Source organism: Zingiber officinale, chromosome 5A (assembly GCF_018446385.1).
Source record: "Zingiber officinale cultivar Zhangliang chromosome 5A, Zo_v1.1, whole genome shotgun sequence".
Taxonomy (NCBI): Eukaryota; Viridiplantae; Streptophyta; class Magnoliopsida; order Zingiberales; family Zingiberaceae; genus Zingiber; species Zingiber officinale.
The window spans coordinates 31,296,983-31,441,161 of NC_055994.1; the positions used below are offsets into that span (position 1 = coordinate 31,296,983).

Here is a 144,179-nt window from a genome sequence, read left to right on the forward strand (position 1 = left end):
ATCTATATATCTCAAAGGAAGTAGGCTAATATCGGTCGGGATATACCTCCAAGGGAGGTAAGTTTGTATTGATCAAAATATGCTTCCCAGGAGGAAGATCTGTATACCTCAAAGGAGGTAGGCTAATATCGGCCGGGATATATCTCCAAGGGAGGTAAATTTGTATCGATCGAAATATGCTTCCCAAGAGGAAGATCTATATTCCTCAAAGGAGGTAGGCTAATATCGGCCGGGATATGCCTTCAAGGGGGAAAGATCTATATACCTCAAAGGAGGTAGGCTAATATCGGCCGGGATATGCCTTCAAGGGGGAAAGATCCATATCACTTGGCGTATACATCAAAGGAAGTAGGCTAATATCGGTCGGGATATACCTCCAAGGGAGGTAAGTTTGTATCGATCGAAATATGCTTCCTAGGAGGAAGATCTATATACCTCAAAGGAGGTAGGCTAATATCGACCGGGATATACCTCCAAGGGAGGTAAGTTTGTATCGATCGAAATATGCTTCCCAGGAGGAAGATCTGTATACCTCAAAGGACGTAGGCTAATATCGGTCGGGATATACCTCCAAGGGAGGTAAGTTTGTATCGATCGAAATATGCTTCCCAGGAGAAAGATCTATATACCTCAAAGGAGGTAGGCTAATATCAGCCGGGATATGCCTTCAAGGGGGAAAGATCTATATACCTCAAAGGAGGTAGGTTAATATCGGCCGGGATATGCCTTCAAGGGGGAAAGATCCATATCACTTGGCGTATACCTCAAAGGAAGTAGGCTAATATCGGCCGGGAGATACTTCTGAAGCATGTAGAATAGTATCAATCGAGACATGCCCTGAAGAAGGAATGTTAATATCAGCCAGGTCGACCAACACCTTGGAAAAATACTTGATAAGATATGACCTATTGCTAGTTAGGATAATTAACATAGAAGGGCGCGAACAGAAGCCTCATGAGGAAGGATAAAGATAAATATTTCAAATAAGATAATTAATGAGGATATCTGTAATATGTAATCACATGACAGATGTTATATATTTCGGCGAGAAATGTGCTTTTAGATTATTTTGCAGGTGCTAAACGACAAAGGAGGTACATCTGGGGTACAAGAAAGATTACTTAAAAGTCATTTATCACAAGTACGCAACTTACGTCATCTCATAACAAACTCTAGCAAACCGGGATCCACTTCATGACTACGGAGGGTATATGAAGTGGTTTAAAAAGGGGAATCCTCTCCGTTGGCAAGGTAAGTTCAGATCATCGTGCACATTCATAACCCTAATTTTTCAACTACTATTCATCTTCTTCCTCTTTCTTCCACACCGAGAGAGATTACTGACTTGAGCGTCGGAGGGCCTAGCCAGGGATTCCCACCCCGGTCTTAGGTCACTGACGGTAGTATTGGTTGGTCTCTTGTGCTCAGGAAGTCTTGGAAGCTTCGGATCTGGGTTTTTTCTCTTCAGATTTGGATTTCCTCTTCGTCATCGAGTCTTCATGGAGGAGGACCTTCGGTGACTCTATTTTTTCCCGATCCTCTTTGAGTTTCTCGGATCGGCGTTCTACAAGTATTATTCTTCATCAGCATAGTGGGTTTCCTTATTCCAGATCTCTGCCTTGTTCAGTTTCTCAGACATGATCAAATTTGGCACCGTCTGTGGGACTTCACCTGAATCTGAGACTACAGGATGGAAGAAGCCGGAAAATCAAACCTACTCACTATCAGTCGTGAGGATTTGGATTTCCTCATCAACTCTCACGTTCAGAAAGCCTTACAACAGCAGCAACAACAACTTCAAGCCCACACCGGAGCTACTCTACCAACAACTCATAATCTAGCAATATCAACTACCGAGCATCGGAAAGGAAAGGAACTGGAAGAAGAAGAACATGCGTATTTTCCTCCAGCTATTGTTTCTCCGATAAGACGTCTACGAGCCTTTCTTCACACTCCCATGGATCAAGGGGGCAGGAGGCCCGTGTTCCAAGAGTCCTCTCGAGAAGCACCAGATAGAGAAAAGCATAAAATCAAAATGATAACTAGTGATAGCTCACTAGAGAAAGTCATCTCCCCATTCTCTCAAAGTGTAATAGATGATCCGCTTCCTAAGCGATATTAAAATCTTCAGATCGGAGAATACACTGGAACAACAGATCCAGAAGATCATCTGTTGAAATTTGAAAACGTAGCATTATTACAACAATTCTTTGACGGGGTGAAGTGTCGGATGTTTCTCACTACCCTCGGAGGAGCTGCACAGCGCTGGTTCAAGAGATTGCCAGAGAAGTCTATTCGGAAATTTAAGGATTTCAAGAAAGTCTTTCTACACCATTTCTCCAGCAACAAAAGGTATCATAAGACTCCTTGGAGCTTCTTTTCAATTAAGCAAGCATCTAAGGAGTCCATCTGAGCATACATCAAAAGATTCAATCAGGTAGCTATTGATGTAACTAATGCTACTACCACTAAAATATTAGTTAGCGCTTTCTCTCAAGGTTTAAATGATAATGATTTCTTTAAAGATTTAGTAAGGAATCCTCCTGTTAATTTTGATTCCTTGATTGAGTGTGCCACCGAGTTCATTAATGTGGAAGAAGCTCAAGCTGCTCGTAGAAAGGAGGGTGTTACCTCTTCTCCTACCCAGGTTAAGGAGAAAGCTCCGGCCCCTGTGCCTCCACCAAGAGGTCCTAGAATAACTGATCCACCCCATCGATAACCAGAGTATCGTCCACAAGCTGTACAACATGTAGAGATACAGCCAGAGGCACCAAGGAGATGATGCACTTATCATAAAACTAGCAGTCATCATACTGAAGACTGTTTTGTTTTAAGAAATAAATGAGCTAATAGAGAGCGTTATCAAAGGCAGAACTATTATCGACAGCAGTACCCCAGGCAGCAAAGTCCACTCAAACTGGAATATCGCCCAGTCGAGCCTCGGCAGGAGGCAATACCAGTCCCGACCGGTACCAGCCAAGTGTCAGAGAAAGCACCCTCTGAAGCTGTGATGACTCGGCAGGAAGAAAACAGGAGCAATGCTGTTCGGAGCAATATCAATATGATTACGGGCGGACCCACTGATGGGGATTCTAATAGGGCCAGAAAAGCACATGCCCGAAGACTGGAAATTCATGCCGTGGGATGTAGCATGGAACGAGCGGCCGATCCCGAAATAAGTTTTGGGCCCAGAGATCTCGAGGGGATAGAAATACCCCATGATGATGCCCTGATCATCAAAGCTGTGATAGCCAACTACGCCATCACTCGTACCTTCATAGACACGGGCAGTTCTGTCAATATTATATTCAAGAAGGCCTTTGATCAACTGCAAATCGATCCGAGTGAGCTTCAACAGATCGTTACTCCTCTATATGGATTCACAGGCAACGAAGTACAACCGTTGGGCCAAATAAAGTTGGTCATATCTCTGGGAGAAGAGCCTCTGATGAGAACAAGAAGATCTTATTTCATGGTAGTAGATGCTCCATCCTCTTATAACGTGATACTGGGTCGACCCGCCTTAAACGAGTTTATGGCGGTCGTTTCTACTTTTTGTCAGAAGATTAAATTTCTTGTGGATGACCAAGTCGGGGAGGTGTGAGGTGATCAGAAGACAGCCCGAAAATGTTATATAGAAATAATTCGAACTGAAGCTAACACCGCCCGAAAGATTCAGAGAATGGATGTTAATGCCATTCAGGAGAAGCAGCCCGTCCTGGTTTATGAAGAGAAGGAAGAAGTTCAGATCCAGGCCGATCGACCTGAAGCTACTACATATATTGCGGCTGATCTTGATCTTGCTCTGAAAGCCGAATTGGTGCAATGTCTGAAGAAGAATAATGATGTATTTGCCTGGACACCCAAAGAAGTTTCAGGCGTTTCTCCTACAGTCATGGAGCATTCCTTGCATGTCTTCCCAGATGCCCGCCCGGTCATGCAAAGAAAAAGGAGTTTTAGTGCGGAACAAAATCAAATCATCAAAGAAGAAATAACTAAACTTATGGAAGCAGGTTACATCAGGGAAGTACAATTTCCAAGCTGGCTAGCTAATGTGGTGTTAGTCTCTAAGCCTGGAAACAAATGGCGAGTATGCATTGATTTCCGGGATCTCAATAGAGCTTGCCCAAAAGACTATTATCCATTACCCAGGATCGATCAATTGGTAGACTCCACTGTGGGATGCGAATACATCTCTATGCTAGATGCTTATTAGGGCTCATCAGGTTCCCTTAGCTAAAGAAGATCAAGAAAATGTCAGTTTTATAACATTTGAAGGTACTTATTGTTATAATGTTATGCCTTTTGGACTAAAAAATGCAGGAGCAACCTATCAAAGGCTTATGAATAAGGTCTTCCAGAAGCAGATTGGTAGAAATATGGAAGTATATGTTGATGACATCTTAATTAAGTCTTCAAGCTGCTGATCTATGCAGGGACGTAGAAGAGACCTGCAAGACATTGAGGCAATATGGGCTCAAATTAAATCCGAGCAAATGTTTATTCGGTGTGAAAGGGGGGAAGTTCCTAGGATATATGGTGTCCGAACGAGGGATAGAGGCCAACCCGAGCAAGGTCAAGGCGCTGCAGAACATGGAGCCACCACGCAACATGAGAGAAGCTCAAAGATTGACCGGTCGGATTACAGCCTTGTCTAGGTTTATTTCTAGGTCGGCCGATCACAGTTTTCATTTCTTTAAAATACTTAGAAAAGCCAATAAATTTCAGTGGAATGAGGAATGTGATAAGGCTTTCCAAGAATTGAAAGATTATTTGTCTACTCTACTGTATTAGCTAAGCCTATAGTAGGAGAGACTCTGTGGGTATATTTGTCGGCTAATGAAAATGTTGTATGCTCTGTATTAGTCAGATAAGAAGGAAAAGAGCAACAACCTGTATATTTTTCTAACCATTTATTAAAAGGAGCTGAGTGTAGATATACTACACTAGAAAAGTTGGCTTATGCACTAGTCTTGACCGCTCGGAGGTTGCGCCCATATTTCTTATCACATGAAATTATTGTATTAACCAACAGTACTCTTGGACGGGTGTTACTCAATCCAGAGGCATCAGGTCGGTTGATCAAATGGACAACGGAACTTGGAGAATATGACATCCAGTATCAACCTCGATCAGCCATCAAAGCACAAGCTCTGGCAGACTTCATTATAGAAGTTCAAGGCCCTGAGGAAGAAAACATTTGGAAAGTTTATGTAGATGGCTCCTCAACTAGACAAGGCAGTGGAATTGGCCGTGTTCTTCTTATATCTCCAAGGGAAGACAGACTTCAACTCTCCATCAGATTGAATTACAGAGCTACCAACAATGAAGCAGCATATGAAGCCTTGATAGCAGGATTGCAGGCCGCTCAACATATAGGGGCGGTTCGAGTCCTTATCTATTCTGATTCTCAGTTAGCAGCTCAACAACTATCAGGTAATTTTGAAATTAATAATGACAGACTCCGGTTATATGCTGAAGCGTTCGATAAGTTGAAATCTCAGTTTCAAGAATTAAATATACAAAAGGTTCTTCGATATGAAAATCAGGTAGCAGATGAATTGTCTAAGTTGGCTTTACTATAGTGCCATGGAGTCTAGATCGGCCCGTAGAACAAACTCTGTTAATATCTTGTATTGAAAGACAGACTGAAGCAGAAATTCAAGGTGATTGGAGGGCTCAAATCATATTGTATTTACAGCAAGGTATTCTTCCCAGTAATGCAGAACAGGCAAGGGTATTTAAGAAGAGAGCTGCTCAATACACTATGGTAGGAGAACAGTTATATAAAAGAGCTTTTTCTAGACCTTTACTCAAATGTATTGGTACAGAAGACATACAGTTTATCCTACAGGAAGTCCATCAAGGTTCATGTGGTAGTCATATAGGGGGAAGATCGTTAGCCCGAAAAATCTTATTAGCAGGATATTTTTGGCTTACTCTACACGCAGACGCCAACAAAGTGGTAAGAACTTGTATTTCTTGTCAAAAACATCAAAATATCTTACATCATCCCACACAGTTATTGAGAACTTCTATAATTTCATGTCCCTTTGATCAATGGGGCATGGACATAGTGGGTCCATTTCCTATGACAGCTGCACAAAGAAGGTTCTTATTGGTAGCGGTGGATTATTTTTCTAAATGGGTGGAGGCAGAACCACTTACTCAAATTACTGAAGATGCAGTTATTAAATTTTTATGGAAAAATATAATTTGCAGATTTGGCATTCCTCATAAATTAGTCTCCGATAATGGAAGGCAATTCCAAGGGGATAGGATCTTAGACTGGTGCAACAGTTACGGCATTACTCAGGCCTTCACTTCTGTAGCTTATCCGCAAAGTAATGGTCAAGCAGAAGTAACCAATAGGGAAATCATAAGAGGTTTAAAGACCAAACTGGATCATGTCGGAGGTAGCTGGGTAGATGAATTACCTAGCGTTCTTTGGGCATATCGTACTACGCCTCGAGAAGCTACAGGAATCACTCCCTTTCAATTAGTTTACGGAGGAGAAGCAATAATTCCCATTGAGGTGGGAGTAGAATCTGAAAGAAGACAATTATATGATGGGGATAATGAAGGTCGACGACTCATGGAGCTAGACTTGATAGAGGAGATTAGAGATAAAGCCGTTACTCGCTTGGTATCATATCGACAACGGATGAGACAAAACTATAACAAAAGAGTTCTCCCCAGATTTTTCCAAGTAGGAGACTTGGTATGGAAGCGAATTAAACCTGTCGGAGATGTCAGTAAGTTGGCACCACAATGGGAAGGACCTTACAAAGTGGTAGAAAAACTCACATCAGGTTCATATTATCTCCAAGATACTAAAGGGAGAATTCTAGAGCGTCCCTGGAGTGCAAATCACTTACAATCTTATCAAACCTAACTACATCATACTACTCAAGAATGTGTCTGGAGAAACAAATTACAATTATTTGAAGTCCTCGGTGACTGAGGACAAGTATACCCACAGTTCATGTACTTTACTTCTTTTAATAAAAACCAAGCAAGACAAATACCGCCACGGAAATAAGCATGGTTCATACAGATTGATAAATATCGAGAGGACTTTCATTATCTATTTCAAGCAATTTACAGGGGAGGAACCCTAAAGGCCTATTCAGCTCCCCTCAAGAACCCAGAAACTTTAAAAACTGCCATAAGGTTAGTACAAACATCATATTCTCACATAGAATGTAGTCGATCAGGAAATCTCATGAAGTAACTCGGGCAGGTCTTCATGGGAGGAACCGGAGACTTTAAACTATCACAGAACATAGTCGATCAGGAAATCTCGTGAAGTAACTCGGACGGGTCTTCATGGGAGGAACCGGAGACTTTAAACCATCACAGAGCATAGTTGATCGGGAAATCTCATGAAGTAACTCGGACGGGTCTTCATGGGAGGAACTGGAGACTTTAAACCATCACAGAGCATAGTCGATCGGGAAATCTCATGAAGTAACTCGGACGGGTCTTCATGGGAGGAACCGGAGACTTTAAACTATCACAGAACATAGTCGATCGGGAAATCTCATGAAGTAACTCGGACGGGTCTTCATGGGAGGAACCAGAGACTTTAAACCATCACAGAGCATAGTCGATCGGGAAATCTCATGAAGAAACTCAGACGGGTCTTCATGGGAGGAATCGGAGACTTTAAACCATCACAGAGCATAGTCGATCGGGAAATCTCATGAAGTAACTCGGACGGGTCTTCATGGGAGGAACTGGAGACTTTAAACCATCACAGAACATAGTCGATCGGGAAATCTCATGAAGTAACTCGGACGGGTCTTCATGGGAGGAACCGGAGACTTTAAACTATCACAGAACATAGTCGATCGGGAAATCTCATGAAGTAACTCGGACGGGTCTTCATGGGAGGAACCGGAGACTTTAAACTATCACAGAACATAGTCGATCGAGAAATCTCATGAAGTAACTCGGACGGGTCTTCATGGGAGGAACCGGAGACTTTAAACCATCACAGAACATAGTCGATCGGGAAATCTCATGAAGTAACTCGGACGGGTCTTCATGGGAGGAACCGGAGACTTTAAACCATCACGAAACATAAGTCGATCAAGAAATCTCATGATTTCAAAGCCTAATCGTCTGCGGGTATACAGACATGAAGCCAGGATTCAAAAGGGGATTCTAGGCATATGATGCATTATTCATCTGGAAGCCCATCTATATGAAAGTCTTTACTTAAAAATTGTCTGGGATATTATACTCAGCTCGAAGCTCAAGAGTTTTATACAATTCTTTATCCGATATCAGCCGGGATTATTCATTCTTTTGGAAATATAGAGCACACTGGATGTTATCTGCGGAAAGATTCATCAAGACAATTATTAACTTCAAAAGATGAGCAAGGAATTCTAGAATAAAGCTTATATTTAATGTTCAGAGGCATTCTCAAATCAGCACAATAGAAAAACAGGTAAGTATTAAAAATTTCCTATACAACACGGTCATTTAATTGCCAGACTTTGGTTATACTTCTTTTTATTGCTAGTTATGCACTTACAAGCCTTTTATGAATAGTTTCTTTAAACATCTAGAAAAGGACCTTTCAGATCTATGGGTAGTTTTTCGTTAAGCCTGCGATGATTTATGAAAGAAAGGGGGGGTTCCTTGGGTAAATAGTCATCCTCTCGTAACTGTTGAAGAACTCCCGATACAGAATGATTTAAAGCACCTACTATCCTACGAACGAATTCTTGAGCAAACGATGGAGATTTTAAATAAGCCAGTCACCACTCCTCCCATCGACTCTTCTCTTGCTCCTTATAGCTTTGGAAATCAGCCTGCAGTTTTGTGTTTTGATCTTTCAGAGCATCCTTTTCTGATTTAAGCTGTTCCAATTCCTTCTGGAGCAGTGACAATTCAACATCTTGAACTTTCCTTTGCTCTTGTTCCTGTAGGATAGTGAAATCGTGAGAGGCTAGGTCTTGAGCTTAGTCATAAAGACAGACATTATGAAGCTTCTCTACTTTCTCTAAAATAAGACTTTTATGAGAAGCATCTGAGAGAGCTTTCTCTTTTAAAGCAATCTCTAGTCGGAGACCAGAATGTAATCGATCCACCTGTAATTCCAAAGTTCTTCTTGCAAGCTCTTTATCTTTCAATAATTGCTGGCACTCCTCCAATTCTTGTTTCAAGGTCCCCAATTGTCGATCTTGTAGGGCCACTTTCTTTTGCAGCTGAGCCAAGTCACTATTAGAAGAAGGAGAAGTAGCCCTCAATGTGTCCAGTTGAGTTTTTAATTTTTGATTCTCCTGATCCTTAGCCGTAAGTAGCTGGTCGATATGTAGACTTGAGGCAAGGAACTAAGCAAAAGGATAATATAGTTAGAAATGAGGATACGAAGTTGACAACATATAACTAGAAATACTTACAGCTACTGCCTGACGACTGTGTCGATCAGCTCGATGTGGAAGACTAAGGCCTCTTAGTTGTTCTTGACCTTGTAGCCAAGATTCGGCTCATAGGCCTTGTAGTTGCAACGAGCCATAGCTAGATGGGTCAGAGGATCGTCCCAATTGAGAGGGTAGACCCACAGCCTGTTTAAATGAAGGTCGGGGAATGGAGGAAATAGGAGGTAGAGAAGAAGAACAAGACGCAACGGGAGGAAAAGAAATAGTAGAAACAAAAGGAGCAGAAGAAGAAGTAGATGGAATAGGTGGCAGTACAGGGGAAGTTGATTCAGTCATAGGAACACTAATGGTTGAAAGAATAGCACTTGGAGAAGATCTCCTGCAAGGTATTCATTTTGCTCGACGCCCAGAAGCCAAGGGAGGCAGGGCTAATGTAAGAGGTGCAGAAGGCATAGAAGGGATAACGACCACCTCAGAAGCAGAAGCAGAAGGAGCTGAAATAATAGAAGAAGAGGGGATGAGTAGACCGGGTCTCATCATCCTAAGAAAAGGATTAGAGATAATGTGGGTGGGAGTTATCGGTGCCTTACCTCTCTCGAGAGAAATGGGCGCCGGGACAAGAGGAGCTTGCACAAAAGTGCCAAAGAAATCACTAAAGGGAGAAGCCTCAGTAAGATTTGGCATTTTAACTAAGGTAACAAAAGACTCTTCTTCTTCCTCTTCCATGACTGCGACAGCCTCTGCCCGTCGTTCTTCTTCAGATAGTAAACCCAAGGTGGAAAAATTAGGATTCGATCGGCGGTCACGCAACCATTCTTCCCCAAGATTATTGACAAAGGACTTAGTCATAGCAGGATTCTTGTACATAAAGGCTGGAAGAAGAGCATCAGCTGAAATACAGGAAATAAACACCATTATAAAAGAGACATACTAATCAGTAAATGAGAAGTGAAATGGTCATACGTACCAAAAGAACTATCCAAAGGAGTGTCAATGTTGCCTATCCTAAAGGGAAACATCAAACCCTCCACAATCAGATGCGGCAAGCTGAATTTTGCTCCCCTTAGTTTAGATAAGGCAAGAGCAACAGAAGGATCGTTAAAAAGATTCTGAGTGCTAGGAAGTGGAGGCAGATCATATATCCACTGAATAAGAAACGGAGGAGGAGAAGGGAGACGCATATAGAAAAACTTGTGATACCATTCCCCCTGAGGAGGAATTCGGTTGAACAAAATGGCCTTGGGATGAGTTTGGAATTTGAAAACACCAACATCTACCCGATGAGGGGCAAAAAAGTGATGAAAAAGACGGGGAGACAAGGGAAAATCCAATAGTTTGGATACCCCGATAAAGCCCATGAGGATAGAAAAGGATTGAGGGACGAACTGATTTAGTGGAATATTAAAATAGATACTAACATCACAGAAGAAAGAGTGAAAATGAAATTGAAAACCTTGTAGAACTTGGTCTCGGAAGATAGATATACACCCTAAAGGAGGAAGATCCGGACCCTCATGGGGAGCGGGACGGATTATATAAGAAGGAAAACTATAGGTCGCCTGTAAGTCCACTTCTTCTGTATCTATAAGGTTGGAAACACACGAGAGAAACCATGCAGGAGGAGAAGCTGCCATAGAGAGACGATAAAAGAAAGAGGAATCAAGGAAGAGGAAAAGAGATGGAGGAAAACGGAAGAAAACTTCGTAAACCCTTGTTTTTCCTTTGACCCTGCGCTAAAACCCTCAAATAGAAACAACAGGAGAAAAGAAGAAAAGAAAAGATATTTAGAAATTCCAACCGTCATAAATGAGTGATAAAATCAAAAGAAAGAGGTAAGGTTAAGTAATCTTCCTCGAAAAATATGTAAAGTTTCCCTAGAAACAATTCTTGAGAAAGCTTGGAGGATATAAAGAAAAATTAATCCAGTAATTATAGGGTCAGGTTATAGGTGTAATAAAATAAGGAGAAGTTAAGCGCGAGGCAGCAGACAGGACTTAGTTAGAGATTACTGGATACGGTCTGTAAATACGAAGCGGGCGGTTCTGATGGATCGATCGAGACAAAGAGCACGCTAGTATGTCGACCAAAAGCTTATCATAATGAGTCAAATAATATACACTATGATAAAACCATCTGAGACTCGATTAATATGTGAAAAGGACATATGAATACATAGGGGTAAACTGATCAAGTAAAATAAATCGACCAATATTAGGGACATCATGATAGAACTGTGTCAAATCAGGCGAGACATAGCTACGCTATGAAATATCGGGCGATATTTATCAATCTTGATATATACCGTCCGGTCATGAGGAAACGATCTAAGACGTGACAATCTGTTGGGAAAGATTGTAGGGTGACAAACTAAACAACATTGGACACATTTATATAAAACAGATAACTATCATGAGAAAGAGTAAAATTAACAACAAAAAGGGAATAATCAGCGTTACGTGAGATCGTCATTACAGAGTTTCTACCCTCCTCTTTACAAGAATTTGAATTCAAGTCAAAGTCAGCTTAGGGTACAGATCAGGGGTTTGTTCTCAATAAGTCTGCGACGGTTTAGGAAATTAGGAGGAGGGACACGAGCTAAGTAGCTCTCCTCTTGTAACTAGTGAACCGCCTCTTTCGCTCCCGCAGTAAAGGCTGACAAGATGGACTTCACGATCGGCCTGTTGAATTCGGGAGATTCAATCATGGCAGTAGTCCGCTCCCTGTAACGAGTATCTTCGTTATCCTTGTATACCACCAAAGCCATTTGGGAAGTCTTCAATTCAGCTTCTTTGGCAGAAACCTCGGTCTTAACTGAGTTAAGGGAGGTGTTCAAGGAAGTTATTTAATCTTCCTTCAGCTGCAAGGCTTTGAGTTTTTCAGTAAATTCTACCTCATAATTATCCTTTAGTTCGCCAAGTTTGGAAGTCAATTCCTGGTTAAGGTCCGTAACCGATTTAAATTGTGCTTGAAGATTTTCAATTTGCGCTTCGAGTTGTTTCTTGGCAGCAGCAGAAAACGCAGCAGAAGATAACTCAGCAACCTCTTGTCTTAGCTGTTGGACCGTTAGATTCGATAGAGGGGGGGTGAATATCGATTCGAAAAACAAGAGTATAAGCGCAGCGGAAAAGTAAAATAGACACAGTTGTTTTACTTCGTTCGGAGCCTGTGATGACTCCTACTCGAAGGCCCGTGGTCCTTGACCACTTTCGTTGGGCAATCACTAGCAATTCGAAATAATGATTACAAAAGAACCGTACAGTGAATGCTAATGAAAACTAAAAACAAAATACCGACAAGAAGGGAAAAGAATGGAGCGTAGTGTCGGAGCTTTGTCGCCGAACGTTGAGCAAGATCGCAGAGAAGAATTCTCACAATTGATTCATTCGAAGCTCCAGGGCTTCTTTTATATCGTCAGCTGGATCCCTTCCGGCACGAATGTGATGTAACCGCACAAACCATGATGCTCCACGTGGTGACGACTCGTGGATAGAATTCGCCTTCGCTCGGATCCTTAAGGCCGGGACCTCAGCGCCGGACCACCTTGTTCCAGAAAACTCCTTTTTCCGCAAAACAAAGTTAGTCCGAGGCAAATGTATATCCTGTAAAACAGATTGTCAGCACAGTTAAAGTTCAACAGATAAATAAAAAGAGTATGACTTAGATTCCGTCTTTCCGAGACCGGAATCTAGTCACGATCTCGACTTAGACATCCGAAATGGATCTAAGCCGGATCGACGCCTAATGTCCCCTTCCCGGGAACGCGTCCTCACAATCACTCCCCTCCAGTGACTTACCTCACGTCCGGCCCCGTCGACCGTCTGGACTTCTCGCCAAGCGTCCGGTCAGCCCGTCGACCCGCTTGGACTTCTCGCCAGCTATCCGGTCAGCCCGTCGACCTAGCTGGACTTCTCGCCAAGCGTCCGGTCAGCCCGTCGACCCGCTTGGACTTCTCGCCAGCTATCCGGTCAGCCCGTCGACCTAGCTGGACTTCGTGCCAGACATCCGGTCAGCCCGTCGACCTGTCTGGGCTTCTCCTGCACACTTGATCAAAGTGTCAGACAATAACAAACTAACTTAACCTGATTTGTCATTCATCAAAACCTGGGTTAAATCGTTAGTGCTAACCGCACCAACAATCTCCCCCTTTTTGATGGAATGACAACCTGGTTAAGTTAGTGAAAACATATGCAAGTAACAACATGCATTTATGTGATTTTTAAGTTAGTTAGTATTTTCAAATTGGTTTAGCTAACTTAACCACCTAACCCTCCTCCCCCTTTGACATTCATCAAAAAAAATGAACAAAGGTAAATAATCATAGTGAAGAGTTACTGTAACAGGTAATCAAATTTTGAAAGATATCTAAGTTTGGTTCAAAATTTGAACGATAAAAGTGCAATTTTTAACACCAAGTAAAAAAAATAGTCAAGTTGACTTGGGGGATTTTAAAGTTTTGAAAACTTGTTTAAAGCATTAGCTTTTAGCTTTTAGAAAAATTGCTAAGTTTAGATAGTCTAATTTTCAAACATATGTGTATAAGGTCTAAATTTCAAGATCAAGTTTAAATTTTCAAAACAAGTTTCAACTTTGAAACGCTTTTCAAACATAAGTTTTCAAAACCAAAATTCCAAAACTAAGTTTGAAAAATTTATTTTTCAAACTGATTGAAAAATACTAGAAAAAAATCAGTTTTCTAGAATACTAGAAAAGTACTAGTTTCAAAACCATGGTTTAAAATACTAGAAAAGTTCAGTTTTTAAGTACTAAGTAAAAAGGATAAAAAGTTTGTGATTTAAAACAAACAATTTTGAGTTGATTTAAAAAAATTTTCACAATTTTAAGCAAGTTGATTTTGAAAATTGATTTTTAAACTTTGATTTTCAAAATTAAGGAAAATGATTTTGAGAAGCTTAGTTTGTAAACTTAAGTTTTGAAAAATCTAATTTCCATAATTTTCAAAACTAAGTTAAATCTAATTTTCAAAATTAATTTTCAATAAAAAGTAAAACTCAATTCTTAAAAACAACTTAGTTTTATAAGAGTTAGTTTTCAAAAGTAGGTTTAAGAAATTTTTAAGAAAATATTTTTCAAACAAAATTTAAAATATTTTATATAAAGGAAAATTTTTAATTAATTCCTCCCCCTGAACCTGACATAAAATTTGAAAATATTTGCTAAAAATATTCAAAGTAGATATATATTTATTTTTTAAATTGAGGTAGAATTTTCTAGAGAGATTTTAAAGAGAAGATTAAAAAAATAACACTTCAGGAGATAATTAAACAATAAACCTCCCCCTTAATTTGATACTCCTTTAATTTATTAATCCTCCTTATTTATTACTTTCCCTTAATATAAAATTTTACAACCGTAACATATTTTTGTACCTAAGTGTTTTAGACGATTGTATAATTATCTTTATAAAATTGTTCATTTAAATTTGACTAACCGTAATTAATGTTAGATTAAGTTGAAATAAATTAACCTTTAGTGTAATGTTAAGTAAGATAAGTTGTTATTAATTCAATAATTGATCAATATTAATAATTTATTGATTAAATTTTGCTATAATCTAAATTTTGTATTAATTGATGAAGGTGTTAGTTATAATTTAACTTTTCATTTACTTCCTTTTAAGTTGGATTGACTTAGTTTAAAGTTAAACTCGTTATTAAACAAAGTTAAGTAAGGTTCAATTTAAGTCAAACTTTAATTATGTTTTAATAAAAATAATTAATATTTTAAAGGTTGATTAAGAAAAATGACTTAGAGTAATTTTAATATTTTTACTAAGGTTAAACCTAGGTTCTGATCAAATCAAGCTTAGTTCTCAAATAAAGTTAAACTTAAATAGTTAAGTTCTACTTATTAATTACATAATTAAGTTTTAATGAGTTTTAATTTAAGATCTAATTTTTAGTTAAGTTAAATTAAAAAATAATTTTAAGATTAAAATGATGTTTAAGATTAAAAATGAGTTTAAAGTCAAAATAATAATTTTTAAAGTGAAAATAGTCTATAGAAACTATTTTTTTTTAAGTTAAAAGAATTTTATTATAGTGAAAAAATAATAAGAATTTTTCAAAATGATACATAATTTTTAAAATAGTTTTTAAATGATTTTTAAAAGTTTTTAAAATAATTTTTGAAATAATTTTTAAGTTAAAATGATTTAAAAATATAATTTTTATATTAAAATAATTTTAAGTTAAAATAGTTTTTAAGTTAAAATAATTTTTAAGTTAAAATAATTTTTAAGTTAAAATAATTTTTATGTTAAAATAATTTTTAAAATAACAATAATTTTAAAAGGTTTTAAAAGAATTTTTAAAGTTTATGAAAATGATTTTTAAAAGAGTTTTTTTTTTAAATAATTTTTAAAATGTTTTAAAAGAATTTTTAAAAGAATTTTTAAAAGAATTTTTTAAAGTTTTTAAAATGATTTTTAAAATAGTTTTTTAAAATAATTTTAAAGTTTTTTAAAATGATTTTTAAAAGAGTTTTTTAAAATAATTTTTAAAAGAATTTTTTAAAGTTAATTTAATATTTTTTTTAAAATTAATTTAGTTTTAATTCGAAATTTAATTTTTTAATTAATTCAAAATTTAATTTTAATTTGAAATTCAAATTTTAATTTTAATTAATTTTAATTTAATTTTAATTTAATTTGAAATTTAAAATTTGAAATTTAATTTTAATTTGAAATTCAATTTGAAATTTGAAATTTGAAATTTTAATTTTAATTTGAAATTCAATTTGAAATTTTAATTTTAATTTGAAATTCAATTTGAAATTTTAATTTTAATTTGAAATTCAATTTGAAATTTAATTTTAATTAATTTTAATTTAATTTGAAAATTAATTTGATCCTTATTCATCTCACCCGATCTAGATTATGAATCAGGGAATCCTATAATTTTGTGAGATGAATTAGATTTAATTACAGAGTTTGTTTTAACTTTTGTTAGATTCAGGTTTAGCTTTGATCTCAACAAATAGGCATTCTTCGGATAAACTTCTAAGCTTGGTGAGTCACTTGGACGTCATTAGAAGTAGCCAACCTTTCGAGGTTTTCCGAATAGTCCTATCAACGGAGCTTAGTATTAAACCTTGGTCTAACTAGTTAGGATCCATTTAAGGGTAGCTTCGGTCAGTTTCACTTGGCCAAATGCACCAGATCGAAGCCATATCTTTCTAGACATGCGATGCCCAAGCTTCCCTAACGTACTATCATCCAAAAACTTCACCAGTACCATGATTCAAGTTAAACTTGGTCTCTTTTTAACTAATCCTAATTACCCTGTCGGGTTAGTTTGTTTGGGTTACCCTGTCGGGTAAGTTAGTTTTGGAGGTACCAGCTATTCTGGAGCCTCCCCCTGAATTATTGGCCATTAATTTAAGATTTTTGTATAATTAGAGTTGGTTTTAGTTAAGTTTTAATGTTTAGTTTGTAATTTAAATTTAAGTTTTTAATTTTGAATTAATTAAATTGGTCAAATTATCTTTCTTTAAGAGAGTGTATTTAATATTTGAATTTTCTTTCAATTTTAATTTTATTGAGTTAATTAAATTATCTTTCTTTAATAGCTTATTTTTAAAGTTTAAGTTTTTATTTATTTTTAAATTTGAATTAACTAAACTGAATTATATTTTCTTAACGGTTTATCTTTTAGCTTTTTATTAATTGTTAATTTTGAAATTTCTAGATTATTTTTGTTTAATTTGTTATCTTTAACATTTAATTTTAAGTTTGTTAAATTCCGTTTTGATTTTATCAAAGTGTTTGATTTTATCCTTATATTTTCTTTGCCTTTTAAATTGATATGGTTAATTGAATTAGTTAGATTAGTTTTATCTTTAAAGTTTAAATTTTTATTAATTAAATTATCTTGGTTTTGGATAGCATTTTCTAGACTGATTTTATCTTGATTATTAAATATTTTATTAGGGTATTTATTGATTTTATCCATTTTCTCATTTTTAGCATTTAAATTCAAGTTTATTTTAATGTTTGACTTATTTATGTCTAAATGCTCACCTAATTTTAAATTTTCTGAATTAATTAAATTATTTGAATTGATTTGGTCATTGTTCTGTTTGACCAAGTCAAGGTTGATGCCAAATTGATCAGAGTCTTGATTGACTTGATCAGAGTCTAGATTATTCTGTGATTTTGAATTTAAATGATTTAAATCTAGATTATCATGCATCATACTTGGACTAATTTCATACTTATCATCATGCTGATTATTTAAGCTACTATTAGCAGGGGTATTTTGATAAATATTACTAACCTTGAGCGCAACCCCTAATTCAGTAGGCTTCTCCGTTGGATTTGACTCGAGTCCATATTTGACTTTAACTTGATTTTCTAGCTCCATCGGCGTCTCGTGAAGCTTGATCAACTGGGTCCACAGCTCATATGCATTCTTGTACTTTTCTAATCTGCATAAAATATTGTTAGGTAAAACATTACAAATAATGTTACTTACCTTTTTGTTCAATTCCAAGTTTTGAGAAGGTTTCCTCAAAATTAGCATATAATCGATGTCTACGCTTCCTAAGAAGCATTCCATTAATCGCTTCCAGTAGTTGAAGTCTTCATGATCGTATGGTGGTGGTTCGCAGGGGTTCCGTCCTTCTTGAAGAGTCATTATTCTTGCACATAGAGAAACAGACAAAAAAAATCCCAAGACTTGGTCTTGGATTAGCAGTGCTGGAGAAAGAATATAATATTGCACTAATTTTGAAAAATAATAAAATATTAATAAAATATTAATTAAAAAAATATTATTCCAAAATTTTGAAAATGTAATATTTTATCAATACTAAGCAACGGTGAAAAGATGATGATGTGTTTTTCAAAAATGATTTTGGAGGGAAAAAACGAAAGGCGTAAGGTTTTATTTTAAAGACAAACGATATCTAATTTTTCTTTCAAAAAGTCCCCCCTTTGCCTGATTGGTGGTTGCACCAAATCAGAGCGGTACCTGCTCTGATACCACTTGTTAGACCGTTAGATTCGATAGAGGGGGGGTGAATATCGATTCGATAAGCGCAGCGGAAAAGTAAAATAGACACAGTTGTTTTACTTCGTTCGGAGCCTGTGACGACTCCTACTCGAAGGCCCGTGGTCCTTGACCACTTTCGTTGGGCAATCACTAGCAATTCGAAATAATGATTACAAAAGAACCGTACAGTGAATGCTAATGAAAACTAAAAACAAAATACCGACAAGAAGGGAAAAAATGGGCGAGTGTCGGAGCTTTGTCAAGGCCGCACCAACGCTGAGCGCAAGATCGCAGAGAAGAATTCTCAAATTGATTCATTCAAGCTCCCGGGCTTCTTTTATATCACGGATCCTCCGGCGCCGAATGTGACGAATCGCACAAACCATGATGCTCCACGTGGTGACGACTTGGCTGGATAGAATTTGCCTTCCGGGCGCCCGGACGGACCACCTTGTTCGAAAACTCCCTTTTCCCGCAAAACAAAGTTAGTCCGAGGCAAATGTATATCCTGTAACACAGATTGTAGTTAAAGTTCAACAGATAAATAAAAGAGTATGACTTAGATTCCGCCTTTCGAGACCGGAATCTAGTCACGATCTCGACTTAGACATCCGAAATGGATCTAAGCCGGATCGACGCCTAATGTCCCCTTCCCGGGAACGCGTCCTCACAATCACTCCCCTCCAGTGACTTACCTGCCAGACGTCCGGTCAGCCCGTCGACCCGTCTGGACTTCTCGCCAAGCGTCCGGTCAGCCCGTCGACACCTGCCAGACAGCCCGTCGACCCGTCTGGACTTCTCGCCAAGCGTCCGGTCAGCCCGTCGACCCGCTTGGACTTCTCGCCAGCTATCCGGTCAGCCCGTCGACCTAGCTGGACTTCGTGCCAGACATCCGGTCAGCCCGTCGACCTGTCTGGGCTTCTCCTGCACACTTGATCAAAGTGTCAGACAATAACAAACTAACTTAACCTGATTTGTCATTCATCAAAACCTGGGTTAAATCGTTAGTGCTAACCGCACCAACATTAGCTTGTCATTTTCAGACTTCAACCTCTTGTTCTCAGTATATAAGTTATGCATCAGTTGAGAAAAACCCATATTTTCTATCCATCGCTGGAAGTATAATAAAAAGCCATAAGATAATAGTTGAGAAATATAAAGCAGGCGTTAGTAAGCACACCTGATTCTCCTTATGAGAGAAGCGATCAACTGTCTCAGGAATAGAGAGCTCCTCAAAAAGGGGACGAACTTCATCCCAATCGCTAGCAAAAGAGCCCCCTAGTAATATGGGAAGAACGGGAATGGTGGAAGGACCAGCAGAGAAGGAGGAAGTAGGAATGGATGGGGGGGCAAAGACTAAATAAGAAGAAAGTGAGGAAGGTAAAGACCCAGAAGTCGGAATAGACAAGGGAAAAGTGAAACATACATCACCAGAAGCACTGACATTAGAGAAGGGTGAGGCAGGAAAACTAAGGGAAGGATAGAGTTCCGCCAACGTCGGTTCATCAGAAGGAAGGTCAGCCGAAGCAAAACCCTCTGAAACTAGCTCGTCAGTAGGGAGGATGAGCCTCCTTTTTGATGGAGGAGCTCTGGTAAGTTTGCACCTTGGGCGTTTACCCTTAGAAAGTTCAGTTATCGATTTACCAGAGCTGCTAGGAGACGTAAGCTCAATGAGGGGAAGAGGGGCAGATGAGGAGACAGCAGCAGCTGCTGGTGAAGTAACAGCGGGTAAAGAACTGGCAAGGATCTCTGCAGAAGGACCTTCAGGAGCTTCAAAAGCTTCAAGAACGCCCAAAGAACTGGGTACTTCAGCTAAAGGGGCTGGTTCTTCTATTGGAGGGAGAAGAACAATGGCAGCCAGAAGTTCGGCTTCATTGGCGCGAATGACATCCTCTTCCAGACGTAATTCTTCATTAATCAGAGCATCATAAAAGCTTTCCACTGCATAGAAAAGATAATAGTTTAGTTAGTTAAAAGCAAGAAGAAAGAAACAAGGTGTTACCTAAAGAACTCGAGTATCGGGTTTGATGGGGCTTAAGCCAAACAGGTATAGGAGATCAACCCGTAGCCACTTAAAAATAGAAAATCGATGATTTAACAATTTCTCACAATAGATAGGGAAAGAAGGATGAAGATGAAACTCCTTGACGTCGGGCAAGGGGGGCAAGAAAGATTTCCAAGCATGAGACCAAGGAATGGGTCCTGGAAACTTTAAGAAGAAAAAAAGAGATTTCCAAGCTTTGAGGGACGAGGGCATATCCCCAAAAAGAACCATTTTAGTCCGCGAATGAAACAGGAAGACACCAGGTTCCGAACATTTGGGATAAGAGAACATGAAAAAATTTTGAGGAGTAGAAGGAATGTCCCGCAAGCGAAACAGCATGTAAGTACCACACAGATAACGGAATGCGTTGGGGGCAAATTGTGTTGGATCGAGACCACGCTAGAGGGGGGTGGGGTTAATAGCGCTCGTGGCTAAATTTTACGTTTATCGGAATCGTGAAAATATCGGAGTTAAAACACACAGCGGAAAGTAAACAAACACACAAAGAGATAAGCTTTTTACTTCGTTCGGAGCCTAAGGCGACTCCTACTCGAAGGCCCGCGATCCTTGATCACTTCCGGTGGACAACAACTATAATCACGATAGAAATTACAAATTACACTGAAAGTATTGAAATAAACTTGTACCGACAACTTAAGAAAGAAGAAGATTGAAGCTCCGGGTTGTCGGAATGTCGCAGCAGCACTTCGGAATGACTTTGTTAGCAGCACGTTGAAGAGGGAAAGCTCAGAACTTGATCGATTGAAGTGCTGGTCGAAACCCCCTTATAAAGGGTGTTCAAGGCGCCTTGAAGGTTGTTCAAGGCACTTCCATGCCGCCGAGTCTTCCGCGTGGATCAAATCTGATCTGGTCGAACTTCATCCCTTTAAGGCACCTTATCCCTTGCTCAAGGCGCCTTCCAAGGCACCTTATACCCTCATGAAGGCGCCTCCATTGAAGCTTCGCAGCCAGGTCAGATTTTGCACCCGAGGCGCCTCCAAGCTCCATGGAGGCGCCTCGGACACTGTTCATCCGAGGGAAAACTTCCTTATTTTGTACCTGCAAGACTTGTTAGTCCCAAACAATATCCTGCAACACAAAATTAACACAAAATAACAGTATGAATAGTAAACGAATGTTTGTGACAGTCTCCGGACTGTCCGGGTCTGACTTCGGATTTCCAACCGGAAACCCTAGGTCGACCCGACGCCTACTGTTCCCTCTACGGGGAACGCGCCCTCACCTACTCCACTCAGGAGATTTACCTGATGCCAGTCCGGTCCTTCAGACCGACTGAGCTTTCTGCCTAGGGTTACCACCCCCTAGGACCTAGGGTTATCGCCCCCTAGGGTTTTTCTCCACCTAGGGTTACCACCCCCTAGGACCTAAGGTTGCCGCCCCTTAGGGTTTTCCTCCACCTAGGGTTACCGCCCCCTAGGACCTAAGGTTGCCGCCCCTTAGGGTTTTCCTCCACCTAGGGTTACCGCCCCCTAGGACCTAAGGTTACCCCCCCTTAGGATTTTCCTTCACCTAGGGTTACCACCCCCTAGGACCTAAGGTTACCCCCCCTTAGGATTTTCCCCTGCCTAACCGCAGTTAAGACTTTCCTTAAACACTCATTCAACATGTTAGATAACAGAGAATCTTAACTTTGAATCCCTTTGCCATTATCAAAACTTAGGTTCGATCGTCGGATGCTTCCTGCACCAACAAATTGTTGTAAAGGAATATCAAAATACTGGCTTATTTCAATCAAGAAAGGAGGGATAGGAAACCTTAAACCCCCTATCAACTGATCCTTGAAAAAGGTTACACAATCAGCAGGGGGACGATGAGGGCGATCATCCGGGTTTGGGATTATGATGCCATACTCTCGAGGAATCTCATACTGACGACGGATAGCCAGCCTAGCAATTTTATCAAAGGAAGAAGACATATGGACATACCACGGGGCAATCCATGGACAAAAGTATAGGCTAGTGAAACAATAGATTGCTTACTGAAGACAAGAAAGAAGATCGCCAAGAAATGATGAGCACGGGGTTTGGTTGAAGACTGCAACAAGAAAAGAACTCTAGAGAAGAGAAAAGAAGGGACAAAGTTTAAAAGGAGACGAAGGGTTTAGGGTTTGAAAAGCACACAACCATCGTCAGATCAAAACCTTTCTTATCTCAGCAGACGCTGAGAATCACAAGAGAAAGGCGAGAGACCCACGTGACGTGGCGGTCAGAAAAAGTATGTGTCATATCATCATAAAAAACATTTATATTGGATGTGACGGATTGGATCACGCTGGGGTTGGTAACGCCTCGGGGTACGCTTCTAACATTATCTCACCCGAAGAAGAGCCAATCACCAGCTATGAAGCTTCGAAAGAAGACGTAATTAGATGAATATAATAAAGTAGAAAGGACTGATTTTCTTGACTAAGTCCAAGCTAAGGACAAAAACTTTTAAGGATGGAGATTTAGGTGAATAACAGATTTTGAATTAACGTCCTTATGAAATGCAAACTAATATTGATCAAAATAATTTTATATTAGTCGGTATAACTTTGGTTATGCTAGGTAAGTATAATATTGATTTCAATCAGCGAAATAATATTGACTGGCATAATATAGCTATAATATAGAAGTATTCCAACAGTTAAGATAGCCTCGGCCATGACAAACGACACATAAAACATAAGGAGAGGTAATAAGCACCACATCACATTTATTCTTATAAATCAAGAGGATTCAATAGAATCACTTAATTCAGTACAAGAGGTTGTTTTCGTACAATATTACATTTCCCTTCAAAACAGTAAGCCTCAGATAGATAACAAAAATTACAGACATAAGCTCTTGAGACATTTGGAATATCTCAGTCCCACTGGATTCAAACTTACCAGGGAGCAGAGATGGAAACATTGTACCTCGTCCAGGCTTGTCAAGGCACATAAGTGGCAATATTTTGCCCTGGATGAAGGAAACAATGAAGCAGAAAGACTCAAGGGCAAGGGGAAGGGGATGGGTCTATTCAGACCATGATGGAAAAGTAAATGTAAAAAACCACTTCCCCTCCCAAGCCCTAGAGCTCTGCAAGTGAAGCAACCAAGCATAGCCCAAGGGTAACATGTGATGTGCCCTTCACACAACATCCATGGGTTATTTAGTTGCCTCTTCATAAGTAGTGAGAATCCCTCTGAAGTCCCTCGAGCCTTCAGAAACTAGACACCTTTGGATGAAAATTCTGGACTGTGAAGCTTCATCTCTTAAGACAATCCCTTGAACCCTAGAGGTAGCCGGAGCAAAAATCCCAATAAACTCATATATAGATCTCACCTTGTCCGACAAAAGTCGCCCCCAAAGAGGAGGATCCGAGACCATAACCTTAGCAGTGAAAGGTGGCAAGGAAGGAAAAGAACTGAGATGTGTGGTGGATGAAGAGAAAGTTGTAACCCTATTTAAAGGATCAAAAGGCTCACAGGATCACTATACTTGGTTTAATGAGACAGTTGTACACAAAATCTGTGAGGTCATTTCAATATCTAGAGCAGAATCACGGGTAGGAAAAGATAAAACCAGACTTCTGTCTAGTCAGTCGTCTACACCTCCTTCGACTAGACTTGAAGGGAAGGCTAGTGATATGGGTTAGGTTTCGTGGGTCCCCGATAAGGAAAGGAAAGGAAAGGAAGTAATAAACCCAAGGAGATAGAATAATATTGGTCGGGATATACCTCCAAGGGAGGTGAGTTTGTATCGATCGAAATATGCTTCCCAGGAGGAAGATCTGTATACCTCAAAGGAGGTAGGCTAATATCGGCCGGGATATACCTCCAAGGGAGGTAAGTTTGTATTGATCGAAATATGCTTCCCAGGAGGAAGATCTATATACCTCAAAGGAGGTAGGCTAATATCGGCCGGGATATACCTCCAAGGGAGGTAAGTTTGTATCGATCGAAATATGCTTCCCAGGAGGAAGATCTGTATACCTCAAAGGAGGTAGGCTAATATCGGCCGGGATATACCTCCAAGGGAGGTAAGTTTGTATCGATCGAAATATGCTTCCCAGGAGGAAGATCTATATACCTCAAAGGAGGTAGGTTAATATCGGCCGGGATATGCCTTCAAGGGGGAAAGATCTATATACCTCAAAGGAGGTAGGCTAATATCGGCCGGGATATGCCTTCAAGGGGGAAAGATCTATATACCTCAAAGGAGGTAGGTTAATATCGGCCGGGATATGCCTTCAAGGGGGAAAGATCCATATCACTTGGCGTATACCTCAAAGGAAGTAGGCTAATATCGGCCGGGAGATACTTCTGAAGCATGTAGAATAGTATCGACCGAGACATGCCCTGAAGAAGGAATGTTAATATCAGCCAGGTCGACCAACACCTTGGAAAAATACTTGATAAGATATGACCTATTGCTAGTTAGGATAATTAACATAGAAGGGCGCGAACAGAAGCCTCATGAGGAAGGATAAAGATAAATATTTCAAATAAGATAATTAATGAGGATATCTGCAATATGTAATCACATGACAGATGTTATATATTTTGGCGGGAAATGTGCTTTTAGATTATTTTGCAGGTGCTAAACGACAAAGGAGGTACAACTGGGGTACAAGAAAGATTCCTTAAAAGTTATTTATCACAAGTACGCAACTTACGTCATCTCATAACAAACTCTAACAAACCGGGGTCCACTTCATGAATACGGAGGTTATATGAAGTGGTATAAAAAGGGGAATCCTCTCCGTTGGCAAGGTAAGTTCAAATAATCATGCACATTCATAACCCTAATTTTTCAACTATTATTCATCTTCTTCCTCTTTCTTCCACATCGAGAGAGATTACTGACTTGAGCATCGGAGGGCCTAGCCAGGGATTCCCACCCCGGTCTTAGGTCACTGACGGTAGTGTTGGTTGGTCTCTTGTGCGCAGGAAGTCTTGGAAGCTTCGGATCTGGGTTTTTTCTCTTCAGATTTGGATTTCCTCTTCATCATCGAGTCTTCGTGGAGGAGGACCTTCGGTGACTCTATGTTTTCCCGATCCGCTTTGGGTTTCTCGGATCAACATTCTACGAGTATTATTCTTCATCAGCGTAGTGGGTTTCCTTCTTCCGGATCTCCGCCTTGTTCAGCTTCTCAGACAGGATTAATTTTATTTTTAGAAGTTTTTCTAAATTGTTAGGAAATACCAAATTTAAAAAGATTTAGAAAATCATAAAAAATCTATATTTGAATTATTCTATAATAAATTAAAAAAATTAATTATTTGTTTCCTAAATTATTAGAAAATTAATTTATAAATTTATTTCTAAAATAATTAAAGATTCTTGATTAATAGAAAGATTCTAGATGATATATGTTAATTAAATTTGAAAATTAGTTTCTTAATTTGATTAGATAAACTTGATTTATTAAAATTAGATTTATAACATATTTTTATTTCTAAAATAGAATTATAACATATTTAAATTTATGCTATGTTCATGTCATATTGTATGCCTTGTAGATGTATTAATTATAACATGATTAGATTTTACCATGTGTGTGATTTGATTAGATCTTGCCGTATGTGCGATGTGTCATGTCATCATTTATGTCATACATATAATGCCATGTAGATAGAATATTTGTATGATATAGATGAGACCAAATCTCTTACATAATATTAAAACCTACACCTTCCATTAATATGGTAAGAATCATAGTTTAAGTTCTAATTTGAGTTGTTGGCCAAAGTCAAGCTTAACTTGAAATTAAATATGTTCAAACTATGGAGATGTAATCTCATGATTAACGGGTTGGTTTTAAATTTGAAGCGTTGATTTGTTGTGCCAAAGCCATGACCAATGTGGATAGAGGTGAAGTTAGGTGATATGCATTTGATATATATTTGTTAATGTGTTAATAACCTGATGTTTATGTGAAAATTAATTAGTTGCTAGCATAATGTGATAGCTGTATACAAGCGATATGCAATCGGTAAACTTGTTACCTACTGCTATAGCTAAGAATGACTTATTGGCTAAAGTCAAGGTTGTTCTTATCTATGGTGGATATCAACCCACTTGGAGAAAACCTACCATCTCCCTAATTTAAAATAACGGTATTTAAATTTGATAAATAAGTGAGCTTTTATTACTTATAAATTGTTTACATAAATAAAATCATATTTTTAATACATTCTCATTTTTATATTTTTAGGTTAATCATTTAATTATACTTATGTTAATCTGCATTCAATTTTGGAATCGAACAAACTGACTGTGTTGGATCCCGTAGTAGTTTTGATGTAATCAACCAAGTTAGTTAGATCCTACGTTTTGTCTGAACCCTGTGTCTGAGTGTGCAGGAACTTAGGAGCGCAGGAAGTCGAGCGAAATACGCAGCTAGCGAGAATGACGGCACGGGAAGGGAGCCGACGGGCTCGGTGCGTCCGAAGGATGAGAGAGCTGCGGAAGAGTACTCCGGTGGAGCGAGAAGAACGTGCACGGCGTTCGAGGGATGAGAAGCCGGACGGAAGCCTGCTCGAGAAGGCCGGGAACTGGGTTCGGGTAAGCCCTATTCCGGATGGCCGCAATCACCCAAGGAGCCGAACCGGAGCAAGTCAACTAGAAGTTGACTTGTCAACGGTTCGGTCGACCGAACCTATTGATCGGTCGACCGAACCCTTCATTAACCGAAGTCAATCAGCAGCCAACCGCCAATACCACGTCAGAAGCTGACCGTTGGTAAAGCTGATCGGTCGACCGAACCTCCTGATCGGTCGACCGAACCTCCTGATCGGTCGATCGAACCAAAGTTAATCCACAGACTTAGTCGAGCAAACTGATCGGGCCAGCGCAGAGGAAGACCGTTGGCTGATTGGTCGACCGAACACAAGGATCGGTTGACCGAACCTGAGCTCGATCAACAGAGACTGCACCTGGACGGAAAGCCGAGCAGGTACAACAGGTTCGGTCAACTGAACCTGGGGATCAGTTGACCGATCCCTCTCGAGTCAAACCTGATCACGAAGGATCAGGTGATCTGATAAGCTCGAGAACCCCTATATAAAGAGGGTCTCGGGTAGCTTTAGAGAACAACGATTTCATACGAAAAACCAACTCTGTAATTCATCTTCTACAACTTCTATGCTTTCAAAGTGTAAAAGACTTTTCCGCCTTCAGAGAAGGAGTTTTCTTACTGAGCCTTTCATCGTCTTGGATTAACAACCCCCTTGGTTGTAACCAGGTTAAATTTGTGTGTCTATTTCTCTGATTATTTTATTCTCAATATAGTTGCATTTATTTTAGAGTTGAAATTGCTTGAGGAGGGTATAGTTTGATTTGCAGGCAATTCACCCCCCTCTTGCCGGTCCCCGCTGCACCTACAGACTGTGCTAAACTTCTTGGATTGGTTTCGAAGTTTGAGAATTATTCTTAAAGCTGAGAAGCTAGCTTATGTCCTTGATGAGCCTCTTCTCACAAGTCTTGATGTCGATGTAACTGTGAACCAATTGTTGGCCCATCAGGAACATAAGGATGATTCTATACTTATAAGTTGCATCATGCTAGCTGCTATGACTCCTAAACTACAGGAATAACATGATCATTTGGATGCTTATGATGTTATCTATCATCTTCGTGAGTTGTTTGATAAGCAATCTAGATTTGAAAGGTTCAAGGTTTTCAAACTTCTCTTTTGCTCAAATATACAGGAGGGTTCATCTACAGTATAAACTGTACTAAAGATGAACGACGACATAGAACATTTAGCATCACTCGATTTTGTGATGGATCATGAGTTAAGTATTGACTTAATTCTACATAGTTTGTCGAAAAGTCATTCACAATTTGTGATAAACTATCAGATGAACAATTTAGAATTGACCATCCCCGAGATGATTAATATGCTCAAGATTATGGAGCCTTCTATTAAAAGTGAATAGAAAACTATGAAGTTAGTAGACTCCTCTAAGAAAGGTTCTAAGAGGAAGCCAAAATATTAGGCTAAGGGGAAGAGCAAAAAGGCCAAGACAGTAGAACTTGCAGAAAAAAGCCCATGCCATCATTGTGGCAAGATGGGATACTAGCAAAGAAGCTGTAAGATTTATCTAGAGTTTGTGAAGAAGAATAAGGCATTCCATGTCCCATCCTCTTCAGGTATTTTCGTTATTGATTGTCATGCTATTTTCTCAGACACATGGATATTAGATACTGGGCATGGCTCATATATATGTCACTACTACAAATTGAGGCTAAGACATCGCCCCTAAAGTATTGTTTTTGGCCATATAAATGTTGCATTATACCTAAGGTAACGCTTTTCATTCTATCTTATCAGGTTCTGTCATATTAGATATAATGCAACACTTTTGTCATTTTATGCAACACTTTTTTGAATTATCGCGATATATAGCAAAGGCAACACTTTTCTATATGCGACACTTTTTTCTTCCAACAGCAACACTTATTCTTTTGTTACTCTTAAACAATTGCAACACTTTTGACTATTAATAACAACACTTTTTATAATTTTTTAACCCAATAATGCAACACTTTTTTCATTAAATGCAACACTTTTTATTAAAACTTTCACCTCTTAAACGCATCACTTATTGATTCATATGCAACACTTATATTTGTATTTTATTTTTTAAATGTAACATGTTTACCCATTAATAGTAACACTTATTTTTTCATCAATATATTATTAATAATGCAATTTTATTATCCAATCAAATAGATTTGTATAAAATAGATTATTCAAAATATGATCATTGTATTGCAAAAATTGTACCACATTATATTCTGCTTAAGAATTTTACAAAAACCTAACAACTGACCTCTACAAATATATAGCCAACTAAAGCACTATACAAAAGCCGCCAATTAATACCTTCATGAATCCCCCAAAAAAGGCAACTATACATTTACAAAAAGCCAACAATACAAACTCTTTGCTTGCCTTAAAAAGAAATCACATAGGCATCCAAAATGTAACACTCATTCCCATTCCCAACTATAATGGCTACTTAGCTATCCAAAATGCTTGCCGCCTACAAGAAAAGCATCACAATGTGGACATTTAGAGCTTTACACATTTTACTGCTTACCAATTGATTAGGTAATCAATTATAGGGGTCAATCAATCAGGTAATCAATTGATTTACGAAGCATAGTACAGAAAGTGTCTTGATCGATTGTGTAATCAATCAAGATTTTCCCCAATCAATTGGGTAATCTATTGGGAGAGTTTAAGAGTGAACAGTGAGCTTCTGAATTGATTAGGTGATCGATTAAAGCTGCATAATCGAATGGGTAATTGATTGGGAGAGTTTGTGAGTGAATAGTGAGCTTCTGAATTGATCAGGTGATCGATTGGACTTGCATAATCTATTATATGGTATCAGATTGAGGTCATTCTTCATTTGACTAATTGCTAGAAGAAGCAAAGATCTAGAGGAAGAAGAAGAAGTTGAAAGTTGAAGCCTTAAATTTCAACAAGTCAAAGACTCATCATCAAGGAGCTCAATTTCAAAATAGATTTCTGAGATGGATTCGGATATGACATCAGAGCACCTCTACCATTTGTATTGAGAGGATTTGAAGAACATGTAGAGAGCTAGAGGAGGTGAATAGCTTCGTTTGCTCCTTTAAAGATAATTTGTAGTGGAAAACTTGAGGCAATTCTAACCCTTCATTTTACTTGGTATCCATCTCCTTGAGAACTAATCCAAGAGTCTGGCTTTCACGATCTCATCCACTATGAAATCTATCTGTCTTGGAAATTTTTTAGAGGTGGAGAAACCTCATACAATCTTGAACACAAGAAATACAATAAGAAATGAAAACAAATATAATGAATACACAACTTTACATGAATCTTGCGTTGAGCACTTTCTTATTGTTTGGAATTGCCTCTTGTTTGGTTGGAAATGCAGTAGCACTTGTTCCTCAACTCCCAAGAACTGGCATGTGAAAATTTGCACGAACTCCCCTTTATATGAATTCTCCTCGAGCTGATTTCGATCTCCTAATCGATTAGCTTTTCTTCATAATTGATTGTCACATCATAATTCAATAGTTCAACTTACAGAACGACTCTTTTTCAAATTCTTAATCAATTGGCGAGTTATACCAATTGATTATCTAGCCTTTAATTGATTTTCCAATTGATTTCATAACGTTCTGTGCTCTCGCGAACAAGGCCCCAATCGATGACCTTAGGGTAATCAAGTTATCAATTGATTCAAGCAATCAGCCTAATCGATTAGAATAGGTCAATCAATTAGCCTAATCTTTTAATACTACCTAATCAATTGAGCTAATCGACCAAGCAACTTTCTATGTTGTCGCAAAACATAGTCAATCGATTACCCAAATCGATTGGTGAAGCTTGAATCAATTGCCCCAATCAATTCTAAGCTTTTGCTCTCATGAAAACCTCTCTCAATCATTACCCTAATCAATTGCCTTGGGCCAATTGATTACTCTAATCGATTACTTAACCCTAAATGTTGAACCCAAGTTTAGAGTTCCTTTTCCTAACCTAAAAGTCATTCGTGACTCATTGGGGCTTTCCGTTGCTTAGCATCTAATCACCTTTGACTTGTCAGGGCTTCTTTACCAAATATCCAGTCAATTTTTGGCCCACTTGGACTTTTCATCTCATGCCAAGTGTCTGATCCTTCATGACTCACTTGGATTTATCGTTTCGTGCCAAATGTTTGGTCCTCCGTGACCCACTTGGATTTTTTTCTTACCAAGCCCTGCTAGGATTTTCAATTGTCTAATCTCTAATTAGGTCTTCTACTGCTTAGCCCCACTAGGACTTCCATTGCTAGTTCCCAACTAGGTCTTCTACTGCCTAGTTTCCAACTAGGTCTTTACTGCTTAATCTTGCTAGGACTTTTCATTGCCTAACCTCGAGTTAGGAATTCCCGTTGCCTAATCTTCAGTTAAAACTTTCTCAAACAACTATCTGATCCTCCCTTAACTTAGTTAACTTCTCTCACACATATTGTCAAACATCAAAACTCAAGCTTGAGTCAACTCAAGTTTAGTTAAACTAGTCAAACTTGACCTGAGGATGATTGTACCAATAATATTATCTTGTAAAAGTGGTACCAATAGATAGCTTAGGTCAAGGGCTTTCCAAATATATGGTCAATTTCAGCTTTTTGATGATAAACGGTAATGAATCATTTGGTCAAAATGGCGGTGAGATATAATATTATTCGGACCCCCCTCCCCCCGGTACCCACTTGACTATGCCTTGAGTGGAGGGTTAAGAAGTGGTAGGAGGGAGTCAGTACTATTTCATGCACATTTTGGGCAAAAGAATATACTCAAAAGAAGGCTCATTAGCTAGTTTGAATGAAGAGCCAGTTGGAGAAAAGTATTTGTTGGATTGACTGGGCAAAGCTAACTTGCTAGAACCCTCTCTTTTTCTTTGTGAAAGAAATTTTGCCAAGGTAGCTTGCATTATGTCTTCTGTAGAAAAGAAAAGTACTGTATGTTAGGAGCAAGAAAGTAATAAAAATGATAGTCAGTAAAGTAGGGTTATAGGTTGAAGAATTTAAAGGAGGAAATCTCAAAATGGGACAAAACTTGATCATCCAGGAAAGTAGAGATGTTATGTCTCTTGTCTTGAAGAGTTGTATGGTAGAGGTAAAAAAACATTGAGTTCGAGCATTCTTCGTGTTAGGAAGAAGGGGAAACTCTGTCACCCAATTGGAAGAAAAGGGAAGAGATGTGTGCAGCCGGGTAAAGAAGAATTTTTTCCAGCCCTTATCAGATGAGGGCATGCCCATTATGAATTGACAGTTAGGATTGTTAGGACTCGTGCAAGCTAGAGTGGATGAATAGCTCCAATCATTTTATCTTGATTATGGTTTCGTTGTTTGAATGCACAGTGGAATATTTAAATTAAACTTGACGCCACATGCACAACACCTTATTTTTACTTGGTATCCATCTCTTAAGGTGACTAATCCAAGGCCTAGTCCTAGCGATCTACCTCTATTAAAGTTTCTCCTTCTTAGAAATCTTTCGGAGGTGGAGAAGCCTCTTACAATAGATTTCACAACAATATAAGATATAAAAGCAAATACTAGAATGTAAACAACTTTATAAGAATCTCGCTTTTGATCGTTGTTGATTTCTTGAGATCTCATATTGGTTTGGAAATGAAAAAAAAACACTTCATCCTCAAGCCTCCAAGAACTAACTATGAAAATATCCTTAAAATCCCTCTTTTAAAGTCTTTATCTCAGGGTTGATTTTCGTCTATCAACCGACTGATCTTACCCATTAGTCGATTAATATGGTCTCTACACTGTCCCTCCCTATAAACGACTTTAAATCTTCTAAAATCTATCTGATTTTATGATTATTTTATTGGGGAATGTCCGATATGGTGTGTGCTAAAATAATTTTTATAAACATGCGTAGTGGAAATAAAAACATAATAATTCTTAATTATTACATCATACACACCACACACATGCAAGGATACAACACGGCTAGACATGATCACATAATTAAACTTTTACGGAAAGTAAATTTATGCTAGGCGTACCTGACGATTCATGAACGAACCTTATAGATAGCATTTTCTAGCCTCATAAGGCAAGCCTCCTTCGGAATCAACGAGCAAGTGATTGATTGATGAGGAGTGGAATTGGAATCAACCAAGCGACACTCAAAAGCCTCACCTCTAGTCGTATCCACGTCGAGTTGTCGTTGAGAACGCTTCATGAAGTCACGAGTCATTCGTCTCCGATCAGTACTAGCCAAACGTGAAGACGAAGCAATCTAAGAGAACTCCCATGACATGATTTGGAGAGCGGCGCGATATCGAAATCATTGATGCTAAATTCGTCAACACCTAAATCGTCGGCATTGAATTTATTAGCACCGAATTAGTTGGCACTGAATTCAGTGGTTGGAGATGGCCAACGGTAACTCTTGGGCAGCAAGATCTTGGGAGGCGACTAGAGAGAGGGAGAAATGGATGAGAAGAAGCCCTAATCAAATTAGAATTTTCTCTCAAAAATAAAATCTCTATCCTTTTTTCCTCATAAGGGTATTTATATACTTCTACATGACTTGGGGAGCAAGTCGTCTCCCAAATCCACTAAGCAAAGTCAACCTAATCAATTACTATTAAGATTAAGTTTGGTTCAAAACCAAACCACTTGGTTCATAATTAAACTAAACTCTTTTGATTTATTATTAAACCAAGTTGTTTCATAACTAAACCAAATTCTTTTTGGTTTATTATCAAACCATAATGAATCTATATCTCTTACAATAGTCATGGCTTATCCACACTTCTTTTTTGACAAATATCTTTCCATATTTGTCTTTTCAATTTGGTCTAACCAAATTCTATCTCTCTCTTGATTTGAGAATCCAATTTTCAAAATCGTTTTAAGTTTCTAAGATAAACTCGTAGTGTGTGTGACCTTATAGGTTCCCAATTATGTTGACCCATAATTAACAATTAATTATGGAACAATCATGAGTGACACTTAGTGGCACATCATGATCCCCAATTGATAGGAAAATCACAGTTGATTCTAGAACCACTTCTGAACCCTTTAGCCGTTACAATGAGTCATGTCTCGTTCCTTTCTCTTGTTTTATACTCACTTAGTTGAGAATATGGTCTATGTGTCAGTCCCCACTAGGTTAATTATGTCACACCTAGCCCAAGTAATACTTCCTTGTCCTACAGATTCAAATTACTCGTACATGTGTCTAAGAGTCTCGTACTCTTGACATCCGATGCTTTGGCCAAAGACTTTAAGTAATCATCTTGACAAGTGACCATAGGATATATATCTCATTTTACAAGGAGTGGTGAATCCTTTGTTAACTATTCAAATACCTTCGGGCACTTCGACTTACATCCAATCATCCCGGGTCTACACCTCCATGGAGATGTTTGCTCAAGATGTCAAAGTATAAGTTTCCATGATCAAGGTAACTTGAATATCTCATGTCAAAGGAAACTTACACTCAAGCTACAATGAGATCTTCATTGGCATATCTATATATGTAGAGAACCATATGAAGTCTTATAACATGTCACTCTAATGAACTAGTTATCATAACTAGCATCTATGTTTAACTCTAGGCATCTTGGTGTCTCCAGCCAGTGAGAAACAATTGCTTGGTTAGACCAAGGAGTATAACCCGTACTAATCTCACAGAATCAATGATGTCCAAACTCATAAATTCAACAACTAGGGATTATTTCAATATATTTATAATTACACATATAAAGATACTCACTAGTTGTAATCCAATAACAAATTCCCTCATATTATGAATCGTTTTACGGATATTCAATAAATAAGTTTAAGATCTAATCATATACATATAAAATGTGCACTCAAATAGTAAATATTTATTTATCCAATAAATAGTACATACTATAAAGTGATTGTCTTAGGACACCTCTCAAACATAACATATTTAAGCATTAGTCGGCGGATTCATCCGATCAATTGACTAATAGCAATCAGCTGAATCTCGCAATCGAATCAACCTGCTTTTGTTCAACGCTTGATCGACATCAGTCAATTGATATCAACCATCAGTCGGTTGATATCAACCATTAGTCAATTGATGTTATTAGTCGAGTCGAACGGTCGAATTGACTTACTTTTGTTCTATTTTTAAAGTCATCAGTTGACTAATATTAACCATTAGTCGATTAATATCATCAATCGAGTCGAATAGTTGAATTCTAATGCTTTTGTTCTATTTTTTAATCGATCAATTAATTGATCGAACATATCAATCGACTATTACTATAGCAAAACACTATTTATAATTATTGTAGCAGTGCTTAGCAACATTGTAGTAGTACTATAGCAGTTGCATTTTTTATTTTTCAGGATTTTGCATCTAATTCCAATAATACTCCTGTTTCAGCCTTATTAAAGTTGAATTCTTATTTTGTCTAGTATCTAGTTAACCTCAACCTATCGGGACTTCCTTTACTCGACATCTAGTCAACTTTGACCTACTGAGACTTTTTTTTATCTAATATTTGATCAATCTTGACCTGTCGGGACTTCCTCGTTGCCTAACATCGGGTCAATCTTGACATGTCGGGACATGCTCATTGCCTAACATCCGGTCAACTTTGACCTGTCGAGACATCTTCATTATCTAGCATCCGGTTAACCTTGACCTGTCGGGACTTCCTTGTTGCCTAACGTCCGATCAATCTTGCTATATTGGAATTTCCTTATTGTCTAACATTTGATCAACTTTGATCTGCCAGGACTTCACGCCTCACTCCAACTCCATGTTAGAGTTTCAACTACCAAATGTCTGGTTAACCGTGACTCATATGGACTTTCTTTTTATGTCAACTCTATGTTGAACTTTTGATCAATAAGTGTCTAGTCAATCGTGACCTAGTTAGACTTTCCATTTTGTTAAGTATCCAATCAACTTTAACCTACTTGACTCTTCCTCAATAAATTAATATATTGATTGACTATTAAGTATTCAATCAATCTTGACCTATTTGACGTCTCGACCAACTAACATATTAATCAAACATTGAAACTCGAACTCGTGTTAACTAGAGATTGGTAAACTTGGTCAACCTTGATTAGGAGTCAATTGCACCAATAGGGACGAGATATCAAATAAAAGACTCCCGACTCTACCATTTTTAGTTAGTAGATGCGGATGATAACGGGAGCCTAAGATATTTGAAAATAATGAACTAACTAACGAAGAAGGTGACTGATATAGGTTATGATAGATAGGTCTGGCGAGTGAAGGAGGCGTCTAGGTTGAGAAAGATAGGAAAGGTATATAGCCGGTCGAATGCAGGCCGAGTGAGCGTCCACGTGCTCATATACGCTCGGTCGGGCAAAACCCGCCCGAGCATAAAGGTATTTAACCTTATATATGGTTCTCAACATATTACCGACCGATCGTAAGGCGAGCGAGTGCCCACGTGCTCATATATGCTCGACCGGGTAAAACCCGCCTGAGCATCACGGTATTTAGCCTTATATATATGTAACTCTCAGCATATTACTGGTCGACCGTGTTGGAGGATCGGTGGCCGGCTTGAAGGGGGGTTGGATAGACGACACCCCCAAATCGTTAGCTTCCTACACTATTGTTAGCTTGCGCAGCGGAAATACAAATACTAAAGCAATGAATACGAAAGCTAAAGAAAGAAAAGAACTAGCAAACCAATACACGTTCGTTTAACGTGGTTCGGAGATGATGCTCCTACTCCACGGCTGTCCGTAAGGTGGACGATCCCGATCCTTCGGTGGATTAGCCCCCGGAAACTCCGGCTATCTCAAGTCGCTCCTTGTGGGTGGAGAAACCTCACCACAACACACCAAGACCTCTTGGATTCCACAAACACTTGAGCACTTGTAGACTACTAATTAGACCTTAACCAAGTCTAATTTCGTCGCCTTGGCCGGCCATCTCAAGTTCCTTCTTATAGAGCTTGGGGAAATCAGCCTTGCTGATTTGCCCGTTACCAGTCGACTGGTCCATGCACCAGTCGACTGGTGCCAGCCCAACGGCTTATCAGTCGACTGGTCCCATGACCAGTCGACTGATCCCAGCCATTTCGGGCACAGAATGCTTCTGTGCTCACCACCAGTCGACTGATCCCAGTACCAGTCGACTGATCCCAGTACCAGTCGACTGGCATAACCCTAAACTTAGGGTTTCCCATCCCGAGTACATTTCACTCGCACTCGGACCCTCACGACTCTCTTGACTCTTCTTTGCAGCCTTGACCTCTTGCCTTCAAGCCTACTTCCTTTGGCTCTCGTCCCTCGGATGCATCCAAGCCCGCGGCTTGTCTCCAATGCCATCCTTCGCGTATGCCTCAAAGTCGCTTCCCTCGGCCCTAGTCCTTGCTGCCTTGTCCACGATCCCTCAGATGTATTCAAGCCCGCGGCTTGTCCTCAATGCCATCCTTCATCGGACCCGAAGCCGTCAACCTGAGTCACATGTGTCACTTGCAGTCCTGCACAACTCAAGTACACGTATCAAATAACGAGGGTAAACCTAACTTAAACCCTTTGCCCAAACACCAAAACACATGGTTCCACGAACCATTGGGATTGCTCCAACAATCTCCCCCTTTTTGGTGTTTGGCAATACGTTTAAGTTAGGGAAAACAAATAGCAAATAAACATGCTAATACAATGGACTTACGATGCCAAGGCTACACACTTGGACTTACTCCGCCGAATGGACTTACTATGCCAAGGCTACACACTTGGACTTATAATGCCGAATGTGTTAGAATTTTTCGGGCCACGAAAACCGCTTTTCGCGTCGCGGAAACCCCGAAACACCCTAGCCAAGGATCTCGTGCAAAGAAAAATCCGATTCGAAAAATTCCACGTATTTATATCATGCTTAATACCCGAATATGTTAGATCTACTCCTAGATCTATAGTTTAAAGAAAAACTACCTTTGATGCGTGCCCTTCGCTTATCCCGCTCAACCAAGGTTGAAGTTGGATCTAGAGGGCACAAAGTAGAGCCCCTCTATATGTGTCCACACAAGCAATTAGGTGGAGAAGATGACCGAAACAAGGTGTGCTAGCACCTATGTGGTTTTCGGCCAAGAAGAGGAGGAAGAGAGGGAGAAGTTGCCGAGAGCACCAAGGAAGAGGAAGAATAAAAAAGAATTGAATTCAAAAATTCAATCAATCCACCATATCATGTGGCCGGCCACATAAATGTCATTAAGTGGGCAATTAATGCTCTTAATTGCCCCTTTAATGTGGCCGGCCACTCATGGGTAACCTCCCATGAGGTGGCAAGCATGAGGTGGCATGGTGATGTGTAGCATCCCCATTGGTTCTCCCATACCACCTCATCAAATGTGGTGGCATCCAAGTCATGTCAATATTGACTTTCAACCTTCCTAATTTAGCCAAAGTCAAACATGACCAAATTAACTCCCTTAATTGATTTATCCAACATTTGGATCATACTTGAGTCTAACTCATAGTCAAGTCAAACTTGTGGATTTAGGTCAAGTCAAACTTGCCTTTTATAGACTTTCCATATTTAGCCAAGTCAAACTTGACTTCATCTTTCCTCTTGGTTCATCATATGAACTAGTCTCCATCTATTGCTCTATGTGTGTGACCCTATAGGTTCTTGTCAACGTTGGCAATGTCCCTAAATCCAATTAGGGACATAAGCAATGAGAGGTATCTAGCAACACATCATTGCTACCCAAGTTACAAGAATGTTGAGATCCAACATCACCAATATGACTAATAATTGTGACTCTCACAATATGTGACATTGTCCTTCTATCCTTGATATCTAGATTGATCTTATATGAGGCATAGACCGTGTCATCCTCCAATCAATCTAAGTGTCTTGAACTCCAAGTAGACTCACTATAATCAAATAAGCGCAATATCACATATTGCCTTATTTGGGCATGGCCATGCACTTAGTGATCTCACTCTATCAAGACTATGATATCACTCCTGTAATATAGGAGGATAGATCCCATCTACATCACTCACATCCCTCCGCATAATTTGTTACATACCCGAGAATCGCCTTTATAGTCCACCCAGTTACGGGTGACGTTTGACGAAACCAAAGTACATAACTCCTTATGTAGGGAACCATGGTGACTTCAGGTCTAAGGACTAAAGTCATACTAATAGTCACTTGAGAAAGTATATGACACTCATATAACGATCCATGATACTTTCTCATGGCGGGTCATTCAGTATACATTCTCCAATGTATACCCATGTGTCAACTTGATATCTCATATCCATGACTTGTGAGATCAAGTCATCATGTTGACCTACATGCTAGTCTCAATGCATTAACATTATCCTTCTATGTTAATACTTGACTAGGAATAATTAAGTGTAGTGTTCTCTATATCATCTCACTATCGATTCAACTAATCGATTGATATAGATATGAACCTACTACCCTAGGACATTATTATACTTATTTATATAGCACAAATACACACAAGTATAATAATCACATATGCCTTTATTTATATATCAGAAATATATGTACAAGAATATGATACAAAGAGTCCGAAAAGTAACTATCACATGATTGGCTCTAGGGCTCTCACTAACAATCTCCCACTAGCACTAGTGCCAATCGCTGTAGTATCTAATACCCAATGACCTAGTGTGACCATCATGCTTAGTCTGTGCCAAAGCCTTGGTCAAGGGATCTGCGACGTTAGCCTCTGTGGGTACTCTGCAAATCTTCACATCTCCTCGATCGATGATCTCTCGAATGAGATGGAAGCGCCGTAGTATATGCTTTGTCCGCTGGTGTGAGCGAGGTTCCTTAGCCTGCGCAATAGCTCCATTGTTGTCGCAGTAGAGCTCTACGGGATCAGATATGCTAGGAACCACCCCAAGCTCAGAAATGAACTTGCGGATCCAAACTGCCTCCTTTGCTGCCTCTGATGCAGCAATATACTCAGCCTCCGTTGTAGAATCTGCAACTGTGTCCTGCTTCGAACTCTTCCAGCTCACAGCTCCACCATTCAAGCAGAACACGAACCCTGACTGCGATCTGTAATCATCCTGGTCAGTTTGGAAGCTAGCATCAGTGTAACCCTTTACAACTAGATGCTCATCACCTCCAAATATCAAGAAATAATCCTTAGTCCTTCTCAAGTACTTAAGGATATTCTTGACCGCAATCCAGTGATGCTCACCTGGATCTGACTGGTATCTGCTCGTCATGCTCAAAGCATACGAGACATCAGGACGAGTACATAACATGGCGTACATGATAGATCCTATGGCCGAGGCATAGGGGATCTTATCCATGCGGTCCCTCTCCTCTCTAGAAGAGGGACTTTGAGTCTTCGAAGACTCACACCATGTGACATCGATTTCCTTCTTGGAATTCTCGCATGGCAAACCAAGTAATACTGGTGTCAATGTATGTACTCGACTTAGGCCAAGCAATCTCTTAGATCTATCTCTATAGATCTTAATGCCTAGAATGCAGGCTGCTTCACCTAAGTCCTTCATTGAGAAACAATTCCCTAGCCAAGTCTTCACAGACTGTAGCGAGGAAATGTCGTTCCCAATGAGAAGTATGTCATCCACATACAATACGAGGAAGACAACTGTGCTCCCACTAACCCTCTTGTAGACACAGGGTTCATCTTCGTTCTTGATGAAACCAAACTGTTTGATTGCATCATCAAATCGAAGATTCCAGCTCCGAGAGGCTTGCTTCAGACCATAAATGGCCCTATGCAGCTTGCATACTCTGCTAGTATGCTGTGGATCTACAAAACCCTCAGGCTGTGTCATGTACACATCCTCGAGGAGGTTTCCATTCAGAAACGTTGTCCATCTGCCAGATCTCATAATCATGGTAGGCTGCAATAGCAAGCATAATCCGAATGGACTTAAACATCGCTACTGGAGAGAAGGTTTCATCATAGTCAATACCATGAATCTGCTTGAAACCTTTAGCTACCAGTCTACCTTTATAGGTATGAGTAAGTCCGTCCATGTTAGTCTTTCTCTTAAAGACCCACTTACACCCAATGGGTTTGACCCCTTCAGGTGGATCAACCAAGGTCCAAACTTGGTTGGTGTACATGGAATCCATTTCAGATCTCATGGCTTCTAGCCATGACTCAGAATCTGGGCTCATCACAGCTTCCTGATAGGTGGTAGGCTCATTCTCAATGAGCATAACGTCATCCTGGTCAGACAAGAGAAATGAGTATCTCTCAGGCTGTCGACGCTATCGGACCTGCGAAGAGGTAGGTCTACATGAACAGTTGTTGTTCCACAACTTCTTGTGCAACAATCTCATCATCCACAACTCTTTGTGGTTCCTGTTCAATATCCATCAATGGCTCGATGTTTTGGTCGTTGTCTTGAACTTCTTCAAGATCAAACGAACTTCCACTAGCCTTTCTAGAAACAAAGTCCCTTTCTAGAAAGACCCCAGTCTTAGCAACAAACACTTTGTGCTGACTAGGAATGTAGAAGTAATATCCCTTAGTTTCCTTGGGATATCCTATAAAATAACACTTATCAGATTTGGGTCCCAGTTTGTCTGAGACTTGACGTCTAACGTAAGCCTCACAACCCCAAACCCTCATGAAAGACATCTTGGGACTCCTCCCAGTCCATATCGTATATGGTGTCTTCATGACCGCCTTTGATGGAACACGGTTAAGTGTGAACACTGCCGTGTCCAGAGCATATCCCCAAAAGGATATAGGAAGATCTGCGTGACTCATCATAGATCGTACCATATCTAATAAGGTACGATTCCTCCTTTCGGATACACCATTCCACTGTGGTGTTCCAGGAGGAGTGAGTTGGGATAGAATCCCACACTCTGCTAGATAGTCACTAAACTCATGGCTTAAGTATTCTCCACCTCGATCTGATCGAAGTATCTTAATACTTTTGCCGAGCTGGTTTTGTACTTCATTTCTGAATTCCTTGAACTTTTCAAAGGATTCAGACTTATGTGTCATCAAGTACACATAACCATATCTACTGAAGTCGTCAGTAAATGTGATAAAGTACCTATAACCACCCCGAGCAGCGATATTGAAAGGGCCACATACATCACTATGTATGAGTCCTAGCAAGTCTGTCGCTCTCTCGCTATGTCCACTAAAGGGAGTCTTAGTCATCTTGCCTAGAAGGCATGACTCACATGTCTCATATGATTCAAAATCAAATGAGTCCAGCAAACCATCCTTATGGAGCTGGGACAAGCGACTCTCGTTTATGTGGCCTAGGCGGCAATGCCAGAGATAGGTTGGGTTCAACTCATTTGATCTCAACCTCTTGGTACTCACGTTATAGATAGGGCTCTCTAAATCTAGAATATAGAGGCCATTCATCAGATGTGCACTACAATAGAACATATCTTTCAAATAAACAGAACAACATTTGTCCTTTATTATGAATGAAAAACCTTTATTATCTAAACAGGAAACTGAAATAATATTCTTTGTTAGTGCAGGGACATAACAACAATTATCTAGTTCCAATACAAGCCCAGCGGGCAGAGATAGAAAATATGTTCCTACAGCAACAGCAACAGCAACAACCCTTGCTCCATTGCCTACTCGTAGGTCCACCTCGCCCTTTGCCAATGCCCTGCTACTTCTCAGCGCCTGCACATTAGTACAAATGTGAGATGCACATCCAGTATCTAATACCCATGATGTAGAAATAGAAAGGTTGACTTCTATAACATTTATACCTGAAGTAGAAGCCTCGCTTCTTTTCTTCTTAAGATCCTCCAGGTAGATCTTGCAGTTCCTCTTCCAGTGCCCTGTCTGACCACAGTGGAAGCAGGTAGCATCCTTTTGCACCCCGCCCTTGGGTTTGAGTGCTGAAGAGCTGGCTTTGCCCTTGGTCTGGGTCTTACCCTTACCCTTGGGCTTCCACTTGCCCTTACCCTTGCCCTTTTGTACCATCAGGACGGTACTGGTCTTGGTAGTGGTGAGATTGGGCTCAGCAGTTCTCAACATGTTGAGCATCTCGGGCAGTGGTTTGTCTAATTCGTTCATGTTATAGTTCATGACGAATTGACGGTAACTTGCCGGCAACGATTGCAGGATCAAGTCAGTGGCCAACTCTTGGCCCAATGGGAACCCCAACCTCTCTAGGTTCTCGACGTACCCAATCATCTTGAGTACGTGAGTTCCTACAGGGGTTCCCTCTTTCATCTTACATGAAAAGAGGGCCTGAGTCACTTCAAACCTCTCATGCCTGGCTTGCCCTTGATATAATTGCTTAAGATGGCCAATCATATCAAAGGCATTCATGTTCTCGTGTTGCTTCTGAAGCTCAGAGGACATGCAGCATAGCATTAGGCACGACACGTCTAACGCATCGTCTTGATGCTTCTGATGAGCATCCTTAATGCTACGAGCGGCAGAGGCTGGTGGTGCTTCAGGAACTGCTTGCTCCAGAACGTACAGCTTACGTTCCTGCATGAGGACTATCCTCAGGTTCCTGTACCAGTCCAGGAAGTTAGCTCCTGTGAGCTTGTCCTTCTCAAGGACAGATCGTAGGGAGAGAGTGTTCGCGTTTGGTGACATGGCAATCTACAACATATTAAACATGCAGAATCAATATCATATTCTATCATCTAATTAGGCCTTTAATTAAATGATGCTCCCACTGAATTTTGTGGGACAAGATCCACATCATACTACATCTTGAGTCAGCTTTGGCTGAATCGCCCAAGACCTAGTATGATCGGTAGGTAGCTAATTACCAATTACATCTCCATGCAACTCTTGTTTATAGGATCAAGATTTAACTTTTACAAATAATCTTGAGTTAGCTTTGGCTAAATCGCCCAAGATTATTTATAAACGTGATCTTGTCCTACCTTTCCAACTATTGGAATACGCCTATAGCTTCACTCGATCCAATTGAGCTTTGCTAGCTACTCAATCTAATTGAGCTCAATCTAACCCGAGCGTGATAGGCGGGACCAAGGTTGTCCCTCCGCATCCTACCAAGATTAAATGCGTTGCTCTGCTTTGGCAGATACGACAATCGCATATGATCGAGGTAGTGATGGGTATCATGGCCCGGTAGGCGTTTACGAGTTGATTTCGATTTAGATCTAATCTAATCGACGATGTGCATCATATTTAGGCATAAATTAAATCTAATTTAAATCCTAAATGTGTATTGTGCACATCAAGATGTGGTTCCCACATCACATGTGCATCACATACACTCATGCATATTCTATTCTACACAAACATGCATCACATACACATAAGCAAAAATAAAATATATACATTTAAATTATGTGATTGGTCATGGCCCTACTAGGATCCTCTCTAGCCAAAGAGAAGATCCAATGGTCATCCTAGGGTCTAGGTGGCAGCTTCTCCAAGCTCCTCCTTCCGATCCCCATGTGTTGCCGGCATGCTCCCGCGAGTCCGTCTTCTCCGGAATTTCGTCATCTTCAAATTTTGTACATTACAAAATTTATACTCGAGTTACATTCAAGTCTTAAAACTAATTTTTACAGAAATAAAATAATGGAAAAAGGCAACACGCAGGTCGCATCCACAATACAGCACACACAACACATGACGGCACGCAGGCCGTATTATGAATTACATGCATAATTTTTCATAAAAATTTTGGGACTTGGGCCATGACCAACACATACTGTACATAATTCAGAATTGTGTATTTTTTTTTTATTTAAAATTTTTCTACTGATTTTTCTGAATTTTTTGAGTCCCTTCTCTACGGCGGTCCCGCTAAGCGGGTTTCGGGCGTAATCGCGGGACAAGGCCCCTTGCGGGGTTAGGGGCAGCGCCCCTATTCGCGAAATAACCTTCGCGAGTGTCCTCTTGCGATTATACAGCGCCCTTACCCGCTGTCCCAAAATCTATTTGGGTGAAACTTGCCGTTTCGAAGAAATTTTTCTCGGTGACAAAAGTGTACAAGTGCTTCGCACTCGTTCTTTCGCCTCTACGAGAAAAATACCCAAAAAATTCCTAAAATTTAGAAAAATCACAGAAACTTAAAAGCATCTAAATTTTGTATCTAATACAGAAAAAAAATAAATACGTGCTTCGCACGATGGCTCTGATACCACTGTTATGTTTTTCGCGTCGCGGAAACCCCGAAACACCCTAGCCAAGGATCTCGTGCAAAGAAAAATCCGATTCGAAAAATTCCACGTATTTATATCATGCTTAATACCCGAATATGTTAGATCTACTCCTAGATCTATAGTTTAAAGAAAAACTACCTTTGATGCGTGCCCTTCGCTTATCCCGCTCAACCAAGGTTGAAGTTGGATCTAGAGGGCACAAAGTAGAGCCCCTCTATATGTGTCCACACAAGCAATTAGGTGGAGAAGATGACCGAAACAAGGTGTGCTAGCACCTATGTGGTTTTCGGCCAAGAAGAGGAGGAAGAGAGGGAGAAGTTGCCGAGAGCACCAAGGAAGAGGAAGAATCAAAAAGAATTGAATTCAAAAATTCAATCAATCCACCATATCATGTGGCCGGCCACATAAATGTCATTAAGTGGGCAATTAATGCTCTTAATTGCCCCTTTAATGTGGCCGACCACTCATGGGTAACCTCCCATGAGGTGGCAAGCATGAGGTGGCATGGTGATGTGTAGCATCCCCATTGGTTCTCCCATGCCACCTCATCAAATGTGGTGGCATCCAAGTCATGTCAATATTGACTTTCAACCTTCCTAATTTAGACAAAGTCAAACATGACCAAATTAACTCCCTTAATTGATTTATCCAACATTTGGATCATACTTGAGTCTAACTCATAGTCAAGTCAAACTTGTGGATTTAGGTCAAGTCAAACTTGCCTTTTATAGACTTTCCATATTTAGCCAAGTCAAACTTGACTTCATCTTTCCTCTTGGTTCATCATATGAACTAGTCTCCATCTATTGCTCTATGTGTGTGACCCTATAGGTTCTTGTCAACGTTGGCAATGTCCCTAAATCCAATTAGGGACATAAGCAATGAGAGGTATCTAGCAACACATCATTGCTACCCAAGTTACAAGAATGTTGAGATCCAACATCACCAATATGACTAATAATTGTGACTCTCACAATATGTGACATTGTCCTTCTATCCTTGATATCTAGATTGATCTTATATGAGGCATAGACCGTGTCATCCTCCAATTAATCTAAGTGTCTTGAACTCCAAGTAGACTCACTATAATCAAATAAGCGCAATATCACATATTGCCTTATTTGGGCATGACCATGCACTTAGTGATCTCACTCTATCAAGACTATGATATCACTCCTGTAATATAGGAGGGATAGATCCCATCTACATCACTCACATCCCTCCGCATAATTTGTTACATACCCAGTAATCGCCTTTATAGTCCACCCAGTTACGGGTGACGTTTGACGAAACCAAAGTACATAACTCCTTATGTAGGGAACCATGGTGACTTCAGGTCTAAGGACTAAAGTCATACTAATAGTCACTTGAGAAAGTATATGACACTCATATAACGATCCATGATACTTTCTCATGGCGGGTCATTCAGTATACATTCTCCAATGTATACCCATGTGTCAACTTGATATCTCATATCCATGACTTGTGAGATCAAGTCATCATGTTGACCTACATGCTAGTCTCAATGCATTAACATTGTCCTTCTATGTTAATACTTGACTAGGAATAATTAAGTGTAGTGTTCTCTATATCATCTCACTATCGATTCAACTAATCGATTGATATAGATATGAACCTACTACCCTAGGACATTATTATACTTATTTATATAGCACAAATACACACAAGTATAATAATCACATATGCCTTTATTTATATATCAGAAATATATGTACAAGAATATGATACAAAGAGTCCGAAAAGTAACTATCACATGATTGGCTCTAGGGCTCTCACTAACAGAATGGACTTACGTTGCCAAGGCTACACACTTGGCAACCGCCGAATGGACTTACGTTGCCAAGGCTACACACTTGGCAACCGTCGAATGGATCATGTATTGGAACCTATCCCAAGGCTCCCCCTACACCTATGCTCCCCAATGAGCTAGGATTTTTACAACGGGCTTTTTAAGAACCTATCCCAAGGCTCCCCCTACACCTATGCTCCCCAATGAGCTAGGATTTTTACAACGGGCTTTTTAAGAACCTATCCCAAGGCTCCCCCTACACAAAGGTACTTTCAGGTTTTCCCAACTAAACCTTACTCCTCCCCCTTTGCCTAACATCCAAAAAGTTCTCCAACAATATCCCAATTGTTGAAAACTTATCATCTAACTGACCCTAAACTCATGTATTAATCCCCCTTGGATCCCATACATCTAACCAAGTTGACATGGTCACATACCAATGCTGAAAACAGTTTCAAACTGGTATCAGTCGACTGCCCCAAGTGCCAGTCGACTTCCCCCCTTCGACAGAACCTTACAGAAGCATTCTGTGGTCGAAAAACACTGTTACTGAAAAAAATCAGCCTTTTCAGGCTAACTTCAGAAATGCACCAGTAATTCCCTAGACCTCCAAAAATTTCCAAATTTTGTGGAGAAGTCTATTGTACCCTTGTCTACTTGGGAAAAATACATTACAAAATGTATCTATTACCAATCCCAAGATTGACACAAAATCCAAAACTAGCTAAATGGTTCAATTGAACCTTGACCTAAAGTCCTAGTTTTGACTTCCTTTTGATGTATTTGCCCATACCAACCCACAATGCATCCCTAGCATTGGTTTATATGGCATCTATACATCCAAAACCAATTATCATGCAATATGACCCCAAATGTCATATTTCTTGCATGAAACACAAACCATGTGTGCCAAATCCCAAGGTTTGAGACTCAAGTCCGTCTCTAAACCACTTGGTACACTCCATGGCTCCTCTAGACCCCCAAGTAGAACCCACCTGAGATCCATTGGCCATGGGTCCCAAATTGACTCTTGGAGCTCCCCCTAGAGCTCTTTGCCTTAGCCACCTCCCTAGGTGACTCATCCACAATGGCCAGGCCACATCGGTCCACCCCCGGTGACACTTGGCCTACAAAAGTAACTTTCTTAACCTTGGACATCTTGTCCTTGGTTAATTTCTTCTTACCATTAAATGGCTTTTCCTTGCCATTTATTGGCTTCTCCTTGCTATAGTCATATGCAACCCTAGCATAAGACTTTCCCTTAGCTTTGGAGGACTCTCCCTTGCCATGATCATTTGCCACCCTAGCATATGAACTCTCATTGGCCTTGGAGGGACTAGATCGGTATCCCAAGCCCGATCTATCATTGTTGGGTCTTTGACTACCCAACATCATCCTTAATTCCTTAGATCCAACATTGAATCTCTTAAGGAATTGTTCCAACTTATCAAGCTTTCCCCTTAAAGCTTGATTTTCCTTCTCTAGGTTTCTAACCCTAGAGTTAATTTGTCCAAATTGGACATTCCTAGACCTACCCTTCCTAGGCATGTGTCTCCCCTTCTTGGGATTAATGCCTTGGATCTCCCTAGGTCTATTGTTTCTAGATTTTTCATGCATAGATTTCCTAGGGTTTTGATCTACATTTACCCTATTCTGATCATGATATTTGAAACCAAAATTTTGCATGGGCATATAATTATTTTTCTTAGCATGCATGGAGGAGTTTAAATTTGAATTAACCTTCAAGTTAGGGTATACCTCCCTTACCCTTGAAGCTCCCCCTTGACTCTTGCTTCTCTTCTTCTCCCATTTCTTCAAATGCGCCAACTTCTTGATTTCTTTCTTCTTTGGGCATTTGGTGTGGTAATGACCCCGCTCACCACACGTGAAGCACACTATGTGCCATTTCTTCTCCTTCTTTTGGGCTTCTTTATTCCTACAACCCATGTTAGTATTCAAAATAACTTGATTGGGTTTAGGAGTTACCTTCTTCTTACCCAATGGACATCTACTCTTGTAGTGCCCCTTCTCATTGCACCCGAAGCATATTATATGGTCTTTTGACTTCACTTCGGTGGAGGTGCTTGCTAGGTTGATTTCCAAGACTTTTTCTTCTTCGCTTGTCTTGGATTGTTCTTCAACCTTTGAGGATGTCTCCTCATCCACACTAGTGGATGACATTTCTTCATCCTTCTCCTCCTTCTCCTCTTTCTCCTCGGAAGTTGAGTGCTCTTCACCTTCCGATTGCTCCTCCTCTACTTGAGCTTCTTCATCCGTTTCTTCGGATTTTTCTTTTTCTTGTGTATGCATAGGTTCTTCCCATTGAGCCTTCTTTATCTTGCTCCACAAATCGTGAGCATTCTCGTATTTACCTACAAGGCTCATTACGTCATAAGGCAAAATATCAATTAATATAGATATTACCTTGTCGTTTGCCTTTGACCGAGAGGTTTGCTCCTCCGTCCAATGTCGTGGTCGGAGCTTCTTCCCTTTCTTGTCCTTCGGGACTTCAAACGGCTCTTTGACCACCATCATGGTGTTCCAATCCATGTTGAAGAAGACCTCCATCTTCATCATCCAATATGTGATGTCCCATAAGCTTCTACCTTCAAGCTTTGGCGGTTCAAACAAGCCGGTCATCTTTGCTTCCTTGGCGGTTAGTCCAATGGAGAGCGGTCTCGCTCTGATACCACTTGTTGGAGGATCGGTGGCCGGCTTGAAGGGGGGTTGGATAGACGGCACCTCCAAATCGTTAGCTTCCTACACTATTGTTAGCTTGCGCAGCGGAAATACAAATACTAAAGCAATGAATATGAAAGCTAAAGAAAGAAAAGAACTAGTAAACCAATACACGTTCGTTTAACGTGGTTCGGAGATGATGCTCCTACTCCACGGCTGTCCGTAAGGTGGACGATCCCGATCCTTCGGTGGATTAGCCCCCGGAAACTCCGGCTATCTCAAGTCGCTCCTTGTGGGTGGAGAAACCTCACCACAACACACCAAGACCTCTTGGATTCCACAAACACTTGAGCACTTGTAGACTACTAATTAGACCTTAACCAAGTCTAATTTCGTCGCCTTGGCCGGCCATACCAAGCTCCTTCTTATAGAGCTTGGGGAAATCAGCCTTGCTGATTTGCCCGTTACCAGTCGACTGGTCCATGCACCAGTCGACTGGTGCCAACCCAACGACACTCCAACGGCTATCTATCAGTCGACTGGTCCCATGACCAGTCGACTGATCCCAGCCATTTCGGGCACAGAATGCTTCTGTGCTCACCACCAGTCGACTGGCATAACCCTAAACTTAGGGTTTCCCATCCCGAGTATATTTCACTCGCACTCGGACCCTCACGACTCTCTTGACTCTTCTTTGCAGCCTTGACCTCTTGCCTTCAAGCCTACTTCCTTTGGCTCTCGTCCCTCGGATGCATCCAAGCCCGCGGCTTGTCTCCAATGCCATCCTTCGCGTATGCCTCGAAGTCGCTTCCCTCGGCCCTTGTCCTTGCTGCCTTGTCCACGATCCCTCAGATGCATTCAAGCCCGCGGCTTGTCCTCAATGTCATCCTTCATCGGACCCGAAGCCGTCAACCTAAGTCACATGTGTCACCTGCAGTCTTGCACAACTCAAGTACACATATCAAATAACGAGGGTAAACCTAACTTAAACCCTTTGCCCAAACACCAAAACACATGGTCCCACGAACCATTGGGATTGCTCCAACAATCTCCCCCTTTTTGGTGTTTGGCAATACGTTTAAGTTAGGGAAAACATATAGCAAATAAACATGCTAAAAACAATGGACTTACCGGCCGACTACAGGTCGAACGAGTGCCCACGTGCTCATATATGCTCGGCCGGGAAAAGCTCGCACGAGCATAAAGACATTTAGCCTTATATATGATTCTCGACATGTTACTGGCTGACCGTAAGCCGAGCGATCACTCACGTGATCATATATGCTCGACCGAGAAAAGTCCGCCCGAGCATAAAGACATTTAGCTTTATATATATAGTTCTTGGCTAGTGATACAAGTTATGATAGATCGACCTCGTGAGTGAAGGAGGCGTCTAGGTTGAGAAAGATAGGAAAGGTATATAACCCATCGAATGCAGGTCGAGTGAGCGCCCACGTGCTCGTATATGCTCGACCGAGCAAAGTCTGCCTGAGCATAAAGGCATTTAGCCTTATATATAACTCTCAGCATACTACCGGTCGATCGTAGGCCGAGCGAGTACCCACATACTCATATATGCTCGACCGGGAAAAGCCCACCCGAGCATAAAGACATTTAGCCTTATATATAGTTCTCAACATATTACCAGCCGATAGCAGGCCGAGCGAGCGCCCACGTGCTCATATATGCTCGACCAGGAATAGCCCGCCCGAGCATAAATACATTTAGCCTTATATATAGTTCTCAGCATGTTACCGGCTGACCGTAGGCCGAGCAAGTACCCACGTGCTAATATATGCTCGGCCGGGAAAAGTCCGCCCTAACATAAAGGCATTTAGCCTTATATATATATTTCTCAACATATTACCGGTAGACAGCAGGCCGAGCAAGGGCTCATGCGCTCATATATGCTTGATCGGGGAAAGTCTGTCTGACCATAAAGACATATTCAACAAAAGGTATTCATAATATACGGTCGACTTGAACGATCGGCCGAGACATATTCAACAGAAGGTATTCCTAATATATGGCCGACTTGAATGACCGATCGAGACATATTCAACAGAAGGTATTCCTAATATACGGTCGGCTTGAATGACCGACCGAGATATATTCAACAGAAGGTATTCTTAATATACGACCGGCTTAAACGACCGGTCGAGATATAGTCAGCAGAAGGTATTCCTAATATACGGTCAACTTGAATGACCAGTCGAGACATATATATTCAACAGGAGGTATTCTTAACAACATACACAACCAACTTGAACGACCGACCAAGACATGCCTAACAGGATATATGGCGGGAAATATCTTCTAGAAGTTTCTTCAATTATAATGATGTGCCCACATTATAAATACAAATCATAAACAACAAAATATGTACATCTGGGGTACAGAAAATATTCCTTAAAGGATTATTGCACGAAATATAGAAGATAACTTCATCTCCTAACAAACCCTAACGAATCGAGGACTACTTCACGACTACGGAGGTCACGTGAGGTAGTATAAAAAGGGGATTCTTTTCGTTGGCAAAGTATGCAAGTTCTAACATTCAAACTCTGTTTCACTTTCGTTATTGTTCTTCTTCCTTTCTTCCACCTTTTGAGAGAGAAATTGATTTGAGTGTCGGAGGGTCTAACCAGGGATCCCCACCTCGATCTTAAGTCACTAATACTTTGTTGGTTTATCTTGCTGTGCGTAGGATTGTGGAGGGCTTCTTCCAAATCTACAAGAGGTTCTTTTCATCAGGGATCGATGCTCATCGGAACTAATACACATCTTCATAGATTTTAGACAGGATCAGTGACAATACCAGAAAAGGGTTGGTGAGGGCGGTCGAAGGATTTAAGAAGCATTAATTTAGTTCCTTCAGCGATGTACCTATGGACAACAAAAGAGTAAATTAGGTTTAGTTTGATTTCGATAGTTTCGAACCAGGGAGAAGGGGTCGAGGAATTTTTTATGTTTGGGTGAGAAAAGGAAGCCATACGAAGAGGAGGAAACAACTTGGAGAATAAAAGAGAATACTTAGAGGAGAAGAAAAATGGTGGCTGGAGAGGCAGCAGAGGATAAAAGTTGAACCAAAAGAAGTGAAAGGGAGAAGTTAGGGACTTAGTGTTCGGATATTTGATGGAAAGAAAAGACGAGTGCCTGGAGAAGTGCAAACAGCGTGCGTGAATATCGAGTTTATTGAATGGTGAAGATTTATAGTAATAAAGCAAGCCGCAGTTTGATCGGATTACTTCTGCTAAACACGCAACTACTTTGGTTTCAATCGAATTCGGCTTCCGGCGATGAAGGTGCGACTGTTTGTATTTTAATTGGATTCAGATTTTGACTCGGAATCGTTCAATAATTACATAGCCATTAGAAATGCATGATCAGACTCAATTTTTTAACGCACCGTCCGACTCAGTCCGGGTGACTAATGATACTCCATAATAATCTTTAATTATAGAAAATGGATCACCTGAGTTAAGTTCTTATAGAGGGATCATATCGGGCCTCCGGGATTATGGTGTAATAGTAAGATATTCGGATTGTCATCCAGGTACCCATGATTCGGGTCTCACGAATTTATAGGAATTTTTCCTTCAAATGGATTATACAATTAAAAAATGCTGGGTTCTTAGATTGTCCGCTGCGAGCACTTCTCGATTTACCCTGATAATCGGTGAGAAATTTTCGTGGGACCGGACTGATCACCCCTGCAAGTTCGATGGAGATGAGATCCTCTGTCCCGAAAATGACGTGTCCTCGTATCCCCTCGTCGATCGGACGAATTAAATCACATCTCAAAGATGCAGTATACATCACAAGAATGTCATAGTCGTCCGATCGACGAGAAGATACGGAGATATGTTATTTTCAAGACAAAGAATCTCATCTCGACTTGATATTACTCAACCTGATTAATTATTTTTTTTATTCTATAGAACGATATTGGATTTGGTGTTTGGTTATAACGTTCGGGAAATTGAATTCGGAGTTATAAGTTACTTGGGAATAGGGTTTGGAATCATAAGGTGATCGGGAATTCAATCCGGACCCCATGACACTCAACCATAAAAACCAATACTCGAGAAATTAGCTTGGAACAAAAATACTGGCCGTATCATAATTTAGGAAAGAAGCAAAATTCTAAAAGAACATTACTTGTAATAATAAATGATGAGGGTTAATGTTCATTACTAATTGAGCGTTACCATGTGAGAAGATAGCGAGGGCATAGTACTGGAACAGAAGAGTAATAAAGAATGACGGCCATTGGAATGGAAGAATTTAAATATCAGAAAGGTGTGTTTAGTTCAGGGTTATTATGGATAACTTTGGTTATCTGTATATGGTTATCTATGATAATCGTGTTTGGTTCAAGGTTTTTTTAAATTCCAAAATTTTTCTCAATTTCTACACATCATCAAACGTCATCAATTTGGGCATATCACCCGGAATCAGAAAACCTCCATCTGCCTTGGTTTTTGTCGATTCCTGAGGTTAAGCAAAAAATATTCCCAACTTAACCTTTGATCGGAGCGAGCCGAGGTCGTCGATCTGGGCGGTCTCGTATCAACAGCGAGAGCCAGTGTTGAGGAGGTGGAGCAGGAGCGGGCGGTGGGAGCTGAGCAGGTGGCGCGAGCGTGTTGACGGGCGGAGGTGGCGAGGCAGTGTTGACGGCCGGAGGTGGCAGCAGGGAGTAGGAGAGGGGGTGGCGGCAGGGGGGGGGGAGCCTGGGCGAGGCCGTGAAAGGGAGAGCAAGCGGTGCGGGCAGGCATGCCAGTCGGAGGTGGCAGCAGGGGGTAGGAGAAGGGGATGGCGGCAGGCGGCAGGCGGCGGGAGTCGGAGGGGGCGACGGGAGCGTGAGCGGCGGCGTGAGAGGGAGAGCAGGCGGTGCGAGCAGGTATGGTGGCTGGAGGTGGCAGCAGGGGGGTGGCGGCAGGCGGCGGGAGTCGAAGCCGGCGGCTGGAGTAGGAGTAGGCGTGTGAGCGAGAAACGCGAGGAAGAGGGATATAAGAGATTTGTTTTTAACTTTGTTATTTAATTAAAACCTTATTAAATTCAGATAAATTGAATAGATTTAATTAAAATCTAATTAAATTATCTAAAAATTTCCTAAAATAATAATAAACAATTAAAATATTATTCAATTTTATTTATATATATCATTATTAATAATAATATTATCATTATTAAACTAAGGATAATATGATAAAATATCATACTTTATTAAACTAAGGATAATATGGTAAAATATCATAGTAAGTTATATATTAAAATCTCCAAACAAATAAAGTTTAATTGCATGACCTAAATTAAACCAAACAACATTAGGTTATGTTTCATTCCTCATAATCAAGGTTATGTGATTGTCTGGTAATCATATAACTAAGATTATATATGATAACTTAAATCAAACGCACCCTAAAAGATTATGAAAAAATTATTAAAAGAAAGGTACTTACTGGGAGAAAGTTATACTCTCATATATCATTATGATCAATATACGAGAAACAGAGATAATGCCTCTTGATCCACATCCGTTTCATGCTACTGACGACCAGCAGACTGCCGAAAAACAAAACATATATTTTAAAAAGACGATACTCTTTTTGTGGTTTCCTGGAAGCCCAGACCAGCCTTATAATAATAGCCTATTAACCCATAAGTTTTAAATTTGATGACGAACAGAATCTATTCCAATATCGAACGACGACTTCCATCCCTACCAGTTAGGGGTACATTATTACATGGTAAATCTATGAAAACAAGTACTAATTTCAATCAAACTAACGAATTATCTTTTTTCCATGACTAATTTTCAATAGTATAAGACAGTTGTCGGAGAACCGTTAGAGTAATAAATTTCACCTTTTAGTACGAGTACACTCTATTCTTCGAAAGAGCGTCTCGTTATTATTTAGATATCTAGGGTTCTATTCCCAATTATAATATATTTGTAGAGATTTTTTTTTCAAATAGAATGTATAATCATGGAATACTGGACTTTTGGACTGCCGACCTTGAGTGCTTCCTGATTTAATTTGGTGACGGTTGAAAAACTTTTGTGGGTTGGGTCGGTCGCCTTAGGTTTGGTATTATCTAGTTAATTATTTTTGTTCCATCAAGTTATCATTTAAATACCTACGATTCGATCCTAGCAACAATATATTTATAAAGTTTTTTTCTCTAAATGAAATATATAACTATGAGATACTAGACTTTGGACCATCTGTTGTAAATATTTTTAATTTATTTTGACGACCCGTGAAAATTGGTAAGGAATCGAATCCCAATTAGATATTACCTCGTCGACTATTTTTATTTTTTATGAGTACACTCGAACGAAATGCAATGCGCGTGTGTTTAATTAATGATCACCATGTTTTGCTCGTTTTATTTGCTCATCTATCTATTTGTCTTTCCACATTGCATATATTCCTCTTTCCATCGATCAATGCAAAAAGCACAAGGTTCTTTAGCACAAGTTAAGGTTGGTCCTTTTTTAAAGTTCTCTGTTTCTCCATCCCTGGAAAAAAAAATTACGTCTATTTCTTTGCTAATGATCTGATCATCAAAACGTCTTTTCCATTGCTAGGGATTTTTTTTTTTTTAAAGGACTGAACGGAATATTATAGGTTAATTAAGGTCAAAGTTTAAAATTATGAATTGGGTAGAAATTTTGATCTTTAACTCGAACTATAGTGTTTTGATATTGTGATATATATCGGTCAGTTTTTTTTTTTTAATTTTTTTAATATTTTAAATTTAAAAAATCAATTAAAAAATTTAACATTTCCTTATATAAATTTTTAATACCTTAATATATTCCCTTAACATATTACAATACTCAATAAATGCTTAAATTAATTTTATTTTAATTTTTTTTAAAACCAAACAATATAACCTAATTGGAAAGCCTAAACCCCAGAGGTAAAATCTAAAAAAAAAAAATTTAACACTATAACCAAAGCCTGAACCCTAGAAATAAACTCTTAAAAAAATATTTATTTTATTTTTTTTTAATTTTTTTTAATTTATAAATTAAAAAAAATAAAAAAAATAAAAATCAGTTGCGCGGCGCGCACAGTCGTTAACCAGCAACTTTTCTAAAATATTGAGTTAAATATTAAATTTTTAATAGTGGTAGACATCCAATTATATATTAACATTAAATATTAATTAAAATTTAGTTATGTATTATTTTTTTTGATAAAGTGTATGATGCCAAAAACATATTATATAATTTTTAAGAATATATTTATGAAAGATTTTTTTTTAAAAAAAATCTTTACGGTATTCGAGAAAGTTTTGGTCAAAAGTTAGATTCCTGCCAATTATTTTATATATATTTTATATAAAAAATATATTAAGAGTTTTCAAATAACTATAAAATTCATCCTATTTTAATTTTTTATTGCTTAATTAAATTTGGATAAAAATTAAAAGTCTTTTTTTATTAAAAAGGTTAAAATGATATTTTTTTAATTTATCATTAAAATAATACTTCAGAATACTATTATACATTATTAGGATAAGACTTAGTTGTTGTTATGGTAATGAATATATATTAAGGTGACGTTTAATTTTTTTAGGAATCAGGAATCATAATATTATGGAATGGAAATAATTATAAGCTTGTATATCACTCTTAAAAATAATATTTGATTAATTGAATATTTTCTATTAGAATAAATTAAAATTTTCTTTTTTACCCTTAAAAGAAAATAAGAGAAAAAATTAGATGTAAAAGAAAGTTGAATGCGAGAGGAAAATATGATGAGAGAGAAAATGTGATAAGAGAAAAAAATATGATGAGAGAGAATGAAGAGAGAAAAAATATGATAAGAAAAAATAAGGAAAGAGAGTGTAATGAGAGAGAGTGAGAAGATGATGAGAGAAAAAATTGGATGGGAGATAATGAAGAGAGAGAAAGTGTGATGAGAGAAAATGAGGAGAGAGAGTGTGTGATGGGAGAGAAAAAATATAATGAGAAAGAAAGTATGATGAGGAAAAATGAGGAAAGAGAGTATGATGAGAGAGAAATCATGATGACAAAAGGTAAATATGTCTGCCCCCAGCACCCTCGCCAACCCGTCCCAGGGCCAACATGGAGGAGGTAAATCACCGGCGGCTATAAGCCTTTGGAATAGTGACTAGTACATAGAAAACATGACGAGAGAACATGAGAAGTGAGAAAATGTGATGAGAGAGAATGAAGAGAGAGAAAGTATGATGAGAGAAAATAACAAGAGAGAGCGTGTGATGGGAGAGATTGAGGAGAGAGAAAGTACGATGAGAGAGAAAGTGAGTGTGATGGGAGAGAAAACTGAAGAGGTTGAAATTTCGTTCTGTTTAAATTTCCTTGTACAAAAAAAATTGTACAAGAACAGAACTTTTCCTAGTAACCTGCATGCTCGATCAAACATATGTTTGATCAATCAAAGCAAGTTCTTGAATGATCAAAGCACACCTTGATCGAAGTACAAGATCGCTGGCCTCTTGTGTTGGTATTCAAAATCGATACAAAAAAAATAAAACTAATTACGTAACGGAATTAAAGAACTAGTTATACCTTTTCTCTGTAGTTAAAGACCTCTTGATCTTCTGCCATATTCCTCTCCTCTTCTTGGACGTCGTGTGAGCGACGATCTACCAAGACAACACCACCCTCCTTCTCTTCTCGATTTCCAAACTGCTGGCTACAAAAGGAGGCTTTAGAATGAGGCACCTTTTAAGCTTCTTCCTTTTCTTCAACTTCTTCCTCTTCTCCAAGCCACCGACCACCAAGTGATCTAGCAAGGAGGGGTGCCACCCCTAGCAAGGAGGGCTGTCAGCCCTCAAGGATGAGGGGAGGGGCGTCGACCCAAGCTTGGAAGAATAGCGTCGACCCTAGGTGGAGGTGAAGGTGGCACCGGCCACCAAGGAGGAAGAAGGGAGGTGAGGGACGCCGGCCACAAGGAGAAGGATGTGTGCCGCCGACCCTAGGAGGAGAGGAGAATTGTGGAATTAGAAAATTAGGTTTTAGGGGCCACCACCTACTCCTTTTTATAAGCTTGTCGTTGGTTACAAAAAAAGAAAAATAACAGAATTCTGTTAAAAAAATCTCTCTTTCTAAACCAAACCAAAACCAAGTTAAACCAAACCAAGTTAAGTTAAACCAAACCAAGTTAAGTTAAACCAAACCAAGTTAAATTAAACCAAACCAAGTTATGGATGGGTGGATGCGAGACTTTATATAGAGGCTATAATAGAGACCTAAAGGAGGAATTGGTTTAGGCCTCCTGATGAGCTTGGACTTTCTATGTTCGGCTCGAACACCCAACCCAAGTCCATCAATAATAACCTATACCACTAAAGGATTATTATTGAACTACCGCACCAATCCCATATTACAATATGAGCTCCTTCTTATCATGAGTGAGTTAATCTCCCTGTGTTTAAGATATCGTATGTCCATTAATTAAATGAGTTACTGACAACTCAATTAATTAACATCTGATTCCAAGAGTAGTACCACTCAACTTTATTATCATGCCGGACTAAGTCCGACCTAAATAATAATGGCGTCGGACATCATCAACTTAAATAATTAGAACACAAATTCCTTTTATAATCAACAACATACCATATAAATAGTATTATTTCCCAATTCATCTAGCCTATTGATTTAACGAATAAATCTCACCCATTGATAAGTTAAAGAAATAAATACTAAGTATACGTGCTTGTTATTATATAGAGATTAAGAGGATGCACAACCATAATAACAGAGGTTCTGTTCTTTTATATAGTCAATATAAATCGAACAACCTCAAATGGTCCTGCTCAATACACACATAGTGTACTAGTGTAATTTTATGGTCAAGACAGATTAATACCAAATTATACTACAATCGTTCTAATGGTTTGTCCCAATCCATCTTGGTTGTGAACTATTATTTATAATTTATAAGGAACAGATAACATGATCTTCTGTGTGATACCACACACCATGTTATCTACAATATAAATTAAATAGACAACTGCATCGACATATATATAAATATAAAATGCAAACATTTGACCAAAGTGATTTTCATTTCAAAATATTTCAAAACAGATGTTCATACAAAAACTAGGCTTATAGTATACATTCCAACAAAAACATGAGGAGAGAGAAAGTGCGATGAGAGAAAAAGTGTAATGAGATAAAATGAGAAGAGAGTCTGTATGATAGAAGAGATTGAGGAGAAAGAAAGTATGATAATAAAATGAGGAAGGAGAAAATATGATGGCAAAAAGGCGAATATGCTCACCCCCAGTGCCCCGTCCTACGACCAACACGGAGGAGGTAAATCACGGGAGAGGAAGGAGAAAATATTGTGGCAAAAGGCGAATACGCTCACCCCCAGCGCTCCCGTCAACTCATCCCAGGGCCAACACGGAGGAGGTAAATCATAGGCGGCTACTAGCCTTTGGAATAGTGACTAGCACATAAGGGAGGTATTTACCTCGGCTTTGCTGATATTCGAACCCCAGACCTCATTGTGGCAACACCTCATGTGCTAGCCACTAGACCCATCCGAGGGGACTTACATATCTTTCGAAAATAGAGCCCATCACGACGATAGCGAGGAAGGAGAAAATATGATGAGAGAGAACAAGGAGAGAGAAAGTGATATGAAAGGAAAATTAAACAAATATATTAAGGGTATTTTCGTCCAAAACTTAATTTTTACTTCCATTCTCATCAAAACCCAAGGGAGGAGATAAGTTTCATCAATACCCAAGTTTTTGGATTTTCTTTCAAAATTTTAATTACATTTCCATCGATCAAACACAAAATTTGAGAATAAATTTATTCCCTCATTTCCAAATCCTTAATTCCAACGTCACCTAATATTGTATTAAAATATGTATTTTATTTTTAACAATATTATATAATTTGTAAAATTTAAAAAAAAATCAGAAGCGATAAAATATTTTAATGATAAATAATTTTTTTTTTAAAAACATACTATTTTGATCATTCTAATAATTTTAATTTTTGTCCATTAAAATTGTAAATTATTATTATTATACTGCGCTGCGCACGCTTCCTTTCCTTATAAAAGGCGGCGGAGGTGCAGCAGCCGATGGAGGGAAGCCATCTGGAAAGAAACAATTAAAACGAGCGGTTCGCCACACCCGACCCACTCGCGTTACTTACCACCGGAATTAGATCCAAAACATGGCGGTGTATGAGCTCATCGCGGCCGCCGACGACGGCAGCACCGCCGCCGCAGATCCGAACCACGAAGCCCTCTCCGTCGTCGACGATAGCAACGAGGGCGAGCATCGGCCTGCGCACAGAGACCTCGAAAGGGGCGCCGGTAAAAGCATCGCGCCGCTGGACAAGGCAGAGTTCGCCCCCCTGAAGCGCGCTCCGCGCCTCGCCTCGCTCGATGTTTTCCGAGGCCTCACCGTCGCGGTACGTACGTTTCGCTTCCGGCTTTCACTTTGATTTGTCGGACTTGTTCCGATCGCCATTCGCCATCGCGATTCGCGAAAGATTCTCATTTATTTCTCTTCTTATTTAACAATGCCATCGATCTGGTTTTTCTTTTTCCGGTTACTCTGCGTCATTGAATCCGTCGCCAATTCGCCATTACTTGTGTTCTTCTTAATTGAAGAATATATGCAGTATGAGTGCTGCAAATGGGTGGATTTTTGTTGACTTGTCAAAACATCCTGCTCTCCGTTGCGTGATTTTGAATTCATTGCTTTCCCTGGAAATAAAGGGCTCAGCTTACTCTTGTTGCCAGTTAATGTGGACAGATGCTTGCATTCTTCTTCTTTTGTCTTTTATATTATGTTGGTACAAGATAGATCTACTACCAGATGATCCAGACACTGCACACAATGCCATATATCACATAATCCCTCCTCTCAAAATGCAAAACCATCAATTTCTCCCATCGAAACAAAAACTTGAACACCCTTGTCAGCATTCTCTTTTTTGGAGCCTACGGAATGGAACAACAGCCGTGACTAGTGACTTCATTTCTCTCACGAGACAGCTAATTGTTGGCAGTTTCAGACATTGCAATCGCTCCAGGTAATTTCTGGGGCAGAGCAATTACAGATTGAGTTGAGTGAGTGAATCAAGTTCCTGTCACAGATAGGTTGGTGAGCAGAGCAGTAGAGTAGAGAAGTAGGTCATGAGCACCTAAGGACCGATTTTAAGAATCTCTGTCCCTGTGGCAGTCATGGTGCCATTTATTGTCAAGCCTGTGAACCCTTGACTAATTTTCTTGCACTGCATTCCACGTTAGTTTTTTAGTGGTTTTTAATTAAATAATATTCAATTGTGTTTGGCTAACAAAAATAGCAGTAGATGCGTGGAGTGACACACACGACTATGCCATGTATAGTTGTTAAGGTTGGTGCTTCCCACACCTAAGTTTCTTCTTTTTTATCTTTTGATTGGATGTTTGGGACTTTTTGGCACAATTTGTGCAATGTATTAAATTTAGATCGTTACTCTTTGCTTCTTTTCACTCGTTGTTTGTCTAATCTAATAGATATTGTTGGTTTTATGGGTTAGAACCATCAACCTTTGGCAGAAAGTTCTCCAACTTTAGCTTGCTCTAATAGTAGTGTCGTTATAGATTTGAAGCCCCGGCCTTTGATGAAAAATTCTCCATATCTAACTTACTTATGGCTAGACTATGCAATTATAAGTGTAATATTTGACAAAAAAATAATAATTGCATTTACAAATCAATGTATTCTCAATCACAGGAAGTCAATAAGTTCAACTGGTTAACTTGAAAACAAGAAGGTCAATCCCAGTCTTATTAAATTAGTTGAGTCATTCCAGTTGAACAGAATTGTATTCCAATTCAAATGGAAAAAATAATTGGAAACCAGTGGGAGGCTCAGTTCAAAGCGTGGTCTTGTTTTGGATGTTCTATAGAAAAGGACTTTTTCTAAAATTGGTGTACCTGAGATGGGATTTCGAACACAATTTTTTTTTTGTAACATTGGTCACTGGTCTTCCAAGTCAGGTTGGAAGCCTAAGTTGGGCAGATTCAATTTGGGTTTTGACAATTTCCATCTTTTGATATGTTAAACTAATGCAGAGCAAGTCTAATAGATTGCCATGGATGTAAGTTGGAATTTAACAACATATCTACTGCAATTGCATGTGTCAATATATCCAACTATACATCAGGCGTTGTTTTTCTACCAATAGGTCCCTAATTCTACAAAGATATAACTATAAAGTGGATAGCTAAAGACTTTTAGGCTTAACCATGAAACTTGACACATAACTCATTTCAGAAACTAATAAAGTATAGTCAAGTCAATGTCTAAAAGAACCTGTCTCTAGAATTTCTGATCCATCTTCTAGTCATACAAGAGAACCCAAAATGATTTGACAATATTATTTTTATTTTAAAGGAGTTTTGATTGACAAGAGAACCATTTTTTTTTGTTGATTCTGAACATTCTGAGGTCAAAAGATGGAAACAAACTAAATTTTCAGATCAATACTCAACATTATTAATCTTTATGTGGATTCATTGGATGGAATATACTATACCTGTTGTTTCTGTTTTTTGGTAAATCAAAGCAAATAAACCATCAGAGCATATTAGAGGATTAAGTAATTTGATGTAAATTGATCCCATTAATGCTGCCAATGAACATTTATTTTGCATTTGATCAACAGATTGTTTATGTTAATGAAAATCACATATACTTTTTGCTAGTTTTCTTTGGAGTGAAATTGGGATATGATTCTTAGCGATCTAAAATTCTCATCTCTAAAACATTTTGTGTGTCTTGTAGCTCATGATCTTTGTAGACAATGCTGGATCATATTTCCCTGCTATCAACCACTCTCCTTGGGATGGTGTAGCCCTTGCTGATTTTGTGATGCCATTTTTCTTATTTATTGTTGGCGTGGCTCTTGCAGTTACCTGTAAGGTATGACAATTGAATTTCTTCAGTTCAAACAATGAGATGCACCTATTGAGTTTAGTACAAAAGGATGACTCTTTTTATACTTCCTGCTTAGAGAGTCACAAATAAAGCCATGGCAACTCAAAAAGTGATACTTCGAGCAACGAAGCTCTTTGTAGTAGGTCTTGTAGTTCAAGGTACGTAATTTGTTATTTTTTACCACTTTGAAATAAAGGATGGTTAAATTCATTTATTTGAGGAAATTGTTCTGTTCTCATCTTACTTCCTAACTTATTGTGTCAGGTGGCTATTTCCATGGTCTTTATGATTTAACATATGGAGTCGATATTTTGAGAATACGATGGATGGGTGTCCTACAGGTAGCTACTATTATGTTCATATATACGATGGGCAATTCATAGAAGCAAAGTGAAGCAAGAAAAAATAGACATGAAGAAATAGTGGATAATCTATTAGAGAAGATGAATTCATCTATGATGTCCCTTCTGTTATATAAAATGGAACAAGATATAAAGAGGCATTTTAGTCATATTTTAAAAATCTAGAAACTACGAATGCATGCACATATAAACTCCAAACACTAGTATGTTTTCCATTGTATCCTGATTCCAATAATCATCTATAAATGATCATTGAATTAGGCATTAATGAATGATATGTAGATAGAATTAGGCATTAATGAATGATATGCATCTACTTCACTATATTATATCCTATGGTCCTATTGTGTTGATCATATATGGTTCAGAGCCAAGCCACTATACATATGTGTATAGATAGATAGATCGCATAAATTTAAGTGTCCATACTCCCATCATCTTAGTGCTGAGGATGCCCCAACGTACAATCATCGATATCATAATTTGACTTCAGCAACCTACCACCTACAGTGTCTATGCTCCCATCATCTTGGTGCTGAAGATGCCACAGGGTACAACCATCGATATCATAATCTTAGAGAGTTGAGCAACCTACTTGCTAACATGATGCTAAAGATTACATCAACCACAAAAAAAAAAAACAATATTGAGTTAATTGTTTCCAACTTAGTTGTACTGCCTTAAGAGGTTAGTTAATCAGCGTGTTTTTTTCCTTCCCACAGAGAATTGCAATAGCCTATCTGTTGGCTGCGATATGTGAAATCTGGCTTAAAGGAGATCAGGATGTTCATTCTGGATATTCCTTGATCCAACAACACCAATTGCAGCTGTAAATATATCTCTCCTTTGTGGTTATTGTTCTGAAAGTGTATGATCAATCTTAGATTCCTCTAACTTCATAGTGACTAATTCAACTGTATGTTTCATAAATTTAAAGAATAGGCACTCAAACGAAAGAGAGAGCTCTTTTTTTTCATGTAGCAAATTATAGTTGCTTATATACATATCATTCTGATGTTGGCGTGTTTCCACATAGGTTGGTGGGTCTTGCACTTACAACAATTTACATAGTTCTTCTGTATGGTTTATATGTTCCTGATTGGGAGTATCACATACCAGTGGCAGGCTTCACACTGAGGACCTTCTCAGTAAGTCAATGCGCTTCATATCATATCTACTTGATCGATGCTTAATTACTTATGCCATACCTACAGTAATTCGTTGATGAATTTCTAACACCCACTCTAGGTTAAATGTGCTGTGAGAGGTGATACAGGGCCTGCTTGTAATGCTGCTGGCATGATTGACCGCAGAGTCTTTGGCATCCAACATCTACACAGACATCCTGTGTATGGAAGAATAGAGGTATTGTATACACTGATTTTTTTATTAACTGATCCCTCAATTTTGTGCTACATAACCTATTGGCTTACTCTTTCTTCAGCAATGCAGTGTTAACTCACCAGGTACTGGCCCACTTCCACCTGATGCTCCTTCATGGTGCCAAGCTCCTTTTGATCCCGAAGGACTTCTTAGGTTCCTCTTCCACCTGTTACTACCATATGTATCTCTGTGATATTTACCATGTGTGTGAAGCTAAATGTAAACTAGTTGGCGTTGCAGTTCTATGATGGCAATTGTTACCTGCTTGATTGGATTGCAATTTGGGCACGTCATCATACACTTTAAGGTAAAGTACAGGAACTTGGATCTTTAATTTGCCACTAGTGTTGTTTGCATACGTCACATTGTTGAGGAAACTACAGGATCACAAGGAGAGGATTGTGCAGTGGATGATTGCTTCCTTTTGTCTATTAGCATTAGCTTTTTCATTAGACTTCTACGGTACCCACGACATTGTCTTTCTTCCTATTGTGTCGATTTGATTTTTGTGTTGCTCAGATATTCCCAACCAATTGGAGTTGGTAATCCTTGGTGTAGGCATGCATATGAACAAGGCTTTATACACACCAAGTTATACCTGCATCACTGCTGGGACTGCTGGGGTCATGTTCACTGGGGTTTATGTGCTGGTTGACATCTATGGCTACAGGAAGCCAACCTTGGTCATGGAATGGCTAGGGACGCATGCATTGATGGTCTACATTCTATTAGGTTGCAACATCTTCCCTTTATTTGCCCAAGGATTCTACTTGAGGGAGCCTGAGAACAATATAGTAAGTAAATAAAACCCAACCATTAAACCCTTCCATTGCTATAGATTGTGCTGACCATTTGTTTTCACTTGGTGTATGCACAGTTGAAGGTCATTGGCATTTCCTAAACATCATTTATCTCTTTCACCGCATCATCCTTACCTGGAAAGAATTGAAGCTCTGTCTCTATTCAATCAATGGTAAGAGATGTCAAAGGATCTAATGAATGAGGAAGAGGAGAATGCTTGAAATTATTCATGAGAATATGCCAGATGTGGTTCCTAAGTATTTTATAGGGTGCATATTATCTAACCAGGATCACTAAATGGCAATTCCAGGTCTTTCAATTGAATGTTGTAAATTTGAAGTGATTTATTTAGAGTGATATATTGAAGAATGCTCTTCTAGCAAAATGGTACTAATGTCTGGTATGAGAAAAAAAAACAGGGAAATTCACTGACTCTGGTGACATTCTGAGTTTGGTTTCTTTGAAATTGAGAAGAGTGGATGGGGGTGTTTGTTCCAAATTACATTAGTTCTGTTAAGGTCAGTATTAAGATGAGATGAGTTTTTTTACCACATTGTCCAAGTAGATCTCTTATAGTGCTGAGCCAGAGGAATATAGTCGTCGCACAAGGTTATGCACGACAAATGATGAATGCTAGACTACAGTTGGGCTAGATGGGGAGGGCAATTAGACAACACACCCAACTTAATTTCTCACACGAAATGAAAACAATTTAAAAGGATAGTAGAGCAAGTGTGTGTTTATTTGGTTGATCATGAAAATACTATATGTGCAACAAAAATAAAATAGAACAACATTAACATGTCTATATAAACATGATTTGAATATTTTGCTCCTACTCCATTCTACAACATATTTGGTGTTCATCACCCTTTACAAGAGCCCGTCAAACTATCAAATCTTTGTTCATCTTGAAAGTGCACTTCACTAGGGATTTTCAATCCATAAATGATCCAATTCATCCTTCGTTGATCAATTCCAAATCCACCTTGTTACAGACCAGTGAGCCATCAAACATAATCCACCCAATTTGGCTCCCTAATCCACCCAATTTGGCTCCCACAAACTGGCACAAATAGTTCACAATGGTTTTGTCATAGATAAATTTGGGTTGATTTTCAGCAGATGTGGAAGCCCTGTGAGTTACCTCACTCCCTACATATGTCACTATTGCTGGACGAAGCCCTTTATGATTTATCCATGTATATCTAGCTAGGGGATTGATGTTAGGATGAGCGTTATCATCTTTGCCACAGATAATCCATCCAATTTGACTTTGTTAGATATATGTTGAGAATGTCAAATATTATAATGCAAGTGGTTTGTCTTCTATATCTCAGGCAAGGAATACACCCGTCGTGATCGAATTACCGGACAAAATTGGCTACTGGATGACACTGTCACTCGCTTGTAGATTTATTCGATGTGCAAACTGAGAGAAAGAAAGGTTTGAGTACTTAAATTACCAAAAAAAGGCAATGAAATGGAGAGAAAAAAATTATTCAAGTGAGCTTCAAATCTAGTTGAGGATTCCTTACAAGACTCATGACTCAAGGTCAAAGATCCTACCTTCTTGATCATGAAAGGATATTCAATTGATTGATAAATTCCCAAAATACATTATTTAAAATTTTTAAACACGAAGAATCACTAATAAAAAAAAAGGTATAAAGAGGATTTTGGATTACTATTTTTCATAATTTATTGTAGGGATAGAGAATATTTATTTATTAAGATGGCTTGAGGTGATTATTTTAAGTTGTTAGCCTGATTGAATAGGATAATCGTAAATTTTGTTCTAGTGGATGCAGAGCTAGGACAATGAGTACTGTTGAAAGTTGAGTGTTTCGAGTCGGTGAAGTCGATGCTAAAGGTTCGGGATGGATGCTGAATAAATCCGGAACTTGAGTCTGAGTGAATTACATGAGGAACATTGCTCGAGGCTAAGTTATGATGCTGAGTCCTGCAACAAGACAGATCTCTTTAAAACGAATTTGTCTCTTTCACGATACTAAGAGGTCATACTATCAAATATATATTCATCGAGTGAAGGAGAAAGAAACGAGAGAATTAACGGAGCAGAGACATCTGTTCCTCTATTTTTTTCTCCTTTTGAAATTTTCTCTTGCTTTCTTCTGCTCGTGCTTCTTTTGGTTATCCTCGTGTTTATGTGTTCATGATGATCAAAACTCCTCCTATAGAGGAGCTTCTTGAGCAACATGCACCAACTTGTGTCACTTGAAGCACCATACAATAACAAGTGTCATGCCTTGTGGCATGTTTGCATGGAAAGGCAAGCGGCATGCATGCAAAGCCAGTCATCTGGCGTGCATGTACAACAAATTAAAGCCAACAAATATTGACTGATTCATATGGAATATCAGGTCCAGATCGACCTGATAACGTACAGTGACGTACACAAAAGAGCAATTTGGGTTATTTGGGAGTGTGTAATCCGGATGATTCATATCCTCTTTCGTATTATATATCAGTCTCAATGTCACTCGCTTTCAATATATAACTAATGCCTCATTTATTTTCATTCACAATTTTCTTAAAATCTCTCACTTGAATATAAATGTATGTGATAATTTTCGGCAGTTGAATTGTGTATAAGATAGATATGCATACTCTTTAAATATTCCTTTGTGAAAATCTATTTACTTATTGGATGTGATGTCTTTGAACTGTTATATCATTTGTATAAATATGAACATATTTCACCCAGAACTCTCCCTAATACAATTCAGATTTCATAAGTATGTTCATGGCCATGAACATGCTTAATTCTGTGAGAAGTACTACAAATTATGCATCCAATTTTCTTCGAAATAACCCCATTTCTTTCTCACATAGATGATTTTCAAAAGTATTTTTCATTACTCCATTGTGATCATTAAAAGCAAGAATGCTTGCCCTTCATCCTGTCACTGATTTATCGGGTCATTCCCCATAGTGATTGCCTTCGGTGTAGTTAAACTGTCTTATTGAACCTAATTCTTAGGATTTTTAGTTAGCATAGGTTGAGTTTTCTTTACACCTATAGTTGGCATTGACACTAAGCCCATTCTTTATGATGAGTTGACAACTAACTCTATTTAATTCTTTAGTTAGCGAATCCGCTAAGTTATCCTTCGACAGTATATAGTTAATAGTGATAACTTCTATTGAGAGTAGTTGTTTAATGATATTGTGTCTATTACGTATATATTGAGAATTACCATTGTACATATGGCTCTGTGCCCGACCAATTGTCTATTGACTATCGTAATGTATGAAAATTACCGGTATAGGATTCGGTCATCTAGGAACATCTTCAAAGAATTATCGTAATCATTCAGTCTCTTCACCATGCTTGTCAAGACTCTGTGACTTCATCGTGAATTTGGTTATTATAGTTTGCTTAGAAGATTTCCAGGAAATGACTTCACTTCATAGTGTAAATACATATCTATTTCTAGATTTAGAATATTTCATGTCTGATATCTAATTCGCATCGTTATTGTTGGCCCTGTGTGACTAGCAAGAGGGCGGGGGGATGAATTGCCTTGAAAATACAAATATACTCTTTTCGGAACTTTCAACTTTAGATTAGAAAAACACTTTAATAAATGAAACTCTAATGCATAAAAATAAGTACGAGACAAAAAAAAATACTTAGTTTGCAATTGGGAAAGTTGCTAATCCAAGACAAATGAAACTCAACTAATTAACTCCTTCTTCGACACAAGTCAGAGGCGGAGAAGCCTCGTACAAAACTTTGAAAACACAAACTTTGAAGAATAGAGCGAAATAAGTCGAATGCAGAAAGTGTTGTACAAATGAAGAAGACCAAAGCTCTATTTATATCTCACTAGCTGAAACTAGCCATTTGTTGATGTGGCGCGGTCCGGGCACCCCCAGCGAGGCAAACTCTATCTCCACACAATGACTACGCAACAACAAAGAGATAACAATTTATCCACTCTCAACCGTCCGGACCTGCTTCGGGCGCCCGGACCTCTGCTGACATGGCCTCAATGATGATCCATAATATCGAGCGCCTCTTCGACACCAAAACTAGTCTGGGTGCTCGAACCTATCGCTAGTTTCATCTCTGATCACTTGGGTGATCCTTCGGCTTTCCAAAATTGAGCTCACCCGAACCCAACTCCATCCTTCTTTCCTCGAGCAGTCTTCTGCTTTGGCTTCTTGTCCCTTGGAAATGTTGCGTGCTTCCTTCTCGTCCGTCAGCATATTCTTTCACAACACCTTATCCCTCAGATGCACCGAGCCCATCGACTCACTTCCCGTGACATTCTTCTTACTGGCCGTATCTTCTGCTCGACTTATTGTGTTCCTAAACTCCTACACACTTTGACACAAGGATCAAATACACAGGACATAACTTAACTTTGTTGATTATACCAAAACTACCACGGGTACTTACAATCTCTTCCTTTTTGATGTGAATCAACCCAAGCTAAGTTAGGGTAAAGTAAATGAATATGCAATCTAAATCATTAAATATGCAAAGTAAAATGAACCCCTTAGAGTTAAGCTATAATTTTCCCCTTTTGATCACATTAAAAATAGGGGTAAAAATACTAAGGGTTACACAATCAATGACTAACACTTAGAAAAATCCTGAGAATTATTTTTTGAAAAATTGATTTTTTTTTGTGATCTAAAAGTTAGTTTCAAAAGAAATAATTTTAATCATTGAAATATTTTGAAAATTTTTATAATGATTAAACATAATTATTCAAAATAGTAATAAATTATTCTATACAGACAGATGTATTTTAAAAAAATATTAATAAATATATTTTGAGCTCAAAATTTCTTGTAATTTTTTTAGTACGTAAAATAGAAATTATATCTTTAAAAAAATTAAAATTTTGAAGATTGAATTTTTGATAATTTTAATATTAAAAATTGAAATTTTGGTAAGAAGAATTCATAAAAAATTAATTAAAGGTAAAATAATTCTATTTTTTTAATAGATAAATAATAAAATCCTTTTTCAGAAAAATTACGATCTAATTAATTTCAAATAGAAGAAATATGAAACAATTTATTTAAAAAAGTTAGATATTTTTGAGCATGCAACGAAAATATTTAAAGTAAATTAAAATTAAAACATGCATTAAGATTTAATCCAAACATAATTTTGGAACCTAATATAGGTTCCTACCTACTGAATTAATTAGAAATTTTCTTAGAATGCATTTTCTTTTTATTTTTCTGATTTGACCCTTATAGAATCTATAAGACCAATTTAGTCCTTGATAATTTCTTAAATTTTAAGTAGCAAAATTTGAACATGCAAACTTTTTTAAATTTTTTATTTTCTCTTTCAACTTAGCATTTTCAATTTTCAATTTATCGAGGTCCTCTAATAAACACGATTTTTCTAAAATTATTTTTATTTCTTGATTTTCCTTTTTTCAATTTTTCCTTTTTTTATTTTCAATTTACACATAGACTTAGACATGAATTTTATTCCAAAGTCTAATTGATCAGGAGGTAAGAGACATACATCACCTACCACATATGATATAAAGTTGGATTCTTCTTCTTCACAGTTTCTTTCTTTTAATGTGGCTCCCCCTTCATCGATGCTTGCTTCCGAGTTGCTTAGTTCTTCATGATTAGCAATTAGTACTAGTCCAGCATACACTTCTATTTTGGACTTGAATGACGAACTTATTGATGCAATTTGCACTAGCAGTCTAACTCAGGATTTGATGAATGACAAGGAAATTAAGTTAGATATTTTATAAGCTAATGTATTCATCGAGCATGTAGGGATTTACGGGTCTAGGGAATGTGACACCAGGATGAAATCCAACTAGGTCTGAGTACCCGATAGTTGGTGTGAAGCCTAGATAGGTCAAAGGGACAACCTGATATCTGGCGGGTGTTGGTGCAGGGAGCACCAGACGATTGAACCTGAGTTTTGATTAAGTCAAAGAGTCCAAAGTTAAGTTGTCTTATGATCTAACAAGTTTGATTGAGCTCGCAGGAAAGTCCTAAGTTGTCTTAGGCTAAAGTCCTAATGGATTCTAGGCAGGTGGAAAACCCTAAGGGGTGGTAACCCTAGGTGAAGAAAAGTCCTAGCTGCGGTTAGACAGGTGGAAAATCCTAGGGGCGGTAACCCTAGGTACTAGGGGTGGTAACCCTAGGTGGAAAGTCTTGGCAGGTCGAGTGCTTGGGGCAAAAATCCTAAAGTTGGGGACTCTAGGTTGAAATCCTGGTGGTCGCGGACAGGGTGGAAGTCTGAGCGGGTCATGGAGTGGACGTCCAACATGAAGTCCGGAAGCCTTGGGTGTTGAGCAAAAGTCCAGTTGGTCTGGAGGACCGGATTGACAATAGGTAAACTCTCCTGAGTGGAGTAGGTGTGTCACGCCCCGGAGGAGTCCCTGACCAAAGAAATTTCGGCAGCATCTCCCCTGTACGGCGGACAATCTGAAACTTTCTACAAGCACTAAATACCTCAGCCACATGCGGCTGGAATAATAACAACAAAATAAACCATCACCACGCAGTTTATATAAGTAAACAGAAAGATAATACCCTGACTCGAAATCCACCCTACTCCACTACACTCGTAAAGCTCAAATCCGACGAACTCACATCTTCTGCCGTCCAGGCAGGCATGTAGTAGAATAAAATCCAAATCATACCAAAAATCCATCAACATCTCAAAATCCATACAAAGTCCAAGTATCCAAACAAACCAAGTCTATAACATAGTCAAAAAGAAAACAAACAAAACCAGTAGATCCGTAAGTCTTCGGGTCTTCAGGGGACCAGCAACTAGAACTCTCTCCTGACAGCATCATCCTGAAATATAACAACAATGGAGGCGGGGTGAGTCCAACACTCAGCGGGTACAATTTCAATACGAGATGCAAACAAACAATCAATCAAACAGGTAACATGTATTGGGCAGTGATTAACCAAAACAAATAGGAAACACAATTAATGCAACATATTATTTTCATTACTAAGCATATCAAAGACAATAAGTCAAAAGTACCCGCCTCTAATCGAAATAAGATCAATCTGATCCAAACACGACGTCGAGATACGCGTCTCGCATCAAAGTCCTGTAATATCAAATAGACAATGTATTTAGCTATATAGCTAAATAAAAATCTCCAAACCTATTTAATAATCTTATCCATTCCTTAATTCAACACATATACCTAGGTTAACATTAGTTATTAACCTATCTATCAACCATCGACAAAATGATCAAAACCCAATACCTTACCTCAATTCACAACCATTCTTGTTACCAATAAAGGGTTGTTTGCTGCTGTAATTCAAGGTAAGTAGCTGTTAGAACATAGTGAGCCAATCCGCTGTGATTCCGGGTCGAAGTGCGATCAAGCAACAACACCCAAACAGAAATCAAGCCCAAATTCACAGCTAGATACAATACTTACCTCTAATATCGCCGATCTGTTGTATCAAGGATCTGAAAAACCAAAAGATACAGATATAATGATATGATCCACAGTAGCTATAGAACAAGAACAGAACACTAGATCACGATCTAAACCCTCACCTTTCTGTCACAATACCGTATCACCAATGCTCTGAGGAGGAAGAAATGCTCAGAGCTAGGGCACGCAAGGTGAAACTTGGGCTCGGCTCTTGGCTCCTATCCGAAGCTAACTCAAACAGAAGTGGCAGTAGCGCGGGGTCGTACCTGCAGCCGGAAAAGAGGCCTCGGCAGAATTCTGGCACGGCTCGAGAAGAAGGAATAAGAGTCGATCGGCCCCGAACAGTGAAGGTGTCGGAAAGCAAGGAGTCGGCTAGGGCACAGATAAACCTCGGTCGGCAAGATGGCGTTGGGCACTAGAGTTCGGCTTCAGTGCTAGAGCACGGGTGAGGAGTTGGCGTCGCTGCAGGGAAGAGGGATTGGGAGGCAGAGGCTAGGGCACCGGCGATCGGAGTAAACACCGGCAGTGAAACTAGGCACAGGAGCAGTCGGCGGTGTGCTCGACTAGGGTAGAGGATGGGTCGCCGGCGTCGGCCGAGAAGAGGAGGAAGAAACTGCCGTGGGCAGTTAGGGCTTCGGCGTGAGAGAAGAAGGGAAGAGGGCACGGGTTTTCGGCGAAGAAGAGAAGAAGAAAACTATTAAAGGTAAAGAAAGAAATATAAAAGAAAAGGAAATATAAACATTTCCTCTCTTAAATAGGGTAGCCTAAACAGACTTTCCTGGCCCCATTTTTTTGTCCCCGTTAACTCGTCCATACGAGCTTCGAAAAATTCCCTTATTAATATTTGCCTATTTTCCGGTATTTTACATTCTCCCCCACTAATAAAAATTTGGTCCCCAAATTTCGTTTCTACCATCAGCAAGTACTAACAACAGATATAAAGTATAAATGCTGAATGGTAAACAAATCACATATCTCAAGTGAAAAGATGGGGATATCGAGCTCGGATAGCATCCTCGAGCTCCCAAGTAGCCTCCTCGTCTGAATGATGCTGCCATCCGACTTTAACCAGCCGGATAGTCTCGTTCCGCAACTGACGCTCCTTCCGGTTGAGAATCCGTACCGGAACCTCCTCATAAGTAATGTCAGGCTGAAACTGGAACTGGAATATCTATCAGCACATGAAATACATCGTGCACGCCTGACAGGGACGGTGGTAGTGTCAGTCGGTAAGCTACTGCTCCGATCCTCTCCAAGATCTTGAAAGGGCCAATGTACCGCGGAGCTAGCTTACCTCTGAGGCCAAATCTCTTCACCCCTTTCGTGGGTGAAACTCGCAGAAATACATGGTCGCCAACTGAGAACTCTAGTGATCTGCGTCTCCGATCAGCATAACTCTTCTGGCGATCCTGCACCTCTGACATCCTCTGTCTGATAGTACGGACCAACTCTGCATCCTGCTGAACTCTATGAGGTCCCAATAGCTAGGCCTCTCCAACCTCATCCCAGAGGACGGGTGTCCGACAAGGTCTACCATACAACGCCTCAAACGGTGCCATCTGGATAGCCGAATGAAAGCTGTTGTTGTAAGCACACTCTACCAATGGCAAATGGTCCTCCCAACTGTCTCCAAAAATCCAATACACAAGACCTCAGCAAGTCCTCTAGAGTCGGAAAGGTCCTCTCTAACGGTCCATCTGTCTGCGGATGGAAAGTTGTACTGAAACAGAGCTGCGTGTCCAAGGTCTGCTGCAGTCTCTGTCAAAAACGAGACGTGAACCGGGGGTCTATCCGAAATAATAGTCAATGGAATACCACGTGATCTGATAATCTCCCGGCAAAATAGATCTACCAATCGATCCAGGAAATCAGTCTTCCGGACCGCTAACGAGTACGCGGATTTGGTTAATCGATCAACGATTACCCAAATCGCGTCATGGTCTCGTCGTGTCCTCGGCAAACCTACCACAAAATCCATAGTAACGTGTTCTCATTTCCACTCAGGATTAGGAATCTGCTGAAGTAAGCCGGCAGGTCTCTGGTGCTCGGCCTTTATTTGCTGACAGACAAGACATCTAGCTACAAAATCCGCGATGTCTTCTTTCATGTCGTCCTTCATGTCGTTCCACCAATAGAAACATCTCAAGTCTCGATACATACGGATCCCGCCTGGATGGATCGCAAATCGAGAGCGATGAGTCTCCTGAAATAGCTCCTGTAAGACCGGATGAGACTGAAGTACGCATAATCTCCTCGTCTCGTGTGAACTCGGTCTGCTGCCCGGAAGCTATCTGGCTGTAAATAAATTGCAAATACTGATCAGCAGCCTAGGGCTCTCGTATCCTCGTCTTGATCAACGACTGAGCACCCATGGTAACCAGAGTACCCTACTATGTCTGTCCTTACCCCTCAAGGACCAAATCGGAGGAACCTTAAATCAAGTCTGTGACCACAACTCGGTGGCAAACTAAAGTCCCCCCGGACTTCCTCCTAAGCGCATCGGCAACCACATTAGCTCTCCCCTGGTGATAGCTAATGGTACAATCATAATCCTTCAGGAACTCCATCCATCTCCTCTGTCGGAGATTAAGTTCCTTCTAAGTAAACAGATATTTGAGACTCTTATGGTCAGTGAGAATCTCAAATGTAACGCCATATAAATAATGTCGCCAAATCTTCATGGCAAAAATAATGGCGACTAGCTCCAGATCATGTATAGGGTAGTTCTTCTCATGCTACTTCAACCGACGAGAAGCATAGGAGACTACCATATCGTGCTGCATCAGAACAGCGCTCAACCCTGAATAGATGCGTCGGTGTAGAGGACATATCCGTCCTCTCCAGAAGGTAAAACCAAAATCGGAGCCGACACTAGCCTCCGCTTCAGCTCCTAGAAGCTGGTCTTGTCATCCTTAGTCCAAGTGAACTTCACGCCTTTCCAGGTCAAGCGTGTAAGTAGCATAGCAATCCGTGAGAAACCCTCAACGTATCCCCGGAAATATCGGCCAAACAAAGGAAGTTGCGAGCCTCTTCTATAGACTTCGTCTACTCCCAACGGTAACAACCTCGATCTCCTGTGGAACCACGGTATACTCCTACTGATGACCGTGTGTCTCAAACATCTCACAGAAGACAACCAAAATACGCACTACTGATCTTCACATCTAGACGTTTCAGTCGAAACATCTCTAGAACTATGCAAAGATAGTGTACGTGATACACCTCAGATCAGGAATAAAACACCACATCATCAATAACGATAACGAATTCTGATCCAATATCCTAGGGATACCCAAACCATCTAGTCCATGAAAACATCTAAGGCTCCATAAGCCCTAATGGTAAAACCAATACACATAATGTCCGTATCACAGACATTCCCAATCCATAAGATCCTCGACAATAAATCTGAAATATGATCACCAACGATATAAATCATCTAAGCATAGATCCTCCAGTGTGAGAGCAACGCTCCATCACAGAAAATACCACATATGAAATCCTCAATATGTAGGAGTAACACTCCACTACAAATAATCTATAACATGTATCTGCAATAGATATGGGAGCAATGCTCCGCTACAAGCAATCCGAAATATGTATATGTGGGAACTCCGCTCCACCACAAACGATCCATAAGTGTCCAAGGCACCTAACTATCCAACTAGAGGCTGCACGAGATCACTCAACCACATATCACTGTGGGCAGCCAAAGGTATAAACAACCTAGTAAACAAATCAAATCCATAGTCAACTCTATCATCATCCTAGTGGGTTGGTCACCCACTAATAGGAGAATTAGTTGACAGGGTTATACAACCAATAACATAATGTAGACTCTCAACATTCAGCATTCAACATTCAACATAGGTAGAATCATCATGATGCTACCCACTATACATCTGTCACAGATGCACACACAACATATGTATGATCGACATAATCCTCCAATTAGTAACACCAAGCATACTCACAACATAGGTATAAATCATCGTGATACCTCCAACAATGCACACCGAACCCGTGTGCATATACCAACATAGGTATAATCGACAAAACACCTCAAACAACACTCACATGACCTATATACCCATATGCCAAGAGTATAATCAACATAATACTTCCAACAAATCATAATCGACACAAGTATACTCTCATAACAATCATATAATGAACAAGATACCTCAAATATTACACCCAACACATCTGCACATATCACAACTCAGATTAGATCAATAAGATACATCCAATAAAACACTCAAACATATGCGCACATTCCACAACATAGTTTTTAATTGACAAATACCTCCAATAAACAATCAGACATGTATGTCTAACCACTCGGGTATAATCTACTAGAAACCCACAATAATCATATGTATAAAGGTGTACGACCCAAAAGATAAAGTCAGAATTCAAGAACATCAAGACACTCTCATATATTTTTTTATCCTAAAAAATATCAGCCCACATAATATCAGATGAATAAGTCTCTACTCCCCATGAGAGCAAATTAATATTCCAAACATCAAATCATTATTTATCCACATAGTCCAATATCAGAGGAAGCAAATATCAATTTTATCATCCTGTTAACTAACCACAACTAACCAGATTTATTAAAATTCATAGGCACACTCAACCGTAAATTCTCTAGCACCTGATCTATATCTGATCACCAACTATAATCATCAAATCTATGAATATCATACATGACACTTACTATATCACCATCAATGACAACCCAAATAATAGATCATCAAAATAGTTATCCACTAATAAATCATCAAAATAATATCTAGTAATAGATCATCCGACAACCACATAACATTTACTCTCATAAATCATTAGAAATCAACCTATCACAATATCTAATCTCACAATATCCCTCAACCTCAAACCTTTCTCAACAATGATCAAACATGATAACTCTCCAATGACCAATTTTCATCGTATCGGATACCCTAATATCCAAAAGATACGAGTATCAAAACTCTACTGGCTAAGTTCACAGGAATATATAGGTATCATCCATTACCCAACTAACAATAGCAGAGGCTTATATGTGCCTCCATCTCCTACTAGTAGTAACAGAAACTAAAACTACTGGTAGTAAGATATATAAAATCACCAGAGACTATAATCCTTAATTTTTATTAGGGTCGACCAAGATCAGTGGCTAACCCATCATATATAATATAGGCTACAACAACCAGACAGGTACTAAAGATAAAGTGCTAATACATGTCATAACTATCAAATTAAACATCATACCTATATGTCGTCTGGAGATGTTCCGTCGCTGTCCAGTCCCCAACTTCTGACCTCAAAATTCCGAACGAAAAAAAATCGCCGGAAATCCATATAAATCCGAAACGAAAATCCAAAACATAACCATATCGAAAATCCGAAAATGCCCAGTTTGACTCGCAAACCTGGCTAACCCAAATATCCAGAATACCAACAACAGGTATCCGATAAATCTCCAGAAAACCAAAAGCAGGTATCATAACCCGCTCTGATACCAAATAAATTGGTATTAGATAAACCTCGAAAATCCAAAATACAAAAATCCAACAAGTATCGCCAAACTTGGCGCTCTGATACCATATCAATAGGTATCAGGTTATCCCAAATATCTAAAATACGAAAAACAACGATCATAAAACTGCCCTCTGATACCAAATAAATTGGTATCAGAATAAATCTCGAAAATCCAAAACACATAACAAGTATCGTATACCTGCTCTGATACCACTAAATTGTCACGCCCCGGAGGAGTCCCTGACCAAAGAAATTTCGGCAGCATCTCCCCTGTACGGCGGACAATCTGAAACTTTCTACAAGCACTAAATACCTCAGCCACATGCGGCTGGAATAATAACAACAAAATAAACCATCACCACGCAGTTTATATAAGTAAACAGAAAGATAATACCCTGACTCGAAATCCACCCTACTCCACTACACTCGTAAAGCTCAAATCCGACGAACTCACCTCTTCTGCCGTCCAGGCAGGCATGTAGTAGAATAAAATCCAAATCATACCAAAAATCCATCAACATCTCAAAATCCATACAAAGTCCAAGTATCCAAACAAACCAAGTCTATAATATAGTCAAAAAGAAAACAAACAAAACCAGTAGATCCGTAAGTCTTAGGGTCTTCAGGGGACCAGCAACTAGAACTCTCTCCTGACAGCATCATCCTGAAATATAACAACAATGGAGGCGGGGTGAGTCCAACACTCAGCGGGTACAATTTCAATACGAGATGCAAATAAACAATCAATCAAACAGGTAACATGTATTGGGCAGTGATTAACCAAAACAAATAGGAAACACAATTAATGCAACATATTATTTTCATTACTAAGCATATCAAAGACAATAAGTCAAAAGTACCCGCCTCCAATCGAAATAAGATCAATCTGATCCAAACACGACGTCGAGATACGCGTCTCGCGTCAAAGTCCTGTAATATCAAATAGACAATGTATTTAGCTATATAGCTAAATAAAAATCTCCAAACCTATTTAATAATCTTATCCATTCCTTAATTCAACACATATACCTAGGTTAACATTAGTTATTAACCTATCTATCAACCATCGACAAAATGATCAAAACCCAATACCTTACCTCAATTCACAACCATTCTTGTTACCAATAAAGGGTTGTTTGCTGCTGTAATTCAAGGTAAGTAGCTGTTAGAACATAGTGAGCCAATCCGCTGTGATTCCGGGTCGAAGTGCGATCAAGCAACAACACCCAAACAGAAATCAAGCCCAAATTCACAGCTAGATACAATACTTACCTCTAATATCGCCGATCTGTTGTATCAAGGATCTGAAAAACCAAAAGATACAGATATAATGATATGATCCACAGTAGCTATAGAACAAGAACAGAACACTAGATCACGATCTAAACCCTCACCTTTCTGTCACAATATCGTATCACCAATGCTCTGAGGAGGAAGAAATGCTCAGAGCTAGGGCACGCAAGGTGAAACTTGGGCTCGGCTCTTGGCTCCTATCCGAAGCCAACTCAAACAGAAGTGGCAGTAGCGCGGGGTCGTACCTGCAGCCGGTAAAGAGGCCTCGGCAGAATTCTGGCACGGCTCGAGAAGAAGGAATAAGAGTCGATCGGCCCCGAACAGTGAAGGTGTCGGAAAGCAAGGAGTCGGCTAGGGCACAGATAAACCTCGGCCGGCAAGATGGCGTTGGGCACTAGAGTTCGGCTTCAGTGCTAGAGCACGGGTGAGGAGTTGGCGTCGCTGCAGGGAAGAGGGATTGGGAGGCAGAGGCTAGGGCACCGGCGATCGGAGTAAACACCGGCAATGAAACTAGGCATAGGAGCAGTCGGCGGTGTGCTCGACTAGGGCAGAGGATGGGTCGCCGGCGTCGGCCGAGAAGAGGAGGAAGAAACTGCCGTGGGCAGTTAGGGCTTCGGCGTGAGAGAAGAAGGGAAGAGGGCACGGGTTTTTGGCGAGAGGAGGCGCGTCGGTTGTCGGGGGAGGAGTGAACAGCGACACTATTAAAGGGAAATAAATAAAATAAAAAGAAAAGGAAATATAAACATTTCCTCTCTTAAATAGGGTAGCCTAAACAGACTTTCCTGGGCCCCATTTTTGTCCCTGTTAACTCGTCCATACGAGCTCCGAAAAATTCCCGAAAAATTTCCAAAAATTCCGGAAAATTCCCTTATTAATATTTTCCTATTTTCCGGTATTTTACAAGGTGAGGATGCGTTCCCCGATGAGGGAACAGTAGGTGTCAGTTCGACTTAGGATTTCTGGATGGAAATCCAAAGTCAGAACCGGACAGTCCAGTGACTGTCAAATATTTATCTTAATCTTATTTTATTGTGCTTAACTCTTTTTTGTAGGATATGTTTTGTATTTTGTACTAACGTATCTTGCAGGGAGTGAAAAAGAACTAAAAGGTCAGATGAACAGTGTCCGAGGCGCCCTCCATGGAGCTCGGAGGCGCCTCGGGTGCCTTGGCCGAAGCAACGCAGGAAGCAGGCCGAGGGCGCCCTCCATGAAGCTTGGAAGTTCCCTGGACACTGGATGGAGGGCGCCCTCCATGGAGCTTGGAGGCGCCCTGGACACTGAGCTGGAGGCGCCCTCCTTGGAGGTTGGAGGCACCCTCAGGCGGATAAGCTGCGAGCAGTACGGAGCTCATCCACATGCGGCTGACCTGAGGCTTGGAGGCACCCTCCATGCAGTTGGAGGCGCCCTCAATGACCTACTTAAGGTCGGTTCGAGCAGCAGCAAGGAGACAACTCGAAATTGCAATCTTCCTTCCGTGCTCTACTCAAAGAACGATCCGACAAAGCTGTAACATGACTCCGATGACCAGAAGCTTCAAGTTTACTGTTTTCCATTGTCGGTATAATTTTTATTACTATTTAAATATTGTACTTCAAATTGTAAAGAATTTATGAACTTATAGTGATTGCCCACCGAAAGTGATCAACGATCGCAAGCCTTGGAGTAGGAGTCGCCACAGGCTCCAAACCAAGTAAATCTTGGTGTTTGCATTATTTCTTTTATTTCTGCTGCATATTACTCGATATTTTTTTTTAAAATGACTTGAAAGCCACGAGCGCTATTTATCCCCCTCTAGCGCTTTCGATCCTACAGCAGGAAGTCCGGTTGGTCTGTGGGGCCTGACAGTTGGCTGAAGTTCAGTTATGTCTATGGACCTGACAACTGCCACGAAGACCTTGTGGATTGAGAGGCTAATCAATAGACTACAAGTTGGTAAGCGAAGGCAAGTCACTGGAGGAGAGAGTTTCGATGAGGATGAGTCCAAGTTTGGACTTTAGGCACTGGTTCAATTTAGATCTATTTTGGATCCCTAAACTAAGACTTTAACTAGTTCTTGGTCCTGGAAGGTCAGGAAGTAATTATTACTGCTTATTATTATTGTGCTAAATTTGTTTTATAGGTTAGATATTTTTATGTTGAACTAACACATTTTCTAGAGTAAAAAGAGCATAAAGTGCCTTGGGTGAACAGTACCCGAGGCACCTTCAGGAGCTTTGAAGGTGCCTTGAATATTGTTTATGGAAGGCGTCTTCGAAGGCTTGGAAGGAGCCTTCCATCGGATAAAATCAGACTTCATCGACGATAAGGTGCAAACTGTTCAGGATTAGATTTTATGCATTGAAGGCACCTTCAGCGCAATGGAAGGCTCCTTCTACACTCTATAAAGGAGATGTTCAACCAAGGCTTCATCATCAACTTTTCTATAAGCTTCTACACGTCCATTTGAAGTTTTGATTGCTCTGGCTTCCCGCTATTGCTCTGCCATGACGTTGCTATGTCCGACTACTACTGAGGAGTCATTCAACACTGAGCCTAAGCCAATCATCCTAAAAAAGTGTTGGGTAATGATAATTTAAATTCTGTACTTAATTTCTGCTGAAAAGGAAAGTGTAACATGTAACACTTGTCCTGTTTCTTTTATACTCGACTCCCTCTTCCAGTGGTTCCAGAAGAGGTCTTTAGTGAATTACCCATCGATAGGTTCACGAGCCCTAGGTCTTAGAGTAGGAGTCGTCGAAAACTCTAAACCAAGCAAACCACTTGCGTACTTGTGTTTTGACTTTTTGTTTCTATTTAATTTTGTTGTGTACTCACTTTTCAAAACAAAAGAGAAGTTTTTTTCAATCATCCTCGAAAAGTGTTGGGTAACGATAATTTAAATACTGTACTTAATTTCTGCTAAAAAGGAAAGTGTAGCATAACACTTGTCCTATTTTTTTGTACTCGACTCCCTCTTCCGGTGATTCCGGAAGAGGTCTTTAGTGAATTACCCATCGATAGGTTCACGGGATCTGGGTCTTGGAGTAGGAGTTGTTGAAGACTTTGAACCAAGTAAACCACTTGCGTACTTGTATTTTGACTTTTTGTTTCTATATTTTAATTTCGTTGTGTACTCACTTTTTTTTAAAAAAGAGAAGTTTCTTTAAAAAAAAAACGTGAGTCACCCCCCTCCCCCCCTCTCCTCACATGCTCATGATCTAATAAGTGGTATTAGAGCCAAATTAGCTTTGAATTGATGCAACCACCGATTGAGCAGGGGGATCATTGCTTTTTTGATTCTTCAATTTCTATCGCTTAATTATAAATACAATCTCTGTCGTTTTCCCACACTACTTACCCCAAGACCAAGTCTTGATATCTATCTTAAGTTCTCCTTTTAGAAAATTAATAGCCCAAACTGAGGGATCTAGCACCGTTTGTCCCCTGTTATTTAAATGAGATGACTTCCCTTACTAGAAGAGATAAATGGAAGTATACCTAAAGACCGACTTCGACCAGTGATTCAACGTCACCAAAGGATACAAGGCGCCAGTCGACCACAATATCGAAACTCTAATTGATATGGAAAATTAGAATCCGGATATGAAGAAGAAGGCCCAGATCAACTTTAAGGCCCTGAACATAATTCAATGTGGTCTAACGAAGGAGGAGCTGAACCGTGTCGAACCATACAAGAGCACAAAGGATTTGTGGGACAAGCTCATAGAACTATACGAAGGGACCAACGACGCAAAGGTAACTAACCCTCTGTTTGGATGGAGTGAGGAAGGTTCATTAACGGAAGGGGAAGAGAGGGGAAGGAAGGGGAAGTGAGGGGAAGTAAAGTATTTAACTTATCCTTGTTTGGGAGGGAGGCAAGGTTCATTAACTCTTATTTTGTTTGGGAGGAAAGGAAGGGGAATGAAGGTTAAATAGATAAAGTTACAAAAATACCCTTACTTTTTAAATTAGAAAATTTTCATAATATTAATATTTATTTTACAAATATAAATTAGATATTTTTAATAATAAAATTAATTTTTTATATTATCATTTAAATTAGCTATTTTTTTAATAAAAATTAATTTTTTATACTATTCATAACAAAACACTGAATTACCGATAATCAAGTAATTAAATGAGAAATAATGAAAATAATGATTTTAGAAATCTTAAATAAAAAATTTAAAAGATAACGCTGTTAACGAGAATTTCTATTCTTTAAAAACTTATTAAATTTTGATGGAAAATTTAAAAATAGTAGATATCCTTTTAAATTTTGACGACAAAAATAGTTTCTCCCTTCAATTCAATTAGAAGACGTGTCAGATCCCCTCCTCTAATAATCTGGTAGCAAGCGAGTTGTGAAGAAGGCGAGGAAATTGAACTTCGGCAACATAGTAAAATTAGAAATTGAAATATTTCTTAAACTATTAAGAACAAGGATAGAATTGGAATAAAAAATATTTTGTTTTCCCTTCTCCTTCCTTACACCCCAATTCGGGGTGTAAAAAAATCTCTCTTTCCATGGATAACGAAGGTTAAAGCTTATCCTTTCTTACCTTTCCTTCCCTTTCCTCACTTCTTCCCAAACGAGGTTCAAAGTTTCCCTTCTCCTTATTTCCCCTTCCTTCCCCTTCCCTCACCTCCTCCCAAATAGACCATAAAAGAGACCTATTTTTAAATAGGTTATTTAATATCAAAATACAGGAAGGAGAGATTGCAAATCAATTGCACGCAAGGATCAAGGACTTCCTCAACTGGCTCCACACAATCAGCCACCAGATGAAGAACCAAGATCTAATAAGGTATACTCTAAATGCATTTCCTTGAAATATACTATGGGTATCCATCATGGATGCCTATAAAATTTTGAGGAATCTATCTAAATTAAAATTAGACGAACTTTTTTGTAAACTAGAACTACAACAGACTAACGCCAAACTAGTCGAGAAGGTTATTGCTCTCATTGCAGGATTGTCCAAAGAAAAGTCTAAAACTAAACCAGAACCAAAAGATGAGTCTGACCCAGACTCAGATGATGATGAACACCTAGTGAATCTGGTAAGAAAAATGTTCACTAGGAGAAATAAAGACTTCACCAAAAAGGATCTGCAGAAGATCAAGCCCACTCCCAACAATAAGGCAAATGCCACGTGCTTTGGATACAACAAGAAGGAACACTAAAGCACGATTGCTTAAATCTCAAAAAGAAGAAAGCTCTCAAGGTGACTTGGGTCAAATTGTCTGCTGAAGAATCGGACAATAACAAACTGAAGCACACCAACTATCTCGCGCTAATGTCATATGGACCAGAATTGAAAAGTGAATCAGAAGATGAGTCTGAATCCGAATCAAGCCATGAGTTCGTACTCATTTCTGAAGGTTCCGACGAGGTACAATCTATTTTAAGTAAAAATATTTTCAAAATAATTGCATGTTTACATAGGAAATTTACTATTTCTGAAAATCAAATAAATGAACTAAATAAATATGAAATTAATCTAAACTCAAAATATAATCAAGTCAATTATAACTATAAAGTAAATTGACATAAACCTAAAACTTAAAATCCAAAGTTCAATAATTCAGTGGATGCTCCAAATTAGTTGACACCTCCAAATGTAACAATAATTTACCTAACTGGATAATTAGGACTATCTTAATTAGGGAGAAAAACTTAACTTGACAAATAGTACTAGAGAAGTTTTGGATAATAGTAGGTTAAGAAAGCTCTGTTTATGCATCTAGGAAGATATATTTTCGATCTGGTGCATTGGCTTAGTTGAACTAACTGAAACTACTCCTTATTAATCCTACCTGATTAGACTAAAGTTTTATACTAAGTTCAGTGAATAGGACTATTTAAAATTTTTTGAAAGCATGGTTACTTTAATGATGTCCAGGTGACTTACCACAGCTTAGACGTTTATTCAAAAAATATCTGCTTGTTGAACCTAAAGCTAAACTTTAATCTAATACAACTTAAACCAACCCTGATATTTAAATTAACTTATCTCACAAAATTACAGGATTCCCTAATTGAAAATATAGATCGGACGAGATGAATACGAATTAAAATAAAATAAAATAAAATAAATTAATTAAAATAAATTAAAATAAGTTCAATTAAATTAAAATAAATCAAATTAAATTAAATTAACTTAAAATTAAAATGAAATTTAAACTTAACTTAAAACTTTAAAAATTAAAATGAAATTTAAACTTAACTTAAAACTTTAAAAATTAAAATCAAATTTAAATTTAAACTTAAACTTAAAATTAAAATTAAAATCAAATTTAAACTTAACTTAAAAATTAAAAATTAACTTAAAACTTAAATCAAATTAACTTAACTTAAAATTAAAATCAAATTTTAAATCAAAAATTAAAATCAAATCTAAATTTAACTTAAAAATTAAAAATTAACTTAAATTAAAATTAAAATCAAATTTAAACTGAACTTGAAATTAAAATCAAATTTAAATTTAACTTAAAAATTAAATTAACATGTAAAACATAAAAAAAGGGCAGTATTGAAGGTGTCTCCGATTGTATCAGAGACGTCCTCGGAAGGGCGACAAAATTCCCGTACAATCGACTAAAGGTGCCTTCAATGTACTTGAAGATGCCCTCTATAACATATGGAAGGTGCCTTCCATCGGGCTGAAGGCACCTTCATCATGAATTTTTACAACGAATAGAGGCTTGCTCTATTCACATTTTCTTCATGGCAAGACACCTTCTTGTAGATTTTCCCTCCTATTTATCCACTTTTTCCTCCAAGATTCCCAACAATACTTCCTAGGTACCCTCTAACTCAATCTATCTAGTTGTTCTTCCTATTTTTCATGTTTTTTCTTGAATATTTGTATATATAAAAATTATTTTAGGGAGCAATAGAACATTATTCTAGGAAATAATGGGATATTATTCTGTCCCAGCCCAGTTCAAGTAGTGCCCCCTCTACCGATGCCAGATTTCCTCTGAGCGTCTTAGGCTAGATTACTTAGACCATTCATATATTACATTAAAATCTAGGTTTCTAAGTATGATGTTCTTTACCCGTTATTGTGCCCCTATTATAGAAGTTATAGATTATTATAAGTTAGATAGGTTAGTTTACTATAGTCGTCCAGTAAACTTAGACTTATATACTCAATTTTATGACAACGTAGTTAAGATCGATGACTTGACATACTCCACTAGAGTAGGTGGTAAGGACTTTAGGTTCTCACCTACTCTATTGTATGATAGTTTATGATTTAGGAGGTTTGCATGCCCTTTTTATGTTACCCTAGTAGGGATTTTCCATTTGACGAACCCTACTCCCATATTACATTGAATACTATCAATACGTACTTTTTTTTGGGAAGGAGAGAGTACCTACCGTGATTGACTTTAGGTCTCTCTCTCTTAGGGTCTAGGACTATGTCCTGTATAGAGTTATGACCACTTGCATTGTGCCTATCACATCTCGTGATGTTGCGATGATGTGACCCTCCCACTCTTTCTTCCTTTATGTACTATGCCAGCGCCTAGACATCAACATTGCATTACACATGTTTCAGAATGTCATCCATGCATCTAGTCTCATCACTAGGAAATAGGTTCATATGCTCTACTGTCACGTTCTGCCTTTCATATTTTCGACCATAGGGGTAGATATGACTCAGGGTACGCCCACTTCCCTTAGCGCATATGATGAGATTGGTCAGCGTCAACTTGCATTAGTACATATAGATGTTACTGCTCAGGGGGGGCTGGCTTTGAGAGTGGGACATAGACAGACATTCCAAACAAGGCCGAGGAGGATATGCCACCTATCATTCTGGACGAGGGGGAGGAGATGACAACATTTACGATGGAGGAGCTCGTTAGACCTCTTCAAACCTCGACCCGACCCTCAACCTTGACCTAGCCGTAGAGGACCGACTTGCTAGAGTTGAGGAGTCTTCTACACAAATCCGACAGTCAATCTCGGAGGGGTTCACCTCTCTCCATGGGGAGATGACCACCGGATTTACCTCTCTCTAAGAGGAGATGATCACCGTATTTCGGTAGCTAGGCCTACAAATGTAGTCAATACTTTGGGCTTTATGAATGCCTGATCAGCCCCCACCTCCACCTACCGATGATAACCAGACTTGATTGCATTCAGTGCACTTAAATATATTGTGTATCTGCTTGACTTGATCTATATATTCAGTTACTTTTTGACCACTTTATTTGGATAATATAGAAAATTACTTTTTAGAGTAGCATATATTTTTCCTTAAAACAATCTTCAAATGGTTTACAAATTCTAGGAAAATTCATTATGTTTTCTAAAAATTCCTATTTCCCTAGTATTTCAAAATTTATTTTGGACTTAGTCTAGGGCAATCCCCTAAAAAGCATGATCCTATAGATCTAGGTAATGAACATCACACAAACACATTAGGTCTACTTTGATTATGTATTTAACAAATCTAGAATGGCGTGAGGTGCATGGGCCTTTTACCTGGACTTTAGATGCTTATATCAGTGCATCAACATAAGTCTAGGTGATAAATACAATAGTATATGTTGGTCCCTTGGCGACCGGCTAGAGGGAGGGTGAATAACTTGCATATTAAAATGAAAAGACCTTTCTCGACTTATAGTTTTATCAAAATAAACACTCACATAAAAATTATTAAAAGACTAAAAAAAAGAAGAGGCTCAGAAAGAATTATTTGGTTATAATCAGAGACGTTGTTAATCCAAGGAAGATGAAAAACTTAGTAAAAATCTCCTTTGGGCAGAGAATCCTCTTACAACAATTAAATCTCGTAGCTAGAAAGTTAAACTCAAAAGTAATCGATTATAAGTATTGTTTATAGCTTCTAGGACCAGGGCTATATTTATAGCCCTGGTCGGGGGCGCTTGGAAGGGTTCTAGGAGTCTGAAGGGGGATAAAACTTTATCACCGTCGTAACGAATCACGTTTGACGTGTTCCCATAAAAATCCTGGTCCAGGCACTCGGAAGGGTTCCACGCGCCCGGAGTCTGGCGAGTCCGGGTGCTCGGACCAAGAAAGTCAACATCCTATTGACTTTCAGTCCCGATCTTTCGTTCCGGTTCCACTTACCTTGGCCCGGGTCTTTCGTTCTATCTCTGTTCACTTGGGTAATCTCGGCCATCCGAAATAGGGCTCACTCGAATCCAACTTCTGGCCTTCGAGCAATCTTTCGCTTTGGCTTCTCGTCCCTTGGAAATGCTGAGTGTCTCCTTCTTGTCCGCCCGCGTACTCTTCCGTAGCACCTCGTCCCTCAGACACATCGAGCCCGTCAGCTCTCTTCCGCGCTGTCCTTCTTGCTAGCTGCGTCTTTTGCTTGACTTCCTGTGCTCCTAAGTTCCTACATACTTAGACACAGGGGTTAAAAACTAACGGGACCTAACCTGACTTGGTTGATCACATCAAAACTACCTTGAGATACTAATGATCTCTCCCTTTTTGATGTGATCAAACCCAAGTTAGGGCAAACAAACATAAAGAAATAAGTGTAGGATCGTTGCGGCCGGCTAGAAGGGGGGTTGAATAGCCTACCGATTCAAAAACAAAAACACCCTTCTCGAACTTTCAACAGAACACTTGTATCAAATAAAGTAAACAGAAAATAGAGAGTAAAAGGCTCACAGAGAGTTGACTTAGTTACAACTGGGGAGGTTGTTAATCTAAGGAAGATGTCGTACTATTATCTCCTTCTGGCGGAGAAGCCTTTTTACAGCAGTGAAATGCTCAACTAGAGAAGCTAAACTAGAGAGAGCGTACAAGTGCTGTTGTAACGCCCGAAAATTCTCAAAGTAATTTTAGAAATATTCTATTATTTTTCCGGAATTTTAGGATATTTTTATGGAATTTTTAGAGTAGCGGAAGTAGTAAAAATAAATAGAAACGTAAAATAGCCTAAGCGGGAATTGAACCCGAGACCTATGAGACCCTATGTCTTATAGACAACTCTAGTAACCAGGAGGCCCCAGCAGGGGTGTGCTGAAAGAAGAGAGAAGCAATTATATTTAAGTTTAAGTTGGCCGAATAAACCACTTAATATAAATAGGGAAATAATTAAGTGAGGGTTTATTTTGGACCGGGATTTCTTCCTCTTCTCAAACCCTTACACGCTGCCCCTCTCCCTTCTCTTCTTCTCTTAGCACACCAAGCCAAAGGGGCTAGGGTTCCGTCCTGAGGGCTATAGGAGCACTTTCCGGCAACAACTCCGGCACGAGGATGCTCTCCTCCGCGAGAGGAGCACGTAGACGCAAGGAGATCGTCGAAAAGATCTTCTTCACCGGAAAACTAGCGACTAGAATCGTAAGAAAACTAGCGCAGGAGGTAAGAAACCCTTCACCTGCAGTATAAGTAGCTCTTTTCACAATTTTATACCTTAGTTTAGTTGTATACAGATTTTCAACACCTGGGGTGTGAATTAGTGCACACCAAATGTTTGATAAAATGCTTAGCTCAGTTAAATGCAACATAGGCATTTTTAATAGCTTAGATAAAATGCAATAGGAGCATTTTATAGCATACTTAGCCTTGCTACAACTTATATGGGACTACGGTCCAATGGGTGGGCTCCCACAGTCACCTCTAGGTTCAGATAACCTAGCTCTAGGTTCAGATAACCTAGAAATAGCAAGATAAGATAATTCAGTTATAAAATAGTATTTTACTTTTATCAGTGACACTGTACTGGACTTCAGTTGTCCTTGGGTTGGGCTCCCATAGTCGTCCCTAGGTTTAGATAACCTAGTAAACCCTACTAGATTTGGGACTAGCTACCTCAGGTCTAGTTAGGGATGCGCGCATAGCAAGTACAGTTGTCGGGCCCATTAGCAGCATGATTAGTATTTTCATCTATTTATGATAAATAGTTTTTCAAAGCTTCACAATTTAGTTATGTGATTACAGTTCAGAATTTGTATCAGCTTAGCATGAGTTTAATTAGCTATTGTATCAGTTTAGTTCTATCTTGTTGATACTAGAAGATATTGCCATGATCAACTATTGATTTATATATTTTGTATGATAGTATGCCATGTCATGCTCTAACATGCTCAGTATATATTTTAAATAGCATGTTTTAAAAGCATAAATTGCATCGTATGCATGTTTTGTGAGGTAGATGGTTTCTTACTAAGCTCCCAAGCTTACAGATACTTCTTTTCCTTATACTGCAGATAAAGGTAAAGGAAAAATGGATTAGCGGAGGCTGAAGGACAATGCGATGAAGATGTGTGTGGCAGGAACTTGGAATAAAAGATTCTTGGAAACTAGCCAGTTAAAAGAATAGAACTTCTTTATGTTTATTAATTTGCACCTTAGAATGTTAATAGGTATGAATTATGAAATTATGCATTATGCCATGCTTCGAGTACTAGTTAGTTGTTGTTAGGATGTTCCCCAGTCATTTTAGAACTTATGCATTAGAGTTGTACATGTGTAGTGCTGAAATCAGAGTTCAGCTGCGAAATCAGAAACCCCAATCGATCAGCCGATCGATTGGAAGGTCCTCAATCGATCGCTCGATCGATCGGGGAGCTGATTTCCACGAACAGTAAGCTTCTGAATCGACCAGCTGATCGATCGGACTAAGTTCAATCGATCAGCCGATCGATCGGAGCTATTGTCGCGAACAAAAAGTTAATGGATCGATCAATCGATCGATCGGGGAATTAGCCTCGCGAACAGAAAGCTTTGGAATCGATCACAGGATCGATTGACAAGCCTGGATCGATCAGCCGATCGATCCAGTATTGACCCCGTGCACAGTAGCGAGTTGAATCGATCAGTGGATCGATCCAATAGCTTTCAATTGATTGAGTTCGTTCCCAATCAATTGACCATAAGGGATGTAAGGTATGATAGGTACATCCTAGATTATACCCCTTAGCATATGATTGATGAAAGAAATAGTGATTTGAGTATTAGTTCCATATTTGTGGTAGTAATTAGCCAAGTTTTTAATTAGTGTAGCTTTCCGCACCTAGACTTTAGTAATGGTCAGGGAGTAAGTTAGCACAGCATAATGTGACGGTCCGGCCTCGCAGCCTAGTTAGTAGGAGGCGGGTCGTTACAACTGTTACAATGAGTTGTTCTGAATGAATTGAAAAGCTTCTGGACCAAGGCTATATTTATAGCCTTGGTCGGGTCACCTGAAAGGGTTCCGGGCGCCATGGGGGGATAAAACTTTATCCCCCAATGTTCAAATGAGCGAAAGACTTGATCTGATCAAAGATGGAACTCCGGGCGCCCGGACCCAAAGTCAACTCTGGTTGACTTTTGGTCCGGGCTCTCTGCTCTGGTTCAGCTCGCCTTTGGTCCGGGTCTTCCGCTCCGGATCCGCTCGCTTGAGTGATCTCTGCCATCCGGAAAAGGGCTCACCCAAACCCAACTTCCGGTCTTCTTGAGCGGGCTTCCCTCTGGCTTCTCGTCCCTCGGAATCGCCGCGTGTTTCCTTCTCGTCCATCGACATACTCATCCGCAGTTTTCGTCCCTCAGACGCCTCGCGTGTCGTCCTTCTCGCTAGCTGCGTCTCTTGCTCCCCGAGCAATCTTCCGCTCCGGCTTTCGTCCCTCGGAACCACCGCATGCTTCCTTCTCGTTCGTCGGTGTACTCTTCCGCAGCACCTCGTCCCTCGGACTACCGTCCTTCTCGCTAGCTGTGTCTTCCGCTAGACTACTTGTGCTCCTAAGCTCCTGCACATTTAGACACAAGGTTAGAAAACACACAGGACCTAACTTAAGTTGTTGATCACACCAAAACAACCTTGGGGTTCCAACAATCTCCCCCTTTTTGGTGTGAGCAATCAAAGTTAAGTTAGGGTAAAAATATACATAAAATAAACTTAACTAAATTTACAATTTTAATGCAAAAAAAATAAAAAGTTAAATTTTGGTGTACCTCCCCATTGACTTATATTTTCTTTTTCCCCCTTTGATCACAAAAAAATGGAGTTCCAAGAAAAAAATCTAAGAGTTAGAGACTTAGAAAATTTTGAAAGTATTTCTAAGTCAACAGGTTTCGAATATTGCAATCAATCAAACTTAATTAAAAGGAATTTTTAGATTTCTCCAAAAATAGTCTAAAAAATTCTAACTTAAAAAGTTTAAAAGAAATTGTTTTTTTAAAAAATGACTTAGGCAGTTTTATAGAAAAACAATTTCTAAGCAAGTTTTTAAAAAATGTTTGAATAACTTTTTTAAAGCACTACTTAATTTTAATCTTAATACTTTATTAGTAAGTTAATTAAACATTTATTTCAATATTTTGGCTTCTAGGTCGTGGCGAAGCACTATGCCTTCTTGGTTATTGGAGCAACAACCACTTCCTTGACAAAGCCTCATAAAGAAATTCTTTGTTTACTTCACTTAAAGCGCTAATTTTAATTTTACAATTTAGTTTAGGCATGATTTAGGAACCCAATATAGATTCCACCCTACTGGATTAATTAAAAAGTTTTTAGGGACATATTTTTTTAAAATGTTCCTAATTTGTCCAGGGTGATATTTAAAGTACCAATTTAAATTATTAAATCTTCTAAAATTAGTTTTAGATGGGCATGTATGGGTTTTCAAGTTTTCTACTTGAATTTTTAAATTTTGAATTTCTAACTTCAATTTTTCATTTTCTAGGTTTGATTTGTCTAACATTTCTAACGGGCAAGATTCAGCTAATATTTCTTTTAAATTTTTAATTTCTTTTTCTAACTTGTAGCAGTCTTTAGTTAGTAATTTAACAAATTTAAAAATTTTATCAGGAGGAAGTGAACGTACCTGACTTACCTTGTCGATATCGTTGTCTGTGTCTCCCCCTGAACTGCTACTTTCTTCCGACGAAGCTCCCCCTTCATCGATGCTTTCGATGCTTATCTCGGAAGAACTTGAATCGCAGTCATCGTCTTGATGACTCGCCATCAGTGCGAGTTCGGAGAATGCTTCGACTTCCGATTCGGGCGATGTATCGTCCCACGTCGCTTTTAGGGCCTTGCGCTTTTGAACAGGCTTTTCACCTTTATCTTTATCCTTGTTCTTTAGCTTGGGGCAGTTGTCCTTGACGTGCCCTTCTTCACGCAATGGTAATAACGGATCATTCTTTTCTTTCTACCCCGTGGATGGTTAGTTTTTCTAGAATTGTATAACTTCTTAAATCGTCTTACCATCATTACAATTTCCTCGTCGTCGAGAGAAGATTCCAACTCAAGTTCGTCTCTCGATGCTTTGAGGGCGACATTGTTCTTGGGCTCCTTCGAACCTGCGTATCTTGATTCGTGCACTTCAAATGTCGAGAAAAATTCTTCTAAATAAATTTTTTCTAGGTCTTTTGAAATATAAAAGGCATCTACTAGTGATGCCCATTTTGGATTTCTCGGAAAGGAATTTAAAGCGTACCTTAGCGAATCTCGGTTACTTACCTCTTCTCCGAGATTCGAAAGTCCGGTGATGAGCTCCTGTATCCTCGAGTGTAGATGTGCAATTGTTTCACCTTCTTCAAGACGGAGGTTGGTGAGTTGGTTGCGAAGTAAGTCCCGTCTCCCAAGTTTGGCTTCGGATGTTCCTTCATGTAGTTCAAGGAACTTCTCCCAAAGCTCCTTTGCCGAGTTGTAGGTGCCGACACGGTTGACTTCTTGTGGCGGAAGTACGCTTAGCAGATGGAATTCTGCTTTCTTGTTTGCCACGTAGTCGACCTGCTGTTTCTTCGTCCATTGATATTTTACTTTGCCTTCGGGAGCTTCAAAACCGAGTTCCATTGTTAATAATAAATCGAAATCAGTACCGAAAAATACCTCCATACGCTTCTTCCAGCTTGCGAAGTCCCCCTCGAATTTTGGCGGGTAGATGTTGGATCCGACCATCTCGTTGCTTTGTTCGGCGGTTAGTCCTCTTGAAGCGTCTCAGCTCTGATACCACTTGTAGGATCGTTGCGGCTGGCTAGAAGGGGGGTTGAATAGCCTACCAATTCAAAAACAAAAACACCCTTCTCGAACTTTCAACAGAACACTTGCATCAAATAAAGTAAATAGAAAACAGAAAGTAAAAGGCTCACAAAGAGTTGACTTGGTTACAACCGGGGAGGTTGTTAATCCAAGGAAGATATCGTACTATTATCTCCTTCTGGTGGAGAAGCCTTTTTACAGCAGTGAAGTGCACAACTAGAGAAGCTAAACTAGAGAGAGCGTACAAGTGATGTTACAATGAGTTGTTCTGAATGAATTGAAAAGCTTCTAGACCAAGGCTATATTTATTGTAACGCCCGCCCCCTCCTCCTGCTAAGGGAGGGGCAGGGTTACTTTCTTTCACTTAGACTTAGCAGACATAACATACATACAGCGGAAGCATATATATATATATATATATATATTTTCTAAAATCATACTAAGCATATGAACATGAAATAACATGGTTCAACTTAATAGTCATATTATTCATTTCTAACACATGCATAGGGAATCATGAAAGACATCAACATAACATAACATATTATTCATAAGTTCTTTTAAGCAAGTCATTTTATTTCTTTAGCCAAGTCACCATCACACATCTCTTGCCCCTTCCTGCTGCTCCTCTAGTTTATCCATCCTTTACCTTTATCTGTGGTACAAGGAAAAATATCTGTAAGCACTCAAGGCTTAGTGAGATCCTTTCCTACTCACAAAAACCAACATATCATGTAAAATCATCATATCATACATCATGGAGTAAATGACGCTCATATCATCATATAATTAAAAACATATCATATCATGACATGAATTTCAATAGTATCGTAACATAAAGTAAACAACATATTATGGCATAAATCTTATCATGGTATAAGTAACATCATATCATAGCATAAATCATATCATAGCATAAGTAATCATCATATCATGGTATAAATCATATCATAACATAAGAAATCATCATATCATGGTATACATCACATCATAGTATAAGTGTACATCATAGCATAAGTGAAAACATCATAACATTTCTTTTCATAACAGCAAGACATCATATCATATCATAACTGTAAGCATTATTTCACATCATATCGTAAGCATGGATGCAAGATGTCCTTTAAAACATGGTAATGTCATGTGCAATATGCCTTTCAAAACATGATTTATGTCATGGGTGAGATGTCTTAAAACAATATCATATAGTACTTGAAAATAATCTCAACATGAAAAGGGCCCGGCTTAGTACCACATACATACATAATGCGCGCATCCTAAGTAGACTCAAGGTAGCTAGTCTTGAACCTACTAGGAAACTAGGCCCGTAGCTCGGCCTAGGGGCACGTAAGGAGCCCACCCTTTACTAGGCCCGTAATTCGACCTAGGGGCGCATAAGGAGCCCACCCTTTTGGTACAAGCCATTCAAAGTAAAATACATGTCATATCATATCTTTATCATTTCATAACATATCCGTGTCATTCTTAGCATATCATATTCATGTCATTCTTAGCATATCATATTCATGTCATTCATAGCATATCATGTTCATGTCATTCATAGCATATCATGTTCATGTCATTCATAGCATATTACGTTCATGTCATTCATAGCATATCATGTTCATAACCTTCATGTCATTCATAAGGTATGCATAAATGGGCACATAGCCATGCATACTTGGGCACATAGCCATCATACTTGTCTTGGGCACATAGCCATCATATTTGGGCACATAGCCATTATAGGTATCATTCTCATGCATGGTTCATAAGCATACTTAAACGAGCAATATAATATATCATGGAAGGAAAAAAGAAAACATAATCATGCATGGATCACGAGTTAACTTTTTTTCTAATTCATATCATGGCAAAGGAAAGTACATAATGAGTCATAATTTAGTCTAAATCCTCAACCCACTAAGGGTGGCCGAAACATGCATAGGCTCATTTAGGTTACATGAAATCATACAAGCATATGAACCCAAATTCATTTCTATAACATTTATCATAAGGAACATCATAAGCATATTTGATTTAGGTTCTATGCTTCCTAGGTTTTGAAACCCACCTTGGCCGAAACATACAAGGTCCAAAACTTGGTTACAAATAGCATGTAAACATGTGAACCCTAAACAATTTCCATGCATTTATCATAGGCAACCACATGAGCATATTAGTTTAAAGTTTCAAGCTTCCTAAGTCCACAAACATAGGTGGCCGAATGCCATCAATGTGACTCTAAGGTTTTCAACCAAATATAAGCATGTGAGTACCTTACAAATTTCATAGCATATCATAGAGGAGAACATAAACATGTTAGGGTTGAATTTAGGCTTGCTTAAGCCCTACATTTCATGTTGGCCGAAAATTCATCATGTGACAACCTAACCCTAAACAACATGAAATCTCAAGTGCATTATGTTATCTTCATATCTTTTCATAAGGTAAAACATAAGCAAGCTAGATTTGAGGTTGAGCCTCCTTAAGGTATTTAATCCCTTCATGGCCGAAACCTTAAGGTAAGGTCCTACTAGTTCTAAGCAACCTAAAAGTATAAAACATCAAGAGAACATTCATAATATATTAAGGAAAACTTCATACTTGATACTTCTTCTAGAATTTACAAGCATGTGAGTACCTTATGAATTTCATAGCATATCATAGAGAAGAACATAAACATGATAGGGTTGAATTTAGGCTTGCCTAAGCCCTACATTTCATGTTGGCCGAAAGTTCATCATATGACAACCTAACCCTAAACAACATGAAATCTCAAGTGCATTATGTTATCTTCATATCTTTTCATAAGGTAAAACATAAGCAAGCTAGATTTGAGGTTGAGCCTCCTTAAGGTATTTAATCCCTTCATGGCCGAAACCTTAAGGTAGGGTCCTACTAGTTCTAAGCAACATACAAGTATAAAACATCAAGGAAATATTCATATCACATCATAGAAGAGATCATAAGCATGGTAGTTTTTAAATTGAGCTTTCCTAGGGTTTTAAGTCTCTTTATGTCCGAACCCTAAGGTAGGGTATTACCTAACTCCAAGCCACATACAAGCATGAAATATCAAGATCATATTCATAGCATATCATGGGGAAAAACTTAAGCATGTTGGTTTTGGTTTTAAGTTTCCATAAACCTTACAAGTGTCATGGCCGAAAGTTCCCATAAGAAACTCTAGGTTGTTAATCCATCTAAACTCAAACAAAAATCATATAACAACTTGTACCACAGGTGAGGGGATACTCACATCCTCTTGCTTGGTCTTTTTTTTCCTAAGAGAAGATACCCTTTGTGAAGAGAAAGAAGAGAGCTTCTCCTCCTAGTGCTCCTTTTTGCTTCTCTTGCTTGTGAGAGGTAGATCTTGAGGATTCCTTCTTGTGGTTTGGTTTTCTTAGGGAGAAAATCTTAGTTGGATTTTCGGAAAAAAAAGGAGAGGGGATGCTCTAGGTCACGACAATGGTGAGGAAAGGGAAAAAAATGAAATCCCTTATTTGTTTTTCCTCTTATGCTAGGTGGGAGTAAGAAGCAAAAAGAGACTTTGCCTTCCCTTCTTCTTAACTCATCCTTTATTCTCTTAATGATGAAGAAATGTCTTCATTCATCCCCTTTTTGCTCTCCAATTCCCTCATCTTATCATCCCACGAAAATGGAAAAAAAAAGAAGGAGAAGAAGACAATTTGTCTTTTTCTTGTTTTCTTCTTAATCAAGAGAAGGAGGAAGAAAGCTAATTGAATCTTTTTCTTGCTTCCTTCTTTTTATCATGCTCTTAACTTTATCTAGAGTTTCCATTCCTCCTTTAACAATAAATTATGATGGTCTAGTGGTAATTCCATAATCCTTAGCTTAAAAGGTTTAAGGTTCAATCCTTGACCAATTCCTTTTCTTTTATATATATTATTTTTTTTTGTTCTATCTTATCTTTTTATTCTAAGAGAAAATCTTCACATACTTAGCTTAAGGAATTCATGGGTGTTACATTTATAGCCTTGGTCGGGGTGTCTGGAAGGGTTCCAGGGGCCCTGGGGGGGATAAAACTTTATCCCCCAATGTTCAAATGAGCGAAAGACTCGATCCGGTCAAAGATGGAACTCCGGGCGCCCGGACCCAAAGTCAACTCTGGTCGACTTTTGGTCCGAGCTCTCTGCTCCGGTTCAGCTCGCCTTTGGTCCGGGTCTTCCGCTCCAGATCCGCTCACTTGGGTGATCTCTGCCATCCGGAAAAGAGCTCACCCGAACCCAACTTCCGGTTTTCTCGAGCGGGCTTCCCTCCGGCTTCTCGTCCCTCGGAATCGCCGCGTGTTTCCTTCTTGTTCACTGGAGTACTGATCCGCAGTTTTCATCCCTCGGACGCCCCGCATGCCGTCATTCTCGCTAGCTGCGTCTCTTGCTCCCCGAACAATCTTCCGCTTCGGCTTTCGCCCCTCGGAACCACCGCATGCTTCCTTCTCGTTCGTCGGTGTACTCTTCCGCAGCACCTCGTCCCTCGGACTGCCGTCCTTCTCGCTAGGTGTGTCTTCCGCTAGACTACCTGTGCTCCTAAGCTCCTGCACACTTAGACACAAGGTTAGAAAACACACAGGACCTAACTTAACTTGTTGATCACACCAAAACAACCTTGGGGTTCCAACAATAAGAAGGTAATAAATTTGTAACTTAAGAATTTGCAAAAAATTAAATTACCCTCCCCCTAGATTTAATCTTCCCTTCTCCCCCTTTGATCACATTAAATAGGATACTTTTAAAATGATTATGGGAAAAAAAATCTAAATTTAAAGTTTTAGTAAAATAAAAAACTCTTAAGTAAAATTTCAAGAATTTTGCATTTTGAAAAAGTTTTCTAATGGAAAATTTTTAAAAGAAAAAAAAATGTTTAGATAAGATTTCATATAAAAATAAATTTGCTAAAGTAAATCTAACAAGTATGATTTTTATTAAGTAAATTTTTAAGGATCAGAAATTTTGACAGACAATTTAAAGTATTTTTATAACTACTAAATGCTTAACATTAGTCAATTAAATATTTATTTCAATAATTGACTTTTAGGCTGTGGCGAAATATTAGTCCTTCTTGGATAGTGGAACAACAACTACTTTCTAGACAAAGTCTTTTAAAGAAATTGGATATTTAATTTACTCTCTGAAAGCCCTAAGTCCAAAAAATAATCAACTTAAGTATGTTTTTGACACCCAATATAGGTTCCTTTCTACCGGGTTAATTAAAAATTTTCAAAGAATATACTTTCTAGATAATTTTCTAATTTGACCATTATGATTTTTGAGATACAAATTAAGTCCTGAATAATTTCTAAAATTAGAAGGAATAATGTTTGAGCATGTATGACTTTTCAAATTTTCTATTTCCTTTTTCAATTTTTCATTTTCTAAGTTTACTTTATCGAAATCTTCTAATTAATAAGAACCAACTAAGGTTGATTTTAAATCCTTATTTTCTTTCTCTAATTTATAGCAATTTTTCGATAATAGTTTTTGATCCTGTTTAAATCCGATGAAATGAAGCGCTGGTGTTCCGATGGATGAAGAGGGTGAAGAAGATGAGTCTCGAGAATCTAAAGAAGCTCTGGTGCGGTGGATCTCCGACGAGACTCCAAGGGGTGACTAGGACGGCTGATGAGGAAGATCCCGATGCTGTTGATCTGAAGAATGAAACCTCTAATGAAGTAGATTTGAAGAAGATGATGTCCGGCGAAGTAGATCCGGTGAAGAAGAACTCTGACGAAGCAGATCTGCTAGAGGAGACCTCGCCTGCGCACCACGAGATCCGCCAACAAAGAGTTAGTGACCTAGGACTAAGATGGGAATCCCTGGCTAGGCCCTCCGACACTCCAGTCAGTTCTCTCCTTGAAAGATAAAATAAGAAGAAGAACAGTAAGAGAGTTTTTTTCTAGAGTTTGCTTACTGATCCCTCGATGATCCTGTGAGATGCCTTGCCTTCGGAGAGAATTTTCCTTTTTATACCACCTCATATAACCTCCGTAGTCATGAAGTGGACCCCGATTCATTAGAGTTTGTTAGAAGATGATGTCATCTATAATAATAGTTCAAGGAATCTTTTTTGTACCCCAGATGTACCTTTTTTGTCGTTTAGTTCACCTGCAGGAGACTTTAGAGAATATTTCCTGCCAAATGAAACAAGATGTCATATGATCACATATTGTTCATATATCATTAATATAATAGATGTATTTGTATAGTAAGAATATTTTCTGTTAAGCTAATTTTGGTTAGGTATACGTAAAGGATGTAACAAGGTTGTTTATGCCCGACCGGGTTTTGCCAGGTCGATCTTATACTAATAGCCTTAGAAAAGTGTGTGTCTATATGTCGTCCCAGAATTCTATTATCGAGCGTATTATGCCTATGCTCGAACGGATATTTCCAAGCCAAGCCCGTTCTGATAACCTTAGTAAGTTATATATATGCTCACTCGCTCGAGATTATATTACTAAGCGTGTTATGTTCATAATCGGCCAGACTTCTACTACCGAGTGTGTTATATTTATATTGTGTTTATACTCAACCGGGCTTTGCCTGCCCAGCATGTTTGAACCTTGTTATGTTCAGTCAGCTTTTATTCAGCCGATTATATGCTAGATATTACTTAAGCCTAAATGCCTTTTAAGCTTGGCCAAGCTTGGCCTGCCAAGCGCTCCTAGGTTCATTGGCACTCTGTTGCTTTAGTTTGACCAGTACTTTATGCTCGGTCGGAACTCGACTACCAAGCACATCTAAACGTACTAGTCCTTTGTCTGTTTTAGTTTAGTCGGACTTATATTCTCGATCGAGCTTATATTCTCGGTCGGGATTTCATGCTTTACCGAGGCTTGCCTGCTGGACGTATGTGCGCGTGTTAATACTTCACCTATTTCGGTTCGACCGGTACTCCATGCTCGGCCGGGATTTGCTTACCAAGCGCATCTATTTTGTCTAAGCCTCCCTATTTCTTCTTTCTTCTCCTTATATCCCTTTTCACATTATTGCATGGGATCCACTCCTTATAACCCATATTAGTTTTATAAATGCAAACATTTTATCCTGAGGTAGAGATCGTACCTGACTTACTTTGTCGATTCCATAATCTGAAGCTCCCCCTGAAGTACTGCTTTCTTTCGATGTCGCTCCCCCTTCATCAATGCTTTCGATACTCATTTCAGATGAGCTTGCTTCATCTTCATCTTCTTGGTGACTTGCTACTAGTGCAAGTCTGGTGAGGGCTTTTATCTCCGATTCGGATTACGTGCCGTCCCACGTCGCCTTTAGATTAAACTTGGGTTGGACTGGCTTCTTATTCTTTTCCTTGTCCTTGTCCTTACTCTTCAACTTTGGGCAATTATATTTAACATTTCCTTCTTCATTGCAGTGGTAGCATCTTACTTTCCTTTTTTTTTACCCTGCACTTGATTAAATTTATTAGATTTAAATAATTTTTTAAATTTTCTTACCATGTTGTTTCATCATCATCGAGAGACGATTCAAAATCTCTTTCATCCATCTTTTCCTTTAAGACAATGTTGAGCTTTGGCTCCTTCTTCAGATCTGCACATCTTATTTTATGGACTTCAAATATTGAAAATAATTCTTCTAAAGTAGTTATTCTAAATCCTTAGATATATAATAAGCATATACTAATGATGTCCATTCAGTACTTCTAGGGAATGCGTTAAGCGCGTACGTTAGCGAATCTTGGTTGCTTACATTTTCTTTGAGATTCGTGAGTCCGGTGATGAGCTCCTTGATCCTTGAGTGAAGGCGTGCAACGGTTTCACCTTCTTCTAGTTTAATGTTGCTGATCTAGTTTCTGAGCAGATCTCGTCTCGCGAGTTTCGCCTCCGAAGTTCGTTCATGTATTTCTAGGAATTTCTCCTAGAGCTCCTTGGCAAACTCATAGGCTCTGATCCGGTTGACTTCTTGTGGCGGTAAGACGCTTAGCAGATGGCTTTGCTATTTGCCATGAAGTTGACTTGTTCTTTCATAGTCCATTGGTATTTTTATTTTCCTTCGGGTGCTACAAAATCAAATTCCATTATTAAGAGTAAATCAAAATATGTCTTAAAGAATACCTCTATCATTTTCTTCCAGCTCATGAATTCCCCCTTGAACTTTAGTGGAAAGATGCTTGGTCTGGCCATCTCGAGTGCTTCGTTCGGCGGTTAGTCCTCCTGAAGTTGTTGGGCTCTGAAACCACTTGTTGGTCCCTTGGCGATTGGCTAGAGGGAGGGTGAATAGCCTGCACAATAAAACGAAAAGACCTTCCTCGACTTATAGCTTTATCAAAATAAACACTCGCATAAAAAGTATTAAAAGACTAAAAAAAGGAAGAGGCTCAAAAAGAATTATTTGGTTACAACCGGGGAGGTTGTTAATCCAAGGAAGATGAAAAGCTCAGTAAAAATCTCCTCTGGATGAAGAAGCCTCTTACAGTAATTAAATCTCACAAATAGAAAGCTAAACTCAAAAGTAATTGATTACAAGTGTTGTTTATAGCTTCTAGGACTAGGGCTATATTTATAGCCCTGGTCAGGGCGCTTGGAAGGGTTTCAGGTGCTTGGAGGGGGATAAAACTTTATCCCTATTGCAACGGATCACGTTTGACGTGTTCTGGATAAAAATCCTCGTCCGGGTGCCCAGAAGGGTTCCAAGCGCCTAGACTAAGAAAGTCAATATCCTGTTGACTTTTGGTCCCAGTCTTCCGCTAAGGTTCCGCTCGCCTTGGTCTGGGTTTTCCACTTTGACTCCTCTTGCTTGGGTGATCTCGACCATCCAGAATAGGGCTCACCCGAACCTAACTTCCGACCTTCGAGCAATCTTCCGTTCTGACTTCTCATCCCTCAGAAACATGGTGCGCCTCCTTCTCGTCTGCCCGCGTACTCTTCCACGGCATCTCGTTCCTCAGACACACCGAGCCCGTTAGCTCTCTTCCATGCCGTCCTTCTCTCTAGTTACGTCTTTTGCTTGACTTCCTATGCTCCTAAGTTCCTGCACACTTAGACACAGGGGTTAAAAAATAACAAGACCTAATCTGACTTGGTTGATCACATCAAAACTACCTTGGGGTACTAACAGTATATTGATCAAGTTAAGTAGTCCTTTTTCAGTAATTTCTTATTATACATTAGTACTTAACTTGACTAACCAAGTGAATACTACTATCTTCTGATAGTTAGTTTAGCAACTAACAATTAGATATTTAAAAATAATTTTTAGATGAATATTATTTTTATAATATGTTAGGTTCAGGAGGAGGATATTTGAAAACTACTTTCAAAATAATTTATTTTCTTTCTTACTACTATTTGAAAACTAAAAAAAGAGAATTTTGAAACTTAATTTTTTAAAAAAATATGTTTTGGTTAGATATTTCAACATTTGCTTTGAAACATTTAGTTTCAAAAGTTGCATTGACAAACAAACTCTAAAATCACTTTACTTAATATTTGTGAAAAATATTTTGTAAAATATTTTCAAAAATACCTTTCAAAACTTGCTTTGTGAAAATTGTTATACTTTTTCAAATATCTGATTTGAAAAAAATCAAATGTAAGTGTTTTGAAAGTTGCCTCAAAATACTTTGAAAGATGTTTTTAAAAATACTTTGAAAATTTTAGAAAACTCTTGCAAAAATTATCCTTTCACTTTGAAAACATTTTAAAATGTTTTACAAAATTCTTGCAATATTTTTTTTAAAAACATGTTTTAAAAACTATCTTTAAAATTAGTTTCTCAACTTCTTTCATAATTTAGCATTGCAAAATTCAATTTTCAAAATTTTGAAATCATCTAAAAATTTTGAAATCTCTTTCAAAATACGTTGGCAATTTTTCTTAACTCCTCCCTATAATTAACCTGCAAGTTTATTTATGCACACTTAGAAAAATTTCTTACTTGTTTTGTTTCTGCATTTTATTTTTTTGATAAATGCCAACGAGGGAGAGTAGGGGATGAAGTTAGAAAAAGAATGTGAAAAAGAATAGATGATCAAGAGAAGAAACAAAGAATAGACTTATGCATATCAAGTTATTCTATGCATTGTTTTTCTCTAACTACATTTTTATACACTTGTGTTTCCTAACTTTAACTTAAGTTGTCATTACATAAAAAAAAGGGGGATTGTCGGTGTAATTTATACTAACGGTTTAACTCAAATTTTGATGAATGATAAATGAGTTAAGTTATGTATTTTTATAATCTAATGCATTTATCGAGCGTGCAGGGATTGACAGGTCTAGGGGACCTGACATTAGGATGAAACCTAATTAGGTATGAGAATTCGATAGTTGGTGTAAATCCCAGATAGGTCAAATGGTCGACCTGATATCTAGCAGGAAGTTCAATTGGGTCCGCAGGGCCTGACAGCTGGTCGAGTCCAATTGGGTCTGCAGACTTGACAACTGGCGCAAAGACTTGGTGGGTCGAGAGGCAAGTCAATAGACTGCAAGTTGGTAAGTGAAAGTTAGTCACTCGAGGAGAGAGTTTGGGTGAGGACGAGTCCAAGTTTGGACTTTAGGCACTAGTTTAGTTTTGATCTATTTTGGATCCCTAAACTAAGACCTTAACTAGTTCTTGGTCATGGAAGGACAGGAAGTAATTATTATTATTGTGCTAACTTTGTTTGGTAGGTTAAATATTTTTGTATTGGACTAACACATTTTATAGGGCAAAAGGAGCATTAAGTGCCTCGGGTGAACAGTACTCAAGGCGCCTTCGGGAGCTTTGAAGGCGCCTTGAATACTATTTATGGAAGGCGTCTTCCATCAGATAAAGTCAGATTTCGTCGATGATAAGGTGCGAACTATTTAGGATTAGATTTATACATTGAAGGTGCCTTCAGCACTATGGAAGGACCCTTCCACACTCTATAAAGGAGCTGCTCGACCAAGACTTCATCATCAACTCTTCTACAAGATTCCACGTGTCCGTTTGAAGTTCTGACTATTCTGACTTCCCCTATTACTCCACTACGAAGTTGCTACGTTCGACTATTGCTAAAGAGCCATTCAACACCAAGCCTACTCCAATCATCCTCGAAAAGTGTTGGGTAACGATAATTTAAATTCTGTACTTAATTTCTATTAAAAAGGAAAGTGTAGCATGTAACACTTGTCCTGTTTCTATTGTACTTGACTCCCTCTTCCAACGGTTTTGGAAGAGGTCTTTAGTAAACTACCCATTGATAGGTTCGTGGGACCTAGGTCTTAGAGTAGGAGTCGATGATGGCTCCGAACCAAGTAAACCACTTGCATACTTGTGTTTTAACTTTTTGTTTCTGTATTTTAATTTCGTTGTGTACTCACTTTTCAAAATAAAAAGAGAAGTTTTTTAAAATTATAAAAATACGTGATTCACCCCCTCTTATGTGCTCACGATCTAATAGAACTTTCATCCCAAGTGGAGTTGAGATTCTTGTGCTTGGTTCGCCTTGGCCCTTTGTGTTTCTCCTTTTTAAGCTCTGGACAATCCTCCTTTATATGCCCTTCTTTTTGACAATTGTAGCATCAAACCTTTCTTTTATTTCTTAGATTTTTTTTATCTGCATTTCTTTAAACTTGTTTGATTTAAATTTTTTAAAAACATTTTTACTATATAAGCTTCTTGGTCTGTATTAATATCCGAGTCTGACTCGGGTTCGTCCATCTTGGTAGCTCTTAGTGCCAGGTTTTGGCTTGACTCTTTTCTTATACCTGCAATATGGATTCATGTAATTCTAAGGTTGAAAAAAGTTCTTCTAAGGTACTTACCTCCAAGTCCTTAGAGATGTAGTAGGCTTCTAAGATCGAGGTCCACAAGGCATTGAGTGCGTAGCAGACCAAGTCCCATTGGTCACTGTTTCACAGAGGTTGATCAGCCCAGTGATTAGCTCCTTGATCTTTGCGTGTAGTTGAACCATTATCTCAGCTTTTTTTAAGCAGAGGTTTTTAACCATCATCTCAGCTTTGCTTCAGATGTGACTTCATGGAGTTCTAGAAATTTCTCCTGGAGTTCTTTAGTCGAGGTATAACTTCTGATGCGGTTGACTTCTTGAGGCAGTAATACACTTAGCAAGCGGTATTCTGCTATGTTGTTGGCTACAAAATTACTTTGTTCCTTCTTCCTCCATTAATTTTCTTATTTCTCTTCTCCTTGTTGATCCTTAGGAATTACAAAATTGTACTTCATTATTAAAAGAATTTAAAAATATGTTCTTAGAAATACTTCCACTCGGCGCTTTTAGTGTATGAACTCTCCCTTGAATTTTGGCGGATTAAGGTTTGGTCTGTCCATCCATTTCTTTACTTCAGTCGGCGATTAGTCCTTCTGAAGCGTCCTCACTCTAATACCACTTGTTGGTCCTGTATGGTTAGCAAGATTGGGTGAATTGCCCTAAAAATACAAATATACCCTTTCCTGAAGTTCATGTTGGTTGGTCCTAGGAAGATCGTACCGGTTCCACTGTACAAAAATTTATACAAGTGTCGAACCTTTCCTAAACAACCTATTGTGTTTTTTAGAAATTAAAATAGGAATCACAAACGGAACTTAACATTATTGATTCCAAATTTAACTTATCTATTCTTAATGGTTTAGATTTGGATCGCAAGCGGAACATAACACTATTGATCCAAACCCGCCTATGTTATAAAGTTGATTAAATATTTATTTCTAAAATCAGCTCCCAGGTCAAACATGGCGAGGCACTAGGCCTTCTTGGGTATGGGATCATCCACCACTGCCTCGACAAAGCCTTTAATAGAAATTCAATATTTAATTTCTTAAAATAACATTAGGTTTAACCAAAAAGAACAATCGAATCACAAATCCGAAAAATAAAAAAAAAGAAACACAACTTTGAAACAAATCTGAAACTCTAGAATCATATGTCTCTTGTGTTTGGAATTCATACAATGAAGAACTAGCATGATGCGAAAAATAATTACTAGTTATACCTTTCTTTGTATACAATGACCTCTTGATCTTCTACCGTATTCCTCTTCTTATCCTGGACGTTGTGTGGGCAACGATCTACTGAGATGAGAACCACCTAAAGCCTTCTTCTCCTTGCAAGGTTCAGCCACCACAAGTACTCCAAGAATAGATGAGGTTCAATCATCACCACCAAGCTCCAAGGGATGCTTCCTTTCTCTCCTTCTTCTCCAAGCTAGAATCCGACCACCTTCAAGCTCTAAGAGTTGATGAGGTTTGGCCAATGAAGAAGAAAGAAAAGGAAGAGGGAAAAGCAATAGGGCCAACCACCACCAAGGAGGAAAAGAGAGGAAGAAATAGAATAGAATCGTTACCCATGAAGGCACCTTTACCCCCTCTTTTATAATCCTTGGTCTTGGCAAATAAGGAAATTTAAATAAAAATTTCCTTAATTCCTTTGCCATGAAAAGGAAAATTTATTTAATTAAAAAAATAATTTCCTTTTCATTATTAACATGGCCGACCACCTATTAGCTCCAATCAAGGTAAGTTTAATTTACACAAGAATTAAAACTTTTAATTTATTACCGAAAATTTATTAAAAATTTCTCTAATAATTTTTCCCTTCATGGTTGGTTATAAAAAGAAATTTTATAAATTAAAATCTTTCTTTTAAACATGTGAATGATTTCCAAAAAGGAAAGTTTTCTCTAAAATTAAAATCTCCTTTCAATCTATAAATAAGGAAAGATATCAAATCTTTTCTTAATCTTTTGTAGAAACTTATAAAAGGAAATATTTAATTTTAAAACTCTCTTTTTAAATCATGATCATAGTTACAAAAAAGGAAAGTTTTATCAAAATTAAAATCTTCCTTTCAATCTACAAATAAGAAAAGATATTAAATCTTTTCTTAATCTTTTGTAGAAAGTTATAAAAGGAAAGAATTTAAATTTTAAACTCCCTTTTAAAACCATGGAATCCACATAAGAAAAATTTAAAATAAAAATCCTTTTAATTTCCTTAGGGCCGACCACACCATGCTTGGACTCCAAGCATTGGCCTGCCCCAAACTTGGCTCAATCTTTGAGTCTTGGCTGACCCTAGCTTGAGCTCCAAGCTAGCTTGGCCAACCACCAAAGAGTGGATAAGAAAGTGGGTATAGGTGGGTATAATTCTCTATATACAAGAGGCTACGATAGGGACCGAGAGGAGGAATTGATTTTGGTCTCCCGATGAAATTAAGCTTCCCGTGTTTGCCCCGAACACTCAACTTAATTTCATCAATAATAATTTATACCACTAAAGAATTATTATTGAACTACCGCACTAATCCCAAATTACGTTTTGAGCTCCTTCTTATTATGAGTGTGTTAGTCTCCCTGTGCTTAAGATGTCGAATGCCCACTAATTAAATGAGTTACTGACAACTTACTTAATTAATATCTTAGTCCAAGAGTAGTACCACTCAACCTCATCGTCATGTCGGACTAAGTCCACCTGCATGGTTTAACATGACAATGCTTATGAGCTTCTCTTGAGGACATTCTCAACCTAGATTACTAGGATACAGTTTCCTTCTATAATCAACAACACACACTATAAATAATTTCATTTCCCAACTTATCGAGCCTTTTGATTTATCGAGCTAAATCACACCCTTTGATAAATCAAAGAAATAAATACTAAATATATGTGCTTATTATTATATTAGGATTAAGAGTACACACTTCCATAATAACTAAGATCTTTGTTCTTTTATTAAGTCAGTATAAAAAGAACTTATCTTAAATGGTCCTACTCAATATACTAAGAGTGTACTAGTGTAATTTATTAGTCAAGATAAACTAATACCTAATTACACTATGACTATTCCAACGGTTTGTTCCTTTCCATTTTTGTCATGAGCAACTGTTTATAATTTATAAAGAACTGATAACATGATCTTCTGTGTGTGACACCACACACCATGTTATCTGCAATATAAATTAATTGAACAACTACACTTAGCAAATAAATGTAGACTTTTGACCAAATGTGATTCTTTATTTCAAAACAAATGTTTACAAAAAGCTAGGCTTTTAGTATACACTTTAACAATCTCCCACTTATACTAAAAGTCTATGCTGATCCCAACCCTTCGAGCTTCAACATGCCCATCAAAAGCTCTTGCCTTAAGGGCCTTAGTGAAAAGATCTTCCCTGTTATCACTTGATGCAATCTAGGCGGCAACAACTTCTCCTCGTTATACGATTTCTCGTATTGGGTGGTACTTGCGCTCTATTGTGTTTACTTGCCTTATGGACTTATGGTTTCTTCGAGTTTGCTACTGCACCACTATTATTACAATAAATTGTAATAATTTTTGGGCAAACCAGAAATCATGTCTAAGTCCATCATGAAGTTTCTGAGCCATACAACTTCTATGGCTGCCTCAGAGGCTGCCACATACTCAGCTTCTATGGTGGAGTCCGAAAAAGCACCTATACTTAACACTCTTCCATAGTTATGACTTCACCTCCTAAAGTAAACACAAAACCCCAAGGTCGACTTACTATTGTCCCTATCTGATTGGAAGTCAAAAATCCATGTAACCCACAGGGATCAAATTATATGCCTTGTAAATTAGCATATAATCTCTAGTCCCTCTAAGGTACTTTAGTATATGCTTTACGACAGTCTAGTGTCCCGGTCCTGGGTTACTTCGATATCTGCTAACTATGCCCTGGGCAAAGCAGATATCCAGTCTCGTTCATAGCATACATTAGGCTTCGGATAGCCGAAGCATAAGGAATTGCCTTTATTTCTTCTATCTCTTTTGATGTCTTCGAAGACATCTCTTTAGATAAAGATACTCCATGTCAAAAAGGTAAAAAAACCTTTCTTGGAGTCTTGCATGCTAAAATGAGCTAGGATTGTATCGTTATATGAAGCTTGGGATAAGCATAACATTCTTTTCTTGCAATCCCTTTGATCCCAAGAATATGTGCGTATTTTCTCAAGTCCTTCATATCGAATTGCTTAGACAACCATACCCTTACTTCCAACAACACTTTGATATTGTTTCCAACTATAAAAAAATGTCATCTACGTATAGTACAAGAAATACCACCACGTTTCCATCACAGTTCTTATATATACAAAATTCATCCGGTCACTGAATAAATCCATAGGTCTGGATTACTTCATTTAATCGGATGTTCCAAGACCTTGAAGCTTTGCTTCAGTCCATAAATAGACTGATTGAGCTTACATACTAGATGCTCTTTGCCCTTTGCAATGAACCCCTCTGATTGCTTTATATGGATGATTTCCTCAAGACTTCCATTAAGGAAAGCTATCTTGACATCCACTTGCCAAATCTCATATCAATATGAGCAACAATAGATACAAGAATATAGATAGACTTAAGCATGACTATTGGTAAAAGGTTTCCCTTTTTCAACAAGCCTGCTTTGAAAGTTTCCACCTTCCCGTCTGTCCCTTTTTTTGTAATGCCCGAAAATTCTCAAAACTATTTTAGGAATATTATATGATTTTTCTGGAATTATTAGATATTTTTCCGAAAATTTTTCGAGTAGCGGAAGTAGCAAAAATAATTAGAAGAATAAAAAGGCTTAAGCGGGAATTGAACCCGGGACCTCTCGGGTCCGCTAAACCTTTAGTTAGCGTTAGTAACCGGTGAACCCAGCAGGGCCGTGCTGAAAGAGAAGGGAAACATTTATATTTATATTGGAGTTGGGCCTAGTTACCCACTTAATATAAATTAAGAAACTTAAGTTGGTTTGTGTTATTTCTTTTATTTGGTTCGGCAACTTCTCCCTCTCCAAACCCTCACCGACGCCAACTCCTTCTCCCTCTCTTTCTCTCGGCGCCAACACCCAAGCAAGCCTAGGGTTTCATCCCTAGGGCCATAGGAGTGCCTTCTGGTGACATCTCGGGCACAAGGACGTTCCCCTCCGCGAGTAGAGCACGTGGACGTCGAGAAGTCGTCTCCACCGGAATTTCTAGCAATTAGATTTGTAAGAAATCTAGCATACAAGGTAAGAAACCCCTCACCTGCAGTATAAGTAGCTCTCGCGTGTTTTCTTTTATTCATTAGATTAGTTTTATGGAATTTTGTCAGCATATAGTGTGTATTTTTACTATTCTCATAGATTTAAGGATTAGTGAGCATCTCTAGATGGGCCGAGCACGTGTATCCTCTGTAGATAGGGGTTTAGACGCTGCTGGGTACCTAGAGGTGGTCTCCCCGATCGAGAGGAGAGTTAGAGAGCGCCAAATGCTCGACAAAATGCCTAGCGCCGCCTTATGATACAGTGGGCATTTAGTTAAATGCCATAGAACATGTTAATTAGCATAATCAGTTTTATTTCAACTCTTATGAGACTAGATGTCCGAATGGGTGGGCTCCCACAGTCGCCTCTAGGTTCAGACAACCTAGTTCTAGGTTCAGATAACCTAGATTCAGCAAAATAGTATTAGCTATTACAGTATTTTACTTTCAGTGACACTGTACTGGATTAGATATCCATTGGGTTGGGCTCCCATAGTCGTCCCTAGGTTTAGCTAACCTAGTAAACCCTACTAGATTCGGAACTTGCAATCCCGGGTCTAGTTAGGGATGTGCGCACAGCAAGTATAGTTGCCAGGGCCCATCAGCAGCATGTTTAGTATTTTTACTTACTATATGTATATGGTTTTCAACCTTTCACAAATTAGTTCATGAATTCAGTACAGTCCTAGTAGTAGCTCAGTATTAGCTTAGCTCAATTCTAGTATCAGCTTAGTTCTTCATTGATACCATGTGATTGATATCATGATCAACTTTAGATATGCCATGATTGTATGCTTATATGCCATGCCATGTTTAGTTTATTCAGTATACTTAGCATATCCTTTTAAACAGCATGATTTAAAATCATATTTGCATCGTATGCATGTTTTAGTGAGGTAGATGGTTTCTTACTAAGCTTTTAGCTTACAGATACTATTTTCCTTATACTACAAATACAGGTAAAAGGAAAAGGACTAGCAGTGGAGGCTGGAGGTCAATGCAGGTGAAGATGTGTGTGGATGGAACCTGGAAGAAGGTCTTAGGGAACTTAACAAGCTTTATCTAAATACTAGAACTGTTTAGAGATTTAGCATTTTGCAATCTAGTTTGTTCATCATTATGAATTAGTTAATCATGACCTTATTATGTTTAGAACATTTCTTTCATGATATTAGAATGTTGGCAGATAGTGTTACAATGTTTTCCAGTTGTTGTAGAGTTTGTAGGAGTGATTGAGGCACGAAACAGTGCTGAAGTCAGAGTTTCAGTGCGAGATCAGAAACTCTGATCGATCCATGGATCGATCAGGGGGGGTCCCCAATCGATCCCCGGATCGATTGAGGGCCGATTTCGCGAACAGAAGGCTTCTGGATCGTTCAGCCGATCGATCCAGTCACACGCTGTCGCGAACAGAAGGCCTCTGGATCGATCGGTCGATCGATCCAAGCTATCCCTAGCGAACAGAAAGGTTTTTGATCGATCATGGGATCGATTGACTAGGTTGGATCGATCAGCTGATCGATCCAAATAAAGTCCCGTGCACAGAAGCACGCGGGATCGATCACTGGATCGATCAGTGAGCCGATCGATCCAGATTATCACCCGAGCACAGTAGCAGTCGGGATCGACCCATGGATCGATCCAACAGAAAGCAATCGACCCAGCTCAGTCTGGATCGATTGGGAAGTTCAGTTTTGACCAAGAAACTTAGCAGATCAGCTTCTAGCCCATAGGGGATGTGGGAGACACCTTGTATCCCTTAGATTACATGCACCAGTACCTGTAGAACCAAGAATGGTTATCAGTTAGCGACTAAAATTTAAATTAGATCAGTTTTTCCGCACAGTTAGCACAGCATAACTGTAGCGATAGGCCTTACAGCTCAGCTAGTAGAAGGCGGGTCGTTACAGAGTGGTATCAGAGCAGCGTTCCATACTTCCTACACACACATCAGCATTGAACCTGCAGCTTCCAAGTAAGAATACCTCTACTTTATTTATGCTTTCTGTTCCTTGCTATAGTTCATGTTTATAGATAAACTGCTGCATGATAGTATGTGATAGTATATAACATGATAACGATAGTTATACAATTATGATTGTAATAGTTATTCATGTTCTGCCCTCTATGTCTTTAGAAATGGCACGAGGACGCCCAGCTAGAAGGGCACTAGCTACTGAGCCCCAGCAAGAGGCAAGCAGTTCAGTGCCTCCTCCTGACCTTACAGCATTAGTGGCTCAGTTACAACAGCAGCTAGCTGAACAACGACAGGAAATAGCCACCTTAAAGGCTAATCAGTGATACCCCACAGTCACCGGAACCAAACCCGGCGACTCGAAGTCTTAGAGTTTCACCAGACCCTCTGACGCGATGCGGCCCAAGATGCGTCCGCGGTCCAGCTGAGTCAAGAAAGGAAGCCTATCATCCGGTGGCGTGAGTCAAGCGAGAACTTCTCGGGCACTAGTGAACCATGGGATGCACAAGCCTGGTCAAAACACTGGAGAGCACGATGGAGCCGGAGCCGAACACGAGAAGGTGAAGTGTGCCTCCTTCTGCCGGGAGACGCACGCATGTGGTGGGAAAGAATCGAGCAGCGCCCGGTGAACCGGATGTCATGGGTTGACTTGAGGAGTTCTTTCACATACAGTTCTGAACCGCCACTCGACGAGTTCGCCGAGTTTCGTCGGGGCAACCTTTCGGTTGAGGCGTGAAGAAATTCAACGGTTGGCTCGTCATGCCCGAGCTAGTCGACAGAGAAGGAGCAATCGGTTGATTCTCAAGATCTTGAGGCCGAGATAGCGATGAGCGTGGGCGGTGGCATACATAGGCCACAAACCACGGAGGAGTTAGTGAGCAGTGCCTTGACCACGGAGCATTACCGGAACAACATAAAGCAGTGAGCAAGTCTCCCGAGTCCAAAGGCCAAGGAAACTCTCACACTCAAAAGCAGCAAGGCCACAGCTCTAGCTGGAAAGGGAACTCCAGCAGCAAGCGCAAGTCGGGAGTGAACCAAAGGAGGACCATCTAGCAAGCCGGTTATCCAAAGTGTGCTACTTGTGGAAATTCACCTGGGGTTTGTCGCAAGGGCACACGAGGATTCTGAATGTGGACAAGAAGGGCACATGGCCAAGTGCCCGAACAAGACCGGTCTTCCTCGGCCAGATTGATGTGCACGGCCGGCCGCTTATATCGGATGCGAGCCGCTTTAGAAGGTCCACTTATCGCGGGGTAGATTAGAAGCCCCTCGGCTATGGCGAATCGAGGATCTACTCACTCACGGAAAGGGCGTAGTAATGCCTCGGCGGTTGTCACAGTCGATTAGCATTTTTCGTTATAGTGCAACTGTTCTATTTGATACTGGGGCAACCCATTCATATATAGCGAGGATGTTCTCCGAAAAGTTAGAAATACCCTCGGAGGTACTCGGTGGTCGGTTTATGGCACTACCTTGGGAGAGATCATGGCATCCAAGCCTTGGTTGAGGCGGTCTTGGTCATTATAGCGAGAGAGCTCTTTTGTGATCGATAGTGCTAGAGATGACCGACTATGACGTTATCTTTGGAATGGACTTTCGATCGATACGGTGCTACCATAGAGTCAAGCGAAGAAAGTCATCTTCCAACTGAAGCGGCGATGCAATTTGAATCCGATGGGGAACCAAGAAAGGCCAAGAAGTTTCTCTCAGCGAAGCTACTAGATTCGGGATGTCATGATTCCTAGCACACGTAGTCAACGCCGGAGACAAGAACCAGCATAGCGAGAGGTTCGAGTCGTATGTGACTACGCGGTCTTCTGAAGAGTTACGAGCTTAGCACCAGGAGATTGACTTTGAGATAGAGCTCATTCCCGGTACAAATCTCCAAAGCGCCTTATCGCATGGCTCAGCAGAACTCAAGGAACTTCGGGAGCAACTCAGGAGCTGCTCGACAAGGGTTTCATCCGCCGAGTCACTCACCATGGGGGCGCCTTGTATTGTTCGTGAAGAAGAAGGATGGAAGCATGCGTCGTGCATAGACTACGTGCCTTGAACCAAGTCACGATCAAGAACAGGTATCCTTCCCCATGATACGTTCGACCAGCTGAAGGGAGCAGCGGTGTTCTCTAAGATAGATCTCAGATCGAGTTATCATCGGTGAAGGTTAAAGAAGGGGATATACCCAAGACAACATTCAAGAGATACGGACACTACGAGTTCATAGTCATGCCCTTTGGCATGACCAATGCTCCAACTACATTCATGGATCTCATGAGCAGTATGGAGTATTTAGATAAGTTTGTTATTGTGTTTATCGGTGACATCCTTATCTACTCAGAACTCGGGAAGAACACTCGAGCACGAAACTAGTATTGCAGACCCTTGAAGAGAACCCGACTATCGCTAAGTTCACGAAATGTGAATTTTGGCTAGATCAGTGTCCTTCCAGGTCACATCATCTCAAAGGATGGTATTATGGTAGATCCCAGCAAGATAGAAGCGGTAAGTAACTGGAAGAGACCTAAGAATGCCAGTGAAATCGGGAACTTTCTGGGATTAGCAGGATATTACAGAAAGTTTGTAGAGGACTTCTCGGGATAGCCTCCCCAGCACTCTTACGGAAAGAACAGGAAATTTCGGTGGACGGAGATTGTGAGAACAGTTTTGAGCTAAAGGAGATTGACCGATGCTCCATTTTGGCTCTACCGGACAACACCACAGCTTTGACATCTATAGTAATGCCTCTAAGTTGGGTGGGAGCAATATTGATGCAAAGCGGCAAGGTGATCGCCTATGCCTCCGACAACTCAAGGATTATGAGAAGAATTACCCTACTCATGACCTTAAGCTTGCAGGTAGTGTTCGCCCTCAAATTTGGAGACATTACTTATATGGAGCTCGGTGCAGAGTGTATACAGATCATTGAAGTATTTCTTCACTCGAAGGATCTGAATATGCGATAGCAGATGGTTAGAGCTGGTCAAGGATTACGATATAGACATCCTCTACCACGGGAAAGCCAATAAGGTAGCCGACGCACTTAGCAGAAAATCCAGTGCTACCTTATTATCTCTTACAGCCATGTCACTGCCCCACAGAAGGAGATCGTAGATTTTGGTCTTGAACTCATCGTTGGACAGCTCTCTACTATGACCTTAGAGTCTACCTTGCTTGGTGATATCCCGTCAGCTCAGGAGCAGGACCCTGAAATTCAGAAAATCAAGCAAGGGCTAGCAGAATCAGAAAGTAGAGAATTCAGAATATGGGTGTTGTATTTTGGTGCAGATTCGTGTTCCAGATCGGGAGAAGCTACGGAGACGAATTTTAGATGAGGCTCACAAGACTCCTATACGATGCATCCAGGTTCCACCAAAATGTATCAAGACCTGAAGAACCATTTTTGGTGGCCTCGGATGAAGTGAGACATCGCCAGATATGTTAGCATCTGCCTCACCTGTCAGAGAGTCAAGGCGGAACATCAGCGACCAGGAGGAGTTCTGCAGCCTATACAGATTCCAGAATGGAAGTAGGAGGATATCTCTATGGATTTCATAGTGGGACTGCCCGGAACCACAAATGGTTTTGACGCCATCCGGGTAATAGTCGACAGGTTGACTAAATCAGCCCACTTCTTAGCTATCAAGATATCCTACTCCATGGAGAAGCTAGCTCGGTTGTATCTCCGTGAGATCGTCGGACTACATGGAGTCCCCGAACCATCATTTCGGACGAGACAATGATTCACATCACACTTCGGGAGTGTATGCGTCGATGTTGGGTACTAAGTTAAAGTTCAGACAACATTCCATCCTCGACGGATGGTCGGATGGAGCGAGTAAATCGAAGATATGCTCCGAGCGTGTGCCCTAGACTTCAAGGAAGTTGGTGCAAATATCCGAGCTAGCAGAATTCATACAACAACACCTACCAGCCACTATCGGCATGGCACCTTACGAGGCTCTCTATGGGCGGAGGTGTAGATCTCGATGGTATGAGAGTGGTGAGCAGAAAGAACTAGAACTTGAGACAGATCTAGTGGTAGATACCACGGCAGCCATACAGGAGATTCGCTAGAGGATAGAGACATCAGGCCGCGGAAGAGCTATCTTGATACACGCAGACCCTTAGAGTTTTCAGTTGGGGATTCAGTGTTCCTCAGAGTAGCTCCCATGAAGGGAGTAATGCGTTTTGGGAAGAAGGGCAAGCTAAGTCCCAGATATGTGGGACCTTACCTTATCAGCAGAAGAGTGGGCAAGGTAGCATATGAGCTACAGCTACCCCAGGAAATGTCAGCCGTCCACAACGTATTTCATGTCTCTATGCTGAAGAAGCATACCCCAGATGCCACCCAGGTGATTGAGCCCCAGTGGGTACAGATCTGCGAAGACCTCAGCTATGATAGTCGGCCTATTCAGATAATAGACCGAGCAGTTAAGAAATTGCGGAACAAGTAAGTACCATTAGTCAAAGTCGTTTGGCACAGTCACACAGCAGAAGAGGAACTTGGGAGACAGAAGCCAACATGAGACAGAAGTACCCAGAATTATTCTAAGTTCGAGGATGAACTTTTTATAAGGTATGGGGGATTGTAACGCCCGAAAATTCTGAAAACTATTTTAGGAATATTATATGATTTTTCTGAAATTATTAGATATTTTTCTGGAAATTTTCCGAGTAGCGGAAGTAGCAAAAATAATTAGAAGAATAAAAAGGCTTAAGCGGGAATTGAACCCGGGACCTCTCGGGTCCGCTAAACCTTTAGTTAGCGTTAGTAACCGGTGAACCCAGCAGGGCCGTGCTGAAAGAGAAGGGAAATATTTATATTTATATTGGAGTTGGGCCTAGTTACCCACTTAATATAAATTAAGAAACTTAAGTTGGTTTGGGTTATTTCTTTTATTTGGTTCGGCAACTTCTCCCTCTCCAAACCCTCACCGACGCCAACTCCTTCTCCCTCTCTTTCTCTCGGCGCCAACACCCAAGCAAGCCTAGGGTTTCATCCCTAGGGCCATAGGAATGCCTTCCGGTGACATCTCGGGCACAAGGACGTTCCCCTCCGCGAGTAGAGCACGTGGACGCGAGCGAGTCGTCGAGAAGTCGTCTGCACCGGAATTTCTAGCGATTAGATTTGTAAGAAATCTAGCATACAAGGTAAGAAACCCCTCACCTGCAGTATAAGTAGCTCTCGCGTGTTTTCTTTTATGCATTAGATTAGTTTTATGGAATTTTGTCAGCATATAGTGTGTATTTTAACTCTTCTCACAGATTTAAGGATTAGTGAGCATCTCTAGATGGGCCGAGCACGTGTATCCTCTGTAGATAGGGGTTTAGATGCTGCTGGGTGCCTAGAGGTGGTCTCCCCGATCGAGAGGAGAGTTAGAGAGCGCCAAATGCTCGACAAAATGCCTAGCGCCGCCTTATGATACAGTGGGCATTTAGTTAAATACTATAGAACATGTTAATTAGCATGATCGGTTTTATTTCAACTCTTATGAGACTAGATGTCCGAATGGGTGGGCTCCCACAGTCGCCTCTAGGTTCAGACAACCTAGTTCTAGGTTCAGATAACCTAGATTCAGCAAAATAGTATTAGCTATTACAGTATTTTACTTTCAGTGGCACTGTACTGGATTAGATATCCATTGGGTTGGGCTCCCATAGTCGTCCCTAGGTTTAGCTAACCTAGTAAACCCTACTAGATTCGGAACTTGCAATCCCGGGTCTAGTTAGGGATGTGCGCACAGCAAGTACAGTTGCCAGGGCCCATCAGCAGCATGTTTAGTATTTTTACTTACTATATGTATATGGTTTTCAACCTTTCACAAATTAGTTCGTGAATTCAGTACAGTCCTAGTAGTAGCTCAGTATTAGCTTAGCTCAGTTCTAGTATCAGCTTAGTTCTTCATTGATACCATGTGATTGATATCATGATCAACTTTAGATATGCCATGATTGTATACTTATATGCCCTGCCATGTTTAGTTTATTCAGTATACTTAGCATATCCTTTTAAACAGCATGATTTAAAATCATATTTGCATCGTATGCATGTTTTAGTGAGGTAGATGGTTTCTTACTAAGCTTTTAGTTTACAGATACTATTTTCCTTATACTACAGATACAGGTAAAAGGAAAATGGACTAGCAGTGGAGGCTGGAGGTCAATGCAGGTGAAGATGTGTGTGGATGGAACCTGGAAGAAGGTCTTAGGGAACTTAACAAGCTTTATCTAAATACTAGAACTATTTAGAGATTTAGCATTTTGCAATTTAGTTTGTTCATCGTTATGACTTAGTTAATCATGTCCTTATTATGTTTAGAACATTTCTTTCATGATATTAGAATGTTGGCAGATAGTGTTACAATGTTTTCCAGTTGTTGTAGAGTTTGTAGGAGTGATTGAGGCACGAAACAGTGCTGAAGTCAGAGTTTCAGTGCGAGATCAGAAACTCTGATCGATCCATGGATCGATCGGGGGGGGGGGGATCCCCAATCGATCCCCGGATCGATTGAGGGCCGATTCCGCGAACAGAAGGCTTCTGGATCGATCAGCCGATCGATCCAGTCACACGCTGTCGCGAACAGAAGGCCTCTGGATCGATCGGTCGATCGATCCAAGCTATCCCTAGCGAACAGAAAGGTTTTTGATCGATCATGGGATCGATTGACTAGGTTGGATCAATCAGCCGATCGATCCAAATAAAGTCCCGTGCACAGAAGCACGCGAGATCGATCACTGGATCGATCAGTGAGCTTGGATCGATCAGCCGATCGATCCAGATTATCACCCGAGCACAATAGCAGTCGGGATCGACCCATGGATCGATCCAACAGAGAGCAATCGACCCAGCTCAGTCTGGATCGATTGGGAAGTTCAGTTTTGACCAAGAAACTTAGTAGATCAGCTTCTAGCCCATAGGGGATGTGGGATACACCTTGTATCCCTTAGATTACATTCACCAGTACCTGTAGAACCAAGAATGGTTATCAATTAGCGACTAAAATTTAAATTAGATCAGTTTTTCCGCACAGTTAGCACAGCATAACTGTAGTGATCGGCCTTACAGCTTAGCTAGTAGAAGGCGGGTCGTTACACTTTTCCTATTGTAGACTTATTTTCACCCAATGACTTTTACAACATTTGGTGGTTCTATAAGCTCAATATTCATTTCTCTTTGCCAAGATGCTGCATCTTTATCTTGGAGTGCTTCATCATATATCCGGGAATCAGGTTCATGTTCATCAGGGATCAAATCCAAAAAACTCTCCCAAAACATGAATCTTTTAGGTTGCTTAACAACCCTCCCACTACGACGAGGCACTTTGTCCAATTGTGTATCATTTGTGATACGTGTTGCAGTTTCTTGTGATATCTCATCTTGTACAGTTGGTACTAGATTAGACGTGTCCTTTATTATTTCCTTAAGAACAAATTTACTTATGGACATGTGGTTCATTACATAGTCCTTTTCTAAAAATTGGGCATTGGTGCTAACAATGACTTTCTTATTTTTAAGACTATAAACCTCTTTTCATTTCTCTAGGATAACCCATAAACAAGTGAACTCTTGTTCTTAATTCTAACTTATCAGTGTCTCCCTTCAGCACATGTGCTGGACTACCCCAAATTCGAATATGCTTTAGACTAGGCTTACGCCTATTCTACAATTCTATGGGAGTAGAGGGTTCTGATTTAGAAGGTACTATGTTCACTTCCGTTTCCAGAGTATATCCTCAAAACAAATTTGGTAATAACTCATCATCGATCTAATTATTTCTATAAGAGTCCTATACCTTCTTTCTGCCACACCATTTTGTTGGGGTGTACCAGGTGCAGTTAGTTGGGATTTAATCCCGACTTTTGATAAGTGTCTCCTAAACTCTCCTAAGAGGTGCTTGCCACTACGATCTCACCGTAGTGTCTTGATACTTTTACCTTGACGTTTCTCCGCATCAGCCCTGTACTCTTTGAACTTATCAAAGTATTTAGACTTACGGTGCATCAAGTAAATATACTCGTATCTCGAATAGTCGTCTATAAAAGAGACGAAATATTCGAGACAACCTCTTGTCTGGATAGTCAAAGGTCCACACAAATCAGAATGAACCAATTCCAACATATCCTTGGCGCCATACCCCTTAGACTTAAAAGCTTCTTGGTTATTTTTCCTTCCAAGTAAGACTCGCAGGTTGGAAAGATTTCTACTACCAATGAACCCAAAAGTTCATCGGCTATTATCCTTTAAATCCTACTCAAGTTAATATAACCTAGCCTTAGATGCTAAAGATATGATTGGTTCATCTCCGAAGGTTGCTTTCTCTTATTAAAGTTAGAAGATGTGTTATTAATTTCCATTTGTTGCATCATGGGAGTTATTGAATTATAAATTGGCAACCAACGTACCAGAATAGATAACTTCACTATTTTTCTTGATAATGTTGGATCGAGAAGCGCTAGAGGGGGGGGGGTGAATAGCGCTCGTGACTATTTTGTTTCGATTATCGGAATTGTAAAGGCGTAAGAGTTAAAGCAACGGAATAAACAGAGAACAATCACACAGAAAGACGCAGGGGATTTTACTTCGTTCGGAGCCTAGATCGACTCCTACTCGAAGGCCCGTGATCCTTGATCGCTTTGTGTGGGCAACAACTATAAGCTCGATAAAAATGATTACAAGATGAAGTACAATACCTAACAATAAACAATTGAATTATACCGACGACAGTGAGAAAAACTGAAGTTTCGGAGCTCCGGGTCGTCGGGTGGTTGTCACAGCAGTTCGGGATCGCGTTGTTAGCAGCTGGTCGCAGAGAGATTACTTGGAATTGCTTGTTGTGAGCCGCTGGTCGAGATCCCTTATAAAGGGTGTTCAAGGCGCCTTCTACTGTTCACCAAGGCGCCTTGAATGAGTCGAGTCAGCCGCGGAGATAAGGGCTGAACTGGTCGAACCTTATCAGGTTCAAGGCGCCTTCAGCCTCTCCAAGGCACCTTCATCAAGCTGTCCAAGGCGCCTTGGCTTCCTTCAAGGCGCCTCCAAGCTCCATGGAGGCGCCTCGGTACTGTTCATCCGAGGACAATTTTATACTTTGGTCCCTGCAAGATATGTTAAACACAAAAATACCCTGCAGCACAAAGTTAGCTCATAACACATAAGTGATAGTATAAAAGTGAAAGTTTGACAGTCTCCGGACTATCCGGTCTGACTTCGGGTTCTAGGGTTTTTACCTTGCCTAACCACAGTTAGGTCTTTTCCTGAAACACTTAACACATTTGTTAGATCACTAAACATCTTAACTTTGAATCCTTTGTCATTATCAAAATACGAGTTCGATCGTCGGATGCTTCCCGCACCAATAATCTCCCCCTTTTTGATTATGACAATTCAAATTCAAAGTTAAGTAAACAGATATGCAAGTAAATCAAGCATAAAGAAAGAAAAATTTTTAAGGCGAGCAAAAATGATCTTGTAAAGCTCCCCCTTAAGTATTACTCCCCCTTTAAATGATATTTTGCGATTAATTTTGAATTGGCTACTTTTGAATTGGCTACTCTCCCCCTTTGCCATATATCAAAAATAAGTAATGGAATGCTTAGCTTTGGTAGAATAGACAATGATTTTCTAAAACCAATTGTTTGTTAGAAAGATAGAGAATTAAATAGCCAATAGATTTCTAAAGAGAGAAAGAGAATTTCAAAAACACTTAGCATTTTATAAGTGATTTCATCGTTTAGCTAAGTGAAACAAGGATCTTAGGCTAAGTGAAACAAAATAAGGGAGATTGCTTAGCTTAATGTTGAAAACACCTTTTAAACACATTTTATAAGTGATTATTGAAATAAAATTTTGAAAGCTAGATATCAAAATTTTTTAAAGATTGCAAAAATATGCTTTTTAATACTTTTAAGTAACGAATGATTCTGTGAGAAACCTTAGCTTAAAAAGTTAAAAAAATGAAAGTTGCTAGGTCTTTTGCAAACATTGAATTTCTAAAATATAGCTTAAGTTTAAAAAAACTTAGCTTAACTTGAATAACACAACACTTGATTTTGAAAATAGGGGTAAAATTAAGAACTTGTGAATATTTAGAACAAAGAGGGAGTAGCTAAAAATTGAGGTTAATTATTTAGTTGGTCCTTAAGTCCAAGCATGAGTCAAATTAAGGAAATTTCAAATTATTGAATATGATTTGGTTAGGTATCAAAGCCCTAAAGTACAAGCATGTTTAACCTTAATAGATCCGTTTCCTTCACCAACTGTCTAACCTGTAGCTACTTGCTGATTGCCTAGAGGACAACAACTTTCACTTAGTTAGTTGAGTTAAGTCATTTAGTCCAGTTAGATTTGACTAAGACTGGAAGACTTGACTGGATTACTATTAATAAAGTATTTAACGCCCAGACTCATATTGATGCACAGAAATAAGCATTCTTGAGTCCAGGCTGTACCCTATACATCTCACGCTGTTCTATGTTTTACAAATACAAGCAAGGTATACCTAGGTGTTTGTGAGATGCTCTGGCTTAAGTCTAGGGGAACATGATATCTAGGGGGAAAGCCTAGGCTAAGTCCAACTTCTGAAAAATCTAACAAATTGGGATTTTGAAATAAATATTTTCCTAGAGTTATTAAAAATAAGTAGACCCAGATTATTTGAAACTAAGTAAATTGTTGACTAGCAAGCATGCAAATAAGTAGATATCACTTCAAGAAGGTCTAACAAAACAAATAGATAGTGAAGTGTAAGTTTCCATAGTCAACAGTCCATAGTACAATGCGTAAAAGGGTCATATCAAAGAGTAGGATCATCTACTCGAGGAGCATCAGCTGGCGGGTCATCAGCGGGAGGTGGTGCATGGGGCTGCTCGGGTGCTAGCTGACCTAGACGTTGTATCTCGTCTCGGAGGGAGGTAAATCCGGTAGCCATCTCGGATCGAAGGGAGAGAACTATCCGTCGTGTCTGGATGGACTCGACCTCGAGTCGAGCAAGTCTATCCTCGACGGAGAGTGGTGCAGAGGTCGAAGGTCCGGCTGAGGTGGATGGCCTGGCAGACGAGGAAGGATCCACGAAAAAATCCTCAGCTAAGAAGTTGGCCCACTCCTCTCCCTCGCTTGGTATATCCTCAACCTCTGGAGCGATAGGGGCAGCGGCTGGCTGTGGTCGTCCTGTCCAGGCTAGAACTCCATCAGCGATGACCTCAGCATGGGTTAGTCTACAACTGCGGGACCCTAGCTCGTCATGTATGGTTAGAGGGATGACTGCCCCTCTGGTCACATCTATGCCCTCTATGGTCGAAAAGAAGCGTGTCAAAATATGACAATAGGGCATGTGTACTATACTGGAAGTGATTGCCCCAGATGCACAAATGATGTTCTGGAACATATGCAAGGCTATATCGATATCTAATCGATGACACAAGGCGTACAAGAAAAATGAGTGTGAGGACCGCATCTTCGGAACATCCCGAGATGAGATCGGCAGAATACATGCTGTTAGGACCCTATACATCATATAATCCTGAACCCGAAGAGAGACTGACCTGAACTCAGTCAGGCCAAGAGGTCTCTCTTCCCCGAAGAAATACGTATAGATAGTATCTAACGTAATATGGGAGTAGGGATCGCCAAATGGCAGTTCCCTACTGGGGTAGCATAGGAAAGTAGACTCTGAAGCCCTAAGTCCTAGGATGGTGCGTAACAAAGTGGGAGTAAGCTCAATGCCAGTACCAGCAACTTTGGTGGAGTACGTACTATCATCAACTCTCTCAATGTTGTGATAGAACTGTGCACATAATTCCTGATTTACTGTATCAGTGCAGTAAACCAGTTGGTCCAGCTGATAGTGCTCTATTATCTGGATAGATGGATGGCAAAACTGGGTAAAAAAGGACCTATTTACGTATCTAGGTTTGATAGGATCAAAAGTAAACCTAGCAAAGGTATCCCTAAGATGTACAGTAGGGAATCTGATATCTGCTGATGGAAGTCTAGCCGGAGTAGGATCAACGTGACGACGCTTCCTATTTTTAAGCATTTTACACAAATATTGGTAAAACAAACACAAATATTGTGTAAAAATTGATTGGAAAGTATTGAGATTATACCTAGGAGGCATTGCTAGGTGTAGGAGAGGAAAAACCAGGTTGAAGGCATCTTGGTTGCTAGAAATCGCACGCGGAAATCGTGTGGATCGCGGCCGGAAAATGCAACAGAAAGGATTCTGTTCGGGGAAAACTCTAGGTTGAAGGCGCCTTAGAATTGATGAAGGTGCCTTGAACGGTTTGTTTGAGGTGCCTCAGTTTGATCCGAGGCGCCTTAAGACGATGCGGCGGGAATTTTCCCGCCGCTTGCTAGGGCGCCTCCCTTTGGTGGGAGGCGCCTCTAATAAGCGCCACGAGGTTTTTTTTTTTTTTTTTAAATTAATTTTGAAAAGATTTTAAGTTAATGATTTCTAACAAATAATTTTAACCTAATTAGGTTTTGAAAATAATTTTAAGTTTATTAATTTTGAAAATAATTTTAAGTTTATTAAATATGAAAATAATTTTAAGATAATTAATTTTAAAAATAATTTTAAGTTAATTAATTTTGAAAATAATTTTAAGTTTATTAAATATGAAAATAATTTTGAGTTAATTAATTTTGAAAATAATTTTAAGTTAATTAAATTTGAAAATAATTTTAAGTTAATTAATTTTGAAAATAATTTTAAGTTAATTAATTTGAAAATAATTTTAAGTTAATTAATTTTGAAAATAATTTTAAGTTAATTAATTTTAAGTTAATTAAATTTGAAAATATTTTTAAGTTTATTAATTTTGAAAATAATTTTAAGTTAATTAATTTTGAAAATAATTTTAAGTTTATTAATTTTGAAAATAATTTTAAGTTTATTAATTTTGAAAATAATTTTAAGTTAAGTAATTTTGAAAATAATTTTAAGTTTATTAATTTTGAAAATAATTTTAAGTTAATTAATCTTGAAAATAATTTTAAGTTTATTATTTTTGAAAATAATTTTAAGTTTATTAATTTTGAAAATAATTTTAAATTAATTAATTTTGAAAATAATTTTAAGTTAATTAATTTTGAAAATAATTTTAAGTTTATTAATTTTGAAAATCATTTTAAGTTAATTAATTTTGAAAATAATTTTAAGTTAATTAATTTTGAAAATAATTTTAAGTTTATTAATTTTGAAAATAATTTTAAGAAAATAATTTTAAGTTTATTAAATATGAAAATAATTTTAAGTTTATTAAATATGAAAATAATTTTGAGTTAATTAATTTTGAAAATAATTTTAAGTTAATTAAATTTGAAAATAATTTTAAGTTAATTAATTTTGAAAATAATTTTTAGTTAATTAATTTTGAAAATAATTTTAAGTTAATTAATTTTAAGTTAATTAGATTTGAAAATATTTTTAAGTTTATTAATTTTGAAAATAATTTTAAGTTAATTAATTTTAAAAATAATTTTAAGTTTATTAATTTTGAAAATAATTTTAAGTTAATTAATTTTGAAAATAATTTTAAGTTAATTAATTTTGAAAATAGTTTTAAATTTATTAATTTTGAAAATAATTTTATGTTAATTAATTTTGAAAATAATTTTAAGTTTATTAATTTTGAAAATAATTTTAAGTTTATTAATTTTGAAAATAATTTTAAGTTGAAATAAAATATGTCTTCCCAATTTAATTTGAATTTTATGTTTATTCCAAATTTAATTTGAATTAATGTTTATTTTAATTAATTTTTATTCCTTATTCATCTCACCTGATCTAAATTTTCAATCAGGGTATCTTATAATTGTTGTGAGATGAATTATGATTGAATTTTAGGGTCTGGTTTAACTTTGTGTTAGATTCAGGTTTAGCTTTGGGTTCAACAAGTAGACATTCTTTGGATAAACTTCTGGGCCATGGTGAGTCGCAAGGACATCATTAAAGTAACCATGCCTTCGAAGTTTTCCAAATATTCCTACCCATTGAACTTAGTACTAAACCTTGGTCTAACTAGTTAGGATCCATTTGAGGGTAGCTTCGGTCAGTTCCACTTGGCCAAATGCACCAGGTCGAAGCCATATCTTCCTAGACATGCGATGCCCAAGCTTCCCCAACGTACTATCATCCAAAAACTTCACCAGTACCGTTGGTCAAGTTAAACCTAGCCCTATTTTTTCTAACCTTAATTACCCTGCCGGGTAGTCTACTCTTGTTTACCCATTTAGGGTAGATTAAGTTCGGTTACCCAATCGGGTAGTTTAGTTAGGGGTGCCGGCTATTCTGGATCATCTTTCTATATTTTTATTTGATTTAAATTGAATTTTTTGAGTTTAAGTTCGAATTTTTTAATTTAATTTTGAATTTTGAATTTAATTTTGAATTTTTAATTTAATTTAATTTTTAATTTTTAATTTAATTTAATTTTGAATTTTGAATTTAATTTTGAATTTTGAATTTTGAATTTTGAATTTTGAATTTAATTTAATTTCAATTTTGAATTTGACTTTGAATTTTAAATTTTAATTTTAATTTTAATGGTTTTTCTGTTAACTCCCCCTGGATCATAGCTTTGATATGACCTATCGAGGTAGTGTATTTGATCCTTCGGGACCCAGTATTGAACAAGTCCAACTTGATTAACCAATTTGGACTTGGGGACTCATGCTTGGATTACCTTACTATTTGGTTTGTTTATTAAGGATAAATAAGATTTATATTTCTTTTTGGTTTTGTATCCTAGCCCAGTTCTATTATAAACGGTTCTTTGTGTCCCAAGAATTAACTCAAGATTCTTGGAACCTAAAGAAAACCGTTCTAAAGTATTTTTTAAATTCTTGACCTGATTTTTCAGACCAGAGTTTTCTTCCTCAAGTTTTTGAACTTGAGTTAAATTTCCAGTCTAAACTTGGTCAGGTAATGATTTAGAGTTAGTCACTTCTTTAAGGACTACTGTTTCCTTTAGAAGTGACTTGACCTTAAGGTTCGACTTAGCTAGTTTGCGCAACAAATAATTGACTAGATTATTTAGACGAGGGATACTTACAGCGGGATCTGGCCCTTCAGAATCGGATACGGATCCGTGGCTTCGCTCGGACTCAACCTTCGACTCACTCTCGCTCTTGGAGCCGTCAACTTGGTCCCTGGCCATCAGAGCAAGTAGGCTTGTCTGATCAAGTTCGTCGTCGTCGTCTTCCGAAGAAGATTCGTCCCACGTCGCCTTCAGGGCCTTCTTCCTTCTCTTCTTCTTAGCTTCCTTTTGATTTGGGCAGTTGGCCTTGATGTGCCCCTTCTGGTTGCACCCGTAGCAGATGACTTCGAACTTACCTTTCGAACTTGGTTGAACCTCCTTGGTTTGTACCACCTTCTTTAGATCTTTCTTGTTGAAGTCATTCTTCTTCTTGTAGAGCTTCTTTACGAGGTTCACGAGCTCGGTTGTTAGTTTGTCATCTTCATCGTCTGAGTCGGGATCTTCTTCTGATTCAGGTTGAGTTCTTTGTCGTGCTCTCGGTTCACGTGTTCGACTGGCACTTGCAATCAAAGCAACCCCCTTCTCGGTCGGCTGTGCATTAGTCTGCTCATGTAATTCAAACTCACAGAATAATTCATCTAACTTTATTGAAGATAAATCCTTGGAGACTTTGTAAACATCTACCATTGATGCCCACAATGTGCTCCTCGGAAACGAGTTTAGTGCGTACCTTATGACGTCTCGATTCTCTATCTTTTGCCCGATTCCGTGGAGAGAGTTGTAACGCCCGAAAAATTCTCAAAAGACTTTTATAAATATCCTACTATTTATCTGGAATTTTAAGATATTTTTATGGAATTTTTAGAGTAGTGGAAGTAGCAAAAATAAATAGAAACGTAAAATAGCCTAAGCGGGAATTAAACCCGAGATCTATAGGACCCTAAATCTTAGAGATAACTCTAGTAACCAAGTGAACCCAGCAGGGCCGTGCTGAAAGAAAAGGGAATCAATTATATTTATATTTAAGTTGGGTGAATTAACCACTTAATATAAATAGGAAATTAAGAGGAGAATTATTTTTATCGTAACTTTTCCTCTCCCTCAAACCCTCACGCCGCCCTCTTCTCCTCCTCATCCTCTCGGCGCCCAAGTCCAAGGAAGAACCTAGGGTTCCATCCCTAGGGTCATAGGAGTATCTTCCGGCAACATCAAGGGTACGAGGACGCTCCTCTCCGCGAGAAGAACGCGTGGAAGCAAGAGGATCGTCGAGAAGATCATTTTTCCGGAAAACCTAGCGATCAGATCGTAAGGAAATTTAGCGCCAGAAGTAAGAAACCCCTCACCTGCAGTATAAGTAGCTATTCGTATGTTTTTATGCATTAGTTTAGTCGTATGCAGATTTTTAGTACGTAGGGTGTGTTCTAGTGCACACCAAGTGTTTGATAGAATGTTTAGCTCAGTAAAATGCTACCGTAGGCATTTTAATAGCTCAATAAATGTAGTAGAAGCGTTTAAAATAGCATAATTAGTCTTGCTTCAGCTTATTTGGGACTACGGTCCCATGGGTGGGCTCCCATAGTCGCCTCTAGGTTCAGATAACCTAGCTCTAGGTTCAGATAACCTAGTAAAAGCAAGACAAATTAATTAGCTTGTGATCCAGTATTTTACTTTTATCAGTGGTACTGTACTGGACTAGATGTCCTTGGGTTGGGCTCCCATAGTCGTCCCTAGGTTTAGATAACCTAGTAACCCTATTAGATTCGGGACTAGCTACCTCGGGTCTAGTTAGGGATGCGCGCATAGCAAGTACAGTTGCCGGGCCCATCAGCAGCATGATTATTATTTTAATCTACTTATGATAATAGCTTTCAAAACTTCACAAAACAATTTATGTGAATACAGAGCAGCTTAGCATCAGTTAGCAGTAGTGTAGCTCAGCTTTCACTTCAGTTTAGTTCCTTATGGATTCATATGATAGTTCTATGCTTAGCTATGATTGCCATGTATCGTATGTGATTATGCCATGTTTTAGAATCCATGTTTAGCAATGTTCAGCATATATTTCAAATAGCATGTTTTAAAAGCATAAATTGCATCGAATGCATGTTTTGTGAGATAGATGGTTTCTTACTAAGCTCCCAAGCTTACAGATACTTCTTTTCCTTATACTGTAGATAAAGGTAAAGGAAGGATGGATTAGCGGAGGCTGGAGGACAATGCAATGAAGATGTGTGTGGATGGAACCTAGAATAAAGATCTTGGAAGAACTAGAACATTTAAGAACTTAGCGTTTCTTATCATGTTACTCTTTGCTTACTTAGTTATCTAAATGCCTTGAATTGTGAAAGTATGTCTAGAATACTAGTTATCATGCTTAGAATACTAGTATCTGATATTAGAATATTGTCCAGCCACCTTAGAATTTATGTATGTGATTTGGGCACGAAACAGTGCTGAAATCAGACTCTTGATACGAAATCAGTAACCCCGATCGATCAGCCGATCGATTCGAGGGTTCCCAATCGATCAGCTAATCGATTGGGTAGTTTTTCAGCCGATCGATCCGGTCGCGTTTTGTTGCGAACAGAGAGCTTTGGAATCGATCACTGGATCGATCAACAAGTCTGGATCGATCAGCCGATCGATCCAGAATTTATCCCGTGCACAGTAGCAAGCTGAATTGATCAGTGGATCGATCAGACCATTCCAATCGATCCACCGATCGATTGGGAGGCCTGATAACAGTTGGAAACACCTCATTTCAGCCCTTGATCATATGTGAAGCCTAGATTACCCCCTTTAGCATAGGAATAGTATTCAAGATGTAGTTTAAACATGAATTTCAGATCTAATAGAAATTGGTAGAAGAAATTGTATTAGTTAGCAAAATTTTTAATTAACTCAGTTTTCCGCACCTTAGGATATAGCTTAGAACAGCATAATGTAACCCCCGGCATTACTGCTTAGTTAGTAGGAGGCGGGTCGTTACAGAGTGGTATCAGAGCAAAATTCCATACTTCCTACACACACAACAACATTGAACCTTCAGCTTCCAAGTAAGAACATCTCTCACTTCATTTATGTTTTGTTTGTTTTCATGTTCCTAGATAACTAAAGCATGCTTATATATGTATGATAGTACCTAACATGATAACAATAGTTATGCAATATGATCCTATTAGTTATGTATGTCCTCTATTTCTTTAGAAAATGGTACGAGAACGCCCAGCTAGAAAGACACCAACTACTGAGCCCCAGCATGAGGTAGGCAACTCAGTGCCTCCTCCAGACCTTACAGTAGTAGTGGCTCAAAACCTAACATGGCAACCCCAGCAGTTATAGCGGTTCCACCAGTCCAATCTGCAGCACCAGTAGCCCCAGCAGCAGGGGCATGGAGGGAAGACTATCTAATCCAGTGGTAGAAAATTAAGCCAGAGAATTTCTCAGGCACCAGTGAACCATGGGATGCTCAAGCCTGGTTCAAAACACTGGAGAGTACGATGGAGCTTCTGGACTGGCCAGAGTATGAGAAAGTGAAATGCGCCTCTTTCTGCCTGGTAGGGGACGCACGTATGTGGTGGGAGAGAATTAAAGCGAAGAGCCTAGTGAACCAGATGATGTAGGCCGACTTCGAGAAAGAATTCTTTGAAGAGTTCTTTCACATGCAGGTCACAAACCGCCACTACGACGAGTTCACTGAATTTCGCCAGGGCAACCTTTCAGTGGAGGAAGCCATGAAGAAATTCAACAGATTGGCTCGTCTATGCCCTGAACTAGTCAACACAGAAAAAGAATGAGTCCGGTTGATGCTTAAGATGCTAAGGCCGGAAATAGCAATGAACGTGGCCAGCGACGTCCATAGGCCGCAAACCACTGAAGAACTAGTCAGCAGTGCTCTGACCACCGAGCACTACCAGAACAATATCAAACAGTAGAAGCAAGTCCTCTCAGAGTCCAAAGGTCGTGGGCCACAGCTCCCACAGCTCTAACTGGAAAGGGAACTCCAGCAACAAACGTAAACCAGAGAGTTACCCAAAAGGAGGACCAGCCAGCAAACAGCCTAGTTATCCCAAGTGTTCTACTTGTGGGAGATTCCACCCAGGAGTTTGTCGCAAGGGCACACGAGGATGCTTCGAATGTGGACAAGAGGGGCATATGGCTAAGCAGTGCCTGAACAAGACCGGTTTTCCTCAACCACAGCCGATTTAGTATGGAGGCCAGCCAGCCCAGTTACACCACATCAGCCAGGGCAGACTAGAAGCCCCCTCAGCCACGACGAACGCGAGGATCTATTCACTCACCAGAGAGGATGTAGCGAATGCCTCGACAGTTGTTACAGGTCAGATCAGTATTTTACAACAAAGTACAACTGTCTTATTCGATACTGGGGCAACCCATTCTTATATATCCAGGGCATTTGTCGAAAAGTTAGCAATACCTCCAGAGGTACTCAGTGGTCAGTTTCTGACAACACTACCTTCGGGAGGAATTATGGCATCCACACACTGGCTCAGAGCAGTGCCAGTCATTATATCAGACAGAGAACTCTTTTGTGATCTGATAGTGCTAGATATGACTGATTACGATATCATTTTTGGAATGGACTTCCTGATCCGATACGGTGCCTCTATCGAGTGCCGTAAACAGAAAGTCATATTCCAACCTGAAGCAGGAGTACAATTTGAGTACAACGGAGAACCAAAGAGAAAAGCCAAGAAATTTCTTTCAACTCTGAAAGCACAGAAATTGCTAGATTCAGGATGTACGGGATTTTTAGCGCATGTAGTCAATACCAGTCAGGACAAGGACCAAAAGCTAGAAGGGGTCCGAGTTGTACGTGACTACCCAGCAGTCTTCCCTGAAGAGTTACCAGGCCTAGCACCAGACAGGGAGATTGAATTCGAGATAGAACTCATTCCCGGTACAAATCCCATCTCCAAAGCACCTTACCGCATGGCTCCAACAGAACTGAAGGAACTACAGGAGCTGCTTGACAAGGGCTTCATACGTCCTAGTCACTCACCATGGGGAGCGCCTGTATTGTTCGTGAAGAAGAAGGACGGGAGCATGCGCCTGTGTATAGATTACAGAGCACTGAACCAAGTCACGATCAAGAACAGGTATCCTCTTCCCAGAATAGATGACCTGTTTGATCAGCTAAAGGGAGCAGCAGTGTTATCCAAAATAGACCTCCGGTCAGGATATCACCAGGTTAGAGTTAAAGAAGGTGATATGCCCAAGATAGCCTTCAGGACCAGATACGGACATTATGAGTTCGTAGTCATGCCCTTTGGCGTGACAAATGCTCCAGCTACCTTCATGGATCTCATGAACAGAGTATTCAGGGAATCCTTAGATAAGTTTGTTATCGTGTTCATCGACGACATTATTATCTATTCCAGAACTTAGGAAGAACACGCAGAGCACCTGAAGACAGTACTATAGATCCTTCAGCAGAACCAGCTGTACGCCAAGTTCACGAAGTGTGAATTCTGGCTTGATCAGGTATCCTTTCTGGGTCACATCATCTCCAAGGATGGTGTTATGGTAGACCCCAGCAAGATAGAGGCTGTGAGTAACTGGAAAAGACCTAAGAACGCCAGTGAGATCAAAAGCTTCCTAGGACTAGCGGGCTATTACAGAAAATTCGTAGAGGACTTCTCCAGGATAGCCTCCCCACTGACAGCTCTTACCAGAAAGAACAGAAAATTTCAGTGGACAGAGGACTGTGAGAACAGATTGACCAGTGCTCCCATTCTGGCTCTACCAGAAAACACAGACAGCTTTGACATTTATAGTGATGCCTCTAAGTTGGGACTAGGAGTAGTACTGATGTAAAATGGCAAGGTGATCACCTATACCTCCAGACAACTCAAGGATTATGAGAGGAACTACCCTACTCATGACCTCGAGCTTGCAGCAGTTGTCTTCGCTCTCAAAATTTGGAGACATTACTTGTATGGAGCTCAGTGCAGAGTGTATACAGATCATCAGAGTTTGAAGTACTTCTTCACTCAGAAGGATCTGAATATGCGACAGCGCAGATGGCTCGAGCTGGTCAAGGACTATGATATAGACATCCTCTACCACCCAGGAAAGGCCAATAAGGTGGCAGACGCACTTAGCAGGAAGTCCAGTGCCACCTTACTATCTCTGGCAGCCATGTCACCATCCCTACAGAAGGAGATTACATATTTTGGTCTCGAACTTCTAGTGGGACATCTCTCTACGATGCCTTTAGCATCTACCATGCTTGGTGACATCCAGACAGCTCAGGATCAGGACCCTGAAATTGAAAAAATCAAGCAAGGGTTAATAGAATCAGAAAGTAGAGAGTTCAGGGTCTCAGATAGTGGGGTATTATATTTTGGTGACAGACTATGCGTTCCGAATCAGGAGGAACTACGGAGGAAGATTCTAGACGAGGCTCACAGGACTCCTTATGCGATGCATCCTGGTTCCACCAAAATGTACCAAGACCTGAAGAAACGATTTTGGTGGCCTGGAATGAAAAGAGACGTCGCTAGGTATGTTAGTATTTGTCTGACCTGTCAGAGGGTCAAGACAGAACATCAGAGACCAGGAGGAGTTCTGCAGCCCATTCAGATCCCAGAATGGAAGTGGGAGGATATTTCCATGGATTTCATAGTGGGATTACCCAGAACCATGAATGGTTTTGATGCCATCTGGGTAATAGTCGACAGGTAGACTAAATCAACCCACTTCTTAGCTATCAGGATATCCTACTCCATGGAGCAGCTAGCTTAGTTGTATCTTAAGGAGATTGTCAGATTGCATGGAGTCCCACAGACCATTATTTCAGACAGAGACGGTAGATTCACATCACACTTCTGGGAGTGTGTACAGTCAGCATTGGGCACCAAGTTAAAATTTAGCACAGCCTTCCATACTCAAACAGATGGTCAGACGGAGCGGGTAAATCAGGTACTCGAAGATATGCTCTGAGCATGTGCCCTAGACTTTAAGGGAAGTTGGTACAAATATCTGAGTTTAGCGAAATTTGCATACAACAATAGTTATCAGGCCACGATCGGCATGGCACCCTACGAGGCTCTCTATGGGTGGAGGTGTAGATCTCCAATCTGCTGGTATGAAAGTGGTGAACAGAAAGAACTAGAACTTCAGACAGATCTAGTAGCAGATACCACAGCAACTATACAGTAGATCCACCAGAGGATAGAGACAGCTCAGAGCCGCCAGAAAAGCTATGCTGATACATGGCGCATACCCCTAGAGTTTTCAGTTGGGGATACAATATTCCTCAGAGTGGCTCCCATGAAGGGTGTAATGTGTTTTGGGAAGAAGGGCAAATTAAGTCCCAGATATGTGGGACCATACCTTATCACTAGAAGAGTTGGCAATGTAGCATATGAGCTAGAGCTACTTCAGGAGATGTCAACTCTCCACAATGTATTTCATGTCTCTATGCTGAAGAAGCATATTCCAGATGCCACCCAGGTGATTGAGCCCCAGTCGGTACAAGTCCGCGAAGACCTCAGCTATGACAGTCGGCCTATTCAGATAATAGACCGAGCAGTTAAGAAATTGCGGAACAAGGAAGTACCATTAGTAAAAGTCATTTGGCAAAGTCACACAGCAGAAGAGGCAACTTGGGAGACAGAAGCTAGCATGAGACAGAAGTACCCAGAGTTATTCTAAGTTTGAGGACGAATTTTTTATAAGGTATGGGGGATTGTAAAGCCCAAAAAATTCTCAAAAGACTTTTATAAATATCCTAATATTTATCTAGAATTTTAGGATATTTTTATGGAATTTTTAGAGTAGTGGAAGTAGCAAAAATAAATAGAAACGTAAAATAGCCTAAGCGGGAATTGAACCCGAGATCTATAGGACCCTAAGTCTTAGAGATAACTCTAGTAACCAAGTGAACCCAGCAGGGCCGTGCTGAAAGAAAAGGGAATCAATTATATTTATATTTAAGTTGGGTGAATTAACCACTTAATATAAATAGGAAATTAAGAGGAGAATTATTTTCATCGTAACTTTTCCTCTCCCTCAAACCCTCACGCCGCCCTCTTCTCCTCCTCATCCTCTCGGTGCCCAAGTCCAAGGAAGAACCTAGGGTTCCATCCCTAGGGCCATAGGAGTATCTTCCGGCAACATCAAGGGTACGAGGACGCTCCTCTCCACGAGAAGAACGCGTGGAAGCAAGAGGATCGTTGAGAAGATCATTTTTCCGGAAAACCTAGAGATCAGATCGTAAGGAAATTTAGCGTCGGAAGTAAGAAACCCCTCACCTGCAGTATAAGTAGCTATTCATATGTTTTTATGTATTAGTTTAGTCGTATGCAGATTTTTAGTACGTAGGGTGTGTTCTAGTGCACACCAAGTGTTTGATAGAATGTTTAGCTCAGTAAAATGCTACCATAGGCATTTTAATAGCTCAGTAAATGCAGTAGAAGCGTTTAAAATAGCATAATTAGTCTTGCTTCAGCTTATATGGGACTACGGTCCCATTGGTGGGCTCCCATAGTCGCCTCTAGGTTCAGATAACCTAGCTCTAGGTTCAGATAACCTAGCTCTAGGTTCAGATAACCTAGTAAAAGCAAGACAAATTAATTAGCTTGTGATCCAGTATTTTACTTTTATCAGTGGCACTGTACTGGACTAGATGTCCTTGGGTTGGGCTCCCATAGTCATCCCTAGGTTTAGATAACCTAGTAACCCTATTAGATTCGGGACTAGCTACCTCGGGTCTAGTTAGGGATGCACGCATAGCAAGTACAGTTGCCGGGCCCATCAGCAGCATGATTATTATTTTAATCTACTTATGATAATAGCTTTCAAAACTTCACAAAACAATTTATGTGAATACAGAGCAGCTTAGCATCAGTTAGCAGTAGTGTAGCTCAGCTTTCACTTCAGTTTAGTTCCTTATGGATTTATATGATAGTTCTATGCTTAGCTATGATTGCCATGTATCGTATGTGATTATGCCATGTTTTAGAATCCATGTTTAGCAATGTTCAGCATATATTTCAAATAGCATGTTTTAAAAGCATAAATTGCATCGAATGCATGTTTTGTGAGGTAGATGGTTTCTTACTAAGCTCCCAAGCTTACAGATACTTCTTTTCCTTATACTGCAGATAAAGGTAAAGGAAGGATGGATTAGCGGAGGCTGGAGGACAATGCAATGAAGATGTGTGTGGATGGAACCTGGAATAAAGATCTTGGAAGAACTAGAACATTTAAGAACTTAGAGTTTCTTATCATGTTACTCTTTGCTTACTTAGTTATCTAAATGCCTTGAATTGTGAAAGTATGTCTAGAATACTAGTTATCATGCTTAGAATACTAGTATCTGATATTAGAATATTGTCCAGCCACCTTAGAATTTATGTATGTGATTTGGGCACGAAACAGTGTTGAAATCAGATTCCTGATACGAAATCAGTAACCCCGATCGATCAGCCGATCGATTCGAGGGTTCCTAATCGATCAGCTGATCGATTGGGTTGTTTTTCCGTGAACAGTAAGCTCCTGGATCGATCATCCGATCGATCCAGTCGCGTTCTGTTGCGAACAGAGAGCTTTGGAATCGATCACTAGATCGATCAACAAGTATGGATTGATCAGCCGATCGATCTAGAATTTATCCCGTGCACAGTAGCAAGCTGAATCAATCAGTGGATCGATCAGACCACTCCAATCGATCCACCGATCGATTGGGAGGCCTGATAACAGTTGGAAACCCCTCATTTCAGCCCTTGATCATATATGAAGCCTAGATTACCCGCTTTAGCATAGGAATAGTATTCAAGATGTAGTTTAAACATGAATTTCAGATCTAATAGAAATTGGCAGAAGAAATTGTATTAGTTAGCAAAATTTTTAATTAACTCAGTTTTCCGCACCTTAAGATATAGCTTAGCACAGCATAATGTAACCCCCGGCCTTACAGCTTAGTTAGTAGGAGGCGGGTCGTTACAAGAGTTGAGGATGTCTTGAATTCTTGCGTGTAGTGAACTCACCGTCTCACCTTCCTGCATTTTCAGATTATATAATTTATTAAGTAGTAAATCGCGTTTACTCACCTTTGTGTCGGAGGTTCCATCGTGAAGTTCAATCAGCTTTTCCCAAAGCTCCTTTGCTGATGAGAATGGACCAACTCTGTTGAGCTCCTCTTTGGTCAATCCACACTGGAGGGTGCAGGTAGCTCTGGCGTTGGCTTCCACTTTCTTGATGAGGGAGGTTTCCCAGTCTTCGCAGGGAGTAGGCACTACAACAAAAATCACTTTTCGCAGCGCGCTATTAACAGCGTACATTAAAAGCATGTCGTTAATAGTATTATTAACAGCGTGCATGTTGATGTGCGCTGTTAATAGTATGAACTTTGAAATAAAAAAAGGTATTAACAGCGCGCATTAAAAGCACGCCGTCAATAATATATTATTAACGACATGCATGTTAATGTATGCTGCGAATAGTTAATAATAATAACGTGTAAACGTAGTAAATAAAAAAATATGATTAAAATTTAATGATTAGTTTGGAAATAATAAAGAAAATGTAATAAAAAAATAAAGTTATATTAAACAAAATTAAATTAAAAAAAATACATGAAACGAAAACGTAACTTAATTTGTTAAAAAAATCAACAACTTGTAACTTGGTTAAAAAAGTCAACAACTTCTTGTGATTAGTTATATGCGTTCATTGTAATTAACTTGGTTAAATAAAGAGTAAGATTCTGCTAAATAAAAAAAACGCATAGGGCATATCCATCACCCGAAGCCTTCGCCGCAACCTCTCTACAATAGTTCTGCCTCTCTTCACTACCGTCGCCGTCGCCATCGCTGGACTCCTCTCTACCTCTAGGCACTCACCGCCACCAGCCGTAGGTATCCTCTCCGCCTCTCTGCACTGACCATCGCCGGCCGCACGACTCCACTCCGCCTCTCCGCACTCGCCGTCGCTGCAAGACTTCCTTCCATCTCTCTGTATCATAGGACCACAGCAAGAGTAAGCAAGCCCTTTGATAGCCACTCCACACTCTACATCAAGCCAAAAGCTCAAAGCAAAGGTAACCCTAATCTCTATGTCTCTAAACTTATTTGGGCGGCACTCTACAGCAAGTAGTTTTATTCATAAATTGGAGCTCGAGTGTATTTATATATTTTACGATTTTGTGTTCATTCTACTTACATTGAAGATTTTAATCTTGCATGGTCATATTGCCAGCACAACATTGTTCTATCAATTTTTTTCTTTGATCCCCATTCCAATTGTTTGACGTATTTATATTGTGGACCAGTCCCAGTTCATGAGTTTTCATGCCACTCTGGTCATGTATGCTAGAACTTAGTAGTTACATTTAATGCACATCTAGTTTTAGTCTGTATCAGATGTGTTTCCAGGATTTAGTTTCACCTCCAAGCAAATTGCATTATGTGATTCTGTTTGTCTGCTGTCTAATGTACCTGCTAAACTTTTGGGTTTCATATTTTAGACTATTCCTTTTCATACTTCCTAGAGCTAATCTCTATGCAATTTATTGCACTTCTATTAGTCGACAAATTTTTGACTTGTGATCTTCTGGAATATCATTGCCTGTCCTTTTTAGATTTATATGTGATCTTCTGGGTTTTATTAGTCGACAAATTGCATTATGTGATCTGTCGAACCAGTGGTATAAGTTTTTTTTTGGACTTATATCGAGAGAGATGTATTTCTTTAGTAGCTGAGAAGGTTAACTACTTCCTCCTTTCTTTCCTCTTATTTTTCTTAGAAATTATTTTGGAGTATAGTGTCTCAAATTGTTATTATTATTTTTCTTTTAAATTCTTCCCACAGCATAGATTAATTCTGATTTAATAGAATTGGTTAGGGATGATCAATTCTATAGAGTGCAGTGGAGGAGTTGGATTAATAATTACAATTTCGCATCCTCTTTTTGTGAGCAATTTATATAAAAGATTTTTTAGTTTCGATTGCTTAATGCTTCAATTTGTCTTACAATATTTGCGCTCCAAGAGTCATGCCTTTCTTCTTTATAAAATGATCAAGTATTTTACTAGTTTCAATTTACAAGCACGTTATCGATGGTATAATTCAACACCTCCCATTTTCTTATCTTGATAGTATAATTTAACACCTTCCATTTTCTTATTTTGATTTGGAACATGCTAATTAGATTAGAATTAACTGATCTTGTGTGTTACATGCATATATTAATACAATTCTATTAATTATGCTACCCTTGCTCTACATGAAATCCACATTATTTAGTTCTCACCATTGATATATTTTGCTTGATCTTTTGACACTAGTATATCATTAGAGACAATGATTGATACGTGTAACAAGAATGAATGGACACAAAAATAATGATTAAATATATTAAGCTAAAAAAGAAAAAAACAAATTATCAGTCTTTAAAGTGTGTGAATAATACTTTGACATGGCTAGTAGCAAGGAGTTTCCTTTGGAGCGTGCTTCATGACCTTATCAAATGAAGCAAGGAGATTCCTTTGGAGAACAGATGGATTATATTGAATAGAAGTTCCAACTATACCAAACTTAAATTCATCAGATTTTGTGAAGCTTATCAATCTTTGGCTCCTTTGGTTCTTTCATTAACCAACTATGTAAAGGAGCTTCATTCCACACTAACCAAACTTGCACGTGTTTCCAATCTCCATGCAGGAAATCTTCTTAAAGTAATTCTCAAGTTATAACTTCTTTGTGCTTAAGAATGTTGTTGGCCAACTTTAGTCATTCTTTCCTTTTGATTTTGAAGTCATCCAAATTTCATTTACAAATTCCAGAATTTCTGCTTTTACTTGATCATTTAGCTTGATATAGTTCTCTAAAGTTTGAATGAGCAAGTCATTCTGTTCAATGATGATAATTGTGGTTTTTATTGCAATATTGAGAAAACAAATGGACATACATTTACATAAACATAGATGTGCTCCTGGGCCTATACTAATTTCTTAGAATAATTATCTAAAACAATCAATTAGATCTTTTGTTGAAGTACGTACATGTGATTTTATTAAACTACGTGCATTCTATGTTGATTTCATTTACATGCATTATATGTTGATGTTCAGTATAGTCATCTATTATATTAATGATAATATATTGAAAGTTATTTTTTGTTGCAGAAAAAAATATTAGAATGTCCACCAGAATCTCAAAACACAACTAATATTGCTGATGATGCAATTAGCATTGTGTCTGGTAATGAAGCTCGAGGTAGAGTGCGTGGAATGGGCTTTTGGAGTAACACCATCGAAAGTTGGAGCTTCAGTGCAACAAAATGGAATGGTTCAACAACTTCAAACTATAGTACAAAATGTTCAACAACAAATGCAGGAAATGAGGCAACAAAATCAACTAAAAATGCAAGAAATGAGGTCTATGTTTTTACAAAGTATGAGACAACAAAATCATCCAGAACAGGTTAGTAAGTAAACAATATATATAAAATAAGTTTGATATGTACACTTAAATGCTTTTGAATTATCATGATGACATTGTTTGACATGATTTGGTTATAAAATTAGATTGCTAGTGGTGGTATTTGTAGCGGTATTGGGAATGAATTTGGTATCAATATCGATATTAATATTGGTGCCAAAAAAAGTGGTGATTTTGGTCATATTTTTCAGGTGATTATCATAAAATTATGTATTTCTGAATCACAAAATTATTACAAAAATATATATGATTGAATTAATAACTTTGTATTGTTTATTTACAGTCAAATTCGAGAAATGCGAGTCGTGGAGATATATGTGCTAATACTAAATGTAAGCTGCTTCATTGGTCTGCTGATGAATTAGTTGTTGCAGAAGGTCGAATTGCATCCACAGATCCAAATACAAAAGTGTATCACGTTATTCTTGGTGGATCATGTTGGAAAGTTTGGATTGATAAAGTTTTGGTGGAAAAGGTGGACCTAATTCGACCAAATGATGAAATACAGTTTCCTGATGACGCAATAGGAAGCACGGTTGCATGGTTATCGAAATTTATAATATTGTGTGATTGATACATAATATACTAATTTGTGTGGATTGTAAGTTTAATTGTTGTTATGTAATAACTAGTTTGATAGAGATTTTGTATCTTGTTTAAGATCTTTAAATTTTTTTGGTATAATGAAAAACTATGACTTTTATTAATTTTGTGAATTTATTTGCACTAAATTTATTGTAACATTTTGGTTTATTATTTTCATCAAATTAATATTTTTTTTAATATAGTTATGATTATCAACAGCGTACATTTATAAGCTGTAGATTATTATCCTTAGTGCATAAAAATGCTTTCCGCGGCGTGCTTTGCACGCTACGGATAATATTATCCGCAGCGCGCAAAGCACACCGCGGAAAGTATTATCCGCGGCGCACAATGCATGCCGCGGAAAGTATTATCCACAGCGCACAAAGCATGCCGTGGAAAGTATTATCCGCGACGCGCAAAGCATGCCGCAGAAAGTATTATCCGCAGCGCACAAAGTACGCTGTCAATAATTTAGGACTTTTAACAGCTTTTAATTGTGCAGCATGCAATGCGCGCTGCGGAAAGTGAATTTGCGCGCTGCGAAAAGCTATTTTTGTTGTAGTGAGGTTTGCCATCAGTGTCAGTCGGTAGTTGAAATCCAGTACGGATGATCATCCACATCTCGAACTGGATCTTTAGAAATGTCTCCATCCGTCCCTTCCAGTACTCGAAATCTTCTTCGGAAAAGAGCGGGGGACGGACTGTGCTGAAACCCTCTTCTTGGGACATTGAGAGAATATGCAAAAAGGAATAGAAAAAAAAATATGTCCCAAGACTATGTCTTGGATTAGCAGTGCGGGAGTAAAGACTTGAAAAGAGAACTAATTCGAGTGGTGTTGCACCAACCTCGAGCG

General features: G+C 39.1%; 2 protein-coding genes across 2 annotated transcripts; one reads left to right on the forward strand and one right to left on the reverse strand.

The window, feature by feature from the left end:
• Positions 1-19,684: 19,684 nt before the first annotated feature.
• LOC121979505 (pollen-specific leucine-rich repeat extensin-like protein 1) lies at positions 19,685-55,324 on the reverse strand. The gene is made up of 4 exons (XM_042531494.1): positions 55,291-55,324; positions 54,129-54,632; positions 19,833-20,347; positions 19,685-19,762 (listed from the first exon to the last, which is right to left on the reverse strand). Exons 1-4 carry the CDS (start codon positions 55,322-55,324, stop codon positions 19,685-19,687), a joined length of 1,131 nt encoding a protein of 376 aa, XP_042387428.1.
• Positions 55,325-60,726: 5,402 nt separating this feature from the next.
• Positions 60,727-66,599, forward strand: LOC121982734 (heparan-alpha-glucosaminide N-acetyltransferase-like). Its single transcript, XM_042535830.1, has 12 exons — positions 60,727-61,053; positions 63,420-63,557; positions 63,649-63,730; positions 63,837-63,913; positions 64,657-64,763; positions 64,971-65,082; positions 65,183-65,299; positions 65,379-65,470; positions 65,558-65,624; positions 65,701-65,779; positions 65,876-66,111; positions 66,195-66,599. Exons 1-12 carry the CDS (start codon positions 60,814-60,816, stop codon positions 66,216-66,218), a joined length of 1,371 nt encoding a protein of 456 aa, XP_042391764.1. The 5' UTR covers positions 60,727-60,813; the 3' UTR covers positions 66,219-66,599.
• Positions 66,600-144,179: the final 77,580 nt, after the last annotated feature.

Bases quoted from the DNA above. Each gene is read 5' to 3' on its own strand.
- LOC121982734 (XM_042535830.1), top strand. From the start codon at position 60,814: ATGGCGGTGTATGAGCTCATCGCGGCCGCCGACGACGGCAGCACCGCC. The intron at 63,914-64,656 runs GTAGCTACTATT...TCCTTCCCACAG, and splicing joins GATGGATGGGTGTCCTACAG to AGAATTGCAATAGCCTATCT. The intron at 65,471-65,557 runs GTTCCTCTTCCA...TTGGCGTTGCAG, and splicing joins GATCCCGAAGGACTTCTTAG to TTCTATGATGGCAATTGTTA.
- LOC121979505 (XM_042531494.1), bottom strand. From the start codon at position 55,324: ATGGAAGTCGTCGTTCGATATTGGAATAGATTCT. The intron at 54,633-55,290 runs GTTCGTCATCAA...TAAATAACAAAG, and splicing joins TCGATATTGGAATAGATTCT to TTAAAAACAAATCTCTTATA. The intron at 19,763-19,832 runs GTATGTTTCACT...CTTCTTATTTAG, and splicing joins ATGTCAGTGCTTCTGGTGAT to TCTTTGCCCCCCCATCCATT.